This window comes from Embiotoca jacksoni, unplaced genomic scaffold (assembly GCF_022577435.1).
Source record: "Embiotoca jacksoni isolate LCO1_2020_lvr unplaced genomic scaffold, fEmbJac1.0.p SCAF_15, whole genome shotgun sequence".
NCBI classification, from domain to species: domain Eukaryota; kingdom Metazoa; phylum Chordata; class Actinopteri; family Embiotocidae; genus Embiotoca; species Embiotoca jacksoni.
This window is the reverse complement of record NW_027185285.1, coordinates 4,882,661-5,022,699: the sequence shown is the minus strand read 5'-3', so window position 1 is coordinate 5,022,699 and position 140,039 is coordinate 4,882,661. Positions and strand designations below refer to the sequence as shown.

Genomic DNA, 140,039 nt, shown 5'->3' with positions numbered 1-140,039 from the left:
TCGTGACTGCATATCTTTGGGTGAGATATATTGTTGGGTTGCGTACTCTGCAATTATGTGACTAAATAATGAATCTATTAATTAAAAAGATAATCATCACATCAGTCAATAACAAGCTGCAGGCCGAGCGTTTTTGATAAACTTCACAGATGACTGGATTGTGTAAAGGCATTTTTTTTTTCTATAAATTTTGGCTCAATGGTTTCTTTTCATATCATCACTCTGAACCGTGTTTTTTTTTTTTTTTTTTTCAGAAAATAAAAACCAGCAGCTCACTTTAGAGACCTTAATGCAAAGCACATTTCACTTGAATTGTCACTCCTACCACTGCTACGCATTTCAGCTCCGTTTATTTCATGTTTGGACGTGAAATCGGAGGGAGGCAGCGGAGGTTACAACGTTGGATCAATACGGTGTTTGCAATCCTCACATCCTTGTTGTAACGCTGACATGAACACCAAATCCCCTGTTTTCTTCAGTTTGATTTTTTTTTTTTTTTTTTTTTGTCTTCTGTCAGTCAGGCAGCGATTGTAAGTGAACTAAGTCCTCATTTCCACGCAGCTCCACAGCTCAGTGATTCAGGTTCCTGTGCCAGGGGTGGTAGCTCCCCGGTGCTATTAGTTAGTGAGATCAGCACTGTATGGGGTGGAAGTGGAAGAGGACCGGGGGGACACCTGGCCTTTTCTCTTTGGGTGCTCAGACATGTCACGGCTGTGCCTCTTGACAGAATCAGGATGCAGGATATTGCCCTCCCATTGATGTGCGTCCTGAAGCTGCACAGCCCGTGTTGTGTATCAACGCAACATGCAACAGCTCCACCCGGGATATCTATGCTTTTATACACGACAGAATATTAGCTTTTAGACCAAATTTGGAACCTGTATCTTGGGTTAGTTAGTAACCTAAAAAAAAACTCGATTTAGAGCATGCTGACAAACATGGGGTTCTTCGGGCCACTTCTGTGTCTTGTGGGAAAATATGACCATATTAAGGATGTCTGCAAATCAGCCAAAGTGAGAAAAAGTGAAAGAGAAAGGAGATTAACTGTTTAGCCAACAGTCTCCTAGTCAGGCACCGTAAAAGCCTCTGCACAGTAAGTCAATTTCAAAGGAGCCTCTCTATTCTTTTCCTGATACCTCTCTCTCTGTCTGTCTGTGTGTTGTCAGATGTGTGTTTCGCGGGCTGAGCGATTGAGTGGTTTTTGAACATGCCGCCGCTGTGTTTCATGTACAGAAAAGTAAGAGCACCGGCGGCCCCTTTGAAGCCCTTTCAAATTTATTGTTGTTTTTCCAGGAGAGGCGTTTTTTAAAAGTTCCAGCTCCTTGTGAGTGGATCTCCTCCGTTGCTGATTTTGGAGAGGGTTTACATTTTATGTCTGGAAACAAGCTTTACCTTTTCCACTCTGTTAGATGAAGTTAGAACAATTACGAGAGCGAGGGGGTGCAGTGTACCTGCTTACAAAGGTCAGAGACCATTTGTGTTGGTGCCTTCTTCTTCTCTGTTCTTATTTCATTATTTGAAATCGTCACTGGAACAAGAATCAAACCGTGTGATTTGTAGACAACTTGGAGCCGACCGTCCCCTACAGCACATCATCCGAGCTCCTTTTGTGTGATGTGAAACTGGGCATTAACCCCGTCCTTGTCTTCGCCAGGCTAACATGTTTCCAGCAGCTCTGGTTTATTTCCAGTCTGATCTTAAGACAGCCTGCTAAATCACCTCTCTGTCCGTCGCCCTTTTTTCATGCCAGAGAAATAAAAGGAGACCAAGTAGCTTTTTGCATTTCTCTCGCTCTCGAATAGAAAAAGAGACACCTTGCTGGAGACTACCCCGCTGTGTTGCCTATTGACCCCAGAGTTTCACCTTCCCTGCAGTACTACAGAACTATGTGCAGAAACAGGTGCACTTTCAAAGTCAAAGGGGGAACTGGAGCATTGGTTCAACTTGTTATATATCTTGAAATGAAACATTCATGTTAAAGATCAAATACATTATTGGAAGCAGACCTTGAAATCTCATAGGTTGCAGTTGAGGATTTCTTTGAAGTAAAACCACTGCTTTGTGTCCTACATATTTCAAAGTGATTTTTTTTTTATATATATATATATTAAAGGGACTACAGAGACGACCTTATTTAATTCATCACGTGCATTAACCTCCTCTATTACATAATTCCACTGGATACGGTTTTGCATAATAGCCTAAATAATGACAAATTTGTATAGGCATGTAGGTCAGCGCTAAATTTCTCAGCAACCTACTGCCAAGAAATTTTACTCAAACAACACTAAACACAAATTATGTTGGTAGTCGAGTTAAAGTCAGGTGACGGCCAAAGTCGGGTACGATTCTTAGCCCGAAATCCACAACTGTGGAAAACAAATTTGGTGCAAATGAATCTTGAAGATGCTACGATGATTCTCCGAATTGATGAAATATCAAACCCGCTGTTGGCACAACAGGAAAATTCATTTATTGATTTATTCATTCAATTAGTCATTTTTAAGACGTGCAATTAAAATCCAAAGATGTGCTGGAGGTTGTGTAACGCTGTATGGACTTCCATGCCAGTCCATCTGTCATTTAGTGAGATATTTCAGAGGCGGAATGACCAACCAACCTTCACGCCAATAGACGGACATTCCCATCGAAAGAGTCATACCACCATTGTAGAGAAAACATACGCAAACAGCTTCAGTCCAGCACCCATTTAAGTCAGCGTTGCGTCAGTATCAACAGATCCATGTCAGTACGAGTGATGAGTCCCATACCTGAACCAGAGAGCGAGGCAATCCCTTCACTTTGAACCTGCATCACGAGGGATTACTGCTCAGGTTCGCACAACAGAGCAGACAGGAAGCCGTTAAAGACATGGACCAACACTGCATCCTGACCTCTGACCCTTACATCCTGACCTCTCCTGCAATCTGACATGAGCCCTGTCTACATGAAAGCTGTCCTGTTGTCTCGCCGGGGCTAATTTAGAGTTCCGGTGCCTCCGACCACTGTGAGGACAGACAGTCAACATGCCGGCCCCTGGACTTGTGCAGGAAACTTTAGCCAGACTCGTTTGACCCGCTACAAAAAAAAAAAAAAAAATAGCAACGTACCCTCAACTCTTGTTTACACTGGCTTCCTTCGGGCTTGAGATTTTCAAGAGGCAATCACATGCGAAGCAGTTGTGATGCTAGAAATTCAAACATCAGCCTGATGCTCTGATTTTAATCATCTTTTGAATCGGACATCAGAGTCGGACAGCAGTTTGCCTTGTTTACCAGCTTTGTTCACAATATGGTGTTACTGCAGTGAATATTAGCCCGTTGCCGAGGGCTTCGCATGTCTGCTGATGAAGTCCTTTAACAAGTCTAACAAAGGCCAACCTCACACTGTGCCACCTGCCACCAGCTAAAGAGATGCGAGTCATTACTTGGCTTCTTTTTAAATATCATCAAACATCGGCCCTTTCATCATTCCAAGTGCATGACCTCCAGGTTCACAGCTTCTCTAAGCATGACTGACAGATCTTGTGAGGGTCAGTGCTGGAGTCTTTTTATATCACTGCTTTTGATGGGACCTAAAAATAGAGTGCTCCGCTGACCTCTACCTCCCGCACACATCTTTTGACGTCACCTTGCGTCTTTATTTTTAGGCACTCCCAAAATTAATTAAATGGTCTTGTTTCTGTGAGTTTGTGCACCCGTTATGTAAGGGGATTACTTTTGTTTTTATTGCCTATCCCCTGACCGTGTAGGCCACCACACATCGGAGGGAGTCGAAGACAGAGAGTCGAGGGGACTTGGGGTGGAAGAGGAGGGTAATGCAGTTAAGGTAGTAGTACAGGGCTCCAGAAATAACCCAGCTGCGGGCCTAATTGTACATCTCTCTTGCTCCCTTTTCCCTCTTCAGCTGCGTGCCAAGGTCTTTGACCTTATCATCCACCTCACTGGTTCCGGAAGAATCCTTTCCGCCCCCTGCGGCTACCAAAGCCCCGGCCAATACACAGTACACAGCAGCAGACCATCTCCAGCCTCAGACTAACAGCCAAGCGCCACAACCATTTAGGGGTGATCCCAGCAGAGCGCCCAAGTGGCTCAAACTGCCAGGTATGTTCTAATCATCCCAAGCGTGGGCCCCGTGGCTCCTTAACAAAGCTTAGCCTAAGGACCCCAGGCCCCTTACAGAGGCCTGGGGCCTCCCAGAAACCTGCATGTCACAGCAGTACAGGCAACAGAGATACTGCCTCTGTATTTGCATTCTCTACTCACGCGCGCACACGCACTTCTTGCAGCAAATGCATCACCGCTAAATGCCTGTTTTGTCTTTTTTTAGACAGCACTATAAATGTCATAGCAACTTTTCACGTGTTTGTAAGAGTTTTGCATGGGGCATCTAAGAGGAATGCGCTCGCACCATGTCCCCTGCAGCATTCCTCCATGGTTAGACAGTTCCGTGCCCATGAGGGGGCCACAAAGGCCTCCTGTCTCCTGAGCACTAATGCATCACAGCCCCAGACCAAGAACAAACATCCATGAACAGACACATGGCATCCCATACATATCATGTGAGCACTTTTGACCGTGTAGTTAAATTGATGAGATGACACCTGTAGCTGCATTGTGGATTATCATTCACTGCTGTCTTTTTTTTTTACTTTTTTTATTATAAAATTAAAACTGCTTGAATAAGGATTTTTCAGACTTTTAAACAGTAAACCAAATGTTCAAATAACTACAATGTCCGTCAGTTACAAAGAGCACAGACTTGCAGCACAGCTAATGAAAATAATGTATGATACCATAAATCTTTTTATGCACACATTCGTGGTAAAAGTGTAGGTTTTATGTGCCATATAAGTCTTCAGCTTTGACGTAGCTCCATTGATTGTTGGATATTGACTGGTTGAATGTTGTTACAGCCACCTTACAAAGGCCAGCAGTCAGGGAAATGGGTGTATTATGATGACTTGTCAGACCGAACCGTAGTTTGGGCCTGAGAAGAAAGCAGCTTTGAGTTGACAGAAAGTTGGAAAGATGGGAGAATATGTGTCATTCTAACAGAAACAACAACCACAGAGCAGTGAGCAGAAAATTAAGGAGAGAAATCTGACATAATCCTAACATCCCCTCTCAGGGACTCTTTAGACCAATGCAGACAACTCCACCCGAGACAAACCGTGCTCTTAACCACGATTACCGCTAACCACACACATTCATATTAAAAATGTACGCAGTGCCCACACAGGTCAGATTTTCCCAGAACTTATAAATGGACAGCCTTGTTTTTATTTCATCATGTTCGAGCTTTTCACTCTGATGCAACCACACTTATCACAATTTTATTAGCAAGATTTAACTTGATTTACAACTAAGAGGTAACTTTGGCAGTCTCGGGTTTCTTCTACAAAATCAGCACTAATATTGATGGCTACAATCAAGCAGATATCCTCTAGCAGTGCTGAGGGCCTGAGCCTATGTGCAGCGCTGTCCAAAGACCAGCCAGAGAGCTGGAGACAGATCGGTCTCTGTCTCCTGGGAAAAGCCTCTCACTCCGGAGCTTCTCCAAAGCGTCTGGACTGGCTGTCGACACTCCCTGCCTTTAATGTATGATCAAGAAAAGCTTTAACTCATTACTCTCTTCAACGCCCCTCCCCATTCTTTTCCTAACTGCTTTCGTATGTTTAATAATACTGCCTTCAGATGTAATTTGTTCCACTAAGATGCATGAGGAGAAAAGTTGTATAGTGGTGCACGCCTTTGCCAGTACAGTCATCCAACAACTCGTATTGTGGAAAAGGAAAGGGGGGGGGGGGATGAAAGGAGTTGGACAATCAAGAGAATAATTGTTTTTATTTCGTGTGCAACAATTAACAATCCAGAAAGATCAATTTCCATTTGTGTAAACCTCCACAAAGGATGCAATATAGAAAATACATATTTTACAAGTTTGTTTCTGACTGTGGTAATGAGTAAGGATGTATTGTACTTTTTTTTTTTTTTAGCAAGACCATTTGTTTTTATATCTACTAATGAAAAGGGAGTATCGAGCCATGACATGCTGACATTTAAGACTGTAATTACTAACTCAACAAATTATTTACTGCACAAAAAAAGTCGTTTACTGCCCCAATGGTCCTCCTGGCATTATTAAACTCAACATCACTCAACCACACACACCTCCTCCTGAAGGTCTGCTCTGGAAGTTACCCATGGGAAACACAAATCCAGCCTGGGCCTTACTAAAAAAGGTGCTGGGTCAAATTCCAGGTGCCGTGTCCTTGAGCACCTATTTGAGCCTGGATTCTTTACTTTCACCTAAGTTGCTTCCAGCTGTATGTGAGCAGCGTTTGTAAGCGCAGTGAGTCACCCAAGGGCCACACAAATAAATAGTGTGAGGTGTTGCACAGCAATGCTGACTCACAGTGAAGACACGTTGGTCAAATGCACCACTGGTGGAAAACCATCAGAGCTCCTTGGGTTAGAAAACCCCACATTACCCTCTCCCTTGTAGGCCCAACTTCCCCCTCTGCTGTGATGAAAGTGGAGAAAGCACCTCTCCTGCTCGCCTCTTTTGTTTATTTACCTTCAGAATTACACCCTGCTCTTCTTGGACCATGTTCCAATGTGTTTTGTTATGTTTCCTTTTAAATAGAATATCTATGCGTGTGGTCTCGGGCCATGTTTGGCTAACACATGCACACATTCGCGCACACACACACACTCCCATTCAACTTTCCCCCTGTGCCAGAGGTCCCCTTTGCCCTTCCCCCCCACCTCTAACTAAACATCGCAGGACAGCAAAAGGGAACTTCAAAGTGGCCGGAGGGGGTACTCCTTTTTTCCTGGCACTTGTCATCATCTAAGGGACTGGCTGCTCCCCTTATTACTCTAATTGCTTCCAACTGATCCTGGAGGCTTTGATGAAGGGCGCCGTGGAGCATGCTGGAAGCACCTGTTGTTGCACGGAGGAGCACAGGTGGCCCTTATTGGTGGTGGCGTGGTGACATCACTGCTGCTTTCTATATTTAAAAATCCCAACACTCAAAATAAATTCAGAATGAGAATCTCAATGTTATCTCAGTTTTGGAAAATTCTGAAATCTCAGTAACACTGAAACAAATAAACATCAGCAAAACAAAACTCGGAACTGGAGAAGCTGCAGGGTTGAACCAGGAACACGCTGGCAGCTCTCTGGCTCCATCTTGTGGCATCACTGCGCTAGAAGTCCAGAAGCTGCATTGGAGAAGAGACATAAGACTGAGAAGCTGTAAGTTGCTTTATTATGTCTAACCAGAATTTTATGTAAAAGAAAAAAAAAAAGAAAAGAAGAAGAATACTCTCAGTTTGAGCAATTTAGATTGTTGGTTTTCTGGTCTAATCTGATCTAACGTATTTATTTGGAGGTACACTTGTGGGCACTAAATCTATACTAACTGGTTGGAGTTGAGCCTGAACCCTATTCACTAACAGGAACAGTTATGGTATAAGAGGAATTTCATTGTAGGATTTGTACCAATTAATCAGTACTGAACAGATATCAACATAAAAAGTGGTGGATTTTTCCATACAAGAAGAAGTTTGACTATCAATGCTGTATTTAGCTCTGTAATCCCATGGAAGGTCCTTTGATTGTTCTCACGATTAGCTAATACCTGCAGCATGTGGAATAATGCAGAAAATAGTACAGTCTAAATCTGAACTAAAGATTGATTACACAAACAATTCAGAATTCACAAGCCAAAAAAGGAAGACTCCCTTTCTTGATATTCATGCTGGTTTAAGCAAACAAAAAGCCAGCACACTGGGACAGTCTGTATATTATATGGTTAAAATGTATGTCTCCTAAATAACAAAATTTAAAAAAAATGAATTTCCCTGAGCCCATTGAGTTACGCACCAGCTGTGGTAGGATCTTTTCAAAATGTTCAATGTCCACTTGGTCACAGTCCTCTGATTCAGCTTGTTTCTGCGATCTCACAACAGCTTCTGGAAATTAAGACAAAAGACTAAAAGTTGAATCTGTAAGTGGTCAAGTACTGTGTTTCAGACTGAATGTAACTGTAACAAAACTTACCTTGGACAAATACTTTTAGCATCTCTGCCATGAGCAGTGCTGCATCACCACTTACTGTAACATAGTGAGATTTGTTCAGCCACAGACTCGCATATAAAACAAAAAACAGTTTGTCCCTGATAACAAAATATTCATTCAACTCACGTTTGGTTTTGTCCTCCTTGAAGAAACCAGACAAGAGTTTACTTACAGTTTCCTGTATGCAAAAAGAGAGCACATAATAATATACAGTGTATGCGACAGTCAAGGTTTCTCCATGGAGTAAGTAGCTAAAGGAAATAGTCTGAGTTATCTTTCATTATGATTATCTATTTATGTCTTTCAACGAAGCAAACTGAAAATACTACAACATTTAATGACTGTTTTTGTGTAGGCATAAACATAATACAGGTGCAAAACTACCTACATTTGTAAAAGCCTTATTTGACTTTTCAGAAAACATATCTGCTTTTATTTTGGAAATTCCTTCTCGTTCGTCGTTTCCGCCTACCAAACTGCCCTCTAAAAAAATGGTCATGTAATAGACTCGGCAAAATTACCGTATGTTGTCTCAGAAAATAGCGACTACAGAGCACTTTTTTTGCAACATTGTGAACCGGTCTCTTATTCGGCATACGTGGCTATGTTGTCAAACCTATGAATAGCTGAATAATTTAACGAGATGTGAAGTTTTAGCCAACGTCTGACAGGTAAGGAACAATGCATATGCTCTGCTGACAGGGCGGCCGTGAGTGCTGGAAATACATACAATCATGCGAAAAGGAAGATGCAGGGTTCGTTTTCATTTCTCCATACAAGCAAAAACAATCACAATCGTTGAAGCGATATTGCGCCTACCTTTTTGAAGCAAATTTCAGTGTTATTCTCCGCCATGTCTTCACGTTTCGAGAGAAACTTGGCGCTCTGCGCAGGGATTGGCTATTTGATGTGTGACGACACTCGCACCGCCCTGCGTGTAAGACGGCGTTGGCTGGAAAGAGACGGTGGCCGGAAAGATTTGATATTTTAATTTGAAAATAAGATATTTTATCGTTATAGTTTTACAGTTCAAATTATTTTATAGTTCGTGGTCAATGTATTTTTTTTTTCCCAATATGTTTTTCTCTCTTCTATTTAAATGGCGTTACATTTCTTTTGTAGGCCTAGTTCATTACACTCGTCATTTCAAATAGTTCACATTCATTTAGTTGTTTAAAAAAAATAAAAAAAAAAAAAAAAAGATTTGGCATAAGAGGAATAAAAGATGAAGGCAAAAACAACACTGAATGATGCCATTGATTTCTATATTTTTATTTTTTTAAGAGTAATTAATGAGCCAACAGTTTAGTAATTTTTACATCATCTTGCAGTGGCTGCACAAAGGGACACATGTCTGATCTGCCTATAGGCCTATATTTTGACAACACTCCAATGTCCTCATTATGAACAGAGTACAGGCTTGTTATATACACATACAAATATACCACACGACAACACAATAACATGTAGACCTAGACAATCGGGGCCTTAGTAGCTCAAATAAAACCTTAAACAGATAAAATAGTGTACATTTACGCAGGATACATATAAACCAATGCTTTGAAAATTGTCAAAGCATTTTTTTTCACATCTGTACAAAACACAAAACCCTTCTGAAAAAGATTAGGGTTACGTTTTTTTCTTTATTAACTCGTGTTTTCATCTAACCACTGAGCATCTTCGAGCATGTAACCCAGACCTATTGAACGTCGTGGTCAAGTTGTAGTAGGGATTTAGATGACCTCTCTCGGTGAAACCTCCTTAATCTGCAAAACAAATATTTCTATCAGCTGATGAAGGAGCAGGCAACAAAGGCACACTTTTAAAATCAAATCCTGCTAATTAGCGTTTCTTCTTCCGAACTGAAGGTTTCTATTTTTATTTACATACTGAGAGCAGGCCCCGACAGAAGAGAGACAGACTGGCTGATACTCACCTTTGGACTCACAAATCGTTTTACTGTCACCTCCATACCTCCAATATAGTGAGGTCAAGCCCAGTCTGCTCTGTCTGCTTCTTCCTCTTTAGAAAACCTCACAAAGGCTATTGCCTTCTCTGAGTTGGGGATCTTCTTGATCTGTTATGCAATTCAACAAGGAGTATTTATATAATGAGGTAACAAAACCTCCTGGAGCTTTATAATTTATAAACACAGGAACAAAGGCACAAATACAAATCATCTTTCAGTCTTTACCTGACATGATGTGATGGTTCCCCATTCTCCAAAGTAAGCCTGTATATATCCTACATTTAGATAGGGACTCTGGTCTTTTACAACCAATCCATGGTCCTGTTAAATGACAGAAAATGGAGAGCTTTGTGGAATATTCTTGCAAAAAAAAAAAAAAAACAGTCAAAAGATTAAGATCACAAGCTGAGGTCAAAAAGGTAAATAAAAACAGGAATGAGAGAAATTGTTTACCAGTTCATAATTTTTAGCCAAATCAGCCGTGTATGTCTTTGGAAGGCTGATGTACACTCGCGATGCTGTCTTCCTTTCCGTGTTATCTGAAGGGAGGATGAGTTGGACAGTTTTTTAAAGACATGTACAAAGAGAAAAAGTTGTAAAATAAAACAAAAAAATGGAAATATGATACATTTATGTAAAATTAGATCATGACAGTTTACAATTGGATTTTCTTTGCGGGCATGAAATCCAGAAGGATTTTACATACCTGAAGTCATTACTGTGATGTTGACAGAAGACGAGCCTGCTCTTCAAAGTGTAGACCAACTCAAAGTGCAGAGGAGCCTGCTGTGCAGTGGGTATGGAAATCGCCTCCCCCTTTCATTTTTTGTTTTTTTGTCAAGTTCGCAGGAAGAATTTTTTAACAAACAGTCGAAGAGTTGCGTGACTTGTTGAGCAGCTAACGAGGAAATTGGATGGCTTTTTTTTTTTGGATGGCTGACTACCAAGAACTTGGTAATGGAGCAGCAGAATAGTTGACAGGATATTTGAGGGAGGGTGATGCAAAAGTACAATAAATCATCTGCTGATCACAAGCCTTACGTCCAATCTTTCTCCCCCTGCACTTGTGTTTCCAATATAATACGCTTTTAAAGGAAACTATAAAACTGCCATGTGTACAAATACCGTACTTCTAACTCACCAGAGGTTGAAACGATATGTAACGGGCCTACTACCTATTCTGAATATCTTTTTTTTAAGATAACATCAGCTGAATAGTTAGGTCACGAAGGCATTTTCAGTTGAGACTTTATTTATTTTTTTGTCTGTAGAGAATTCAAATTATGTCATTCTGAATGGGTTCTTAAGAAATTTATTTCAGCATTGTTTTCAGCATATTTTCAGCCCCTGTTGACCACCAGCCTTGTGTATTGTATTAAAAATCAAATCTTTTACAGTAGCAAACAAAGTGATGATTATTCTTTGTATCTGGTCGGACGGATGATGAAGGAATGTCTACGCTGTTTGGACCCATCAGATTAAAAAAAAATTATGTTTTCTGTTAGAGAACCAATTGGGTTCCTCATTCTAATTACACAGGAGATATGTACAAACACATTTATTTTGTCTTTTAAAACAATACATTCAAGATCATTGTCCATAAACTTTAACAGAATTATGAAATTAACCACAAATATGTAAGTTATATATATATATATATATATATATATATATATATATATATATATTCAATAGGTGCTCTACCAAATAAATATGAATGACCCTAAATAGTGATAAGACAGATTTAGTTTTTAGTTTGAGGAATCGCCAAATATCACTGAATATATTTGAAATGATCAAACCTCATGGTTACATAATGTTAACTTTTTGTTCTCTTTGTAGCTTTTAGGCAACATCCCTGATGATGTTGGCAGCAATTTCCACATTTATAGGATAATATCAAAGCTAGCACACTTGTCACCAGTAAGATATTATCTTGCCAACGCTACGCTCTGTTGTCAATGTTGTTCAGTCACAGACTGGGGGGAAAAAAGAAAAGAAAAAACTTTGTTTGTATTAAAGATAGTCCCCAAACAAATGCATTCCTCGTTGAGAAATGTGGTCATTTAAGACAATAATCAAACTCGATGCAACCACAGCAGAGATTATTTGGAGAATATTTGGAGGATACCCACCATGAGGAGAAACCGGATTGTTCTGTTCACAAATCACTTGCAATTTAGTGACAAGGAACTTTTTATCCTTACCCTCCTGTATACAAGATAAAAAAAAAAAGAAAAAAAGACACGATACACATACAGGTTAATAACATACTCTACACGAGTCCTGTATTTTTACCCATACCTGCAGCATGGGTCTGGATCACGGTCACGGTCTGTTGCTCTGTTGGGTCAAGACTGAATATCTGAAGAACTATTTGAGGGAATTTGGTAAAACTTTTGTACAGATATTTACAATGTGCATAACTAATTTGCACATCCCCTGTTAGTTGCCACCGTGATGTTGAAATTTGGGGTTCTTTTTGGTGATATGTATGGACAAATACTGGATGAATTTCCATGAAATTTGATATAGATATTCAAGAACGTCCCAATTTGGACATGCTTTGATTTCTCCTCTGATGCCACCAGAAAGCCAAAGTTTTCACTTATCCAGTTAAAAAAAATCTTTTACTAAATTTGATTCAGTCATTCCCACTCTCCTCAGGAGGCATTTGAATGACTATGTTGATGCCCTAATTGTTCCTGTCTCACCATAATTAAGGTCAACACATCAAACTGTGCTTCTAAAACGAATTATTACATTCCCATAGCATCCGCAGTGCATTGTGTTTAGTGACATAGTGAACATTACACTCGCTAAACATCAGCATCACAGCGTCGTTATTGTGAGTATGTTAGCATTAACCTTCAGTGAAGACTCACCGAGCTTCTCACACGGCTATAGACTCAAGAAAAAAAAGATGACGCTTACATTTTCAATTTGCTTTTCTAACAGACTGATGATGCCCCTTTGGCCATCGACAACTTGAGAATGAAAGTATATCACCAATCTGAAAAAGAAAGAAACGGTCAAAATTCAAATTTAAAAGGGTGTAAATAGTACAGTTACACAAAGTCACAACTGTGAAATGCCTCAAGGAAAAAAAAAGACACTTTTTAAACCACATTACAGACACAATTTTAGACACAATGACTTGTGCTCACGCTATACTCGTGTTCAGTTCTCACAGACAATAGGGCCAGAATCAATAAACAATACATTGATGAAAAATGTATATCAGACAGAAACAAAAATTATAGCGGAAACTCGACAGTTAGGCAAACATCGTGCTCATCACGACTCACAGCAAGACTCCTGAGGCGAGGAATAAGAACAGCGGGTTCTCGACCAGAGAGTTGTAGGCCCATCTGAGCCCCGACAGGATGGGGTGAGCGTTCTGCTGCTCCTTAATCCACAGCTGCCCCGACTCAAACATTGAGGTAAGATTCCTGAAAGGGCCGCATCCCGACGAGGGTTTAATCCTGTGCATGACAGACATTTTGAGGATACTGTACAAATACTTACAGTCTGTACTGTAGCACCTTTTCAGTTCTTTGAGCTCTAACGTCACCTTTGGATTTAAAAAAAACCAAACTGGTTTGGGTTTTTAGTCATTCTTGCCATACTTTCTCACTTCCTCACAGCCCGTCTTCACTCAGCCCCAAGTTCCTTCATTTCTTCCGAGGACAAACCTTGAAATGAATTGTTTGACATCTGGAGAAATATTTATTTCTTCCCAAGTCTGACTTAAAAAAAAAAAAAAAAGATAATACAGTTGAGGAGTGTATTGTTTAGTACGTCTTTTTATATACTGTCACCCAGTGAGCATATTTCCTCAAATGTCAAACGTCTACTTCAAAATTGGTCACAGGACTAAAGTCATTTCAGCAACCTGGCGCTGCCTTGCAGGAAAAGATACTGTATTTGGTGATGATTGCTGTTCGGCTGTGTTAACAAGTTATATTAACACCGGATCAGTTTATGTAGAACCAGCCCATATGGCACAGAGGAGAAAGACATATCTGGCTTTGTTTACACAGATGACTTGTGTAAAGGAAAAAACGGGGTTTATGTCATTTGATTTAGGGCAATAAATTTTTTTTTTTAAAAAGATACCCCCCCCTTCTTTCAGTGTAATGGTATCAAGTGGACAGTATAGAACTTGTTGTCATTTTCAATTTGTATTTGACAGACTGTCATCAAGTGTCAAATATTTGTTTTTAGAAAGCTGTGTGTGAGGTTGTGGAATGCGCGCATGCCTTTCTGTGTACGAACTGCGCGGAAGCATCACAGTCAAGGAGAAGGGACATTGTTTCACTCACATCCAAATCGCGTAAGAGACGGACACGGCGGCACCGAGAAAAGAGGGGACGCACAAAAGAGTGATGAACAGCGTTGACATTTGAGTGGCTCTCCAGGGCTTTCTGGGAGCCTGAAAATTCAGCATCAGACTGTTCTGGGAAGGAAACCAGAGAAAGAATGTTAAGCTCGCTCTGCAGCCCAGACACACACCGTATGACGGTGACCGAACACCGCGTGCTGCACTAACCTTTTTCATGTAGAACAGCACAAACAGTTTTATGATTTGGACTGCAGGAAGCAGTGGAGCAAACAGCAACCCGAGCCTGGAAAGAACAGAGGACACGGTTCATTCACTTTTCTGTTTAAATAAGCGATTGTTTTCAAAGATGTGATTTTAATTACCAAGTAAGAGTTTGTCCGTATATGAGCTCCAGCACATTACGGGCAATGTCAAACACTGGCTTCCTGTTCCTTTTCAGCATTTTCTTGGAAAAGAAACTAGAGGGAAGATGCCAGGATGTAACTTCGACTGCGACTAGTTTAACAGTAAGTTACTTGAGCATTAAGTAAAGCACCAACTTGCCTCCATAGAAACTCTCCCAAAAAGGTGTTAATCACTGTAAAGATGAAGTCCATCAGGAGCAGCCAATAAAGTTCTTGCCCCACGAAACTCTCCCAACACTGCAGACAGGAAGACACAAACGGTAAAGAAAAATCTGCAAAAAGTGAATTTAAGCTCGTTCGTTATCTAAAGCCGGTTTAGATAACATCATTAGTGATTATGAAGTCACAGTCTGACATCACTATATGTGTCCGAACCCTCCTCTGGCATTGCATAACTCGGTGTTGTGCCAAAATTAGGATTAATTCAACTAATTATGAGAGGTTTAGTAACACGTTTGTTTGTAACCTGTAAACCACGACTTTCTGGTTCGACAGCAATTCTCCCGAGCCAGCGGTAACAGAGCATTCCAACAACGCTGATCTTCAACAACAGATTCCTGAGAAAAAAACAACCAACAAAACAGAACAAAAAAAAACTTAAAAGGGAAGGGATGTGGAGTACAGAAGTACGTAACATTGTATAAACAATATTACACTAAGATTGAATTCATTAAATCCCATTTTTTAATTGTTGATTGGGTGCCCCATTTATTTATATATATATATATATATATATATATTTTTTTTTTTTTTTTTTTTTTTTTTTATCTATAGTTGTTATCTACTTTCTATTTACTACAGTATGTCTGTAGTTGCGTATGTCCACTTGTGTGTTCCAGAAATTATGAAAAGTCAACAAATCGGTGTAAAAGGGAAAACATACTGAAACTAATATTTGAATTGAACATTCACACTCGTGCAAAAACAGCTCACTGGATGTTCTCACTATTTGCGGTGCTAAGTTTAATTCTAAATTGTATTGCCGTATGCTTTGCCCGGTTTGGCTTTGTTTAGAGTGGTTCCACGTGAATGGTCTGAAGAGGATTAGTGCGGCATGACTGATTGTGAATTGATTTGTTTGTTTTTTTCTGACCTGAAGATGGAAACATAGACACGAGCACCAGGCGAGTCATGATTCTCTATCCAGGCACAGAAATTGAAGAAGCCAGGGAGTAACAGATTAATGCCCGACACCACTGCAAACAGGAGCAGCCTCTTGTCTTTGAAAACATCCGACTCAATCGTGGCCTGCGAGAGAATGGACAAAGATCACGGTGAGGGCTGCAGACCAACTTGTCATGATGATGATGATGAGGATGAGGAGGAGGAGGAGGAGGAGGATGAAGACCGTGGGGGAGAAAGTCCAGTTTTCTTTACCTCAGCAGTTTAACTTTAATAACCATTTCATTGCCGTGCATCCGTTGCTAGACTCTCGTGCTGTGTCGCCAGCTTTAATTTGTACAACAGGAAACCATAAATGTGTGAAAACAAAACTCTAGTTCAAAGTGTTTATAACAGAAAAAGTTGGCGCCACTATGTTAGACACGCTCTTCTTCCGATGTCTAACTTCTCACAGTCTCTCAACGGCAGATGTGTGAAGCACGTGGCAGGAAAGAAAAAGGAGAAGTAAATATGCTGCGGTGGCGGAGAGCTTCTTTCTTTCTTTTTTTTTTTTTTTATCTCTTTTTGGTAGTCTTGAGAAAACTTGACTCCGACTCGAAGGGGTGCTCGTATCTGCATGCAATCTTATCACGTCTGGTTGCACATGGCGATCGCTGACCTCTGACAGGAAGTGGACTCCCGCGGCGCTCACAGCGATGCAGGCCAGACACGTGGCCCACGCTATCACGTGGACCATGAAGCGGCGGAGTCGCTGCACGCAGCTCTTTCTGTCCCCGCCGCCGACCATCTCGGACAGCTGCTCCTGTTGGAAAAGCGTGACGTTCAGCCGGAATCATTTCATCGACATCCATCAATGTGTCGAAAAATCTCATTGGCCGTGGTCACGTTGCACATTTGAACTACCGCGCCTTGAAATGCGCATCGCTCGATCCTATATTTTTCCACTCGTATTCCTTTTTATGCGTTTTATCTTGTTTCTTATGCATTTTATTTGTTTTATCTAATTTCTTTTCTATATTTTGAATTATTCCTTTATATCTGTTTTTAACGTGAAACACTGTACGTAATTCTTTTGCTGAGAAGCACATTGAGCTGCATTTCTTGTATGAACGGGGCTGTACAAATAAAGTTTATTATTATATTCAGAGCAGATAACAGGTATGTGCATGTTGAGGAGCGTGCAACAAGAGTAACATGAGGTGCGAAGTTGTAGGATCTAAAGCTTCCTGCTCGGAAATTAACTGCGCAGCAACTATTGCGACAAAGTGACCAAGCATGTGACAGGGAACTTAATCTGTCGACTATCTGATGCTGACAACCGTCAAAAAAGATTATCTTGTGATTTGAATCGCATTTGAAACGGTATGCTGCACCAGTTTGTCCTGTTTTAAACGTTCTGCATACTCATCATGTTTTTGTATTGACATCAAAATGCGTTTCACTCCAGAGAATCACCCTGAAAATTCAAATGACCGCGTACTTTGAGCTGAGTGCTGATTTTCTCAGACTGAAGCCTGACGGACGTCTTCTTGCTCACTTTGAAGTCCCAGGAGCAGAACACGTTTAACCCCCGATTCCCGTTTGACTTGAGGACATGAAAACTTTTCCCGAAGGACTTAGACGTGCTGTAAAAGAACAGTAAAAATCATAAAACACGCGCTGTGAATAACATCAACACACAAGTAAGTGACAAGTCACGTATTGTCCCACCTGTACACCAGGATGATGCCGATGATGAAGAAGGCGGTGGCGATGGTAAACAAGTAGGCTGCAGGTATGCTGTACGGCATCACCTGGGGCCCGCTAATGTTGCAGACTGGCGGAGTGGAATTGAAGTTCACGTCAGCAGCCACGCAAGTTTTGATGCTGTCGTTGGAGTAGTAGCCGTAAAACATCAGGCTCTGGGACAGATAACCCTGCCAGAGACATTGAGGAGGTTTCTGGTTCAAAAACGTATGTTTCCATACAAACTGCTGGGATGTAATGTCCAGCCATCTCACCATGCCCGTGAGAAGCTCCAGGCCGGTGACACCGTCGAGACGAGAGTCGACAAGAGGAGGGTGGATGGCTTGAGGTAAGATCAGAAACAGGCCGTTAATGATGAAGAGGAGGAGGTTAAAGAAGAGGAGGGTTCGGAGAAAAAGGAAGAAAGAGAGCACTCCGGTCCCATAACGTCCGCTCAGTCTCTTTAACGGTGAATGCCACAGCTGGAGGGAACTGAAGACATGGAGGCAGTGAAACACCCAGTGGCGCCAAATCTGAGGAGGGGGGGGGAAACACGAGCGTGTGACTGACACAAACACACACACACACACAAAAAAAAAAGTTGATATCTTATGTCACAAACTGTCATGTCACTCACCCTCGAAATGCTCTCGCTTAGACGACTGCAGCATGGAATATTCCTGCTGATGAGTGAACTTTGAGCCACGACACTGAAAGCAAGTTGCCTAGTAAAAGACGGGCAAAGAAGAGCCAGTGGAAAAGATGATGAGAGCTCACGTCGCCAGCTGAGTTGGGTCAAACATGGTTACTGATCATGATTTGTGTTTCAGGAGCTTTATTTCTCAGACGTTTCATGTTTTCACTGTCACGTGTACCTGATTTCCTTCTTCGCTGCCAGGCTGAGCGCCAGGGCTCGCAGCCTGCGCATGCCGTCGCTCACCGAGAGGCCTCGGAGGTCGGACACCAGCTGCTCCCTGTGGTCTTCAGTCAACCCGACGTTAGAGCCATTCAAATTATCCTCCGCGCCTGCTGACACCGAAAGAGACGAGCTGTCATTGTAGTTTAGGGGTCAAAAGGTCAAAGACTTTGCAGTTGTCAAACGTGTGGGGCAGTTTATGGCTCAGCATCTTCTGTTCACCCTCATCACTGATTTCCTCCACGTCTTCTCGGATGAAGCCGCCTTGGATCGATCTGGAAAGGTGGGGAGAATCGTGGGACGAGGTCCGGTGCCGGTGGAGCTGAGATGAGCGTCTGGCTCGTCGAGAAACGCTCGCGGCACTGTTGAACCCTGTGCCAACAAGGGACATTTTTGTAAACACAAATTCAATTTTCCACGTTTGAATGAGCATCGTCAATCAGTGAGACAGTTGAGAAAGATTTGAATCTCACCAACAGTGCGACTGGGCATTGAGGAGAGCACATTCAGCCCAGCAGCTGACCATCTGTGCATCTGCGTGGAGTCGATCCGCTCTTTGTCATATTGCTTCTCTCTCGTGTGGCTCCTGGGCGACCGGCCGTCTAAAAGGAACATCATAGTGAAAAGTCAGAAAACACCAACCATTATTGTCTCAGTGTCACTAGCTTAAGTCCATCACATATGGGCCGTTATTTATTTCCACTAGCACGTTTACACGGGAGGGATGTTTAAAAGTCTCAATCTACAGATATTACCAGTGAAACGAGCGTTGAAAAATGTTATCAGCTACTTTTTTTTAATTATTTTTGTTTTTTTATTCTACTATAACTGCACCTGTGCGTTCCCTAAACATTTCCATCTCTAGGGCTTCAGGGCGCCTCTGGGTGCTGGCTGCTGCTGCTGCTGCTGCTGCTGGCTCTGTGGTGAGCCGAAAGGAGCAGTCTTGACCCGATTCACCTTCTCCCAGGTTCCTGGAAGAGAAGAAAGGAAGCCAATTTAAGTCCCCATGGCTTTAGCACAAGCACCCAAGACATGTTGTATCTTAAATGTGTCTTTTTCCTTGATGAAATACCACATGGTGTTTTTTTTTTTTTTTTTTTTTTTTTTTTTTTCTATCTTACTGAACAGCTATACTTCCCCACAACAAAAATAACTCTGATACTGTAAATGGCTTCCTGTTTTGAATATGAAAGAGTAAGTGGCCTCACCGCGCTGTCTGTAGGGGCAAGACTTTCAGTGTTCAAAATAATGCCATACGAATTAAAGTTACAGTAGAAAACCATTTTATGACGAGCACTATAGGGTAAAATAATCTTGATCTGCCAGTGATGATTCATGGTATCAGCTTCATAATGTTTAGTGCTTTTGAAGACAAAATAAAAACAAATGATGAAACAGCAAACAGAAAGAGATAAAAGAGAACTCACTCATAGTCGGCTTCCATTTCACAGAGGTTGACACTGAAGCTCACACTGTGCGCCATGGTCCTTGATCATCACCGTTTACTGCCAAGACACAGCTCGTAGGGTTGGTCTTCATCAGCCACACAGTGAAGTGCAGAGCAGTGTGTTATATCTAAAGATAAACCTGTCAAAGTCTACTGCCCCGGAATGTAAAACCACAGCTAAAAAAAAAAAAAACCAGACAAGATGTTGCTTTGCTTCCTGTGAAATCCTCTGAGCACATCCTCGGCTCGGCCTGCATCACACAGCTGCTGGGACACCAGCCACTTCCTCACTAATGAACTCTGACACAATGACAGAAATGACAAAACGCACAATGACAAAGACAATAAATATAAAAAAATAACAATGTGTCCAATAATATTATTTTGAAAGGTTTCACTGCAGGTGGTAGTATTTTTCTGTGTCTGTCTTAAAGCTAGTTGGAGTAGACTGGAAAAACACAAGACACATAAACACAACATATTATTACAAACTGAAAGAAGACGTGAAAACACAAAGTATACATAATCATAAATAGGATTATTACTGTAGTGTAGTGTGTTTGATGCATTTGGGATGGTTTCACTTGAGGTGACAGCATTGTATTGTCTTACAGTCATGAGTACGCACTGCCATCTCGTGGTGAAGGTGAGGAACAACAACTAAATATTAACTCCAACTCGTCAGACATGGAACTTATTTTGATAAATATTCAAAATAATGATAAAATTTAAGTTAACAAAGACGCATTTAGGTACAAAATATGATTTATTTATTTTTTGTAATCATAGCACATGTCTCAAGTCGAACAATAAAGCGATTTATACTGATTATTATTATTATTATCATTGTCTGTGTTTTTATTGGGGAATTCACTGATAGCCTATACAGTTCAGTAGGCTTACTACTCTGGTGGTGAAAGTAGCACATTTACTTAAGCACTGTAACTGAGAAGGATTTATAGGTAGCCCAGTTGAGTATTTCCATTTCATGTTATTTGTTATAAAACTCTGGATAAAGTAGTTCAAACTAGCTCCACCTGCAGCAGCTACAACAATACCATGCTGCTTACACACTGATGTCTCTGTAATAATAACCTAAATATGTCAAATAGTAACAGATAAGTCAGAGAGACCAAACCAGAACTGTTACTTTAAATACATTTTTGCTTTAAATACCTATGTGGTTTTACCGAGGGGAGATTCTTTTTTTTATTTTTATTTTTTTTAATTTTATGCAGGACTTTCCCGTGTAAGGGAGCATTTTACACACGGCCGCATTGGTACTTCTACTTCTGCAAAGGATCTGAGTACTTCTTCCACCGCTACTGCTGTTAAGCGTCCTTTCACTGTTGTTTTTAAGTCAAGTGTGGTGCGTTGGATGTTGTCATGTTTGTCACCGTGAGCTCACCAAAAAGGCGTATTCCTAACAAAAAACGTGTTGGCAAACGGCGCCACAGTCGTCATCTCAGCCCTGTTATTAACTAACATGAACTTCTGCACCGCGGTAAACAGGCCCACGTTTACGCGCTTACGACCGCGTACCACAGCTTTATCCCCCCCCCACCGTAGTCTCCGTTTCCGAGGGAGTCCGTGAACGCACCAGAGGTTTAGGGGCGGTCCCGGAAAAGTTTTCAGGAAATAGTTTTGACAAAACGAAACTGTGACGGGAAGGAGTCCTCGGCGCGTCTTGAATCTCTCCTGACGGGCATCTCGTGTGCGTTTCGGGGGTTTTAAATTAAAAAAAAAAAAAAAAAAATGCAGGGCAGCGCTTACGGGGCCTCTCTGGCCGGCGGGACCTTTGACTTTCTGAGCTTTGTAAAACAGCCTCAGACTATTTTGCGCTGCCTGAGCTGGGTGAGTGACTCCACGGAAAACGTTAGCACGACTGGCTAAAAGCCAGCTGTCACATCCAACCGAGTTGACGTTAACAAGATGCGCGCTCGCCAGTAAAATGGATGCGACTGTGCTGCATAATCTGCTGGTCCGGTTGAAACCTTTAAATAAAGTGTAAAACTTTTTAAAAAGTACTACTGGTTGATGTTTAGCTAACGGTAGCTAGCGCGTCCGGGCGCAACCAACTGCCACCTGATGTCGGTCGATCTGCCAGCTGTTGATGTTTGTGTGTGTGTTCTTGTGTTTTTGTTTTTTAAAACGGGGGTGGTGGGACAGTTAAAACTTCCAGACAATGTGCTCCTTTCTTCTTCTTTTTTTGGAGGGGTTTAAAGTGTTTGTTTTTTTAAAGATCGGGGATTTAAACTTTCCTCAGCGTCGTTACGTGATTCACTTTGTTTACACGGTCGTCACACTTTTCTTTAAACTTTAAACTTTAACAAGGAAGTAGTTACACAAAAACAAAAGGCAGCTCCATTACAACAGCCTTTTTTTTTTTTTTTTTTAAGTTGTGATTTAAAATAAATATCGTGTTGTTGTTTTTTTTAGAGAGTTTGAAGACAGAATACGTTTTCCGAGTTTGCTCCAGTAAACAACAACAACAACTATTTGAATTATCAAAATGAGTATTAAACTCTCTTGTCAGCTTATTGGTTGTTTTTTTTTTATTTTTTTTTTTTAGCTCGGCTCAAATGCGAAACGTAGATCGGGGATCAGGATGACTTGCAGAAGACGTTTCTCTTTTCTGCATCGACAGTTTCAAACAGATCAGTAACTTAGTGCTCAGCTCTTCTTGTCTGGACCGGCTCGACAGATGTTTTACGATAACTTTAGAGTACTTTTTTTTTTTAATGGTGAGAGAGCTTCCTTGTGATGTGAATCATGTGATAAAGAGTCATGCAGCCCCAGAGCTGAGTGACTTTAAACCATGCAGCTTTCACCACCTACCCCTGCCATTAACTCTGTGTGTGTGTCCCCCCCCCCCCCCCCCCCCCCCCCACCACCACCACCACCACCTCTTCTTTTGCAGTTATTTTCCATCGTGGTCTTTGCGACCATCACGTCAGAAGGCTACGTCAACAAAGCGAAGGAGCAGGACGGCAAGTGCATGTTCAACGAAAACGACCAAGCCTGCAACTACGGCGTGGGAATTGGAGTCCTGGCCTTCTTGGCCTGTGTTGTCTTCTTCATACTGGACGGCTACTTTCCTCAAATCAGCAATGCCAAAGAGAGGAAGTACATCGTCACAGCTGATCTGGTCTTCTCAGGTGAGAGCTTTTCATAGTACATAATAGAGAACAGGAATTGCGCCCAAAAAAAACCAGGAAGTGCCCCCTCGATGACGTTACAGCTGTCGTCACGTTTCATCTTAACCCTGGCTATTCATTTCTCTGCTTTCAAACGCGGGACAGGGGCCTGGACCTTCCTGTGGTTCGTCTGCTTCTGTTTCCTGGCCAACCAGTGGTCCAAAACCCACTCCACCGCCGTCATGGCCGACGCCGCCCAGGCTGTCGTGGTCTTCTCCTTCTTCTCGATCGTCACCTGGGTGAGCCCCCCGGACCACTAAACACCCGCTTCAAAACGGGTTGTATTAAAAGATCCGCTTGGTAATTCGAGCTCCTCTCCACAGGCTCTTTTGACCTTCTTCGCGTTCCGAAGATATCGCCTCGGTGTGAGTGACTTTGACCAGGAGTACAGAGACCCGACCAACGACCACGCCGGCCCATACCCGGCCGGCCCGCACGTCAGCAGCGGCCCCACGGGCTACCAGCAGTCCCCTTTCTCCCACAACCAGGAGACCCCGGGGGAGTACCAGCCTCCAGCTTACTGAAGGACTGACATTCTTTTTTTTTTTTTTTTTTTTTTTTTTTCTTTCTTTTTTAATAAAGATGTGTGCCAATGGTTTCATTCACAACTCGGAACCGTTCTCGTGCACTCCCGCTTTCTTTCTGAAAAACGCATGTTTTTGGGTGCGCTGATGTGTTTTTAGTTTGATGCATCTTTGTATGTTGTTTGGTGGATGTTTGCCGTGTTGTTCAAAGTTCCGCACAGTAGGTAAAAAAATCGTAATTTCTTTGTTCGAAGATGATTGTTTTGACAAAAGAGGGGAAAACGATGCCAATGTTATCCACGTACCAAAACTCTAGTTGTTTATCCGGTGCCTCTTTCTTTCAATTTAGAGCGCAATTTACAAACTGTTAATGTAATTAACAAACACTTAGGATTCATTTTTCTGTGAGGAATCTGTTTTGCATTTAAAATACAGACAATTTAAATGTTAAATGAACATGTCGGTTTAATTCATGCAGGCATCTTTTCATTTTGCGGCGGTTGAAAAGTGCAATTTATCTATACAGTTCAGGACATATTGTTGTTTGACCACACAAGAAAAAGACAATATTATTTAATCGGTTGGTGCATTCAAAATAGTAATTCTATAACTACTGTAATGTCATATTATTTGCCTCTTAAATGAATTAACCACTGGAAAAGGGCTTTTATGCACTGAAAAACGCAGTTGATTTCCTTCTGTCAGTTTAATGTTTTGAAGCCACTTCAGTTAGAATTTAGTTTTTACAGCCGTTCTGTCTTTTCGGTAGCCAAACCTCAAAATCAGATTTGAATGTGCCTTTTTTGAGTTCTGTTATACAGTTGTTGTAATATCCAGTTCTGCCACAATTGGAGGAATTCTGTGATATTGGGGTAACTTGATCATATTTATTACCCGTCTGTTAAAGGGTACTGACAATCAAGTTAATGCTTGTTTTTTTTTCTACATTGCTTCCCCCCACCACCACCCTCCTCTTGCTGTGACTTTTTCCTGCATTGTATTTGTACTTTTTCACTGTTTCACTCAAAAGATTTGCGATAATTCATTATCAAAGTGCCTTCTGCAATGTTCTGTATCACAGGGGGTTTGCCAAATAAAAGATTTTCTGGTTTTGAACCTCTGGGTCTGGCCATAAATTATATCCTCTTTAAAACAAAAAGCCGGAGTCTCTGCAGTTCCTGTGTGTGCTCCCTTGGCAAATATTTGAGAAGTAATTGTACTGTGGAGGAACTCGTGAACTGTGGAGACGGCAGGATTGGAGTCAAACTAGAAAACCAGAAACAAAAAAAGACTGGAAATTTGAATAATGCCTTGATTTGAAATCAAATATTCTAGGATTTCTTTGATTAGATTAGATTTAGACTTTATTAGTCCCGCAGTGGGGAAATGTAGTTTGTCACAGCAGCATAGAAACACACAAAAAAAGGTGTACACAATGTGAAAAAAATACATATACGTATACGATAGATAAAAAATAATTATTTTAGAAAAAAAATAAGAGCAACGAATAAATACACACACAGAGACTACATACGCAACAAAATAAATAAATAAATACAGCTTGGGATGAATGGAAACTGCTGAATGACATTGAAGACTACTTTTCATAGACAGCCCTAAAAGTGGACAGTCAGTTTCACTATTGGCATATGCAGTTGAGTGGATGATACCACAAAGTACCAATACAACAATGGAAAACAACAACAAAAAACTCCATTGCAAGTAGAAGTTCTGTACTTGAATCTTACTTGAGTAGATGTACTGTCAGCAAAATGTACTTAAAGTAGCAAAAGTAAAATTACTCTGTGCAAAATAGTCCAGTTTTGAGTGTTATATTTACCATTTATAAATTTTTGAAATATTACTTGATTGACCTGTACATGTGAGCAGCATTTTAATGTTGTCACAGTAGAGCTAATTTCAACACCTGACACTGTTGAATAGTCTAATCTGTGTATATATGGCAACTGATCACAGATTTTGAGTATAAAACATTGATCTGAAAAGTAACTGGCACATCAAGCTGTCAAATAAATGTAGTGGGAAAGAAAGGAGATACAATATTTCCCTCTGACATGTCATGAAGTGTTTAATTGCATGCATTGTATCTGTTCTTATGCATCTCATTTCTTTTCTATATTTTTAAAATGTAAATGTGAAACGCTGTATGCAATTTTCTTGCTGCAAAGCTTGCTTGGAGCTGTATTTCTTGTATGAAAGGTGCTATACAAATAAAGTGTATTGTTATTATTATTAAGTAGCCTCAAACATAAAGTACAACTACCTCTAAATTGTACTTCAGTACAGTAGTGGTTTGCAGGTGAAGTGGTTACATGGGAATAATTAATATCAGACAAATACAAACACTTACAGTAAGTACAAAATGTTTTCCTCGAGGAGATTTAAAACGAGACAAACCTTATTAGACATAACTTTGTATTTATTTGAAAGATCTTCCTTTGATTCAAACGCACATTTCCACCTCAAATTTCTCAAACTCTATTAGTGACTTTTTACTTGACTGGAAAATATCTCACAGTTCCATGTCGGAACAATATTGGTCTGTATTTTAATTGGTGGGCTCATTTTTAGTAAACACAATAGAAAGAGGCAGATTTAGATCCCGCGTCGTCCTGCGTCGACACCGCGGTTGCCATATTTCCGACAGCCTCTGAAGGCATCGTGAAGTGACACTCCCTTCTTGCGTCCCCTGCGCGCAAGCACCGCGTCATCAGCGCACACACAGGAAGTAATGATCGGCTGTCCGGACAACGCCGAAGGAGGAAAAGGAGCCGAAGAAGGAAGCGGTGCAACAATGACATCGGAGCTACAACCGCCGGCGGACTGAGAGCTGAGGATCGAACATCCGGCGGTGAGTACGAGGCGAAAGCGGGAGGCTGCAGGATCAGAGACGTTTCGGGTGGCTCCTGAGCACAGCCATTTGTCATGGCATCTGTGTGTTAACCTCTGCGCGTCTGGCACGACCACGCACACACGCAAGAGGGGATGTTTGTGTGTGTGTGTGTGTGTGTGTGTGTGTGTGTGTGTGTGTGTGTGTGTGTGTGTGTGAGGGCATCTTAAATGGTCCTCAACCAAAACAAATCGACCAAATAATGGATCAAACTAACAGTGTACTTTGCTGAGTTTGGGGGCTCCGAGGTTCAGTGGTTTAGCTCTTGAAAGGCCTGCAGATCACAAAGTGGGAATGTCACACGGCCACCTGGGGCCTCTGAGATGGCCCCATTGATATGCAAATCAATAAGAAATAACCTACACTGTCACGGCTGTGGATCAACCTATCTTTTCATTGGACAAAAGCCGCATGAATTCAGGTCCACGGGGTGGTGCACATCTGTTCAGGGGTCCTCGACATGCAGACGATTTTAAAAATCCGCCTCAAAAGCACTTGGTGAACTATTTATGGGCCTCACACCCTCGCTCTTCCCTTTGAAGGCCACCTCCCCAGATGGTGTCATTTTACGTGGCACCAGGAACTAACAGCTTTTATATTTGTTTCATCTCAAGCAGCTCCACCTGAAGTTTTCCTTGGTAGTTTGGAGTCCATGCGGAGTTACACAACTGTCGGGGAGAAAGTGCATCGGTCATGAAAAGAAATGCCCTCGGTCGGAGCCACAGATATGACAACATTTTGCAAATAGGTGTTGCTCCATCAGAAATGAAGGCACAGTTTTCTATCAGTGTATTTAAATTTGGATTACGATATCGGAATTAATATACACAGATGTTAGGGCTGTGTATTGGCAGCCTGTATCGTGGTAATTGAATATGTTGTGATACTACAAGCAAGGTGATATACTGTGATTTTTGTTTTATTAAACCTTATTTTTTTCGGAAAACTGTCATAGTAATAAAGAACACAGCACCATATGTATCAAATCTGACTAAAGAAATGTTTATTTTATTTTTTATTTTTTTTGGTACAATCAGAACAGTGGGATCTGCAATTTGCATTCATCTCAGTCTCTGTAACATCCAACCCCACAGCACCACTTTTTGTGCAGACCGAGGACTTCTTCGTATGTAAACCATTATTTTAAAGTTGTTACGGCATCACAAAACATATTATCACGATATTTAAGTGACATGATAAACCTGAGAGGCCAGATGAGAACATTTTATAGATCAAATAACTAGACAAGAACATAGTTGTTGTTTTTTGGGGGTTTTTTGGAGGGGGGGGGGCAAGAATCCTGGAAATCAAATACCGCTGCAAAGCTGTCCGAGCACAATGATTCGCTCACCACGAAGTGATGCGGCCACAGATATTTAAGCTACCTCAGTTAACACCGGTATCGCACATTTTCTGACCGAGTAGCTGTTTCTAATGTCTCATGGACGTGTATTTATGTCATCTTATCACCCAATCCTGCAGTCTTGTACAGAACCCTGCACCTGTATTCAAGGCTGATCTCCGGCCTCAGTCTACTCACAGATCACGTCACAGGAATGCTTTCCGTTACGTAGCTTTGATGTTATCGTAGAGGCCGAAGGTTTGCACGCAACTTCTAAAGAGGCCTGCAGGAATTTCAAGTTTTCACCTTTATGCCGGCAGCGCCATTGCGGGGGAGGGGGGGGGGGGGGGGGTCAAATAAATGTTTTACTAATCACAGGTACCTGGCCATTCATAGGTTACAACGATGAGGATAGCTTAATGAACTCTGCTGGGTTTGCCCCTTTGGACTGGATCATAATCCTCCCAAGTGTAGGTAAAGGGCATAGTTGCACTGCGGAGAATCAGTAAGCAGGAGGAGAGTTTTGAGCTTAGGGCCGACTGCGGTGGTCGAGTGAAGTAAGTTTGATGACACAGACTCAGCGTTCTGGCAGGAGGAGACGAAGGGGTAAGCCTATCCTTTTTTTTTTCCCCCCCTTTGTTTTGTTTTCTTCAGTGAAAGTGATGTGGGTAACATCGGAATCCTTAAAAATGAGGTTTTGGTTTTTTTTTCAGGGGAAACTAATCGGCCACTTGTTGGCGTAATTGAGAGAAAAAGTAGGATAAAGTCTGGCCTCGGAGTGCCAGACCTGATGTTGCTGCTATAATGGACTGCTGTTTGGCTCGGGGCCCTTCCTTATGAAAGAGTCTTTCAGCTCCTGCTCTCCTCTCAGAAAAAGGCACACATGTTGAGGGTGTGAAGCTCCTGAATACAGGCTCAGAGGTCGCTGGAATTTGGTTGAGAGTTGATCGCACTCGCGCAGGTTTAACGCTGCCGAGCCTGGCGGTGACAGTTTCACAACACGCAGTTCCTCGGCGGTGTTTGGGCTCTGTTGTGATTGTTGATTCAGCTGAAAGGTCACATTAGTTTATTGGGTGTTTATAGCAAATGTATTATTGGAGTTTTCCCAAGGTTGCGCATAACGTTTGACAACCTTTTCTGTCTGCAACTTGCCACATTCTGTGTCACGAGCCTGTAAATTGAAAAGTTACTTGTTTAACTGGACCGAGGGGACAACTAATGATGACTTTTATTACTGATTAAAAGTCAGATTTGGTTCTTTATTGATCCCATTATGATATCAGAAAATAGTTACACATGGTCGGCTCTGCAGATTTACATTTTTTTTAATTTTATTTATTTATTTTTTTTTTTAATGCTGCAGCATAGTGTTTGACAGACTTACAGCTCCCTCTTGACATAGGATGTCAGTTTCACTGGTACCAATGTCATTTTAAATAACATTAACTTTGGCTATATCTATTGTTTAAGACATTTTTTGGTCCTTATACTTCAAATTATGCTCTCAAACTCTGATGGCATCCTCTTTATTTTCCCTTTGTACAAAGAAGTTGGTAAAAAAAAAAGCTTTCATGTTTTGTTTTTCTCAATACGGATTGCTTATGTTTTCAACAATGAAATCACTGTTCCTTTTTTCTTTTATGTATTCATTGATCTTTTGCTTTGTGTCAGATCAAAGGTTGTGACCCTTTTTGTCTTCGTGTTGTTCATCATTCTGTCCTGTCCTGTTCTGTTTTCCATTTGTTTAATGAGAGTTTGTTTGGACCCTCTTGAAATCGAGATGATATACATCACAAGGATTTTATCCAGATGCATAATGAATTTGAATTAAAATCGTGAAATATGTTCCTAATAATTTCTTCTAATCCAAAGGGCCAATTTTAGGTGTCTTTTTTAAATTTTTTATCCAAAACCTCACATATTTATTATATTGTAAAGCGAAGCAAAACTCTGATAATTTGCATACTTAAGATGATTGAAACATCAAATGTTTGACATTTCTGTTTGAAAATGCTTCAAAATAGTTCAGAATATAAATGAAAACATGGAGGAAGTGTCAGTTTTCATATTAGATAGGCCTCCGATAGATTATTCTGTTGATTATTTGTATTTATAATGATAACTGATTCAAGGTTTTAGTAATTTTGTGGATTTGAATGCTTCTCTTTGACAGACATTACAGTTCAATGTAATATTTTGGGGCTCTAAGAGAAAACAAGACATGTCAACATGTTACTTTGGACTGCGGAATTGTAACAGAAATTGATAACAGAGACACAGCAGTAGATTCATTGATAATGGAAATAATTGTTTGTGACAGCTGTACTTTAAATGCCTGGGTTTTGTTTTGAACAGTAGCCACAACATCCAGACACTTATCAAGAAATATAAAGTCAAGTAAAGTTTGGCATTTTTGCTTAACAATGATTTTATTATCAAATATATTGGTGACTAGTTTCATGTAGATATCATTTCAGCACTGGTTAATATTTAAGAAATCTTTGTTGGACTGTGTTTCACAGTCGTAGGCTCTACGTCAGCCGGCTGGTTGTGTATTTCCTGATTTACCTGTTCATATCCGCCGTCCCTTCCTTGTCGCACAGTGGGCTCCTCCCTGCCTCCACGTTGACAACGCCAATTGGCAGCCACCTGGTATTCACTCAGAATGAAGCCGGGCTTCTTCCTGCTTTATGTAGTCATGTTTAACTAATACATTCACCGGTGTGAGCTCTTACTAGAATTTAAAAAGAAGTTTTTAAAAATAAAGCCTCAAATGAGTGATCTGCCTGCCATTGGGACGAAAGCTTTTACTCGGAGAGAGGAGAGTCTACTTATGGAAAGTATGTAAGTTGTAGTTTTTCACATTTTAATAGCACTGATGCTGTCATGTAGCTGGGTTCAGAAAAATGTTTTAAAAAAACTTAATTGTGAAATTTGTGTTTAGTTAGATTTTCTTTATACCACAGTCACACAGAATTATCATCGTAGAAAACAGATATTCTGCCTAAAGCTTGTGCTCAGCTTTCATTTAAGAGGTGGCCCGTTGATTTAGTTTTGGTATTTGCTGTTAAGGCGTAACAGTTTAACAGGCCTTATGTGTTTAGCTGGACTTACTAAGGCGTGTTCCTTTTAAAAAAAAATAAATAAATAAATAAAAAACCATTATAACCAGAATAATGATACCGGAGAACAAAATTGACCTTCTTAGACCTGTAATGGGACACTAAAGTTTCAGTGTGTAAGTTTTAGGCGGATTTATGGGTGTAAATAACATGTCATATTTCAAAGTGTTGACTCGTTGGCGTGTCATCACCCGAAACTAAGAACCGTGTTCTCGTTACCTTAAAATGAACCCCGTCTTACACGCTCGGCAGATCAGGATGACGCAGTTGCCACCTCACCATTGGATGCCACTTAATCCTACACGTTGTCCCTTTACGTGCAAGTTATTTTTTATGTACGAACGCGGTCTGTCTGACACACTGCTCACCACCATGTCTCTCCCTGTTTCTCTGCAGGTGCCCCCAGGCCTCCGTCCTCCATGCCTGCTCCCCCAGGCTTCACTCGACTGGAGCAGAATGAGCCTATGAACGCACTGCGTATCTCTGTCGGCGGGCTCCCCATGTTGACTTCCATGGCCAACACCACCGACCCTCGTTTCCGCCTTAAATGGAGGCCCATCGTGGCGGTGGCCGCCTCCCTCGCCTTGGTCCTGCTGCTCTTCATGCACTTCGGCTCGGGCTGGCACTACCGCACCCACGGCTCGCACAGCTGGAGGGCCAGCCGCAGCGACGGCCGTCAGTCCGACTCCCACTACAACGACACCTACCCTCTCAGCCCGCCGGAGCGCACGCCGCAGGGCACCCGCTACCGCATCGGGGTCATCGCCGACCTGGACCAGAGCTCTCTCGGTGACAAGAAGCTGACGTGGTTCAGCTACATGCGGCGGGGTTACCTGCTGGTGTCCCAGAGCGGAGACAGTGTGGCGCTTGAATGGGATGTGGACAGGGTGGTGCTGGAAAGCCACCTGTCGGAGAAAGGGAGGGGGATGGAGCTGTCGGAGCTGGTGGTGTTCAACGGGAAGCTCTACAGCGTGGATGACAGAACGGGGGTGGTCTACCACATAGACGGAGACAAGGCCGTGCCCTGGGTTATCTTGCCTGACGGCGACGGCAGTGTTGCCAAAGGTTGGTGCTACCCTGCTATAAGTGTGTAAAGGAGTGCTTTCACATCATCGGTACTTCGACTTAAGTGCTTACGGGATTTCTCCTGACAGGGTTCAAAGCTGAGTGGCTGGCTGTGAAGGACGAGCACCTGTACGTCGGTGGTCTGGGGAAGGAGTGGACCACCACTGAGGGCGAGTTCGTCAACAACAACCCGGAGTGGGTGAAGGTAGTAGGCTTCAGAGGGGACGTGCAACATGAGAACTGGGTTCCCAGGTACAGGTCTATGAAGTCTGCCGCAGGGATAGAGCCGCCAGGTGAGGATGCAGATCTAGCCTCGCTTTACGACCGCTTCCACTTCTTTCTCTATGCTTCTTCACCGTGTTCCTCTGAATCTCCACCAGGTTATTTCATCCACGAGTCAGCAGCGTGGAGCGACACGCTGCAGCACTGGTTTTTCCTCCCTCGGCGCTCAAGCAAGGAGCGCTACGAGGAGACGGCGGACGAGCGTCGCGGCACGAACCTCGTGCTCAGCTGCTCGCCAGACTTCAAAGACATCAAAGTAAGTCGAGTGGGTCCGCTCGACCCCACTCACGGCTTCTCCTCTTTCAAGTTTGTCCCCAACACAGATGATCAAATCATTCTGGCTCTCAAGTCAGAGGAGGACGCCGGAAAGATCGCTACATACATCATGGCCTTCACACTCGATGGACGCATCCTTTTACCTGAAACCAAGATTGGGGATGTGAAATACGAGGGCTTGGAGTTCATATAAAGGGCCCGGGGACGGACAGACTCGCTCTGCAGGCCACTGCACCGTGGCACCGTGGTTCTAGTTTATTTACAATCCAGGCACTGTTGAACTTACTGCACTGGCTTCTTCCTCGTTGAGTCTATAAAACACATAGCTCCCAACACCTCGTCCATCACCTCCATTACAAGTAGAAGAACTAAGACTATGAATACGGTCCTGTCTGGGGCTCTGAGAAAGTGCATGTCAAATAAAACAATGCCAACACGTCTCGTGGTGGATTCCTCCTTCCCAGGCCAAATGTGGTCTTCAACAGTACTGCAGCCTTTCTTATGATGAATGTACAAAAGACTGATTTATCATACTGTGATTTTTTTTTTTTTTTTCCCCTCCCTAAAAGATACATTATCATGCACATACTGTACACTCTCAGAAGGTCAGAGGTTTTTCCCTCTTTGCTCCAAGTTAAACTGCATCTTTATATTTAGTGGGATAACAGGGGCCTGTTTTTAATCTTCGTAAAACTCAATATTATTTGAAGGATTATATTGTGTGTAATGTTTTTGTATTTTTTTTTTTAGAGGGGGGGACTAAATAAAATCCTGATTCTTTTTTTTCTTGAGTCTTGTCATTTAATTATCCTGCGGATCCCTCTACTAAAGTTCAACATTACACTTTTGACTGGACCAAAAGCAGTTGTGCAACATCCAGATTTTTCCGCTTTAATGTGCAAGTGGAAGGGCTTGAAAAGGATTGAGTTTGAAAAGGGACTTTTGTCCTCTTTTGAGGACAACACCGCTTATTGACCAGAAGGAAGAAGGTAATGTGGCTCCATTGTATGTAAAGATTTAAGACTTCAATGCATACATTTTGTCAGTTTTAATTTGAATAGATATTGCATTCTGGTACTGGCAAAAGCCATAGTGGTTTTATATTATGATTTATATGCAAAAAGACCACAAGCAAAACTACCGCTCTACTTTTTTAATCGCAACCGTTCAAGGCATAAATGTGCAATGTGAAGAAAAGTAGACGGAATATATTTCTCGTATTGCTTCTGTTTCAGAGTCACACACTGGAAATTGAAAGTGCTCACACATCGAAATCTACAATTTTCTGAGGGCCGTGTGGAGGTCTACCGTGATGAGACACTGAGAACAGTGTGTGACGACAACCGGGACCCGACTGAGTCCCAGGTGGTGTGTCGTCAGCTAAACTTCCTCGGAGCCAAAAACTGCTGTCATTGGGAAGGACCACGGACAAGGTGAACTCTACTTCCATTTATCGCCCACAAGAGGGCAGTGAAATGATAATAATCAGTGCGGCCTTATGATTTGAGGTGTAACACACCCAACACTACAATATCAGATTTCCGCGTGGGCACTTTTTAATGTGTTATTGTCAGAAGGTTTAACAAATGGCTCCCTTTTCTTTTTACTATTCAAAAGGAACAGAGAGCCATCTGGTCATTTCTGTGGGAAAGTGGGAATGGCTGTGACTTCCTGATTGTAGCGCCAGAGGAAACGGACAGTTTGAGAGTGAAAAGAGAGAGGAGGTACATCATGGGAGATCCCTCTGCAGCCTCTTCTGCTTTGTTACTTCACTAGTAGCTGCTGGAGAAATTCTCCCTAAGTAACATTAAAAAGAAATTTAGCTCAGACCATGAACCATGTTTTTAATTTTGTGCATGTAGAGAGTTTATTTATATGCAACGCTAAGTATATGTGCAAGTGTCCTCTAAAATCCTATCACAGACCTGTTTCTCTTTTATACACTAAAAGCTACCTTTTTGGCAAAGGTACAGGATGAAAGTGATCTTCATACTCCACCAAATGAGGTCTATTTGACCCCTCTTGCGAGAACACTATGTAGCTTTTCAGAAATTAATGGTAACGCCACATTAATGTCAACATCCAGGTCAACATGCCCCGGCCAAGGCGAAGTTCCCGGCAGAACCTTCTGGCTCTTAAATGTCAGCAAATATTCCCTACCAGATGTCTATTTTTAAACATATTGTAATAAGTTTAATTGTGACATCAGCAAATGATAACTAACACCTCATGATTCCCCCATAGTGACTTCTGATTTTGAGGTAAAGCAGCTCGTGGAGGACGTAGGCCGGCTAATTTTCTACCTACCCCTATATGACAACTGAGAACTGGTTTCCCAAGTAAAAATCTCTGAAGTCTGCTGCAATGATGCCAGAAAGATTGCGACGTACGACATTACACTTGGACTTTCAACTTGAAACCTAGATTGGGGATGTGAAATTTGAAGGCTCGGAGTTCATGCAGAGGGCTCAGACACTGAGAGACTGCACTGTGGTTTTAGTTTCTTTACAATCCAGGCACTGTTGAACTTACTGCACTGCTTCCGCAATTAGTTTGTAAAACACATAAGTGCAAATCCTAAAAGCATCACCTTTATTTGAAATAGAAGAACTAAGACTGTAAAATATGGTCCTGTTTTGGGCTTTAAGTGATTGAATGTCAGACATAAAAGCCAACATGTCTTTTATCAAATTGTAATTTTATTTTTTTTCCAGAAAAGACACATTTTCATGCACAACCCCTTTGACCTTAAGAAGGTACATGTTAAACAGCATCATTATTTATAGAGGGAAAAAACTAAAGGCTTTTACTTGTCATAAAACTCAATGAGTTTTTATATAAGAACAAATCATAATGTATTTGTACAGTATGATTTTAGGGGCGGGAGTTGAAATTGAATTCAGATGTGGATATATCGACATTAATTATTCAACAACCGTTCATATTTTATCTGCACGCAAGTTTCAACTAGGCCAACATTTGTTCAAAATCTTGCACAACTGCTTTGTAAATTCTGTAATGACCCCCTCCCTCTTTTTAGCAGGACTTTAAAAGGACCAATATTTGCAGTGCAGACTTTAAAACGGGACCGCATTTAAGGGCAGCACGAACTCCATAACCAGAGGAAAGAAGGTAATGTGGCTTCAGTAAGATTTGAGAAAGCTTATCTTTTAAGTGTTACCTTTAATTTTTAATGAACAAATGTAGTCAATGTTAAGTTCACAGAATATTGTATTCCATCGTCATGAAAACATTAAACGACTATTAAAGGTAACATTTTAAGTTTGATATTTACCCTTTGAAGCACTAAACATATGTATTAATACCCAGAAAGACCACAAACAAAACTACCTCTGCTTTTTAACTCACAACCATTGAAGACATTATTTTACAATGCAAAAAAAAGCAAACGGACCATATTTCTAACATGGCTTCTTTTTCATAATTTTCTTTGTCAGAGTCCTCGACTGCAGTTGGAAATGTTCACGCAGCGAAATCTACTCACTCTGTGGCTTCTTCTACTTCTGTATGTCCCTGGAAGGGCTCTGAGATTTAACGTGTTCAGTAAGTCATCCGAAGCACATCTCATTTGTGAGAAAACTTTTAAAGAAATGTTGCCTTGAACATAATTTATGGTACTATACTATACGAAATTTGACTGTGAGTATACTGTCTCATGCACTTTTACAAATATATTCTGACCATGATATTCAGCCCAGAATGAAGTGCAGATTGTTTGGTTGGTTGTATAACGTCTGTTGCCATAGCCTTGGTTAATATCACCTGTGTTTGCATGCAGGGAAAAACCTTGATCCGCAGGAAGGTGATGTGAGGCTGTTTGGCTCTAACAGCATCCATGAGGGCCGTGTGGAGGTCTACCATGATGGAGGATGGGGAACAGTTTGTGACGACAACTGGGACGTGACTGAGGCCCAGGTGGTGTGTCGTCAGCTGAGCTTCCCCGGAGCCAAATCTGTTGTCACTGGGAAGGACTACGGACAAGGTAAACTATAGTCCCTAAACAATACATAAACAAGTGGATGAAATAGTGCATAAACAATGCTTTTAATGCATAAACAAGGGCATTAAATACTGCATAAACTAGTGCATACAAGTGGACAACAATAGCGGATAAAATAGTGCATAAACAAATGCATAAATAACTGTAGTGTTAGCTCTTCTGTTGACATGCAATAAAAGAATATGAACCAAGCCGCATTCAGTCAGTCACAATTGAACATGTAACATTTGTTCCATCGATGTCAAATGAAATTGTGCGGTAAATCTCCACATCTCAGTATACTCACTATATCCTGTCCTTGCTAGCTCAAGTACACATGTAGTACACAGGTCATTCATGCTGTATAGCACCACACAACAAAAATAACCGTTACATACCCCGCTTAACAGGTCCATGCTTCCCCAATAAGTGTTCTTAAGCATAAATGATAATAAAATAGAGCTCTGTAACATCAATGTGCAATGCTTTGAGACGGTATTTGCTTCGCGGCCAACCCGCAACTTACTCTGCGCATGTAAACAGAATCTGTAAACATCAGACTAACTGACGCATCATCTGCGGCAAACAGCACACTTTGAACTTTTATATAAGGACGTCAATGTACATCGTTTTATATTTTTGGACGTAGATTTTAGAATATTTACCCCTTTTTGAAACTAATGAATGCCACTCATGAACACGGATGAATCTGTCACAAGGGTAGGCTCTCCACCTACCTGTGTCATCTCTTGTAATACTGTAGCTTCGGGACACCCGAAATGCCACGTTGCCATCAACCGGCTCAGTGTCAACATTGCATTTTCCACCTGGCTACATGTTATTACCTCAAGACTTAACAAAAGTATTACCTTTCCTTTTACCTCATAGCACCTGGACCTATTTGGCTGGATGACATTAGCTGTAAAGGCATAGAGAGCCATCTGGTTAATTGTGTTTCCAAAAGGTGGGGGGAAACTGACTGCACCCACAAAGAGGATGTTGGGGTTATTTGTGAAACAGGAAGTAAGTATCGAAAATCTTACAAAGTCAAAACACCATTTAGAGGAGTAAAAGTAGGTTCCTCTTCATCCTCTTTTTCTATCCAAACGCTCATTAATGTCATTGCAGGTACTAATGTTACCATCAGTGACTCTACCCTCTCACTGGACCACAGTATCAGTCTGTCTGACGACTTCGGCCAAATCCTTGACAGTGGGAATGGCTGTGACTTCCTGATCTTTGTCCAGAGTCCCGCTGGAAGCAAAAAGGAGGACGGAACTCCAGAGAAGGTTGAAACAACGATCTGTGCACACAAAATAATCCTCTCACAATTCCCACTCTTCAATGCTTCAGAGGGGATCACTAACATCACGGTCAACATCAGGGCATCCTGCCAATCACATTTCACTTCCTTCATCAGGTATGCTGAAGCTAATATGACGTGTTTGCTACATATTAAGTTCATGATTCATAATAACACTCATAACATAATAACACAAAGAAAGCAAAGCAAAAAACATCATTAAAAACTCAAATATATATTTAACATTTTGGTCTCCAATAGGTACATGTACACCCGCAAGATGGATGTGACCTTCTCCTCTGTGCAGTGTCTCCACTGGATGGCTTCTAACTTTGGAGTGAAGCAGCTCATGGAGGATGTTGGCCGGCTGTTTTCTAAAATCCTCCCAGATGATAACTCCTTTCACAACCAGGTGTCCCTTCATGAATACGCAGTGGAAACTGAGGACTTAATCCTTAAGGAAAACTGCATCCAGTACCTGGCCTGGAACTACCAAAGCCTGACCGGGTCTCCAGCTTGGACCGAACTGCCAGTGGAGCTCCTTGCCGCCCTTCTAGTGCGCTCAGATTTGGTGGTGCCAGATGAGTATTTTGTCCTTCAGACTTTGGAGAGATGGATCAAGGAGAGCGGCAACTCCACCAGTTTGGAAACTCAGGCTGATCTGTTGAGTCACATTCGTTTCCCTATGATCCCTGCTGAGAAACTGTTTGAGCTGGAGTCTGCCTCTCCTCTCTACACCACTCACAAGAATATGTATCGTGACAGTATGTTGAAAGCATTTCAATTTAATGTTCTGCTCTTCAGCAATCTTCAGATTAACCCAACATTTAACAAAGAAAATGATGATTACCAGTCCAGGATCTATACTGCTGAGCCTTGGAGCACCGTTGTTGACCCATTAAGCGCAAGGTTATACGGTCAAAGCACAACCAAGTCGTTCAGCACTCCTATCCACAACAGCCTAATCTTTAAGGACAACAAGATCCAATGGGTGGCAAATGTCCTCAAGACTCAGCAAGAATGTTCCAACCATGGTCTGAGGTGCGAGTCGTTTCCTGTAGCAACGCTGCTTCCCCAGAACCAGGTCTCCCAGGAGAGCAACATCCTCTTCCGTAACTGGCTCGTTCTGAAGTGCCAGGGCAAGTACGTCTGTCAGGTTCAGGGCTTCAAAGGCAACCTGGCTCCGATCACTGCGAATGGGATCCAGGTCCTTGCCTATCCCTGCCCTGATGACCTTTTCACCTACCAATTTGTAGTGAGACCCGAGTACATCTGACCCAACATCAGGGCCAGGCTAAATACAGTATGAGCAGTTTGTCTCCTTTTTATTCAGTAAACTGCAAACATATACATTATCCATGTGAATTATTTTTTCACAAATCTCATGATATATCATCTGGCTGGGTTTTAACAAACATAATCTCGCTTTCCTTTATATTTTTATGGCAAATAAATAAAGTGATTTCCAGATTATTATCTGCAAGTGTTGTCACTTATTTAAAGACTAATTTATCCCTGTGAAAAAACACATACATGGTTTTCTTCTTGAAATATTTATTTAGTTAGAATTAAACTAAATAAATATTTAGAAAAAAAGGTTGTTAACAAAACTTCTTTTGCTGGATTATCTTTTTGCGTTGCCTAAAAAAACTTGCTTAGCTAAAGTTTAGACAGTGTGCTCAAATTTCAATTTAACAAAAAACAATTGTGTAACACCTTGACTTTCTGGTTTCATGAGAAATGAAACTCAAGAAAAGGGTGGGAGTGCCGGAGTGGCGCTATCATTGAACATCCTTTGAAGCAGGTCTTTAAAAGGAGTGACATTCCAGTCATAGACTTTAAAAAGGATCCACATTTGAGGACAACACGGCTTCATAACCAGAGGAAAGAAGGTAATGTATCTAAATTGCGTGGAAGGATTTATGATTGAAGTTTGACCTTTAATTTTCAATGCACAACTTTTAGTTTACTCAGTTTTAATTTGAATAGATATCACATTCCATTTTCATGAAAACATTTAAGGACGGTGAAAAGCTGATTGATATTCCCCTTATGAAGCACTATACTGATTTATATGCAAGGAAACCACAAACAAAGCTACTGCTCTTTTACTCACAACCATTTAAGGCATAATTTTACAACGTGAAGGAGCATGTTTCTAACATTCCTTTTTTTGTCATTTTCTTTGTCAGAGTCCTCGACTGCAGTTGGAAATGTTCACACAGCGAAATCTACTCACTCTGTGGTTTCTTCTACTTCCGTATGTCTCTGGAAGGGCTTACAAATTTGACTTGTTCGGTGAGTCATCCAAAGCACATCTCATTTGTATGAAAGCATTTTATTTATTTTTTACAATTTTGCCTTAAACATAATTCATGGAAATGAAACATTGCTAGTAATCTAATACAGTAAATATGACTGTGAGTATACTGTCTCATGCACTTTTACAAATATATTCTGACCATGATATTCAGCCCAGAATGAAGTGCAGATTGTTTGGTTGGTTGTATAACGTCTGTTGCCATAGCCTTGGTTAATATCACCTGTGTTTGCATGCAGAGAAAAACCTTGAGCCGCGGGAAGGTGATGTGAGGCTGTTTGGCTCTAACAGCATCCATGAGGGCCGTGTGGAGGTCTACCATGATGGAGGATGGGGAACAGTTTGTGACGACAACTGGGACATGACTGAAGCCCAGGTGGTGTGTCGTCAGCTGAGCTTCCCCGGAGCCAAATCTGTTGTCACTGGGAAGGACTACGGACAAGGTAAACTTTACTTTCATTGATCGCCCACCAGAGGGCAGTAAAATGATTGTAATCATTGAAGAGTTTTGACTTGAGGTGTAGCACACCAACATTATAAACTCAGATTTCTGTATGGGTACTGTTTAATGTGTTACTGCCAGAAGGTTTAGTAAATATGTATATCTTTTTCTTTTACATCGTAGCACCTGTACCTATTTGGCTGGATGAAATCAATTGTAAAGGCACAGAGAGCCATCTGGTTGCTTGTGTTTTCAAAAAATGGGGAGAAACTGACTGCTCCCACAAAGAGGATGTTGGAGTTATTTGTGAAACAGGAAGTAAGTATGTAAACTCTTACGAAACAAAAAACCCTTCAGAACACATGATTAATATCTAAGGCAGTAAAAGTAGATTCCTTTTCATGCTCTTTTTCTATTGAATGTTCATTCTAATAATAATAATAATGTCATTTCAGGCACTACTGGTACCATCAGTGACTCTACCCTCTCACTGGACCACAGTATCAGTCTGTCTGACGACTTCGGCCAAATCTTTGACAGTGGGAATGGCTGTGACTTCCTGATCTTCGTCCAGAGTGCCACCGGAAACAAAAAGGAGGACGGGACTCCAGAGAAGGTTGAAACAACGATCTGTGCACACAAAATAATCCTCTCACAATTCCCACTCTTAAGTGCACAAGTGGGGATCACTAACATCACGGTCAACATCAGAGCAACCTGTCAACCACATTTCACCTCCTTCATCAGGTATGCTGAAATTTATACTTACATATGCATGATCCATATTAAAGGTCCCATATTGTATAATTTCAGATTTATATTACTTTCTTTGTTATGAAGCAGGTCCAGGTGCTTTACAAATACTGTGAAGGTGTGAAAATGCAACGCTGTCATTTGGACAATCAGTTTGTTTTTGTGATGTTACAGCGCATTTGTGATGTCACAAACTCAAGCTTATGTCTGCTCTTAGCACGGCCCACTGTCTAACCTTTTATGTGGAAGAAAACCCAGAGCAGTCATTCCATCACTGAGCTAGCAAGCAACAAGATGGAAGTGAAGTTGGCCTGGGCGTGTGTCACTCAAAAAGGCCGATCAGAAGAGAGGATCATTTATATCAGTTCACCATAAAGACACAGACTGAAAACTGCCTGCCTTTGAGATCATAGGGCAGAGCTTAAAAGAGAAGTCAAATTGAGATGTTTTTGGTACTAAAAACCACAAAAACATCTTGTTATGGGTATCAAGATGGCAAAATACTCTAAAAAGCATGAAATATGGGACCTTTAACACCACCCAGGTGTTTTGAGAAAAGTTGATCAAAAACATCCTTATAACAAATCAAATATATTCAACATTTTGGTCTCCAATAGGTACATGTACACCCGTAAGATGGATGTGACCTTCTCCTCTGCGCTGTGTATCCACTGGATGGCTTCTAACTTTGGAGTGAAGCAGCTCATGGAGGATGTTGGCCGGCTGTTTTCTAAAATCCTCCCAGATGATAACTCCTTTCACAACCAGGTGTCCCTTCATGAATACGCAGTGGAAACTGAGGACTTAATCCTTAAGGAAAACTGCATCCAGTACCTGGCCTGGAACTACCAAAACCTGACCGGGTCTCCAGCTTGGACCAAACTGCCAGTGGAGCTCCTTGCCGCCCTTCTAGTGCGCTCAGATTTGGTGGTGCCAGATGAGTATTTTGTCCTTCAGACTTTGGAGAGATGGATCAAGGAGAGCGGCAACTCCATCAGTTTGGAAACTCAGGCTGATCTGTTGAGTCACATTCGTTTCCCTATGATCCCTGCTGAGAAACTGTTTGAGCTGGAGTCTGCCTCTCCTCTCTACACCACTCACAAGAATATGTATCGTGACAGTATGTTGAAAGCATTAGAATTTAATGTTCTGCTCTTCAGCAATCTGACTAACACAATGTTCAATAAAGCAAATGGTGATTACCAGCCCAGGATCTACACTGCTGAGCCTTGGAGCACCGTTGTTGATGCTCCAATCACAGCTCCATTGCCACTGCGCCAAATCCAATACACACCTTCATACGACAGGAGAAGGTATGGCTATGATTATCGTTTTTATCCCACTGTCTCTCCATACCGTCAAACCACAACCAAGTATTTCAGCACTCCTATCCACAACAGCCTAATCTTTAAGGACAACAAGATCCAATGGGTGGCAAAAGTCCTCAAGACTCAGCAAGAATGTTCATACCAAGGCCTGAGGTGTGAGTCGCTTCCTGTAGCAAGGCTGGCTCCCCAAAACTGGGTCTCCCAGCAGAGCAACATCCTCTTCCGTAACCAACTTCTTTTGATGTGCCAGGGGAAGTACATCTGTCAGGTTCAGGGCTTCAAAGGTGACCTGGCTCCGATCACTGCGAATGGTACCCAGGTCTTTGCCTATCCCTGCCCTGGTGACCAGTACAGTTACCAATTTGTCGTAAGACCAGAGTACATCTGACCCAACATTTGTCTCCTTATTATTCTATAGATTCTAATCAAATACTTACACTGTTATCTATGTGAATGATTTTGTATACGGATGTCACCTGACTGTGTTTTAATCAGTATAAGTATCCTTTTCTTCATATTTTTCATGGGAAATAAAGGTGATTTCTAGATACTTTTCTGTGTGTGTAGTCACTTTTCTTTAAAAAGATCTGGATTGTTACAAGAGCAATAGAGAATATAAATCATAATCTGGAGTATGTGCAGGTATGAGACACATGAAATAGCAAGTATATACGGGGGCCAGGTTTATTAAATTGGATTTCTAGCATCAGTCCACTTGATGTATTGAATACTGACCTTCTCAAATTGAACGAGGGCCACGTTAATGAAATAATTTATATATATTTCTTTGGAGGTTTTAGGGTGTACTGACTCGGACATTTACCCTGCCGCTTAAAATAATATCTGCTGTCATGGCCTCAACTGTTTTGTACCCATCCAGCTCAAAGAAAAAGAAGAGTTCATGTGCATATATCATTAGTATGAGCAATGAAATACAGGTCTGTTTAAATGATTGGCAAGTAAAGCTGATTGACAGTACAATGCTTCTAATGGATGTTGTTTCATAGAAAACTAATTCTAAAACATGGATGCTTTACACATATCTTCAACCCGTGTGTCACAAACTCAGTATCCGACCAAATGTGAAATCTTCCCTTCTGTTCCTGAGGTATAGTATTCAATAATGACCAGAAAAGTTTTTTTTGTAAAACATTATAATGTCCCAGTAAAGATAACCTTTGACCTTTTCTATTGAAGATGTCATTACTTCACCATGTTATCCTTTTAAACAATTGTGGGACATTTTGTCATAATTAGCATATAAATGTTGGCCCCAACATATGGCCCAAACGTTCACTTGGACTCAAGGATGAACTGAATAGATTATGCTGATCAAAGGTCAAAGGTCAAGATCAACTTGACTGATTGGCAGAGTCATACAACCACAAGGCGGTAATTGTAGTTTGCTTTGTTTTGTTCACACTAAGTTATCACAGTTCCAGCTTCTAAAATGAGAAGATTTGTTGCTTTTTGTTTTCATAATTTAAATTGATTTTAATCAATTTCAGGGTTGGACTTTTGGTTAGAAAAAAAACCCACTGTAGCAATAAAGCCCGGTAGAGTAGTTCAAATCTAGCACCTCCTCTACCATCTGAATGCATCCTTAATAATAATATAATATACTTCATTACTGTCACAGGAGGCATTTCTCTTCATTAAATACTTTTATTTATGATACTTCAAGTACATTTTCCGGTTTATACTTTATACTATTGTTCTACTTAAATAACAATTCAAAGTCAGGACTTTCACTTGTAACTGAGATATCTCACCACTAAGCATGGCTTATCTGTTACTTGCTGAAGCCTTATAGTAATATGTAATATGAAACTTGAATTGGCCTTCTAATGCACCCAGTGGTTGATATATGAATATATTTAAATGTATCAAACTAATCATTGAATTAAATGTTGAGTCCAGCTAAAAATAACTATGTGAAATAGTTTAAAGTCAAATAATACATCCCACCAACAGAATGAAAACACCAAACTTTAAGCATCTCAGCTTTATTCAGCATCATCAGAAAATATAGAGGATGTGAAATGATACGTGTTGACAGGGTTTTTATTGAGGATGAGAACACTTTCCTCTTCAAATGAATCATGGAATCTTCCCAAACACTATTGTTTTCACCACACACCAGACTGTCTTCCCGCATTTCTGTTTTACATAGCTGACAGTCACTCGTTGACAACATGCAGACCTGCATGCCTGGGCTGGTGGGTGAAACAGTAACAGATAATACACAGTGACTCATGGTCTGTGGCTGCACCAAACCAGTTGATCAGCTGGAAAGATAACGTGATCAATGTGTATATTTAACTATAACTCCTCTACATTTACTCCTCAGTCTTATAAAAACTGTTTTAGTTTGAGACGTGCTGCACATTAGATGTGAAAGAGGAAGTTCAGATATTTCATCATGACTTGTTTTTTTGAGTAATACCTGGCAGTATTGTTATTCTTGTGTCATTTTACGTACCAAACAATTAACTACGCATGTAATGTCATAACTCCTTTGTTTGGTTTAACTGAGAATTTTGAAAGTCACTTTTATGACCAATGACTTTTGGTTAGTAATCGTCATCATTTAACCTCTAACATTCTCTAAAATGTCCCAATTTCCCTTTCAGTGTGTCACAAAAATGTATGACAGCGAAACAATCCAGTTGGCAAGCATGACAAGAATTATGTGTATGTTTTCATAGACACTATATGGTATAAAGCATATACCATATAAAGGAAGTTTTCAGACAGGGATTCGTATATCTTTTCATAGTATCTCAATGTAATACATTTGAAAAGGATGGTCTTAATGGTCAATATTTGTATTTCAACAATCAAATAATTTTGTGTAATACAAATGCTCTTTCTGATAAAAAAAAAAAAAAAAACTTAAAAAAAAACTATTATCTGACCCTGCAGTTCCCCTCAAATGTACAAAGCATTTTACCATCTTTCACTTCATTGGATTTATCTTAAGGCCACAACTTTACAGTTTTTATTTGCTCTGAGCAGCCTCATCAACCACTTTCAGCCAGAGAAAGTAGCTGTATTCAGCAAAATAAAATACAAACTGTGATAAACCTACTTTATACTGCATGCCTGTCTGCCAGCACTAAATGCAGAAAGGCAAAGTTAGCAGCCTGTTGAAACGTAGTGGGGCATTTAGCAGTTAAAGAGCCACATATTTGCCTCAGGTGCAAAATACTGGAATACAAGAAATACAACTCCAACTGAATGCTAATTTGCTCAATGACTGCTGGATGTGTAAAAAGTGAATTGTGCGCTCGCACATTCACCACAAAAGTCAGCTAAAACAAAAATGTATGATAACAATCAAATAATAAAATTCTTCTAGCTTGATCAGCCTCACAGCAATCATTTTTGAACACACAATCGATGCACAAAACGGTTTGTGGGGTAGAAAAGGTAAAACACTTGCACAACCGCAAACTACTGTTTAAAGGGTTCATTATTTCAAGTGCATTCCCTGACATCCAAGTCACATACGGGCAGCAGTGTTGTCTGGTCTGTAGAGGAAATGATTGTACCAGTCATTGTCATGTCTGCCAGTTGTTTTACAAGTCAATTAATTGGAAGTGAAAGTTCACTATTGAAACACAATAGTCACGCAGAGTGGCAACATTTACTGTTAAGGAAGCTTTATGGGTGTTGCCAGCAGACTCATTGTGACTAACTTGAACATTTTGACACCACTCTGCGGACAGTTAAGACCATTTGACCCCATAGTCGAAGGTGTGGTTTTATGTTTTTTCTTGGTTTTCCAAGCAGATGTTTCGCCCCCACTTCGTTGTGAAGCAGTTTGCTCATGCTGATTTACTATCTTACATTGTGACCAATACAATGTCAATAGCTGCACTGATGAATGGAAAATCAGGGGAATTACCGCTGGGTTGTGACTGGTCCCGTGACACAGGGTAGATTGTCGAAAAGATACGTGGTGGTCAGGTCATGTGCAGTGTGTGCGGGCAACAGGTCAGAGGCGGCGGGATTCAGAGGATGTGGGTCAGTGCCACAGCACCCACCAGTTCCCACAATGAGATCCTCTTTTTATGTCTTACTGGGCACTTCTTTTTGAGAGTATTCCTGGCCTTGCAAGTCTGTAATTTAGGGGATGGAGGTTCAGGCCATTTTTAAGCCCCTTTTGGCATTTGGAGTGGGTAATGTACACAGGGGGGGCTGCTTACATTGCACTTCTTTGACAAATCCGCCATCTTTCAACAAATTAAAACCAAATGTTGATACAATAATCCAGATCTGAACTGGTGAGCAAAACCCCATTCTAAAGGGAGAGTTGTAGTGTGGGAAATAGCTCAGAATGGTCATGCTGTGAGGTCATTTCAGATATGCCCAGGAGCCGGGGACACGGCTGCGATCTGAGTCAAGCCCACCAACATCAGTTAGCATTCAGTGCAAAGGAAGCCGACTGTTTTGACAGGGGGCCGCGGGCGTTCTCGAGAAGAAGGCATCTGCTGTTCCTACAAAGCCTCTGCTAAACTGTGGAAGGAGGCGGAAGCATAGTTCCACTTATTTTGTCTTGCATTTGTCATTTCCTTTCATGTGTCTAGATGTCTGTCCCACGCCTAACATCTGTATCCCTGTTACGTCTTTTGTGTCTGGTAACTTCCACTCTGCTTACGAGTCATACAGCCTTACAAAATTTCAAACAATTTGGGAATTTTCCTCATCTAATTGATGGCATTCTTACTTCAAAACTAAAGATAAAGAAAAAAGTGAGAGTGTCCAAATTTCCCTTGAGCAAAAAGGCGCACGGGGTGTTAGTCATTACAGGGATGACATCGAATTGGTCGTACCATTTTCCTTTTTCCCTTTACTCTTTATTCTTGCCTGTTTTTACACAGACATCCAGTGAGAGACCTGTGGAAAAGAAACCAGGCAAAAATGCTCAACTATGGAAAACAGTGGAGTGGCCAGAAGACTGACAGTCAGTGGCCAAATATGATGTCAGGGAGCAAGGCAGCCACAACAGATAGAGTCCCCTCTCTCCTTCTCCTCAGTCCTTTTCATTATTCATCATCAGCTCTAATCATCAAACGCACCATGGCCCTCACTGTGATCTCTCGCTCTCAAGCCAGAATCAACACGGGAGGCCACAAACCCAAAACTCTTGAGATCCTCATTTTCCTGAAGTGGTGTTGCAGTGGTGAACTTTCCACTGAGAGACATCTATTTTTGTTCATAAGTAAGGGATGAGAAACAACTTAAGAATTTGACTATAGCATAATGTTTCTTTAACAGAAGGGTGGAGGGGTTTGGGTAGCTTACGCTGGGGGAATCGCCGCCAGATTGAATCTATTAAGTTTAAGGGCATGATGTCACTTCTCTCCACTCCTCGTTCATTCCTCCTCAGTATTTTCATCGGTACACAGTGTTTGACTAAAAGGGGACTGTAGATGTACAGCATAAACACTCTCACTGAATTAAAACCAGATAACTGTGCAGTACGGGCCGAGTATTACTCAACAAGACCCATGTCAGTAATTACTCATACGAGAATTATCATTGGTACAAACACTTAGAGGTATAATTTGGAACTTTTCCGCTCTAAAATGCCTAAGAACCATGAGACCTGCATTAATCCGTATGTTTCCAACATATTTAAACTCTGAAAAATGTCAGATTTGTTTTCACATTTTAATCAAGTTAAAGGTCGGCTACCTGTCAATGGTGTCATATCCACTTTACCCCCTCTACTCTGCTCCTTGCTTTAACGGCAGGGATACCCTCAAGAGTAGCAGCAATTGGTTGGGTCGGGTCGGCTCACGCCGGGTATTGGGACTGTCTAAGATGTTACAGAATGGAAGGAGTCACTCGTAATTGTGAACATGAAGAAAATGATTGCCTGAATTCGCTGCTTCCCACAGCTTAGCTGAGATTTATAGGTGCGTTTCAGATCATTGTTTATCTGTCTAGCTGGACAGTTCTCTCTCGTTGCTGTCATAGCACCATTTCTGGGCACTACAGACAGCTGGAGACAGTTAGTGATGAGATATTTACCTCAGCAGGTGGTGGAGACCAAAGCAAGGTTAAACGAAAATGAATGCTATGTTGCTCCATAATTACTGGATGTGTTGAAAGGCAAGGCAACACATTTATTTTTGTTGTAGTGCATGGTGGATTGTTTTTAGGCGTTGAAAGTAAACTGTATAAATGAAACCCCCTCATTTTTTTTCAGAAAGACCAGTGAAAGGCTGATTGAGTCTCAGAAGCTCGTGAGAGCGAGGCTGGTGGCCGGATGTGACGTCTCAACAGTCTCTTCTCGTGTTTTTTTTGTTTTTTTTTTCAACTTTTAGTAATCAGCCCCGTTATAAATGTCTCTACGATTTTGAATTCGATTTTCTTACCTGTAAAACAGAACCCAGACGGTCTGGTTTCATTTCAGCTCTGTACAAGCTCACCGCCTGCTGGCTGTGCTGTTGCTTTATATCTACTGCATAAAGATCTTTGGTATTGCTCCTTTCATCTAACTCTGTTCCTTTAAATTTACTGCGGATGTTCATCCATTCCAGGGAAAGAATCCTTTTGATTTTAAGTGCCCACCTTGCCCCAGTTTTTGCTCCTCCTGTGCATACAGTGTATTGAAGTAACAGAGGTAACCATTGAACTTTTCTTTTTCCTTTTTACCGGCGAAGTTAACGCTTAACGTTGCTATAAGAGTATCTCGAGAATCTCTTTTTCACCGTTTGTCCCTGCACAAATAAATAAAAGAAACTTTGTCTACATTTTTCAAAGATTTTCTTTGATGAATCTACAAATAGACCTATAATTGGAGCAGTGGTAAGAACTTTAAAATGAACCTCTGCGTGTTTCAAATTATGATGGTATATTCTCTCTTGGAGAAACCTCCCAAAAACAAAATCACAAATGAATAAATAAATACATAAATCAAAATCTATAGCCAGTTTGCCATGAGTTTAAGTGCGCACATCTAGAGGATCTATAAGGAAGAAAGTTGTGGCAAAACAACAGAATGGGTTCTACTATTAATTTGCGAGACCCAAAAGTAAAATTAAAGTGAGTTTAGTTTTGTTGTTAGATTATTATGTCAGTGTTTAATTTGGGGGTAAATTTTTATTTTTTTTAAATTTTAATTTCAGGGAAATGGTTAATCTTTAATTTAAGAAAGTGGTTCAGCCCTTCCAAGACATAAACAACATACGCAAATGTCAGTAACAAGAGCTGTAAATTATCGCCCCGGGTTTCAGGAAAAACCCACCTCTTTCATGAATCAACACTGTGACGGAGTTTGCTGGTAGTTGAGAAAAGTTGGGAGCCCTGACCTCCACCTCCCTGCGCTCACTGCAGGGGGCGGAGCCTGCTGCCACCCTGTACCAATAAAAGGCGGCTGCCCTGCACCGTAGTGGAAAACAGATTCGGTGGAGGTGTCAGAGTGCAGTCTTCAACAGGAATGAACTCCCTCTTATGCCTTGTGCATCTCGTACTTTGACAAGTGGACCGTTTTTTATTCACTCGAAGTTGAGGATACTTTTGGTTGATTTCCTTTAGGTTTACCAGACAGCTCAACTGCACTGCTTCCTTCCTATTTTCACCCCAACTTCACCTGTTTACATTTAAAAGCGTAGTTTTCAAAGATGACCTGGACGATGAACAGCTGTTTTGTCACTCTGGCCATCCTGTTTCTTTGGCGGGTGGAAGAAATGACAGAAGCCTGCAGCTGCTCCCCTGCGCATCCTCAACAGGCGTTTTGCAACTCAGATGTCGGTAAGTTGATTCAATGACAAAGAGTCGGTAAATACAAAGGGGTATTTTGCCTTAATATTCTAATATATATATATAATGTCTGTGATCAATGTGCTTATTTTTGACAGAGAAACTGTAACTGCTGAGAGGAAAAACTCTGCCCTACTCTTATGTTTACAATTACTCGGGGAGGAGGATGGAATTTTCTGTCTTTCTTTCCACTGCCCTCCTCTTTTTTTTTCTTCTCCCTAATCATCTGTTGATATTCTTCAGTCCTGATAGACACAGTATTGTACTTCATGTACTTTATGCCTTTTGATTTCTTTTTGCAACCTTTCAGATCTCTTTTAAATACAGTGGTAGCAGATTGAAGCACCGAATTTAAAATATTGAATCAGTTTTTACAAAATTTCCCTCCATAACCAACCCTCTCTTGTGTGTTTTGCCACATCACTCACTGTTAAGAAGACTGAGAGGATAGTCACAGTTTCCTCTAATTGTGCTCCCTTTTTAAATATCATTTATGGAGCTTGGTTCATAAGAAAACAACATTATAATTGTAATATTCTTAAGTCTATTGCCATGCAAAAGAAGTTATTCCCACTCAGTAAATTAAGTTTAGGTGCACTTCTTCAGAGATTACTGAATGGAAAATTAATTTACTCTTACACTCAAAGGCCATGTGGATAGTTTCCCTCTTATTTTGCCTTTTACAAAACACTTCTTGTTGCCGCCTTGAACACAGGCCTTAAGCTAACAAGAGTCTCAACAGTGACAAGCTTGTGTGGCTATTTAAACTACGGTTTGCTGAGGGTCTTTTTTTCCTTGCTTGTGACTTGGCGGAGTGTGTTGCATGCATACAGAAGGTGACTTATTCAAACGTTTCTGTATACCATTGGATTCCATAGCACCGGAGGATGAAGAACCCTAATTACCCTAGTGGAGCGTTTACTGCAGAGGAATGTCATATTAAGATCCTTAAAACATTTCATTCAGATCAGGCAGCCAGAAAGAGACTAGCTAATTAGCTAATTTGGCTAATTACCAATTACTGCAATATCAACAGGTATAAGGTATAGTAGGCCACTACCACTACTACTACAATTACTATTAAAAAGCCAAAAGTAATGACTCAACATAACATTGGATCATAAATACTTTTAAGATTCATTGGAACTCTTCTCTTTAATACTATGAAACAAATTCTAACTTTTTGCTTTTACTCATTATTCAGATGATACGGATTATTATTATTAACATATTTGTCCTTTTGTATGTTTTCCTTGCGTTACTGTATGCAAAATTACGCGTAGGTCTGCTTTTGGTGGATAAACTTAGCATTTGATGTTGGAAAAAAGCCTGACTGACTCTCATTGTTGGGGGAAAAACAAAAAGGACCCAAACTTTGCACCACAGCCGAGACACAAAAGGAACTGATTGGGATTTATAAACCCTTTTTTTGTGCTTTTGGTCTAGCTTCAGAGTACAAAGAGGAGCCTTTTAAATCAGTTGTAGATGCACTCTCTGTTTTTCGATGAGGTAGATGGTGCATTGTGCTGACTAAACTAGCGTGCTGCTAGACATTGGAACTTCTCGACTGATTCAATTAATCACTGTCTCCGAGGTCAAGTCCTAACACGACCTCGGACCCTCTGCTCCTGCTTCAGCACCATGGATAGAAACTCATACTAAGGAGTCAAGGAGATCAGGCTCTCTGGCCAAAAGGGTCTTAAGTTTGTTTCATAAGCAATCTTCATAGCCTTGCCAAAGTGACCCAAAGAGTGAACGCAAGCCGTTGGAGAAGAATACCACCCTTTGCAAGAGTTCACAGTGTCACAGAGAGGTCAGTAAGCTTTGTGAACTTGCAAAACTGTTTTCTGAAGCTAAAAGTCAGGGAGAAATTTTGCAAATTTGTGCAATCACTGGCATAAAAAGTCTTCTGAGCTGTAGGTGATTGGCAACATGTTACAAAAACGAATTATTTGTTTTATTAAATAGAGCATTTGTATATAGAATAAAACTTGGAAAAACATTGCTTTGAGGAACTGCTACTTGCAGTTTACTGAAGTGAAATTATTACTTAAGTTGTGCAAATGTTGCGTCGGTTAGAGGGTGTGGAGGGTACGGAAAATTACTGCTAACACATCACTCTAGTAACTTGCAAACTGAGTTTGTCTCGAGAATCTTTAAAATGTAAAAGACTTGAGAACAGTAAAGTTTCTATAGTGCAAGAACTATTGTGGCGGGAGCATTACATCATACTACTAGTCGTGTATCCTCTGAAGTACGTATAGAGCGAAAAGTGAAGAACACAGGTAACAGCTGTGGTTTGAAAGGTACTAAAGACAAGTAAAGGTAAACAGCAGAGTTCAACCATTAATCTACGAGTCCGATCAGGCCAGATTGTAGTTTAAACTGGTTACTGTCCTCGTCCACCCCTAGTTGACCTCAACTGTGTGGCTTTTTTCTGCTAGACCCTGGATCATTTTTGTCTCCACTACAGTAAACAAAAACAAAAAAACAGGTGTGGTTAAGTTTTAAACATCGAGTTCTATTTATTTTGTCAAAATGGGAAGAGCAGGAGCAAAAATGTCTTCCTCATAAATTTGAAATCCATCCCCTGGGTCTTTGGCTAAGGCAGAGGAATGTTGGGCAAGTCATATGCTGTGCTCATCATGTATTTGCTTTTTATGTCAGATTATAGAGTGTATCTGTGCTGCTTTTTGTGTAGAAGCAAAGTAACTCAATTTGAGACCTTGAAGGGAAAGCTGGTTTTAACGTGACTTCCGGGATAAACACAGCCCTGCAAGCTGTGTAAAGAGAGCTGGCATTAAAACCAGACTTCCCCACTTTGAGCCGTCTTAATGTGTGCAAACTCTCATTACAGCTGTTTTTAAACTTCAGCATCACCTGCTATAATGAATCTAATCAATCCGTCCAGCACGTCCAGCGTGCCCACCAAAACAAATTTCATGTGCAACTGTATGCAGAGAAACTCTCCTTTTAGAATACCGCATGTGAATATTTGTTCAGATCGTGTTCACATCCTCCATCATGTTCAGTCAACGAATAAGAAACAAAACAATAAATATGTGTATGGTGCCAGACAAACTCTTAGCATGTTCAGGCACTGATGGGATGGTGACAGTGGTTTTAAACACCAAGAAATTCAACATTTAAATGAAAACAAAAGGACCAATCCCTGTATCTTTGGACAGGATCAGCAGTGGAGTCAGTTTGAATTTGTAGTTTAGTTTTTCTCATTCAGTCTGACCACTCTGTGGCTTTGCGGAGAGGAAAGCAAACGCGCAGGCCTTGCAATTACATGACATGCATTTGCTTATTTCTTTGTTTTTTTAAAGCACTCCGATGACCACAATAGTGCATGCAAAATATTGTGTTTATTGTTTGAGTAACTGGAAAATTAGATGGTTCCATCAGTGCCTGGTTTTGTGAAAGTCATGATTTTTAAAGGGCTCTGTCAGCCTGTTCCAGTAAACATCATACCCTCTGACAATTAGGTATACACTCTCCATCAGCACAGACAATGAAGTTATAGTTCTCAATCACCACAAGCAATAACAGCGAGTGCTTAAATGGAATGCCAATGGTTAAATGAGGACTTTTGGGGGATTTTCATTGTTGTTTATTAAGTAGCTGGGATGTGGATGTCATACATAGTCCAAGGTAGATGACACTTGTGAGCTTAAACGGCATTGTTTTATCATAAATTGTATTTCTAGAAAGTTGCATGCAACTTAAAGGCTAACTCTACCCTTCAGAAGGGTTAAAATCATGTATTGTTATTCAAGCCCCGTGTTTCAAGTGTGGTTTTATTTTACATATTGTGCTTATTTTCACCTTCCCTACTTTCAACTAAGGAGAAGTGATCTCTGATTCTGCACACTCGAGCAAAGGGGATTACCACTAATCCACTCTGCAGTCAGAGAAGTTGGAGAGTTTCTCAGCACCACTACCTCAGTGTGTGTCAGAGCGAGTGAAGGAGCTTGTAATTTGGAAATGAGAAATATCTTGATGGTTGTACATTATCCCCCAGTGCAGTTGGTAATTCTAAATCATATTTTTGCTGCATTCTACTTTTGTGCTCTCTGACGACTTGTGTTTTTGTGACAGCATTTCAGTATTGCTTTTGAAGGGCCGTTCCTGTCTCTTCTCTCTTCTGTTGCCCTGCCAGCTGAACGCAGCCGTTCTCATCCCTCCATCACTCTCCCCATCTGTGCACACACACTCCTTTTTTCTCTGTTTTCCTTTTCTTAAGGGTCGATGCTTTAGACCCTTAAAAGGAGACGTTCTCTAAGCCTCCATTGTCATCGAATTAGGGCACATATGGCACGCAGCTTCATACCTTCATGTAAAAAGCAAATGAAAAGGCTTGATCTTATTTGGGAAGGAAGCGGGCCTGAGATGGTCTGGGACAATCAGTAGCTGCCACCTTCGGAAAGCAAGGACTGAGCTGGAACTTGAGAGAGAACATCTGGTCAGCATTAGCTGTGTCGCTAGTCTCCTCCACTTAAAAGCTTAATTTGACCGTGATTTTGTAAACCTTTTGCCTGGTCGTAGTCCTGTGAATCTACAGTAATCATTCGAACTTGCATTATACAGGTAATCCATAGGTATTTAGTTATAGCAGGCTTTGATCAATGCTACACTGTACTCTAATATTTCATGTGAACACTGCGTCTTCACATGAAAGATGCAGTGTTTGTGAAACACATGAATCATATTTTTTTGTTGACTACTCAAGATTTGAGCTCAAAGGCTCATCCGTATGGCTCTGATAATATTTTTCCACTTGAACCGCTTAATTTTTTTTCCCCATCTGAACCTCTCCGAATCTGGAAGCTGTAACTTCAGAGTGCAAGAGAGAGAAGGGGGAGGCTGCACGCGAAAGAAAGAGGTTGATTTGCATGTCAGCACCTCTATCCAGACAGAGAGGCAGGCCCGGCAGAGAGGCCTGGGGGCGAGGGAAGCATTCTAGTTCAGCTTTTCAAAGACTGCTGACTGGCTTCCTCCTGTGTCGGCCCAGGAACCTGGGAACAGGCAGCACACATTCCTCCCTCTGATTGCAGCTGATGAAACACTCATGTGCCTCTGTCTTCCCAGCACCTGGCACAGGCAAACTCCTCAGATCCAAGCCACAGCAATGTGTTGCGGCCAACTCCAGCATGCCAAACCTGGGCAGGGCTTAGATCAGATACAGACAGACCCAGATCCAGTTCAGCTTTAACATAACAATGATTTTTCACTTTGAAATCTTGTCTTCCAATGCAATGGATGTTAATGTGGGTTGTTTTTGGTCTTTTTCCAGTTATCAGGGCAAAAGTTGTTGGACGGGAGCAGGTTGACGCTGGCAATGACATCTATGGAAATACCATCAAACGGATCAAGTATGACATCAAACAGATCAAGGTACATATCGGATAAAGCTGCTGTAATTTATCATTTTATGTCTGCATGTAAACTTCAATGCAATATATTTCTGACTGTTTCTTATGTGTTTGAATTGTCAGATGTTCAAAGGTCCCACTCAGGATATTGATGCCATCTACACTGCTCCCTCCTCTGCGGTGTGTGGAGTGACTCTGGAGACTAATGGCAACAAAGAGTATCTTATCACAGGTATAACTTTTACCAAATTACTAGCCACACATTAAAAAAAATATAACTATGTTTCTTGAGGCCTCTTTATATCAGTTTGCACATCACCTCATTGCCTCTACTACATTCTCCTTCCACTGCAGGCAAACTGGAGACTGATGGGACGATGCATGTCACACTGTGTGACTTCATGGAGTCCTGGGAGGCCATGAGTGCAACCCAAAAGAAGAGCCTGACTCAGCGCTATGAAACGGGCTGTGACTGCAAGGTAGAGAAGTTTTAGAGGATTCAATATTTACCAAGTTAACTTATCACTTATTCCAGGGATCTCCAAAGATGCTTGTTTTAACTTGATGTCCTAATCTTGATCTCTTCTCTAACCATCAGATCACTCGCTGCACCTCCATCCCCTGCATGATCAGCAGCCCAACAGAGTGCCTGTGGACAGACTGGGTGATTGAGAAGACAGTCAACGGAGAGCAAGCCAAACACTTTGCTTGTATCAAGAGGAGTGATGACTCGTGTGCCTGGTACAGAGGTGCTGAACCGCCCAAAAAGGATTTCCTGGACATCGAAGACCCTTAACTCCGCCACCGCCCAAAAGTCTGAAGATGTGTGCAATTGAAATATGCTAACACATTAAATACCAAAAAACGGAAATAAAAAAATGCGTCCTATTTTCCTATTTTTATTTCTTTTTTTTTTAATTATTATTCAGAAAGCTGTTGGCGCTCAATGTGAGGTTGAAAAAGAATGTTTTTAACTGCAGGTCAACTCATGTTTTCAATTAACAGTCTTATGAACTCAGCACTTTCTGCCACTTCTACCCCTGAACCTTATGGACTTTCTCACGAACCACTTTTCCTTCAGCTGAAATAAAGGGCTAATCATCACAATTCAGTATTACTGTTCAGTATTTTTGCTCGTGTGCTATTAATTTTGTTTATTTTAAAAACAATTTTTTTTTTTTTTTAACCAAAGGTATGGTTTAAAGTGAACTATAATTCTTTAATGCAACATATAAGTACTTATAAACCAAAGTTCTGTGAATCTGTGTTGATAAATTACATCAGCTGACAATTGGCCTCCTGCTTTGTGACAGCAGAGCTATCACAAGGATTGAGAGCCACCTCTTGCCTCTTCTGCCTCAGATTCTGTCTTGTGTTGAGTGTACAAAACTTTTCCCCTCTATTTTTGTTTTAAAGGTGCGACAAACCTGATCCGCCCGTGATCACAATCAGTGCTTAGGCTGTGCAACTGTTTTCTACAAATAATCCTGAATAGACAAGAATGCACTTTGAACACAATTGTCACAACAGTCATATTGTCTCGAATGAATAATATGCTCGAATTAAAAAGAGGGTTGAATCCTCCATTTTGTATTTTTTTTTTTTTTTAATATTACAGTTCTTTTTTTTGTAATGCATTAGTACGTGTAAAAGCATATTTTTATTTAAGGAGGTTATATGATTCATTATTATTGAAAAACGCCCACAATCTGATCATTTTTGTGACAAATGACACCAAGAATGAAGACCAAATCTTTGAACAGCATCAGAAAAATGCATTTTGTGTGCAGCAAAGGTCAATTGTCTGTCAAGTGACTTTGATTATTAATATGAGAGTGTAAAAAGATTCTTCATTTGAAACTGTAACCAAGTGTGATGTCTTGTGCTGGCTTCACGTGGGACTTTTTGAGATGAGATGATTTTTGCATGCATATCCATCTAAACATTACTGTACATTTGACTATTATATTAAATGCCAAACCCTGTTTTGGTGTGTTTTTTGTTATACTTGTTATTTTCACATCAGTACATACCGCAAGCATGGTCACCCCTAATTATAAAGGATTCAGCAAAGATTCAGAGTGACTTTGTTTGCCATATACGAACATAAAATATACACAATGTATTTCCTAGCATTTCTATAGTTTCCACAATCAGCATTTAACAGGCAGTACTAAGAACTGTTGACACTATAATGGTAACATGCTGCCGCCTAGTGGAATCAACATAAACATGTGACATTCACAGATCCACGAGTTTATTCACGTCAATGATGTGCACAGATGAGCAGGTTGTCAATGGTGATCTCTGAATTTCACAACGTGAAATAGATAATTGAATTAGTCTTAAAATAGATATTATATATAGTCAAATTATTAAAAAAATGAAATACAAACGTGGTAAGCTGCAATACGTCTCAAAAGGTGCATGCATTTAATGACGCTATTACAACTCAAAAGCCTGCTAAGGGCTGTGTGATACCCGCGGACGTTATTATTATTATTATTATTATGATACAGTGGGCAGCAGCAACATGGAAATTCCCACAAGAGCGGGTTATTTCCTCCAAGTCTTTTCACGTAAACGCGTAAATGTCGTTTCAGCACAACGATGCAATCCTGACGTGTTTTTCCAGCGTGCTTTGTTTGTCACATTAGAAATCGTGAACATACATCGTGTCGATCGCATCAAATGGTAAACAGCGCTGCCTCGAAGTCACGTGTGTTTCTCCGCCGACAGCTCTCGCCTCACCTTAAAAGCCGTCGATTGGCTGAACCTTTCGGTTACGGCGCGACCTGTTCTCCGATTGGTCCGCGACGCCCGTCGGTCACCGTCGTCTCCGCCCTCTCATAATGCAGCATGGGCGAAAATACCAGACCTAAGAGCTTCAGCTGAGGAAGCACACCGCTGTTTTGTCAAGTATTTCGGGCGATTGAACGTAAAGGTGAGTGAACGAACCCGCTCGTTCGCGTGCTACCTGTTCGCCGCGTGTTCCCACGTGGATGTCGTTGAACTATAATACAGGATGTGGAGGTGGTGGAGGAGGAGGTGGTGTGTGTGGTGTGTGGTGGTGGTGGTGGGTTTGTTAGCCACCTGGACGCCGAGATGCTAACTCACATTGCAGCACTCGGGAGCTGCTGGAGGCTCTCGCCACGTTAAGTTAGCTCGCTGCTAACGTGCTACCGCTGCTGTGAAGCGTGAGAAAGACGGAAGACGAAACTATACACAGCAAAAAAAAAAAAAAAAAAAAAAAAAGGAGGAGGAGGAGGACGATAAACGATGACATATCGGGGGAGGGGGGAGTTTAGATAGCGACGGATTATGCTTCTGTTTGCACCGGTTCTGGTCGACATTAGCTGTGGCTGATGTTAGCAGCCTTAGCATTGGAGCTATGATGACTGGCCCGTAGCGTTGAGTCCAGATGCTGAACAAGGGGGGGCTGCCCCGCGGAGCAGGTCGTGAAATACACCGAAACACGGCAACTGAGGATATCGAGGAGATGAGTAGCTGTGTGGAGAAAAAAAAAAAACAACAAAAAAGTTTAAAACCAACGTAGTGATGATGGAGGTAAACAGCAGAAGCGTTGGACTCCCTTCAGGTCACACGAATAAAGTACACCGCTCATATTTCTAGTTCTTGTTACTTGTGATTTATTGGGCAATTGTTCATCTTTTCTTTTTTTTTTGTTTTTTTTGTAGCTTTTCGATATGATATTGTCCGGGAGTGTCAGTATTGTTATACCTTACAGAATAACCAGAATGCAAAACTCTTTTATCTGGGCAAAAGAATAATCCCAAAATACTAATTGACATGGCTTATTTTGGATCTTTCTCAGTCATGATTGTGATATATATATATATATATATATATTTTAAATTACGAGTTATTTAGGTATAGTCATCCTATTCTTGTGTGATTTCCAGTCATGTAAACACAAGGCAAAAGTGCTTTGTGTCTAAAATGCCAAAAGTAGTTGAATGTATGCCACAGTATCCCATAACTGTACATCTTCATGTTGCTCGTTTGTCCAAATGACACCCAATTATTATTTTTTATTTTAATTTTTTTTTTTTAAATCGATTCATCTGTTGATTATTTTCCCCAATTAGTCAATTGTTTTGTCTTTTTGAATGGTCAGAAAAGGGTGAAAAATGTTGACCGGTGTTTCCCGAAACCCAAAGTGAGGCCTGAAATGTCTGGTTTTGTCTCGACCAACAGTCCACAAGCAAAAAGTTCTCACTTTATTATTACTGATGGCTAAAGGAAATGGAAATTATTCACTTTTAAAAAAAAAGCTGGAATCTAGAGTATTTGCGCATTTAGTCAACTCAAAACAACTAATCAATCATGAAAGTACCTTGCCATTAATTTTCTTTCAATCAACTAATCAATGAATCAACTAATTAATTGTTGCAGCTTTAATCCTATAACAAAATTTAAAATGGTGAAAATAGATAAGCAGATAGTCTTTATGTTTGAGAAGCTGTAATAGGCAAATTTTAGATTTATTTGCTTAAAAAAATAGTTGTTCATTTAATTTTGTATTGATTGTCTAATAGAGTAATTGACACATCATTTCCGCGCTCATCTCCTACACAAGTAATGTATTTTTATATTAATGTGTAAAAAAAAAAAGAAGCCAAATTGTATACTTGACTCGCATTGCCAGGTGTCTTTCTACAAGTAGAACAAAATATTGACTCTTCTACTGATGTATCAAAGAATGTCTGTAAAAACAAACAATATAACGAGTGTAAGTGATTCGAGAACTTGAGCTATTATCAGATGCACCCCGAGGTGAGAAAAAAACATCAACGGTTCTTTGAATTTCTTTTTTTTTTCTTTCCAATGATACTTTTTTTTTTTTTTTTTTTTTTTTTTTAAACCATATGCAGCTTTTGAGGTGTTGTAGGGATGTCTGTAATTTCTACTGTCCATCAATTGTCTGCATGTGGGGCTTTTAGGGGACCACTGTAAATTGTAGTTACTGAAAATAACCTGGTTTTCACTCTGCTCCTTGTAAACTGCAACAAAAAAGCTTTGTACTGTTTTTCGTTAAAACAGAAATGATGAAATTGGAAATGTATCGTTTAAGGAGCAGCATTGAAGTCAAAGATAGAGGAACTATTTGAGCGATCCCCAGCCTTAGATGTTAGCTGACGGTTCTGCTCACTTGACCGTGATTTTTTAATATAATGGATATTAGTAATTAGCCTGAGTTTATACCTATCCACAGATAGCACTACTGGTGAACACCTCCTGTCATCTTAAACATTTGAGACAAATAAAAACAGAACTGCCCCTTTAATGGCATGATTTCAGAAGATTGGGTATTATTAGTGTTGCTGCCAAGACATTCCAACCACCAACATAAACATGAGTAAGTGTCTTGTGTTCAGTGCACATATACGATTACAAGTGAACGTGACATAATCTGATTAAACAGCCATGCTGTGGTCAGTGTATCAACATTGCTGCCTGCTCTTGCAGTTGCATCACTGCAGTTGGCTGTGTCCCTGTGGGCTGTGTCGTTCTTAGTTGTATCGGTATCAGCAGCATGTGAAGGTCAGCGTGCCCTTGTGCATATACAATGCACGTTCAGCCCTCCTTCCCTCTCCGTGACGTCACCGCTCGCTCTGACGGGCACGGCTCGTATATGAAACGCTGCGCTTTCGGCGGTTTAGTGTAACATCCGTGTGACGTAATGCTTTCACTTTTAAGGGAGGTTTGTTGTGTTTGGGCACTCGGTTAACTGTGTAAATTGAGGCGGTAGGAGACTGGAGGATTGGCTTTTACACACTGTTCAGTCAGCAGTGAACATATTTTAGCAGAAAATAACACATTAGAGGTCCTTCTCTCAGCTGACTCTGGCAGACGGTTGTTGTGGTCCTTTTGGTGCACTGAGCTTCTCTGTATTTAAAGGGACATCAGACAGCAATGGTGAATGTTTAGATTTTTTTTTTTTTTAAAGTAGCATCTTGGTAACTTTTTGTCAATTTCTTTTTCTTTCTTTTTTTTTTTTTTTCTTTCTCATCACTGACAGTCCAGATGTACAGTTTTACTGAAAAACATTCAATAATAACAATGAAAGCGTTGATTCAGACAATACACTACTGGTGTTGTAGAAATGTGATCTGGCAGTTAACAGCAGCTGCTTACACCTTATGTGCTCTAAATGCGCGTTGCCTCCTATCCAATACACTCCCTCCACCCTATGTTACCAACGTCTGACATCTTGCATAACTGTGAGGACAGCTGCCAAGACCCAGCTGGCTCCTCAGATGCACCCAGTCCTTACACTGTATCTCTTGTGAGATATGTGGCGTAGAGAGGGACCTGCTGAAGCACAAAAGGACACGGTTGTTGATTTCTTAGCTGAGAACATGCAAAAGTGTTCACCTTGCAGACATTTCAAGTGACTTTTATGCTTCTTCTCTTTCCATTTTGTGATATTTTCCCCAATGCACACATCTTAGCTGCGCATATGCCACGTGAAAGGCGACACTTCTGCATTCTAACACAAAATTGTGTTCTCTGTTTATGACACCAGTGCAAAAGTTAACACAAAACTCAGGATTAGGGCAAAGTGTAGCTCAATGTCGCCGATACCGATCAGAAATGCTTTGAGTGCGCGTTCAAACATTTTCTTTTTGTCCACTCGTAAAGCGCACCCCGCTGGCAGGTTTCTCCCCGTGTACGCCGGCAGAAGGCCGCCCATGCAGTAAAATTCACTTAGATAGCACAGATACTGCAAAATGTCTGCGCCTCCATCCCACCCAAAAAAAAAAATTGTTGCATCCGTTTGCACCCCTTTCTAAACATTGGTGCCAGACAGCAGAGAGACCCACCCACTTTTACCGACGTAACCTCCTTCTCATCACTAACGGCATCACTTGCGTACCAACATACTGCCGCTGCTACGATGACATGTTATTGATCCCTTTGGGGAAATTGGTTCGACAAGCTTTGTTAGATGTTTTGTGCGGCCTTCTGTGAAGACACTGACACTCAATCTGTCTTTCTCTGCAGTGATGTTCCAACAATGCCGATAGTGGATAAACTCAAAGAGGCGTTGAAACCTGGTCGAAAGGAGACCGGCGATGAGGGGGACCTCAACAAGCTATTGGCCTCTTCCGCCAAGAGGGTCCTTTTGCAGAAAATAGAGTTTGAGCCTGCTAGCAAGGGTTTTTCCTACCAACTAGACAGCCTGAAGAACAAGTATGTGATCCTCAATCCTCGGACTGAGGGTGCAACGGGGCAGAAGGCTGCAGAGCCTGCTCAAATAAAGAGGCAAGGTAAGCTCACAAACTGATGACTGAGCGGAGTTTGTTTCTCTGTTCTGTACACCAACCCTTTACCCATTTCACAAAATTGTGCTCCTCCCTCAGTCTCGGAGAACGTGGTGGGGGGCCAGAGCGATGGGATCCCCGCCCCGCAGAAGATGCTCTTTCCAGGGAACAAGCTTACCCTCAAGTGGGAGCGCGTGTACAGGGTTGGAGCCGGCCTCCACAACCTCGGGAACACCTGCTTCCTCAACTCCACAGTGCAGTGTCTCACCTACACCCCGCCACTTGCCAACTACTTACTCTCAAAGGAGCACAGCCGTGCCTGTGAGTACTTGAATCGTGTTCTTTAGTGCTGCCAAATTTACTCCCCCCATTCACATACACTTGTCTTAAAACTATGCACAACTGACACAGTTTTGGAAACTGCCCTAACCTGGTCTATGTGCTGGTACATGTGGCTGACTGTCACTGAATGCAAGACAAGGCAGCTCAAGAAGAAAACAAAAAACAGCAGCTTCAGTTAGCCAGCAAATTCCTTTTAGGGCTTTTAAAAAAAAAAAAAATAATAATATTTACTCGGTATGTTTTTGCTGTATGTGTTTACTGTGTGTATTTTTTAGAGCCTGGCCAGCAGATATGAAAACTTATTTTTTTACGGATCATATGCAGAAAAAGATTCTTTGGCTAAATTGAGATTTGTTAGTTTTGTTATTTATGATTGTAAATTGCCCAGTGAAGTTTAATGTTTCAGTGCACTGATATCAGTCTGGGCAATAATGTAAAATATCCTGCCTCCATTACGTATTTTTGTCATGAGTGTCAAAAGTGGGTGATGTTCACTCGTGAGGGATCATTCAAACGAACGTGAAATAATGTAAAGAGTATGAGCAGCTGTGTAGATATATGCATTTTTCTTCTCCCTAATATTGACATCGGTATCTGCCCCAAAAATCCAGTATCGGTGAAGCTCTGGTATTTTTACCTACAAAGAAAAACTACCACTTTCTGATGGTCTGTAATAATTTATTTAGCATTAACACTGACCACTGAGATTGATTTTTATCAGCATTATAAAGTGAATGAAATTCCAAAATGTATATTTTTGAGTGTCACAATGACATATTTCCAGTTTGCAAGTGAGTTTGATTCTCTCATTTGTGTTTCAGGTCACCAGTCGGGCTTTTGCATGATCTGTGTAATGCAGAACCACATCATCCAAGCCTTCGCCAACACGGGCAATGCCATCAAGCCTGTCTCCTTCATCAGAGACTTAAAAAGTAAGATGCTGCTTGATTGTATCTGAGCAGTTTGCGCCTGCTGGTTTAGATGTAGGTTGTGTCACCGGGAGTCACCGGCATCAGGTTTTGTTTTTTGTTTTGTTATGTTGAATACTGCCAGAGGTACTATGATGCACAGTGTCCCGTGTGACGGCGGCCGTCAGTGACTGCGGTAGATAAAGTGGAGCGGTGACACTGCAGGTAGTGAGTGAATACCACGCAGACAGAAGGGATGACGTGCGAGTTGCACTTTGACATAGTGAGATACTGTGCTGTACTCTCCCTCCCTCCCTCCTCCCTCCCTACCTCCCTACCTGCCCGCTCCTTTCCTTATGTGCTGCTGCAATCACGTCTCCACCTTCTGCGCCTCTTTTTCTGTCTCTGCCTCACCCCCCCCCCCCCCCCCCCCCTCCACCAACCCTCCTCTTCATCTCCTCCCTCCCCCCTTCTCCAATGCCCTCCCGGTCTCCTTGTGACTGCGGACTGAGAGGAGCAGCTTTAGCACAAAACTGTACAGGCCACCTGCTTCTCTCCTTTTTCCACCTGGGCTCGGAGATGTACTTTTTTTTTTTTTTTTTTTTTTTTTTTTTTTTTGCGGCTTACCTTTACATTCGTTTAGCTGGCGGCCTCCCCTGCAGCTAGAAATGTGCCACTACAGCTCGAACAATGTAAACGCATACAATGAAATTTCAACATCCGTACCTCTTGCTCAGCACGACCTCAAGAGAAATACAAATACAGCGCCATGTCATCACATATCAAAAGGGCTTACTGCAACTGATTTTAGGATTTGCCCCAGGATCTCAAAGCTGTGGTTTCACAAACAAAATCAAAGCACGACACACTGATTTAATGCCTATATTTACCGTCTTCAAGATGTTGTCTGCCTCTTCTCCTAGAAGTGCCTGGAAACAGGTCATTAGAGCGCAGTGTCTTATTCCTTTTTCCCACTCTGGGGTGACTCATTGTCGTAAATGCGCAGGGATGCTATGCTGGGAATGTGGTGATGACCACATTATAATTCTGACAGCTCATACTCTCCCCTTTTCCATTAGGAAACAACAGTAGGGACAACGTGTTGAGAGCTACATTAGCTCTAATATGAGACTTTTACTGGAGATGAGACGCCAGTCTGCTGAAGTCACTAAGTGACCACAAGCTTTCTATCAGGTCATTGTTCCAGTTGCATGTCTTAGATGTGTGAGGCACTAACATTAGAGGTCAGCTGTAAGTACCCATGAAGGAGTTCTCCTTAAACGTCACAATGTATTAACTGATCTTATCATCACTTGTTATAACTGAATAAATGTGCCCCTCATGCCCTGAGTTTATATCCATTTGGACTCTCTATTTCTCTTTTAAAGTCTGATTGGAAGTCGTCATGTTATGAATTAGAACGCGTTTTTTTAATTTTTTTTTTACTCATCTTCTACTTTAGACTGTTTGCAGTACGAGGGATTGTTATTAATGCCGCTGTAGCTGCCACACTGCAGTGTTTCCCATACGTATACTTTACTTGGGCGGCCCCGCCCAGGTAAATTGACGGCCGCCCAGTTACATTTCTGCTGCCCATTTCCGCCTTTTTTAATTTGTTAATTAATCTGTCCGAGAGGAGGACGCGAGATCTGTGTCGGGAGCGATCGGAGGGGGGGACACCTGTCGGTCCGCCGCGCTGCAGCAGACGCTCAGACACACAGAGACCCGCCAGCTCTACAGGCAGCGGCGGGGAGAATAAAAGTATAAAAGTGCGGCTACTCTTCACTACAGTCGATGATGACAAACGTTTGCATGTAAGGGCCGTAAAAAGAGCAATCTGTCGCGATATCCGGAAAGTTGGTTCACATACAGGCGGAGTGATGCCCCCACCCCCCGCCCCGATAATCCCCTCCCCGTACCAACCATCACAAGTAAATTCTCAATCTATGGGAAACACTGCACTGTTACTCATTTTGTCAAATCCCACGACGTCTCGTTAACTTCTTTGACAACACTCAAATGGTTTGTGGAGTCAATGGTTAACATTTACATAAGGAACATTTCCCTCTATGCCAGTAAATGATGCACGTTGACTAACTTTTAATCAACAATAACTGCTAATTAGAAAGATGTGTTCCGAACCTCCCTGTCTCATTACGTGTGGCTGGAGCATAAATAAATGCCATAAAGCACACAATTTAAGGAGATTTTGGAAAAGTAGGAACTTCATATTTCTAAGAACTGTTGGAGGAAGTTATCCCCCTCTTTTTTTTTTTTTTTCCTGCAATGCAGGAGCTGAGGGTGATCATAGTTCTTTAGAGGGCTGTTTTGAGTGGCTTTCTTTGGGCGGGGGCTCCAAGTTAATGTAGGTACTTCCCCACCACAAGAGCAACCATTGTGATATAATTGTATGATGATTGCTGGAACGCATAAGTTAAAGCACCATCGGCAAATGCCAGAAAAAAAAAAAAAAGTTAAAATGTGAGCTGTTGAAACAACAGCTGATATTCGTTAACCTTAAAAAAACAGAATAAAACCTGAATAAACAGACCGACAATGAAGTCCAGTTGTTGTTGATACGTGCAGAAGTGATGTTGCTATCCCAACCACTGGCCAGCTTCAGCAATTCCAACAGCAGTGTGAATGCAAACAGGAAAAACACCCTGGGAGGTATTTAGGTGTGTGTGTGTGGGGGGGGGGGGCTGCTGCCCAGTAGGTAGTTCCTCTCAGGAGTACCCAGAACTTCTTCGTCCGGTAGTGCCTTTAGTGAATGCTCTCGGCTTGGAAACACTGAAGTAGCACAAATCTGACGCGCCCTTTTGTCTCCCACAGAAATTGCCAGACATTTTCGCTTTGGGAGCCAAGAGGACGCTCATGAATTTCTGCGGTATACCATCGATGCCATGCAGAAAGCCTGTCTGAATGGCTACCCAAAGTAAGGCTTTATGCAAATGAAAAGTATTTGTTTTTCAAACTTTTCTGTGGTTAACATTTTTCGTTCTTGTCTTCTTATTCCCAGGCTTGACAGGCAAACCCAGGCCACAACATTGGTCCACCAGATCTTTGGAGGTTACCTCAGGTCAAGAGGTATTGACTTTTCTTTCACTAACAGAATAGGAAACAAAATTGCCTGGAGAGCTGTGCACTTTTATAAATGTCCACATGTGGTGCTTCTGGTGTTGCATTATTGATCCTTACAGGCCAGACCGAGTCCAAGTCGGTGTCGACTAAATGACTCGATGTAGCTCAACTCATCTTCATAACAATGCATGGAAATGATTGTAGCTGCCACATAGCTGTAGCTATTCTTGGCCCAAACTTTCAGCACATCACTTTTATCTCCCCCTTTCTGCCAGTGAGAGTAATTACAAAAACACTGTGCACCCATATTGTGTCATGGACTTTGAAGTAGCTTAATCAGTCACTACTTGTGCGGCTGTAAAACTGGATGAATTGTTTTCAGCATTGCAGCCCTGCAAAATGATTTGTTTCCCAATCAGAATTTGATGCATTCGGTCCGAACACGTTTTAGAGGAGCCACACGATTTAATTATTTTATCCCCATTTAACTTAACCGGCTCAAGTGCTGGAAATCTGTAGTGTGATGCCCAGCTGATAGAGCATGGTCAGTATGCATTCACCCAGCCAGTGTGGGAATGTCACACCACACATCAGATGTAAAAACTCTATACTGTGAAATACAAACAGATTTGGCTGGTGGTGGTCGGTTTAATGAGCTTTATGTGAATATAACGGGTGCTCATTTACATGTAAAGGTCTACGTTTAAGTTTCCTTACGTCCCCAAAATGTATGCAATTCTTTTACAACATAATCATTTTTGCTATTTAGCATGTGTATTTATATTTTGTGCTCAATTGCTTTTCTGACCCTCGAGATTATTTTGAATCTCCACACAGTCCAGGCTGAGTTTGTTTCTGTAAACTGTAAATGTCCTCTATTTGAATTATATGTACTCGTACTAGGAAAGCGTTTCATGATGGTTGTCTAACTTTCCTGTTAAATATGTCTGCAGAATGCATCAAATTCAGATTAAGCAGCAGCTTGTAAAATTGTAGGGCTTCCTTTATGTGTTTGGCCCAGAAACTGATGACCCTTAGTTCAGACCTTGAAGTTTATAACAGTTTATGTTTATTACAGTCAGAGGCTGTTGATAGTTTTGTGTTTACAGTAAATGGAATGGAGGCTTATGTAAAATATATTACAAAATTCAGCCTGTTGCCTTAAGAAATGTGATTTATTCTGCAGCAACCTCAGAGGTGTCAGATGTGCTTTTATTTTGTCTTTCAGTGAAATGCTCTATTTGTAAAAGTGTGTCAGACACGTACGACCCGTACCTGGACATTGCTGTTGAGATCCGGGTATGTAACACAAGATCTCTGTATGAGCTTTATTTCCATGCAAATCGTATCCAAGTCAGTAACACCGAGTATTGCTTTGGTTTTGTCTTTTTCAGCAAGCAGCAAACATCGTGCGAGCCCTGGAACTGTTTGTCAAACCAGACGTACTGAGTGGAGAGAATGCCTACATGTGTGCCAAGTGAGCTCCATTTATGTAATCTGATTACGTCCAAGGAAGTCTGCAGGGCGTAAAATATTGCTTTTTAATATATGCTTATAGAGGTCATCATTTTTTTTAATTTTTTTTTTCCAGGTGCAAAAAGAAAGTGCCGGCAACCAAGCGCTTTACAGTCCATCGAACATCTAACGTACTGACTGTTTCACTGAAGAGGTTTGCCAACTTCAGCGGAGGGAAAATAACAAAGGTTAACAAAGACTCTTTACACCGTTTGAAAGAGCTGCATCATTCTTCGGTGTGTCTCACATTTCTTTATGTTGTTTTGTTCAGGATGTCGGTTACCCAGAATTCCTGAACATCCGCCCCTACATGTCTCAGAGCTCAGGCGACCCTGTTATGTACGGCCTCTACGCTGTCCTGGTGCATTCTGGCTACAGCTGTCATGCTGGCCACTACTACTGCTATGTCAAGGTAAGGCGATTAGTACATCCGTATTTATTAAAAATAAAATTATATATATATATATAAATATAATGTAACGGAACATCTTGTTTTCAAAGAGTTTTGTCTGACATGAAAACAATGATGTTAAAAGTCAAATAAAAACCTGAAGTAATTAACAGATCATAAGTGTCTTGCAATTCCTTCTGTTATATCTTGTGGATTTATGTATGGAGAACTCAATAGCCAATATTTGTCAGTTAACAACTTCCTGTTGCCTATCAACAACTTGAGTAGTTATAGATATAACATCCCTGTCCTCTGATCCCTCTATGTTGTATTTTGCCAATTGATACTGTAATTCTGTAACTGCTTTAACTGTGCTTGCACTTCTTTCTATTTACTTTTTTTCTTTATAATCCATCTGTAAATAATTATAAAAATAGATCAATTAATGCATTTCACAGCTGATTTGTACATAAAGTTTTTGACTTGTAGTAGGCATGCAGTTGCTTTATTTTTCAATTTTATCGCTTGCTTTTTCTCTTCTTAGGCGAGCAACGGACAATGGTACCAAATGAATGATTCAATGGTGCACTCGAGTAACATCAAAGTGGTCTTGAACCAGCAGGCTTATGTGCTGTTCTACCTGAGGTAAGACACCAGCGAGAGCTGCAAGAGATCAAAAAGGTGTTCTCTGCACCTCTTGGATGTATAATTCATTAAGCTGGAGTATTTGTTTGTCTATTAAAGGATCCCTGAAACCAAGAAGAATGCAGATGGGCAGACCACCAAGCAGAGCATGTTGCATTCTGGGAAGAATAGTGCACCATCTGAACAAATGAAAAGGGCAAACCTGAATGGGCCTCTCTCCTCCCCGCAGGTCACGAAGGTATAACAAAACGGGACCGTTTGTGAAAGCGTATGTCCAGTTCTGCAGCTTTTAACATTTGGATTGAATCCTGTATTTTTAATGAAAGTTTAACTCCCTTTACAGAAACTTGAGCCTGCACAGCTACGCAAGATCCAGTCCATGGATGGTGGTTTGGGTTTGCCCATTTCCAGGAATGGTGTGAGCACTCAGCCACAGCCCAGACTCTCCAACTGGACGTCATCCTCCAACGGTCCACCGAAGCTGCCGGGTGGGCCCACGGTTATTGAGGAACCTTTTAAGAAGCTGAAGAAGCCCTCTCCCCAGAGCCAGGGCCAGTCGCGCAGCAGCACCCCGACCCCTTCCAACAACGGGGTCAGCAGGACGGAGGGAGATAAAAAACAAGGTGGCGAGGGCAGAGGCATGGCAGCGTCTACCTCATTTAAGTCTTTGTCTGACTCTTCCTCTTCCGACACCACCGACTCAAAGGTACGATTTCCAGGGAAAAAAAGCAGAAATACAAATCTTATTTCAAAGGCAGGATTAAAGCAACTTTTGTCATCTGATAGCATCTTTTAGATAGCAACAAAAATGTGCTGGGAATTACTGTCAAGACTAGTATTGAGACTCCGATTGAGATATAAATCCTTGCAGTGAAGAAAAACCGATGCATACAAGCAATTGGACTGATTAATATTACCATGCCCTCAGCATAAAAATCCGAGCTGCGATTATTTTCAATTATCAGTTAATCTTTGTTTACAGTAACATAAAATAAAAAAAAACTAACCGAGGTATCTATTAAGTGTTTGAGCTCGACTGTAAATACATATGTATTGCGAAAAGCTATGATTGTGCGTATAACAGCCTAATTGATATCTAGAACACGAGTCTGAGTATTTAATATTAGTCAGTGCAAACTTTGCAAACAGCTCAGACATTGGTACAGACCTTATTATGGAATTTAAGAAGCTGCATCACGGATATTTCTGGTTGTGTGGATGCACAGAAGCATGACCACAACCTTTTGACTGTCCTTCTTCTGGCCAGGACTGCGTCGGTCCTAAGAGTGCTCCAGTAGGAGATACTCCCTCCACGCCTCGGAAAGGCTCCAACGGGCTGGCGTCTCCGGCCAGGAGCGTGGAGCGCTCTCAGAGCACGGAGGAGCAGAAGACGGCGAAAATAAAACCCCCGGCCCTCAACAACATCACAGCCGAAGCCACCAGCACCATGTCACCGCCACCTGCCAAGAAACTGGCCCTGTCGGCCAAGAAGGTGAACTTCATTCCCATCCACAGCAGCTGCACCACTTCCTGTCTTAGTGCAAGCTCATGATAACTTGGCTTCCTCTTGTGTCCCTCCAAACTGCTATCATAAACTTTTACCATTAATTTCAATGAGTAATTCTAATAAGGGACACGAGCTCTCATTTTTCTGCGAGTTTTCCTCTTATATGTAATGTTATTTCTCCTGTGTACCTGTCTAATCAACCACGTTAGCACTTGTTTAGAGTTTGTCTTCTTTTCCTTTAGTTTGTTCTTTTTTTCTAACCATTTCTAATTCTTCTCTGCCATACCCTTTCCTCTTTGTTTTCCTCCCTCCATCTTTTCCTGCCATCCCTTCAATTGTCCCATTTTCTTATTTTGTTCTCTTCCCTTATTTTTGTCACATTCATGGCTATTTTCTTTAGACCACCAAGTTTTTATTTATGTCGATAACTGCAGGCTCGCAGCCGGAGTCTGAGCAGCATTGATGTTCCGCCCCCTTCGCCACGCCAGCTATCCAGTGAACCCATGCATCAAAATCAACATAACTCCCTCACCTTTGGCTCACCTACTCACGCTCACAGGTACAAAGTGCGAACCTGATGGGAAATGCATTATTTGAATATCGGCACTAAAAAAGACCCACTCAGTTCAGATGTCTTTCTCTTGTTCCCCTCCCAGAGGCGGTCCGTTTCATTCACCTAAAGTCCAGTCATCACCTTTCGCCCACTCAAGTGGATCCTTCAAACAGCAGAGCCCTCAGAAACAGTCCCTTCTCTCCACACTGCAAAAACCAAATGCCAGCCTTTCTCTGAAAACCAACGGGCTTCACAGTCCAGGCCCAAAGAGTCCCAAGTCTTCCAACAACCTCAACTCTGTGGTCCAAGAACCAGACCTCAACAACCCCTCGGCTCAAAATGTCAACCAAAAGAAGAAGAAGAAGAAAAAGAAGCGGCGACACTCTGAGGTGGAGGTCAACACAGAGCGAGTCACAACGCCAGCTCCTGTAACGCAGTCCAGCCCCGTGGAGTCAGCGAGCGAGAAGAGGAGGAAGAAGAAAAAGAAAAAACGAAAGCGGGAGAACGAGGATGGAGAGAAAACGAAGGAGAGGGAGTGTGTCCAATCTCATCTGGACACATCGAACCAGGACGAGGATTGGTGTCAGGGGGGCATGTGGAGTCTGACGTCACAGCCGGATGCAGAACAGCCAAAGCAAAAGCCTCAGTCATCTAGCGCAACGCAGCGAGAGTCAAATCGGAGCGAACAGGAAAGGGACTCTGTGTTGTTGAGGAAGAAGAAGAAGAAGAAAAAGAAGATGGTGGAACTGGGAGAGTCTGTGGAGGACTCGGCTGCTACACGCTCTGCATCAGAAAGGTCGGTTGAAATGTTTCGTGTGCTTTTGTTTGTTTTGTTCAAAAACTGCTGTCTGAAGTTAATGTGGAGCTCATTGTTTGGAAATGCAGGACAGTTGTCTTTGTTTCTATAGCAACCAGCCAGCTCTTTCGTCAAACTGCTTTCATCCACATGCGAAGCACTTTCAGGAACTCTCTTTATACTTACAGCTACATACTGATTAGACTATGTGAAAGAAGTACATTCCTAAATGTGTTTTCAAAAGTCTTTTGTTATTAGTCTGCTCTTCATAAAGCACTTGACATCAGGTATTCTTTTCTATAACCATTTAATTTGTTCAACGTTATAAAAAGGACGGTTCAAATGCAGGCAAGGCAGACGCTTCCGCTTTATGGCTTTACACGTTCATTACCTCTTATCTCTTATCTAGCACTTATGAGATGACGACCACAGGCACTCAGAATGACACGGGAGATTTGATAACGTTGAAAAAGAAATTAAAAATGAAGAAGAGGCTAAAAGAAAAGGTGCACCTGTGGGAGGAGAGCAGGTGTTGTTCCGACGCCGAGCCCGAAGCAGCGGCGCCCCCTGCCAAGAAGAACACGGCAGAGAACGACAAAATGAGCAAACAAAAGTCGGGTACGTGAGCGCGGATTTTATGCTGTGGAAACTTATAATCCACACAACTTGATTTAGAGCAGTTTGACGTGCAGTATTGAAATGCCAGATTTAATCACCGCTCCTTCTATGTTTATTTCTCATGGGGTTTTTTTTTTTTTATTCCACATCCAGCCACGGTGGTGGTGTGGGACAGCCAAGTGAAGGATGGCTACAAACGCAGCCAGGCGCCGGCGGCTGATGGAAGCGCTTCAGGGGACGCTCCGACCCGCGCTGCTCCTGTAGCCTGGGACGGGAAAAGGACGAGCGGTGTGGTGGAGGAGCTGCTGAAGAACGCCACGGATAAAGCCTACGGAGCCGACGGTGAGACGCCAAGCGACGTGGACATCCGGATGTCTGCACAGCGACGCTTTGAATTCCACAGTGTTTAGCATTAATACGTTTTTATTTGTAGTCTTTCTTCTTTTTTCTTTATTTTTCTTCCTTTTTTTTTTTGATGTAGTCCTCAGTTGGGATGGAGAGGTCTCTGCTATCAGTAGAGATGCCATTGAAGATGTCCGCAATGCCAAGTATGACACTGTAATCGATGAGTGGGACGAAGACTTCGACAGGGGAAAGGTGAGGAAAAATGAACACGAGAGATTACAAGAGTAGTGTCATGGATATATGGTTGGAAATGCTTAATTTGGGTTTAAAAAAAAAAAAAGCACAATGATTTAAGTGTGCTTCTATTTATGGCGTGTTTGACCTGCATACTGGGTGGAGTCTTGACAGTGTAGAAGCTTTTTACATCTATTTGCAACACTTTGTGTCTCCCACGAGAGATTGCTTCGAAATGCGTCTCTGGTATTTTTAGTTTAAACAATACAGCGCCTCGTCCTCTTTTATGATGGACGGCTCCTCATTCCGGCGTCCTGCTCGGTGGTTCTAAATGACTACAAACACATTTGCTTTCTGACGTGATCAGGCAGCGCTGAGAGTCCATAACCCGGCACTGGCTCTTTTAACTTCCCCTCTGTTTTACTTGAATGAACAGGTGAAGAAAATGAAGAGCTATAAAAGAGAGAAGTGTAGAAGTGGCAGCAGCATCTTCCAGAAGATCCAGGACAGGAGGAATAAGTGGTCGGTAACGCTCGGAGGGAAGAGAGTTTTTGGAGTCCGCCGCTGAGAGTCCAGACTGCTGCTGAGGTCTTGCTGACTGGAAATTGAGACAACAATACTGTATACCAAACTTCTGTACCTTTTCTCTTTTTCTTTTTTTTTTTTTTTTCCCTCTTACCTCTGTCTTATGTTCACTTCAGTTTCCCAAAATCCAGAATGACATCAGTGCCAAAAGAAGCACAGCAGACTGACTGACAGCACCCTCAACCCTGAGTTTAAACTTTAGAAACATGAAATGCTGTCCTCATTGGTCACGCATAACCCCTTTTAATCCAAATGCCGCAGTGAGTGGCTCAAGTTTTTCTATGCATTTAATATTTAACAGAAAGCCCTTACACATTCTTGTCACATGAAATACTACCTTGGCATCATTGGACCCTCGGTTGTTGACAAATTAATCGGCTACTATGAAATAGAATAAGATTTATCCTATTTCTGGAGGGTACGCTGTAACTCTCTTGGCTTTCTTGTGTTGGAAACTGCACACAATCTCGAAGAGCATTTTGTGCTGCTTCTGCAGACATAAGGGCAGACATAATGCAAGTTTCACATAAAACAAAAACAACAAAAAAATGTGACCTTTTATTTTTTGAAATCCTTCACCTGAAATGATTCTATACCAAATTCTAAAGATCCAAAATTGTTTATTAATTCAAACTTGTATTATTTTAGATTTCTTAAATATAATCTTGTTTTGTACCTTTTTATTTTTCTTAATTTTATTTTACTCCAGTGTCTGTGCCTCATGGCTTGTTCTTCAGCCCCTTCTTCCACTGCCGGTACCGACTCTGCACTGCTCAACTCTTCTCGCTTTTGGTACCAGGTACTTCTCTGGGTTTATTTTTCCGCCTCAGACAGTACCCCCCTCAATGCAGCGCCACTATAGTGACGACGCAGCATTTAAAGTACCGTGACTTAATCCTCAACGCAACACACACACACTTGCTGGGTTCTTTTGTCTGCAACCACACACCACCTCAGTTGTCTATGATGAGGTTTTGTTGATTGCCTTTTTTTAATTTTTTTTTTTATTATTATTATTCCATTTTAAAAAAAAAATTTTTTTTTTAAATGGCTGCTGTTATAGTAGCTTGGCTAGTTAACGGTGGTGGTTGCAGGATGTCCTGTGTTGTGCACACAGTGCCGCAGTGACTGACAATTCTATCTGCCCAGTGTTTTCACGTTACCCTTTAGTTTCTGTTCATCTCGCATGGAACTTCGATGGAGGTGACGTCAAAAATAGTACCAGGTAATGGCTACTATTCACAACTTTAGGCCAGTGGAAAACCTGAAATGGCACATAAGAGTCGAGCCGAGCCGAGTTGAGACGAGACGTTCCCGGCAGTGGAAAAGAGGCTTATAAAGACCAAATTTTACCTGCATATTGTTGGTAAAATTGAGGTTTAGAGATGCATGTCTAAACTTGTTAAAAAAAAAAAAAAAAAAAAAAAAAAAAAAAATCACTGCGCTGAATTTGTTTTTATTTCTGTGATATTGGTTTTGTACCCTTATTTTTTTCTTTTTTGTTCACAAGTCCACTTATCTGAAATTGAACATTAAGGCATGTTCGACCACAACAGAACACTTTTGCTAACTTGTATAAACAGTTTAAACTGGTTTATCTACGTTTACGTGTACATTATTGTTTTCTAACAGCTCATAGTGCAATGTGCATTTGCAGAGTAGAGGTTGGGGTTTCTGAAGGACCTCAGGCAGGAGCAGTTATTTTCTACTGTGCAGCTATTTAACTATGTAGCTCATTTCATCAGTCCTTCACTCAGAAGTACTCGGTCTGGAGATTTGACCTTCCCGTTCCCTGTAACAAACCTCACCACAAACTGTTCTTCACCATTGTGAAATAAAAGGGTTGAATTTTCTACTTCAGGCACTTAGAATGGGACTGCCACATGACGATAATTTCTTTCCCCCCCCCCCCCCCATGTATCTTATATCTCTATGCAATTTTCTGACGGTCATGCTGGTCACCTAGAAACTGGGCTGAGACTCAGGAACCCAGACCTCCTGTCTTCATCTCTGATCAGACGCCCCCGTTTCATATCATAGTGACCCCTCCCCTCCCGCCTCCCCCCTCTCGCTGGACCACCATGTTACATCCTGTACATCCTGTAGAAACTGTTTTATACAAAGTATTTCAGGTGTGGAAACCATGGGATCATCTTGCACCAATGTGGGCACAGATGCGTAGAGAAACTAACGTTATAACAAAATGCTTTGCAAGTGTAGAAGACTGTACAGTCCATCTTGTGCTACCTGTGTTTCCCTCCAATGTTGTAAAGATTTGCCCACGCATTTCTTTTAATTCTAGAGATGTTGCCTTGAATTGGCTATAAAAAAAAAAGTGTAGGATTTAATGTTATAAATATGTAATTTAAAGAAGAAAAGACAGATCTATAATGTACTACTAATACTCGGATTAGCTGGTGGATGTTAACTTGAGAATTTATCTGCAAGTGTGTTTGTTCATTTGTGTATAAGAGAGTTGTCTGTTTTCATGCAAGACCCTCCCTATGTCACTGTAGTGTGTACAGTGCCAGAGAGGCTACGGCCGCCTAATTGCCATAGGACATGTTTGTCGGCTGTGAAATCGACATAGGATGGTGACTCTCGAACTGACACAGAGGAACATTTACCAGAGTGAATGGACGGCCCACAAGTTTGCATTAATGGTTCTATATTTTGCACCACCTTTTCCGACCAGGGACGAGACCTTTCATACTGAAAGAAGCTCTTACCCCATTATAGTTAACTGAAAAGGTGCAATAAAGTTGTGACTTTTGTGAGCCAATTGTGGATTTTTCTGTCTTCCACTGTTATGAATTTTTTTTGCCCCCCTGTAATTTATACATTGTATATTTAGGTTAGCAGTTGGTGTCGTAGAAATTAGGGGATTTTACAGCAATGCAGCTTCTAAATTGACATGTTGATTGTTTGTTACTGTGATTTATATATTACTGTGAATTATACGTAGATTCATAGTTGGAGCAATTGAACTTGTGCCACATTTAAAAGATAAAAGCGGATTCACCTGACCGTGCAACAGGTCTCCAGCCGTAGCCGGGGATGTAATAATTATTTAGCATTGCTGTAGCCAATTTATTGCTCTGATCCCCTCTCACGCATATTGTTGTTAACGGACGCTCGATCGAACATTAATACTACTCTACAGCACTTGCCTTTGCGCGAAATGGAAGGCCTATTATCTACCGCCGCCCTGATTTTCATCAGGAGCTGGTAGAGACCAAAAGCGGAGCTAAAAGAGAGTGAATATTGGACTATTGTTGCTCAGTAATTGCTGGACTTGTTGGCTATGTGGCACTAATGGCCTTCCACAGTTTGCTATCAGGTTTTCCATATCAACTCAAAATGTGAGGATGTGTCAGTGTGGTGTTCTGCCGCCCCCAAGTGGCCAAAAAAAAAAAAAGTAGCGGCAGAAGAAAACATCAAATACGGCAGCAATTTCCTGCACTTTTATTTGTTTTAATTTAATGTGTTACTTTTAGGGTAAAAATGAAAGGTTCCGTTCTTAATTTGTTGAATTCAATTTAACTCGGTGGTTAAAAACAAAACTTGTAAGCTATTTATTAAGACTTAAATTGAATAGGTTTAGTTTGTTTGTAGAGTAAGTATTTCTCCCACCTCGAACAAATACAACATATATATATATATATTTTTTTTTTAAGTTGCACGCGTGCTTGCAGATTTCCCAAGCAATTTGCAAAGCTTACACCCATTAAATTGACATAAATCCGACGAGCATTGAACAAAGTTAGAGCGTGACATCACATCTGGGATGGGAGGGGCCAGCATGTGCAACCGGCTTCCGAGGCTGCACATCAGCGTCCAGCCAACATCGGCGACGCGCGCACGCACGCCCGCCCGTACACACGCGCGTCCTAAACGGTCAAACGAAAAAAAAAAAAAAATAACAACAAGGTGAGAAGTAGCACATTTTAAGTGAGTTTACGTCTGTGAGAGCCTGCCAATCAGTTTGTAGACTGGGAGCTGCGCGGACGCAGAGAAGAAGAGACGAGAGGGAGGGAGAGAGGAAGGACGGCGGCAGGTATCCGGATCGCTACGGGCGCTGGGCGAGAGACATCCCCGGACGGCGACGCCTGCGGCCGCATCGGATCCACCAGGATGGAGGGGGAGAATTACGGTTAGTCTTGATCTCGGTCTTACGCAGACTCGTCTGTCTGGCGCGCGGTTTGAGCCAAACCCTTCCACACTAAACGCGCTTTTCGGCGTTGCCATCTACCGTGTTCGTACTCCGCTGTGCCAATAGATCAGAAATGCCAGACCGTTCTCGCGTTACCGGGAGTCTGACCGCTTGATGGGACGGTTTCAATTACAGCGTGACATAACCAAGTCCTATGCAGTAAATGTCATGTTGTCTTTAGAGTGCATTTCCCTGTGGCTTTATCTGGTTTAAATACACGTACACGGTAAAAAAAAAAAAAAACATCCTGTTGGGTTTCTGTAAGTCAGCTGAAAAACAGGTGGCCTTTGTGGTATTCACAGCCAAAGGGATATAAAAAGATCCGTGAGACCAATCATTAAGCATCACGCTGCAGCTGTGGCAGTACGGTGGACACTGTAAAATAAAAATAAAAAATTGACATAATTACACTGAAAATTCAACGCAGCGAGACAGAAAAGTTCCTGATTTGAGGGGAATCGAATTATCCATTCAATTCACTTTGTTAGATGCCACAGTTTTACAAAATGCCTTCTCGTGAAACTGCTAAAATGAACCATCTTTGCTGGGAATTCAGTGGCCTGACATCATAAACATAGTGACCTCCCTGATGATGTCAGGCCACGATGAGCCACTGCAGCTGGTAGCTCAGCTCTGGCTATGATAGAGGCTCCAGCTCAATTATTTAGCAGTTTAGTTTTTCTGTGAGCTTAATGCATCTCAAAATAGAAGCTCCAGCTATGGCCTCATTGTAAGATTTCAACTGATGCTTTTTTAGAAGGAGGGAGGGATGGCACTCCACATCTCTGTTCTCACAAATAAACGCAAGTTTTGTCTAATTTAAGCTCAAGTGAGATGACTGATTTGCACTCTCTATAATTTTGTTTGTGTCTCAGCTTCTGGCAAATGAGCGGCTTGTGTAAATGGCGACTTCTGGCAGTCTGGACAGCCATAACAGCATGTCTGCTCCTGGTCCCAGAACAGGATAACTATATTTATTTGCAGGAGTCTTCCCTCGTCAGCGCTTTCCTCTATGCGACGCAGTCGAGGAATCAGTTGACTTGTTATGTAATTATTTGCTAAAGTGCGAGGCATGGGAGGAAAGACACGCCGAAGCTCCCAGTGCATTCAAATACCACTCCCACCGTCCCCGGCACCTCCTTAGTCAAATCGACAGCTTGTGGAGCTGAATGAGTAAGTGCAAGTCATATCATGTCTTCTGTCCCTGAGCACCACGAGTGTCGAGCATAATTGAAGTCTGAGGAGAAGAGAGGATAGCGGTAATCCATCCGCTGTCAGGACTCGAGTCTCACAGACTTCATTCTATTTTGGTACAGACACCCCCCCCCCCTCTCCCCCCTTTGCTTAATTGTTAACATTGATGAGACTTGTGCAACATTTATGTGGTGGTTGGAACGTGTCCGAGGTATATTTTAGGGCTGCGTTGTGATATATGTTGACTCGCCTTCTATAACTTAAGACAGGATACTCTGTTTTTGCTGCTAGGTGCCTTAAACCAGCTACCTGGGGAATCATTGGGTTCTGTTCTGTTTCAAGACTCGCTACAAAGGCGTTGAGCTGCAGGGTGTCAAGATGTCTTTGTTTTATCTTTTTTTTTTTTTTTTCCACTTTGCCATCTACCATCACCTGTCGGTGCAGCTCGGTTTCTCGTTGCACAATGAAATTATGCACGCAGAAAGGAAGCAGTGCGTCTGCTCCTAGGCGTGGTGCACTAGACTTGACAGGTACGCGTGGTAGCTGTGGTTTTGGGTTTCATCTCTCTCTCTCTCTCAGTTTGACCCCTCCTCTAACGCGGGCTGATCGAGTTGTGAGGAACATAGCTGCCTCTACTGGCCTACAATACGTTGTTTTCCCTACTGTCGCTCTCTATCTACTGTATGTGACGATGAAACAGGCTTACTCCAGCTCTAAGCTCCTCGCACTGTCAGAGCAGACTGTCACAGCAGCAGCAGAAAAGAAAATCTCAGTGGACTTATGCAGACATATCTTGTTCCCAATAGAAGAAGAAGAAGAAGAAGAAAAAAAGAAGCGCGACAGGAAAATCAAAAGACGTGAAAGTTGAAATTGGTCGTTTTAGTGTCGCGGCAAATCTCGGCCCGTGCTGCAGTTGTCCTTCTTTCTTAATCGTGTGGGATTCCACTGTAGAGATAAAAAATATACCTTTTATTTGAATAAATTTAGCTCATCGATGACACCAATCACTAAGCAGATAAAGAGAAGCACACAAAAGCTGGGTGATAAAGCTTTATCACAGCTGACATAAAAAGGGGCAATGAGTGCTGCAGCTTACAATTCAGGAATATGTTGTTAAGCGCGTTGACTTGATATTTTGTTGTATCCTTTGTGTTGGGTATAGTTGTATCAGCAGGATTGCTTTTTCTGCCCCCACTCAGACAGTTGTTAGTCACCAGGGTTGATGCTAACATTAGGCTGCGGTGTAGGAGTTCCACCAACACAGATCAGTCGGCTTTCTGTAGAATTTATCCTCAACCGGGGGAATTCTGTCATCAAACAGAAAACCTTCCCTCCCTACCCGACTGTTCGAAGACAAACGTATAACCGATTTTCATCAGAGTCCGTTTCAGACAGTCTACTGAGGCAGCAGAGGGGTCTCTGTGTGTAATATGTGCTCATGGATGTTGCACTCGGTTGTTCAACCCACGTACATTTCATAGTTGACTTGAAGCTAAGTCTGCTTGGTGAGCTAAGAATAAAAGTTGTTATTGCATGTTACGTCCGCCTGGTGGCATGTAACTTCTCGGGGAAGCTGCTCGGGTTCATTCGAGTTCATGGCAAGGCCTGCGTTCTGTGCACAGCGGCGTCACAAAGGAAATCACACCTCAGCAGCCACCGTCCCAGCTAAACGAAGCAGTTTGCGACGTGGGGCAGGTACACGTTCGGTCTCTGTGGTGTGGCTGCAGCAAATTAATCCTGTAATGTGAAAATGTATTTCCGTATGGAATTCTTTTCTTTTTGCTTGTTTGTATGGAAACAGACTGCAGAATCAGCGACTTCGAACAACCGCTGTTCAAAGTTGAGCTTTATTCGCAACGACAGCACTGTGAATTTTAGGGAGTTTTAGCGCAATTACTTCATTACAGTGGCAGCGGTTCACTTTGCGGAATATGTGTGTTTAACCCACCAAAACAGCCTCTTACTGCACAAGTTGAAATATCGATATTAACATTCAGATTACTTCAGTTTGGGCATCTACGAGCCCTGCCCTCGAACGACTGCAGGTGGGCCTTAACTGTGTGTTCCACTTCATTTTAAATAACCCACAGGTCCGCATCAAGCAATATTAAACTGCTGGATGAAATAATGAATTTAAATTAGCTGCTGCTGCTGTGGCTAATTTGCCATTTAAGGCTTTTTTTTTTTTCCGGGCATTTAAAGTTTGCAGTGTGGACTCAAGAATGGCCACTTGACGGTTCAGTGTAGTACACTGACATTGTTCCATTTGCTGTCGTGATGCGTTATTTGACCTTGGTTGCGGAAAAGACCAGGCACGAGGCGCTCTGTACGCCTACACCATATCTATCTATGTATGTATTTGTATCTACGTACGTGTCCGTCTATCTATCTGTCTTTCTATCTGTCTACCCATCCACCTTCACACTCTCTGCAGGTGCTCACTGACTTGCGGACATTCTCATTTGAAGTGGTGAGGTGCAGTCGAGCAGAGGAGAAGGAACATGCATACTAAAATAAAGAGGAGAAACATTAGTGCTGACTTCACTGTATGCTGTGTTGCTATTCCTCCCGTGACAGGCCTGTTCTTTCCGTCCGATGTGCAGCTGCAGCATTTAAAGTAGCCGGGGCCGACTTTGCAGTTCATGCAGGGCCCAGTCCGAAGCACTCGGCCCTCTGACGGCGAACTGGCCGTCGCTTGTTAGATCAAGAGTAATTTCACAGCGTTGCAGAGCCTACAAATGCACGCCTCTGATCTTCTTGATCGCATTCACTTAATTACCGCCTTTCCCGAGTCGCCCTTGACGGCAGCGTGATCGGCAGAGAGGGCAGAGTTGTGGGAGTAATTATTGACTGACACTGAATCAAAGAGGTTGTTGTAAAGGAGTGAGGAACACTTTGTGTGACTGACAAGTTGGCTAATTCAGAGTGGCAGGCGAAGCGACGCCAGTTCAGAAGTGAAGGTAATCGTTTCAGCTTTGCTCTGCAAGGGGAAATGAAAATCCAAAATAAAATCCTCGATGATTATGAACACATCTGTGGCAGGACCAGACCTATTTGTTTGGTTGTTGTTTTTTTTTGAGTGTGTGTGTGTTAGTTATGTAGCTCCAAGACTCCAAAATGTAGTTGTCGTGATGAATAAGCCACAAATAAGTGTGAAAATAATCTAATCAAAACAAATGGCTCACAGCATTTTTTTTTTTTTCCCTGTAGCGAATCATTTATTCTGCCCTGTTGCCAAGCAACAATGAAATCTTGATTTTATGCAATGCTTCTGAAGCCACAAATGATGAGTGGCTAGAGGCTAAAAGCAATAGAGGGTGGAGATGGAATTCCAAATCTGCACCGGACAAAACAGAAGCGTGCTACTGACAGATCACCATGATTGTCTTGAAAGAAATAGCAATTCCCTCCTAACTGTTTGTTTAATTAACTTCTACACAGGGTGACGTTTTTGTTTTCACATTTCATGAGGCACACTTGGTTGCTGCAGAAGCCATAGATACATTAATGCGTGTTGTCATATACCTGGCTTTTTTTTTTTTTTCTATTTGTGAGCACAATCTGTTCTGTCTAAGAATGTCTGCTTGAGTTAGGATATGTAAAGTAGCGAGAGAGTGCAAGTGAGAGAGGACGAGAGAGAGCAGAGGAGGATAGAGGGAGGCTGAGAAGCCAAGCACGAAAGGGGAACAAGGGAGTAAAGCAGAAGTGATTTCAGCGTCCGGGCAAGTTGCAGATTCTAATCGAAGGGGAAGGGAAAGTAGGTGAGTGTGAGAGGTTGTCCGGCGACTGACGAAGTCATCTGATCGGGGGATTAGGTGAAGTACAGTGACACGAAGCAGGACTTTTGCGGTTGGAATTTCTCCTTGGACAAAACAGCCGGGAGCAAAGGGTGACTTTTCAGCAGCTGCAGTGGGGCGCCTGGGACTCCCCAACTTCCCCTATTACTCCATAACTCCGGGCATTTTCACTGCCACTATAGAGGACATATCTTGTACAAATTCCCGCACGGGAGGTATGGGGACAGTGAGCGAACTATGCGTGTCAAGCCTTCAGACATTCTTGTGTCCAGCTGTGAAGGCAGTCCAGCAAGCTCAAGGTAAAATCTGAACTGTGAACCTGACATTGCTTCATATATATATATATATATATAGCTTGTTATTTAGTTGGCTGTTGGCGTGTGTTCCCTCTTTACCATGATCCTATGAAATTCAATCCTTGCCATTAGTTCTAAATGAGTTTTCTCTGCAAGATAACCTGTTGATTGGCGTTGTGCTCGTGTAACCGCTGGCATGAGCACATGGCTGCACCAGAGATGAAAACAAAACAGTTGGACAGAAATAGAGCGAGCTTCTTGGGGCTTAAGGAGGCTCCCGCATACTGAGCAAGCGTGTGCTAATGTTATTACTTACTGAGCAGATCTAATCTCCAGCAGGTCTGACTCCGTGTTCGTGATGAGTTCACCTTCTTATTTACACGTACTGCAGAGCCGCATCCTGTGTGACAACACTGACAGAAACAAAACCCGTCAACCACACACTCTCAGCTCCTCCAGAGGCTTGTGTTTGATAAATGGGACGGTGGTGACGTGTTTACCGGAAATCACCTCCTAAACCTGGGTAAACAACTCTCTGTGTTTCCTGGTTTCATTACAGATGGAGGAGCGGGATGGAGATGATGCTGGCTTAGACACTGGCCTCTTTAGGAGTTTTAGTATTCCCACCATCTGTCCCCATATTTCCAAGTCTGTTCCACTCATATAGTATTAATAACGGTATCTGAACAGTGATGGAGCTGATGGGTGTGTGTGTTGTTTTGGATTGTTTGTCAAGTGTCGCAACTGTGTTATATTGCACTGCAGGGTGGTGTGCAGGTTTCCATCGGGAGTGTTTCAACTGTGTGTTGTTGACATATCTAAAACGGCTTTGTTGGGTCACGGTGAATCAGCTGACTGAGTGTGTGGCAAGAGAGGAGCAGTGCTGTCTCAGGGATTTCAAAACACCTGAATCAGCACCAGGGTTCTGTGTAAAAAGAGGTGATTTTTTTTTTTTTTTGGTGGTGGTGTTAAAGGGGGAATTCATCTGGATTGTTCTGGTATCAAGAATGTGATGGCAGCAGAGTTTCACACATTTAGGCAACTACAAACACCCAACATGTCATTCAGTTTTGTTGTCTTGTTTGGTCGTTTGTGGGCTGAGCATGAAGCGATGTGTCGCCCGACCTGCCAACCGCCCGCGCTGTGTCACGTTTTTGCTTCAACTGAAGGAAAATAAAAAATCAATGTTGTGCTGGATGATGTTACACGAAGGACCACTCGTGGCGCCGTGAGATTGGGCGATGTACTGGGAGTGACGGTGTTTCTGTTTTTAATCGTGAATCATACAAGTGATTCATTTTTATGATTCATCGAAGTCAGGCAAGTTCAAATTGAATCAGCAGCACTATTAAATCACTGAAATATATTCAAATGACGCTGGACACGGCTGTTAAAGAAGGAAGCGGCAAACATAAGCAAGAAGTTTAAAAAGTTATATCACTGGCTGACCTCATGTAGTGATGTCTTATTTCCCAAAGTCAATACAAATTGATTTTTTTCCCCGTCTCTTTCACTCCCCCTTTGCGTCTTTAATTTTATTAAGAATGATGCACAGCGTTATGTCAGTGCCCTTTTCCGACTGTAAACGTTATTGCTAGTCAAATATTCACAGTCACGCTTAATGTGACTCAACATGCCCGATCAAGGCCGCACAGGATGATGATGACAGCGGGCGTTGGATCGCTCGTAGCAGACGTGATAGTAATTTGGCTGAGTAATATCTGCACGGTTACGAGGGCCATCTGTGAGGCAGGTGCGTCCCGGGATTTGCCGGTTCTCTCTAACATGGAAATTACCCGTGCGGGCTGCAGCGGCAGCTGAGGACACACTGATGGAAGCACAAACAAGGGCACCGACAGAGGACGGTATGGTGCCGGAGTGACGACAGTGGGTAACAACCTTTTTTGGCTTGTGACCTTTTCACCATGAGGTTCTGTTTAGGGCCCTTTTGTGACGACTCAAAATGTCTTTAATCACCTCATTTCTTTTACTATTTTTATGAGATAGGAGCGATAGTAGGTTTCATCAATTAGCTACAAAACAATCGGCTACTTTTATTAAATATTCTGTGTGTAGAAAGTCAGAGAAGAAAAAAAAGGACTTAAGAAAGTATTATTTTCTTGTCTATGAGATCCCAAACAATGTGCAAATATAGCCACAAGTTGTATATCTCTACGAGCTGCGAGCAGATTAAGAGTGGTGCTCCAACCTAGATTAGATTTGAATTCATGTTAGAGGCCAAAGGAGGTTTAAACGATCCAGTATTTCCAAAGAATTGTATCGGACAAGTGTATCAGAAATACTATTTTCTACTTCCGGGTCCCTCTGACTTTCCTTGCGTCTTTTCAGGGTGTCCAAACACTCGAATAGTGAATTACTACATGAAGCAAAGCAATGGAATTCTAACTTTGTATGATTATAAAATGATGCACAAAATCTTGTTCATGATTATTAGACTAATTAATCAGAACGCATGTGTGCACACTTATATGAAAAGTGATCCCAATGTTAACAAACAGATGTCACTTTGCTTTAGGTGAGACTGAACCGTCGTCTTCTCTGAATATCCTATTTGATGTGATTTGGAGGCTGAATGAGACCGAGTCTGCCAGTGAGCTGCTTCAAGGACGGCTGTGTGGGAATCTGAACAGAGGCAGATGAAATCCATGCAGCTCTGAGAGCTAAATATGATTCTTCTGCCGATATAAAAGGGCTTGATTTTCAAAGTATTCATTTCTTTAAAAAAAAAAAAAAATGCCATAAGATGAGCAGATATCGTTGCATGGGTGGGACGGCTGGGAATTCATTGTCCTAATTGTGCTATTTTGGCTATTTCTGACATCGGACCTCATCGTCAGTCATAGTGCTGTACTCTAAATGTTTAGCAGTTTGTACACTGAGATTTTATGACCGCAAACAGAATTCATATATGAACAGCAAGATGTTTATTTGGTTATTCATCAAGATTCACTCCAGATAAACATTTGTGTTGCCAGCTTTGCGAAGGTGCTCGATGGAGTGACCGTGTAAATGTCAGAATGCTGCAAGGTTGGCCACTCGAGTGACTTGTCCGACGCGGACATGCTCTCAGCCATCCTGCTTTATCAGGAGCTCTCTGTATTTCACACCCCCGCTCCTAAAACAGCCTCTGACAGCATTATTTCGGCATTTATATTTGTGTAAATGTACGCGAGTTCTGCCGGAAGCTGTAAAAAGTTTATAATTACAAAGTGATTGGCCAACCACAGAGTATGTTCTGACAAGCGGCAGAAAAGTGACGTGAGCGTAAGATGTATTATTCTATTTATTCTGTGACTCTTATCAGTGATCAGTTGCCCAAGGTCTGTGCTCCCTCCGATTACCTTTGATTGCACCTGTGAAAGGAATGCAGCGATTTCAAAATCAACTCTACCAGTGACTCATGAATGGAGCAGCAGAACTCCAGCAACAGTTAATGCCAAAGAATGTCTGCCACGCATGTGATAATCTTCATGGTAACAGAGCCAGTTTTCATGCGTGGTATTTATTTATTTCAAGCTGGTGTACCTCTGTTCGTTAAAGAGGCAGGAAAAAAAAAACTGACGTAAAATATTTTGAAATATGAGGCCCATATATAGGCAAGTGCTATGTGGGGAATCATTAATGCTTTAATGATGTGGCTACAGATAGTTAAAGCTAATTTTCCTGACACACAGTTTTCCCTGCAGGTTAAACTGTAATTATTACAAATGATCAACAGAGGTCAGTCTTAGCATCTCTTCTTACAAGATGGATGGATATTATTTTCTCACACGGAGCAGTTTTCTATCTAATTCAGCCGATTTAGACCTCAACTGTAAACTCACAGATTTACTGCTGTATCTTCAGGAACTGCCCATGTATTGTTTTGACTATGAAGAAGACATGGGGATTGTAATCGATTGCTTTTACAAATATCTAACAGGGAAAACACCAGTTGTATTTTGTGATGTGTGGGTTCCAGGTTTTCGGTGCTTGGCCCACATTAAGAAAGATAACTTCTTTCTAATCATTTTGACCATTATTTTTCTTACAAGTGAAGTTCTAAATTCAAAACCTTTTAAGGGTACATTCTGTAAATACAATAGTATAGTACACATATTTTGTTGTCATTTCCTCAATTTATCATTGCCCTGATTCATCGGTAATGATACGGATATAGACTATCACTTGCTGAATTGTGTTTGAAGCTGGTCGGTCAGCCAACAGACCGAGGCGGACGACTGTTGCTTTACTGCTTTAAATCGGTCACCTTTTAAAGCCACAGTCTCTCCTGAGGATGGACTCTGTCACCTGCAAACACGCTGTAATCCAAAACCCTAACATAGTACACGAAGACTGAATTAAACAACAACTATTTCATAATATGAGCAAGACTTTATGTGAGGTCAAAATATTCCTCAGTGTTAGTGAGCTTCTTTCAGTGTATACAGAGCTTTAAAGGGTATGCTGTGGCACAGATGTAAAATGTAGTCTGTCTTGATTTTCCAACTTTATGGGCAAAATTATAGTAAAACTTGGCCATACCATCCGATACATTCGAATATCCCTGCCAAGAAAACTCTGTGAAGCTGATATTGTTCACGCCACTATAATAAGGTGTTAATGCACATGTTGTTTTAACATTTGAGATCATTGTTTCCGGTTGTAGCCGTATTGTGTTCCTCCTTTTTTTTTTTTTTTTTCAACTGAAGCACTCTACTGAGAATGTAAAAACATGAACTAAAACCTCCAAACAGCAGAGATGTGCGAGTAAAGCAGAAAACATCTTTGTCCTTGTCAGGAATTTCTCCAAGGCATTTAAACCGATAATCAGCTGCATCTTTTAACTTGCTCAAACAAAAAACCTGTTTTATAATGCAGTATAATTCATTTGATTTGGTGTTTGCATAAATGCTTCCATTAACATCCCATTTGGTCAAGGATCAGTGCTACTTCAGTTCTTTGTGCGGTTCAGGAAGTTGCACACAACAATACACTTCATTTGTTGACATATCAACCCATGATCTTTTCATTTAAAGGTCAAACTGGTTTCACTTGTTCTGGGTTCTTCAGCACAGATTTACAGCAGGGCTCGGGGGAATGGATGAACTCGCAACAGTGAATTGAAACTTTGTGCGAACAGGGTTCACTTCACACAGGCTGCTTTGTCAGTTGTTGAGTTTGCGCAGCACAATTGAGGTATTCATGGGTCACTGCTTGAAGATGAGGCCCCCCTAAATGAAGATGCCATGCAGAATGTAGAGCTTTAATCTCCAGCAGGGGGTGAATCTCCCTTGGTCTCGATTGCTGGGTTTATTGTGCTCATCCAGACAGCTCTCGCACATTTTTGTCCTGTGCAACAGATAGTTGGAGAGAAAGAAACACAGGAAGGCGCTGTTTTCTCCCTCTACCTGGCCTCTTTTATTGGCCGTGAGTGCAGCATTTTTCTTAGGCTCTTCTGTATTCATCAACAGGCAGCGACAGGCTTTCCTACGTGACGGCAGCACAGTTTTGGATACTTTGACACTGATATATTCACTTTTAACAAGTGGACGAAAAGGCTTCTGATTCTGTCTTCCTACTCGAACAACAACACCCCCATCAGATGCACCTTTGATCACAGGCAGTATAAATTGTGATTACAGTGGAAAAATGAAAGTCGTAAATCAAAAACAGACTAACTGCATTACTAACTGCAAATTAGTATAAGGCATAAAACATCATGGTCAGTCTAATCAGGGTTTGTCGGAACCAGTTTCACCACTACTTACACAGGCTTGTTCTCATACAGGTTATAGGAGGCGAACGCGTTATGTAAAAATAATTTAAAGTTAAATAGATATAAATAGTTGTAACACCACAGAGTGGTAGGGCTAAAAACATGATGCGCGTTAATGAATTCCTGTACTGATATCTGAATAGTCTACAGCAAGTTTGATTATTCAACAGGTGTTTGGAAGTCTTGGCAAGTATTATTGTCCCGGCCCAACGCAGATGTTGTTGCTGTTGTCTAACGGACACTCTAGATTCGTTTCCGATGTAAAAGTCTGAGTGCCCGCAGGTGTCGTCACTCGGCGGATGTGGTGAATCAAAACGCACGAAGAAGCCGGAAGATCCGCACCAGTGCTCTCTCTGTGGGTGTCAATCACCTTCTCCCTGCCCCCACAACAGGTGTGTGTGTGTGTGGGTGTGCGTGTGCGTGGGTGTGGGTGTGTGTGGGTGGGTGTGTGGGTGTGTTGACAGACAGACAGAGAGAGAGAGAGAGAGAGAGACAGCCTAAAGCAACAGGGCGGCAACGCAGGCGTCAGACTCGTCATCTCATGCAGCACTTTCCGCTTGTGACGTCAGAGAACGTCGAAGTATCAAAAACAGATTGTTACCGGATATAGTGCAAGTGTCCCTTCGAAATAAGAGTCTACAGTCAACGACAAGTTAGTCTCATGAACAGAACCACATCATTTGCGAAGACCAGAGAGGCAATTAGGTCCCCAAACTGCTACCATTTTCCAAGTCTGTGTAGCAGTGTGGGTGGTGCAACTTCAACTCAACAGCTGAAATGTATAACCAGTTTAGGGTGTTTTGTAAAAATATATGGCAACAACCACGTCCTACTATTTTTTTGTGTTGATTTCCACATCCATTATAAGGTTGCCTTGGGTAACACAAGGTCCTCTGTCATAGTTTCAGTATCCAACTCTGTATTTCAGCCAATATAAAGTGTATGCCATTTCAATTACGCAGAATATTTAAATGTGATTCGCTACCTTCTGAAAGCAAAACGCGTTTTGAGTGTTTTCGTTTGCTTCCAAAAATGCACTAATGTTGCCAAGAGTATCATTTAACCGGTCAATAAAAATGTCAAACAAGACAAATAAATCACCGTGACAAAATGACTTGCGATTTGAACACCTTTCTTTTAACAATCCCTATTTCTTTCAAGGTAATCCGTGCGTTTCGAGCGTTCTCTCTCGCTGTTTTTTTTTTTAATTTTATTTTGAAAGTCACAACCGGAAGCGTTCTGCTTTACATCTCGCTTGACTCGACAGTGGCTGGCGCGCAGGAAAAAGCCTGTTGGTTAAAGTCCGTGTCTTCAAACCACTCCCTTGAGCTGTCGACTGAAACACCGTCCATTTAACCGAGGGAATTACCCCGCGGTGTGTTCGTGAACTCCGCGGTTAAAGCTTAAAAAAAAATTTAAAAAAAAAAAAAAGGGTCCACACATTTATCGGTCCGGTCCTTTTCTGGGTAAAAGTTTTGACGCTCCTGAAACTTTTTCCGACTCGGAGCTGCGAAGGATAAACAAACATGGTGTTAAAATCGGAAGACGGTGTAGGTGAGTCGGATAAGTCGAAGCGAGACTTTTTGTTTTTTTTATTTACTTCGTCTAAAATGTCATTTAAATGAGCCCACGGGTGGGATGTGTGTGGTTGGAGAAAAAAAACAAAAAAAAAACAACGTTATTGAATGAGGAGTTAACTCGTCAGCGCGTAAACTACCAGGCTGGTTGGTGACTTTGGAAAGTTAAGTCTCTGGAACCAAATGCGCGTACTGACTGCTGGCGTCGTATCTCTGGCCTTGTTTACAGTGTTGACTGGTGATTACGAATGGGCATCGTGATACAAGGGCTGTGATTGCATATGTTGTGATATTTAGCCATAAAGTGGATTTATTGTAATGTTAAGAAAAGAAAAAAAATTTAAAAAAAAAAATCTGGATTTTAGAAAAACTCCTAGTTTTAAAAGAACACATCACAGAGGTCATAAAATCTGAGTAAAGAACGGTGAACTTGTTTTTAAAGCAATTAAAACGGCGGGATCTGTATTTGCATTTATCATAATTCATGGACATCCAACATCATAATAACTCTACGTCTTGTGCAGTCCAAGCAAAGGTTTTGCCTCAAATCTTTGCAAGTAAACTATTACAAATCAATACAGGTTTTTTTTTTTAATTTTTTTTTTTTTTTTTTTTATGGGGACTGGTTTCCTTATCCTATTATATTTTCTGGCAGCCCTAGTTTCCTCTGCCATTTATTGACTCAGTGCTGTATCATTAAATCTACTCTGATTGTCCAAAAACACTAACCCTTCCTTGCCTCCTGGTGTTATTTATACTCTCCATCTACTGTACGGTGCCTTGGTTAATACATCCTGCCTTCGCTGTTCTTGCCCTGTATTAACACATTTTCACCCGATATTTGTGAATCTAATCCGATTACAGCGATAGTTGTGCTAAAGCAAACACTTTAGTGACACATTGTTAACTTGGCCCTCGGTGCTGCGAAGTTCAGCAGCTTTGGCCTCCCGAGAGAACCGTCGCCGGTGTCGTTTTTTTTTAAAAAAAAATTTTTGTGCGTCACTGAATGCTGAGCAACAGGTGTGAGAGAGAGAGAGAGCAGAGAGAGGGACGGGTTACTGCAGTGTCAGCAAGAAACCACACGTTGATACTGCAGTGTTCTTCCAATGGGCCACCTCGGTTCAAATAAAGGCATCGTTACCACAGAGGCTGATCCCAAACACCTGTAATGCTGTAGCCGTGTTACGTGGCGGTTGTAATTCTGTTACGCAAGGTCACTGTAGCGCGTGTCGTGATACTGAATGAACCTTTTGTTGTTTTCATCTCTTTGCAGCGTTAATTAGCCCCCTTGATGGAGAACAGTCTGACTTGACTGATCCCGTCATATGCTGCTATTCTTTTGTTCTGCTGTAGGAGGGGGGGGTGGGGAGGGGGGGTGGGTGAGGCAGAACTTACTCTTCCTCAGCGGTCCCGAGCTCGGCATACGGCTGCGTTGTTTCCGCAGGCAGAGGAGAGACGAGAGAGGAGCAGTCGATTTCGTTTCGAGTCCATTTGTCTCTGCCACTTAGAGGCGGGTGGTCTGGGGAGATAAAGTAGTCGTCGCTAATGGTTCCCTAACGAGCGGCGCTGAAAGCTCTAATGGGCCCTCTGGTACAGCGTACCCTGCCTGGCACCGATGCCCTCCTGGTTTGATAATCGTCGTCATCGCCCCATGATCATATTTTAGCCTTCTTTCTGCATCAGTCGCAGCCCTCCTTTCCACTCAGGCCATTCTTCACCCCACGCAGTTACTGTGATCACGGGAAATGTATTTACTGTTCGGTGCAGAGGGGCACTGATGCAAGTCTCATCTTTTAGTAGCTCAGCGACACTTCGTCGCCTGCATTGCTGACATTTTTGGGCATTACTGAAAGTATTTAACGGCTGTGACCCGTCACAGGAATGTTGTAAGGGCAGTAAGCCCTACATCTATCTATCTATCTATCTATCTATCTATCTATCTATCTATCTATCTATCTATCTATCTATCTATCTATCTATCTATCTATCTATAAAGCCTTGTGGTTGTCGTGACAACGCAATGTCAGCATGGAAAAAAAAAAAAAAGCCTAATTTGAAAGATTGAAAAACTTGGGACCAAAAACAGGCATCAGACATGACAATTGATTGTTTTATTTCCTGTAGAGTATCATAGTCGACAGCAACTGATGTCCACATCTTGGATGACTCGCAATATTCAGACAAGAAGACCAGGATGTCTGAATTTTTTTTTTTTTTTTACCCCTCTGTAAGTTTGTGTGACAGCTACGACGACGCGTCCGTGATGTTGACCGTCACAGAGCGCTCTTACACACACAGAGGAGATTTTTCATTTCTCAAGTTTCTTTTTTTTTTTTTTTTTTCCCCCCCGTTTTACTTTTTCAAACACGTACCGTTTTGGACACTTTTTGTTTGTATTCTTGATGTTAGATCTTCCCGATGACATCATGTAGGTCGTGAAAGATGACGAGCTACGATTGGTTGGGGACCAACTCGTCGTCTGTCACGTGTCTTGCCTGATCTGACAAACTGAAAATAGCATCACACAAAAAAAAAAAAAAAAGCAACTCTCAACATTCGGGGAGCTGTTATCAGCGAATTGAATTGTTTTAGCCAGGACGAGTTTAATAACCACAGTTTATTATTCAAAATAAAAATGGAGTAATTGATTTAATAGTTAAGACACGCTCCATGATAAAGTATTAAAAAAAAAAAAAATGCAATAAATGGAGCAATATGATTGTTATTTATCTCAAACAAAATAAGATTCTGCTGGAGACAGTCATACAGCTCAATGCTCAAGGCATAAAACACGAGGTGATTAATGAAAACGTAAGAAACACAATTGTGAGTCGCTCTCCCCGTCTGTCGGTGTGCTGCCTGTCCTCTAAGCGTCATCGCATCTAACCGTTGACCCTGTCGACGGTTACGGCTAACTTGCATTGGAGCTCGTCGCCACCTGCGACTGAGTCACAGGTCATGTAGTACGCGTTCCAGTCGAGCTGGTCTTCGGGGCAGCAAAGCGAGCGGACGCCGTAGACAAGAGAGATGCGAGGCTTTTCCCTTTTTCTCTTCGGGAATGGAAACCGCACCGGAATTTGTGCTTCGGCCTCTTTCTTTCTGCCTTGCACGGTTCACGACTCCTCTTCTTCTGTCTGAGCGCCGATATGAGTGACGTTCAGGTTTGTCTGCAGCAGGTATAGACGCGCCTCGAGTCCTTTTTCTCCCACGCAGGGACGAAACTCCTCGATCACACCTGCTGATAGGCCCCAGAAATGCAAAATGGCGGCTGGCAGGAACTCCAAAATGAACACATTTTAAAAGGAACGTGTTGATCTGCCCGTCAGACAGCTGTGGTGCAGATCAGGGTTGGGGGGGGTTTGGCTCGGCTCTTGTTTAGTCTGCTCAGCATTGTGCGTTTTATTTGTTGGAAAGTGAGGTAAAAAAGAAGAAAGAAAGCATCGGTCTCCGACATGAGGCGCTTTCCTTCTGACACGGAAAAAGACAGTTTTACCAAAAATGATATGTGGTAGTTACCGTTTGTGTGTTGCTGGGTTTTTTTTTTTTTTTTTTGAAACACAAAATTGCATTGAGAAAGGGCTGACACAACAGAAACTTTGTCAACAAGATAAACAATTCAGCTGGGCACGCTCGGTCGGAGTCATTTTTCACATCACGGTTGAATGTACATCATGTTGTGATCGAGTTGAAGGTTAGAAAGGAGAAACAAAAAAAATGTCCATTCTACTGCCGTTCTCACAGGATGGCTGGGTTTAACCACAGCTTTCAAGGCCTCCTCTGATCTATGAGAACAGCTTAACAAACAGGAAGTCAACATTATGTTTCACGGGAAGTGACATTCCACAGCCGGTGTGTGGGCTAAAATGTCTAGAAAGAAGCGAGACAGACGCTAAAAGAAGCTGCGCTTCGTATCGGTAAAAACTGGGAAAAATAAAAAAAAAAAAAAAAAAAAAAGATTTACGGCTCTTCCGGCGTTCCCATCTTCTGTTTTTCCAGACAGTTCTGTGTGTTTGACTGGCAAGAGAGGATGTTGATGGTGGGACAGACCCGATAACAATCGAGGCCGGCGGCATCAGAGGACAAAGGCGTACATTGTGGGAAGAAATGGCACTTCCGCTTTTGAGGGAAAACATCGATAAGCTTCCACAGTGGCCTATCGAAACAATTATTGCCAATAAAACAGAAAGCTGATCCTTTGTGTTCATAATGATGAATTGTGTGTGTGTGTGTGTGTGTGTGTGCAGCTGTGGGATGTTTATGCTGTTGAGCCATCTGTATGTTTGCTTTGCACTGAAGCAGTGCGTGTCTGTGTCTGTGTCTGTGCGTGTGCGTGTGCGCGTGCGTGTTTGCGTGTGTGTGTGTGTGTGTGTGTGTGTGTGTGTGCGTGCGTGTGCGTGTGTGTGTGTGTGTGTGTGGTGGCCGGCCTCGGCTATACATTCTCCAGCCCCAGTTCCCACCCACTCAGGTCCTCCGGTCCCAGCATTCCTGCACAGCAGCCTCAGCAGTGCGAGCTGCGAACTGTGTCTGGCGGAGTGAAGGCGTCCGTTCCCCTTCGAGCAGCCTTCCTCTGTGACTCCACCGTGCGCCTTGAACATGTCCGAGATGTTGTTTGACGGTCTTAAACGTTTGTTTGAATTCAGCTCTTTCGGTTGAAACACTGTTTACTTTCACCCCTCTTCAGGGCTGTGGAGATGATTTCAACTAAGCAGCCTTTGGCCATAAAACAGCTCTCCGTTTAAACTCCCCCCACCCCCACCCCGCCACCGCCCCGACGAGCCGGCTTCATTCACATCAATGAGGGGGCTGCGTTTTTTTATACGCACGGCAATTGTTGGCCTCAAAGTGTCTTTAGTCCTTTTGCTGTGACATTTATTCCATTTTAAGGGGGTCACCGGTCAGAAAAAAGTCAGGAACCACTGGTGTAATGAATAGATATAAATATTGAATAACTTTTTTTCATTTTTTTTTTTTTCATCCTGACATCGCAACTTCTGCTTGTAAAGTTCTAGAATTATTTATTTTTTTTAGCAACAAATAAACATTGCATCTGAGCTTGAAGAGCAGGCTTTTTTTTAAATTTATTTTTTTATGCGTTTTAAGAGTATTGATCATACTGATAGTGAAAGCATTTACCAAAGCAATGGGATTTTCCAGCTCACAAAACTTCACATGACTCTTCTCAGGAATTGTTCCCCCGAATGACGATAAAAATGTTAACCCGACACACATTTTTTTTTTTTGTTTGTGGTCATTCGCTGTTGAAATTCCATGTCGAGGTCTGCTCCGAACGGGTGGATCTCCACGTGCGTATCGAACGCAGGATAAAAGCTCGAACTCGTCGACTCCGTGTCAGAACTTGCCTGTACCTCCGCCAACGTGTGGATCCCGTACTGACAAACCAGTCAGAGGAAGAAGCTCTGTCTGCTGTGCCGGCTGCAGGGTGCAGGGTGCAGCCGGCACAGCAGAGGGCTCCAGGTTGACTCATCCGTCTCCGTGCAGACATGAGGCAAGTGATCATGTCTGCTCTCTGCTGCTTACCCGGGTGCACGTGTACACTCCCGCTGTAAAGAATAACAAGGAGGAGCAATGCTGGGAAACTTGTGCAATCACTTGAAAAGCATCATTAGGATAATGCTCATGCTCTAGCCTTAACACACACACACACACACACACACACACACACAAAAAATTGTCTCCAGCGCACACCGTATTGTTTTAACGGGAGTTTGGAGGTGATAATGTCCGCATGACTGGTCAGGAGAGTGACGACCTGCCTTAATTTGCTGACTCATAACAACAGCTCATACAAGAGCAAATGACGTCCTCTGCGTCTCTGTGGGAGATGTCTGGATGTGTCTGATGAATAAATCCTTATATAGTAATTTGTCTTTTTACATCTATATATTTTTATGAATTGTAAATCATCAGTTTGAACCTACGGCTTTATATTTTCCGTTTCAGACCTATTGTTCTGGGCTCTACGATTCAGTATTCTGTCGCATTTTACGCTGAAACACAGTGTGTGTGTGTGTGTGTGTGTGTGTGTGTGTGTGTGTGTGTGTGTGTGTGTTTTCACGTGGATATTGGGCTCCTGTCCATTTAGGCTTTGTGAATGTGAATTATGACCAGATTTGTCTCAGTTTTATGTCATGTGATACAAATCGATCACAAAGTTAAAATTCCTCAAAAATCATTCTCAAATCAACGAAAAATCCAAATACTGTCTGAACAACTAAAAATAGTTAATTATGAGGTTATTGTGATGTATACCTGTATATTTTTCCCATGTTGTCGAGCCCTGGTGCGTGTGTGCGCGTGTGTGTGTGTGTGTGTGTGTGTGTGTGTGTGTGCGTGTTTGTGTGGGAGAGGAGGCAGAGAAAAGGAATGACCACTGGGTGGAGCCTCCATGTTAATGGTAGTGACAGCAAAGAGCATGTGGAGGAGGAGGAGGAGGAGGAGGATGGGGGGGGGTAGTGAGCAAGGCTCCTTCCCGAATGGACTGTGTCAGTGTCAGTGCGCTGAGCGCTGAGAGCTGATGGCTGCGCTGTTCAGCTGAGAAAACTCGGCAGTATCTCCCTCCCTGTCCGGAGGAGCAGGCTCCTCTCCTCTGCAACTTGACATGTGGATGTTTGACATACCACCATTAAGCAACAGGATCTAATAGAAGAAGGGACTGCTGGGTCTTTTTTTTTTTTTTTTTTCCTTTCTTTTTTTTGTACATCAAGGATCAGTAATATACTCACTGGAAAGACGGAAATAGAAAAGTGACACTTTGGAGATTTTCCTCATTCAGGTTTGTACTAAAAAATGTGTGCAAGCGTATCTGTTCAGTTGGTTGATTGATCTTATCTGACTGTCCACAGGGCTGTTTGTGTACCTGGTCTTCAGGACTCGCTGTCATGTGGGACTTTGGTCGGATTTCATTGACTCTGTGACCGTATCAGCCACATTTCTGACGGTGTTAAGGATTAAAGTAGTGAGGCTGGAGATAATGCAAACAGTGCAACTCAAAAACAGCTGGAACATGTGCTGTAGTGCGTGTGTGTGTGTGTGTGTGTGTGTGTGTGTGTGTGTGCTGGGATGTCCCGTCATTCTCCTGCCTGGCTTGTTGCGTCGCTGTTAAGGAGTGAATGGATCTCCACTGACTGACACTGGAGGTGATTGAGTACTAATAACTGGGCAGCCAGGCGCTGTCAGCAGGGGTTGAGGTTTTTCTGTAGGGCCGGATGGTAAAGGCACATTTGACTCTCTTTAAGTATCAAATATTGTACGCAAGAAACAGAAGTAAAGAAAGATCATATAGAGACAAGGCCCTCCTGACCACGGCCGCGAAAGTCAGACTGAGATGCCACTTCATCGGGACACTTTGTTGGACAGATGGGATGGTAAATAGTTTTCAGGAAGGTAGCCTGGAAGAGTAAAGCCAAGGATGCCCCAGTCATCAGTCCCTGTGTTTGGACCTTGTTGAGGACTGAGGCCACTTTGAGACACAAAGGGAGAGCTGTGATCGTCCCACCACTCTTCCCACCGTCTCTTGTGTTCTCCTGCCGTGTGCCGTCTCATGCCTGCCTGGCTGAACACAGGACTCCTTCTCCTGTTAGCTCTCCTCTCTGTCCCCCTTCACCTCCTCCTGCCCACGGGCCAGGTCGGGTTGGACACTTTGTGGATCTTTGATCCGTGGACGGTGGTCCTCTTTGGTTATGTTCTGGGTCTGTTTGTTGGTGCTATGGATGTAGAGGTCGGAGGCAAACGCGTTCTTTTGAGCCCACATTAAAAGGCTGGCATTCCTTTACAGCCTTTGCTTTGCTTTGTTATAAGATGTCTGGTTCAGACTGCGTGTGTGTGCGTGTGTGTGTGTGTGTGTGTGTGTAGTGTGTGTAGTGCGTGTAGTGTTTCAAATATATATGAGAGAGAAAGAGAGAGAGCACCTTCGGGATTTGCTGTACTAATGAGATTCAGTGTGTCAGATCAGAGATTAGTCGATGAGACGGTCACGTTTTAAATCACTTTTTGTTGTTGAAGCAGCCGGCAGCAGGAAAGATCAAAAAGCTCGGCGGTATTTCATAGACCTCTGCGTACTGTTGTGCGTGTTTTTGCCCGTCCCGGCTAACATAATGGGATTGTTTGTGTGTGTTGTGTGCTGAATGGCATTAAACCTCATCATGAAGTCGACTGCTTCTTCTTACAGTTGGGGCTCTTATTGGCTTTGGCTCGGGAATCAATTGAGCTGGAGAGTGATGGAGCCTTTAGGGACCCTCTTGGAGTGTTTTTTTTTTTTTTTTTTAGCAAGTTTAAAGGGAGCCATCCAACGTTTATATAAGGACCAAAGCTGTATACCAGCAGCTTAAAAGAACGGGGAGGGGGAAAAAGCAGGTGGAGGAGGCTTGAGAAAACTGATGTTCTTGGTTGCATTTTGGAAAAAAGATACTGGAGAAAGAAAAAGAGGAAGAGGTACAAAGATGATGAGAGATGAAGTGTGCAAGGGCCTGAGGGGAAGGTGTTTCTTCAGCAAAAATATGAAGGTAAAAAAAACTGTAGTCACAGAACAGGTGAAGGAGCTCGTGCAGGGAGAGGCTGCCGCTGCCGGTGTCATTCATTCGGCTCGGTGCACTCCATCACAATGCAACCAGTGTACAGGCGCACAAACACGCGGCTGCACAAATAGATGTGGATCTCTCTGCGTATTCTCTCAGTCAGCAGATTGTCGGAGGTGTTCCGGTGTAAAAATATTCACCGACTCCTCCATCTGCTGCTGCGAAGCGCAAGAGACTCCCGTCGGGTCGAAAAGCGCGTGAAGATATACAGCAGTACGTGTAGAGAAGAAGAAGAAGAAGAAAAAAAAAATACATCTCTAATTTTGCTTTCCATATGGAGACTCAATATTTTGTTTTTATTTGAAATGCTCCCCCTGTGTGCGACCCTGTCCAGTCGCTAGGGATGGTCAGGTGAGGAATTTATTTCGTTAATATCTTTTGGTCCTTGTGCGCTGAGACGAGCTCCTTAAATTGGGTCACATCTGCAGGGGGGGGGGGGGCCTAAGAGATCCTACGAGCCCGCGGAATTCTAATTTCCTTTTTTTTTTTCCAAGGAGAGTTCTTCAGTGATCTGGGTGGAAATGAGACGTCTGCCTCTTCTGCCAGGATGGCAATCAGGATGTGTATTAGTGGGCTCCGCCGCTGTGGGAGAGGGAGCTATAATTGGTGCCTCCCTTGATGTCACCTCCCCGGTCCTCTCTGCTGACCCAGCCCGCACTCAGAAAACTGCTGCGCCCATCTAGGAACTCTGCACACACTCTGTCAAGCACAAAAAAAATAAGGACACACACACACGGTCAAAAATATTAAACATTAGACGCCATAAAGCGCTCCAATTAAGCACGGGGATGAATTCAAAACTTAAAAGGCACACAAAAGTATGAAGTTGGAAAGAGGCGAGATGCACTAATTTCGGAGTAGGCACCGTCATTATTCTCAAAGGGAAAGTATTGAGTGTTTCGAGTCATAAATTTGGGTTAGACAGCACTCGGGGGTAATGAGGGCCAGGACATGACGGGATAAAACTCGGATTATTATATCTCATATTTAGCAAATGAGCACTTGTCAGCACTTTAACATATTTCCAAATAACTGCAATATCTTGGAAGGGTTATGTTAGGTTTTGAATTGTGTTTTGTAGAATTAAGTGTATTGCTTTTTTTTTTTTTTTTTTAAATGGACTGGTTTAATAATTCCCCCAATTGAAATGGAATAGACGCAGTGATTTAGGAGGGACAGCTCATACAGTCATACGCTGTAATTGATTCTGTCCGAGTATCACAGTCCAGACAGTTCCAGTCAGACGGCGGCGGCGTTCGCGTTGAAAGGTGAAACAAAAAAGAAAGTTGTTGAGTCCTGACACAGTTGGAGACGCACTGTGTCTACAGCCACGTGTGTGTGTGTGTGTGTGTGTGTGTGTGTGTGTGTGTGTGTGTGTGTGTGTGAGAGAGAGAGAGGAAGGTCCTTTTAGGATATCCTACTCCCATATTTAGAGGAAAAGATACTCTCAGTCACTTTGCCTTCGCCCTCTCTTGTCTTCTGTTTTTTTTTTTTTTTTTTCGGATAACGGACAAACGTCATTGGCAATGCCGATGCAGAGGTTTGCTGAACGAGAGCCAAGCGCTGCTGCCAGACCGACGAGAAAGAAGCAGCTCTCAGCATTTACTTAAGTGGATGGGCTTCCTCCCCCCCCACCCCCCCACCCCCCACCCACCCAGTTTCGCTGTGTTCTGGGAAATGACACCCACTTGGTGCCCACCTCTGGCACAAGTAGGGGCCTCTCTGGTCTCGGTTATTTTGGGTGGATTCAGGAAGGCAGCGATGGGTGTGCCCGATTAGCTCCTCGAATAACTCTGATCACGCTGGTGACGTCGGATGCAGGGTGGAAGGCAGGGGTGGCCCTTTGAGTGGAGAACCTGCCCTTTAATTGCAGGACCTGGGCGCCATCTTGCATCTGCCGGACTGATTTTCTATAAGCTCCCTGCGCTCTCGAAAGAGACAAGTGAACAAACAATTTCCATCCTCAAATGGTTACTTTGCTCAGTTTTGCTCTATCTGCTCCCCGGAGTCAAATTATAGTCCTTTCTGCCGCCCGTCTCCTCGGTCAGCGCTTCACTTTGCGGCCCTCTTCCAAACCAGGAATGCCGTGGTGGTTTTTGTGTCGGGCCACGTGCTGTCCTGTTCTGGGTGGCTCGGCTCCCCTTCACTGTCCGCCAGCCGCCCCAACCTGACATCATGTTTCCAGAAAGAGGAATGAACTTCCCGCTTTAAGCGCAGCCTCCTTGTTTGTGCTGTTGAACACACAGATCTGCTCTGGGTTCACTCGGCATGACATAAACCTGATTGTGAGATAAGGTCATTAAATCAAAGACGGTCCTGCATTCACAGACCTATCAGCACTTTTTAACGTGTGTGTGTGTGTGTGTGTGTGTGTGTGAACACAGTTGGCCCTTTTGAGCATTGCGTATCATCAGGAAAGACATGAATATTTTAGAATCATAAGAGATGCTCTTGAGGGAACTGTCTGCCTGAATAGAATAAAAAAAAAAAGTTGTGCAAGTGTATATTTTGGTATCTGTCTTTGCTCAGCAGCATCCTGTTAACTCCCCTCCCTATTAGCGAGAACGGTTGTGCAGATTCAACCATGGTTTCCATGGATACTCAACACTTGGTTTGGAGATAGTGTAGGCCGTGTAGGTATGATGTGTGAAAGGTCAACCTCGGGTGGACTGCCAGGTTCTCCCAGCTGTCTGAAAATAAGACGGGAAGACAACATGGCTTTGTTTTGGTGCTGCTGTAAGAATCCTGGTTTTTTTTTTTTATTTTTTTTTTTTTTACTTCCATTGTCTATCAAGCTTGTGTTAAATATTAGCAGACATTCCAGTGGATGTCATGGGTATTTGCCTCAAGATGTTTAGGTTCACAAGCCTTCCATTATTAAAATAAGTGGCCCTTTTCTGCAGGATATATATTGAGAGCCAAAATATTCATTTCATTTGTCTTATTTTGGTTTATTTAGAAACCCCCCCCCCCCCCTCCCCTTAAACACAGCGCATCATTTCTGGATGGCTGGCTGGTTGCGTTCTCTCGTTATTGATTGCTGAGCCAGATTTTGTTTAGCTTTTGTAACCTTCATTCCACTGACCATCTACTGCAGGTACATTGTGCTCCCAGCCGCTCATATTTAGATGAGAAGTTGACCTCTGCAGTTATATTGGGATTATGTGGACCCAGCATTAAATTCACAATTTTATTTCGGAGAGAAGAGAAGTCGGGTGAAACAAAAAGATTTAATTTCTTGCCCTAGAGAGCTCTGGAATTCGTCATATAAAACCTTGTGTTGAAGATTCTTCCGTCACTGTTGCCTTGTTAACCTTTTGCAGAGTTCCACCAAGTCGACCCTATCCTTTAACCCCTTTAACTTTTAAACTCTCCTGCTGTGAGGAGGAGGAGGAGGAGGAGGGGTCACAGAGAGAATCGGAGAAAGCGCTCACGTGAGTAGAGACACAGTATCTACTGTGTCTGTAGTCATGTGATGCTGCAAAAATATTTCGCTGCAAGTGTTTACCAGGCAACACTTTGCAGCAGAGCAGTCAAGCAGTTGGTGTCTTACGGCTCAGATGGGACGGGCTTTCCTGTCATTTTACAGGAAGTTCAGTTCGCAACTAAAACTATTGAAAAATACATTATTTGTGTTTTTAGTGCAATAACACCTGGTTTTGAAACGGTGACTTAAATGAAACGGAGAAAGTGTAAAAGAAGACCTCCAGTGCAGCGACGAATGAAAGCTGCTTGGATCGCTGTTGTGATTTTGGGTGCTGAGACTGCCGGTGTCCGTTTTGTGCTTTCAGTGCGCCGTCCATCACGCAGGACGCGTTGCTCGGCCCTCGGTCCTCGGCACGGACAGAGCTAATTATAAACTCGCAATTGTGCGAGTGGCGGGCGGACTGGCTGCACCGTGAGACCTGTCGCACTTCTGCTGCTCTGGCGCCGACGCTCGGCGCTGCCCGGCTGACCCGAGCGTTTTCATTCAGTCGCGCTAAAGTCGAGTCCTTTTCGGAGCGCACCTGGCTGCTGCAGATTCGGGTCACTGTTTGCGTAGGTGTTTTGCATCCTTTAGTGCGCATAATGAACGCCTTTGATGCAGTGACAAAGCAAGACACCTCCTCTCCTCGCTTATGCTTTGACTACTTATCGCCTCCAGCTGACGGCGTGTTTTGCACGGCTGCGCTCCCCGAAGCATCGTCCACGTCCTCCGCGTTCGGCATTCCATCACCTTTTGAGTGCAAGGAATATGAGAGAATAACGTTATTCTGGAGCGCCGAGATATCCTCAGGGGGAATGTGCTTCAGGAATAGACAGAAGAAGGTAAAGGTGTCCTAACCTTACATCTTCTATTTCGTCTCTCCCCCAGTGCCGGACGACCTCACCCCGGAGGAGCAGCAGGAGCTGGAGAATATCCGCCGGCGCAAGCAAGAGCTGCTGGAGGACATTCAGGTAATAATGGAAGAGGATATGTAGGCTATTATGAATGTGCATGTGTAGAACTAAAAATGCACAAACAATAGATGCCTGCAAAAACCCAACATGTAATATTAAATATAAGAATTGATGTGAAAAGTATCAGTAATTAAGTCGTTTTTTGTAGTAGTAGTAGTTTAGAAAACTTGGAAATGTCTGTGCTTGTGTGTGTGTGTGATGTAAACTATGTTGCTTTGATCCAAAGACACTTCACATCACAGCTGTTAAAAATGTGTGAGTGACCCCCCCCCCCCCCCATTAAAATGAATAGGCTGAAGATTTAGTGGCTTATGGGTGAGAGGGTATGAGGTTTTTTTTCTTTTTTTCTTTTTACAATGTCCAAACACTTCTGACACCACAGCTGCAAGTCTTCAACTTTTTTATTTAACTTTTGCAGCCTTGATACAAATTCCTCTTTCCCGGGGAGTCCTTTTAAATATTTGACCTCGAGTGGAATGTGAGGTATTTCCCATCGAATCGCTTCCTCACCAAAACCGTTTCTGTTCCCCCTGTGTCAACAGAGACCTCCTATTTATGGATGCACATCACCTCTCTTAAATGTGGTTTTGAAAATAACATGGGTGTCAAAATAAGACGAGCAAATGTCAAAAGGATAAAATGCGATTATGCTCTTATTACTGCGCGTATGCTGGCGTCCCAACATACCTCCTGATTTCCAAACAGGGCCGGGATTCAAATAAGCTCTGCTGAATTTCCCTAAAGTGGTTTGTTTGATTCCTGTCCATGGCCTGTGATGATTCTTTTTTTTTTTTTTTTTTTTATTTTCTCAGAAGCTGACTTGAGCCTGAGCACAGCTGATTACTCTTGGTCTCTGCTCAGCTCAGTCCTGTCCGCTCAGTAGTCAACGATACTAATCATATAACTCACAGGGGTGACAGACTGTCATGTCCGGATGCCCCCCAGTGGGTGACTCTGCTTCCGCAGGCTCTGAGGGACACAGGAGGCGTGATCCCTCACCCCTTCTTTTACGAGCCTGGGCCACTATCGCTCCCCCCCCCCGCCCCCCTCCTCTGCTGGTCCTGCAAGTCAAGCAGGATCCCCCTCCCCCCCCCCCCCCCCCCCCCCCCCCTACACACACCCTCTTTCTATATGAGCACAGCCATTGTTTGTGGAGGCAAGCATCTGAGGAATGTGTTGTGATTGCACCAGCCTTGTCAACACAGATGCTCCCTTTGTGGTTTGGCTTTAAGTAGGTTGGTATTGTGCAAAAGAAATGATACTACCGACACTATGGCTGGCGGACTGAATGAAGAGGCATGATGATTATAACCTTTACATGAAGCATTACTTCATCTTTGCCCGTATGCAGCACTGCTCTTATGCTGCAGCCTATTACGCTACACTTTCATCAAGCTGATATCGCCCTCTTTATCCTCTTCCACCCGCAATTCCCTTGCTGCGCCAGTCTGGCACCAGCAGGCCCGGCGAGATCGACTAAATCTGCCTTTAAGGCCGTTAATCACTAAAATGCCGCGCAAAATATAATCCACTTCTCCGCTTTCTTCCTTCATTTGTATTGAGGTTATCCCTGGATGCTCTCCACCCAGTGATATTCAGGCTAGGATAAATGAGAGGATTGTTCGGGAGAGCACTCACGCAAATACTCATCGTCTGGTATGAGATCTATTGTCACTATTCAGTTTAAGGACACTGGGTAGAGGTGAGTATGCAGCACTGCCTGAAGTTTCAGTTCACAGACAGCCAGAAAAGTGACTGCTTTCTTTGTCAGCTCCGATGGTAGTATTTATACAAGCAAAGGCCGCTTGGGCTCCCACACAAACAGGTGCCCAGGCCTCTCCCTCTGCACTGTTTATTAGAGCTCCTCTGGTTTGTCATACAAATACTTTGCATGTTGTTTGTGTTGCTGACTCATTTCCATGTCTCCATGGCGTCGGGGGAAACTGGGTCAACAGATGATGAACTTCTTCTTTTGTCATACTCGTAACACGTTAAGACTAATGTTCGTGTTTTTTTTTTTTTTTTTTTTCTGCAGCGGCTGAAGGATGAGATAGCAGAAGTGACCAGTGAGATCGAGAACCTGGGTTCCACTGAGGAGAGGTGAGAACATGTGACCGGACCTCCCCTCCCCTCCCCTACACAGACACACACATTCTGTTTTCCCTTCAGTTGGCTCGTTGCTTGCCGTCTATTAACATAGCAAATGAAGCTGTCAATTATTCATGTTTGATGGCCAAGTCGGGCCTGGCATCACACCGAGTACCCTCCCCCAAATTGGCGATGCTTTTAAGGCAGTTTAAATGTTTCATCAGGCACCCTTCCCTCCCCCCCCCCCCTCCCCGTGATGGGAGGCCTCATTGAATAATGCAGTGGGTGTATGGGCAGAAGTAGACAATGAAAGGTCTCAGGAGAGGGAGCGCTCGGGTTTGGTCTACTCAAGTGGATAGGGATCCCATCAGCTACCAAACATTTCTCAAGTACTCTTTCGCATGCACCTAAAACCCATTAAGGGTCGCAGCACCTTCTTGTGATCAGATTTTCCTGTGATCCATTTATTGAAGACAGCACATCACAGTCTGTGTTTTGGCCCGCCGCGTGAGTGTTGGACTTTGGCAGACAAAAGCCAAAGGAATGTTGGTGCGAGTGAATCATTGGGAAGAACTGGGGACAACTCAATAACTGGAGATAGAGTTGTAACCATGGTGACGGTGGGCTCGAGGGGGTGCACTTTGACCCCTGAATTACTCGAGGCTTGAGAAATGAGACATTCCCATATGCGTCCTAACCTCTTAATATCTCTCTTCTTTATCGGTGCCTTGTCATCACGGTTGAGGTGGAAAACAGGCCAATCCCTGCCTAAAGAACGGAAACATTTTCGAGGGAAAAGAAGACATTTAATCTATTGGTCTGAGCTTCGTCGAATACGTCAGAGGATGAATCATTCATTTGTTGGCCTAGCAAATAATGAGTAGCCAAAAAGGCCCAAAAAAAAATCCGCGGACTCTCGTCTCACCCTAAACTTGAATAACCTTTTGTCATGGACTTATTCACATATTCATGTACCTGTAATTCAGCTTTATCACATCGGTATCTAACATGTCTAACTATTTCATATCATTATGTTGTTCATGCGTAGAACAGGTAATAACTGTACACACTCTTAAATTTGCAGGAAAAATATGCAGAGGAATAAACAGGTGGCCATGGGCCGTAAGAAATTTAACATGGACCCTAAAAAGGTAGGTGGAAGTCCCCGCTGTGAATCTTCAGAAACCGAATTTGTCGCGCGTTCTCCTGAGCAGGACGTAACCAGGGAAACCGGTCTCTTTCTCAGGGGATCCAGTTCCTGATTGAGAACGACTTGTTGAAGAACACCAGCGACGACATCGCTCAGTTCCTCTACAAGGGCGAGGGCCTCAACAAAACGGCCATCGGAGATTACCTCGGAGAGAGGTCGGTATAAAGATGTTTTTCCTCCATTTAGCCACCTCCCTCTTACATTTTCCATCTTCATTCACCAGCACACGTCTGCCCGGTTGATAAAAGCATCAAACGGAGTACATATTTTCCTTATTGCTCCGTTTCCTCTCGGTCAGGCACACGCCCATCCTTTCCCAAACACAGATTATTGGTTCCACATTTAGACCATCCTCTTAACACGATGTCCGTCGCTCCGTAGCCTCCATCTGTCTTTGATTATCTTACTCATTCATAAGTAGCGTCGCGATCGAGACACTCGCGGCTCAGGAATGCTTGTGTTTGGAAGCAATTAAGAGACTTCACTTGAGAGCGGGGATCATCCGTGTTGGAGTGGACACGTAATACAGGAAATAGGGATGGGTCTAATGTACGGTATGCGTGGCTCAGCGCCTTTCGAGCTGTCGGTGTTCCCGTTAGGGTGTGGTCTGGAAGGCCAGAGCGCTCGCTGTCGACGGATGCTCTCTGTTTGATTGTTATCAAGCTCTCAAGTGTTTCTGATTCTGTAAGCGGGGGTCGACGATTGGTCATTTGTCCACTGGATATGGCTCCGTGGAGCCTTCCCATGATCCCACAGGGCAGATCACTTACTATGAAGGGCGTAAAGGTCGAGGATGATGTCATGAGCTATAGTTTAGATGATAAGTAAAGGGGGGGGGAGGGGGTGTTGTCTTCTGTTGGGTTTGTTGGGAGTGTCCGGACCACAACCATGAGAGGTCCTCGGACACCTTCGTACAAGGTCCTATTTATGTTTCAGTTAAGCGGTGACACAGTTTAGTCTTGCATAGCAAATATTAAATCACTCCTTAGATTCACTTTTGTAGATTTGTATGTTGGCAATAATAATTGAATAATAAGTTGAGTAATTGAAGTGGCTGCAACAATCAGGAGGTTCATCCATTTTTTGTTTTGATCTTTAGATCTTTTTTTGATAAAGTTTTTGAAAACCCAAATGCTTATTATTATTATTATTATTATTACACTATTTCTGGGGATTCAGATTGTGGTTAGAAATAACTAAAAAAGAGCGTAAAAAAGGTGATGGACATTAATCTTTCTTTTCTGTCATTTTTAAAGATCAGTCAAGTCAAAATTAGTCAAATAAATGGATAACAATTTTTTTTTTTTAGAATTGATCCTAAAATGTATCATTAGCTATTCACTTTGTTTTGATTATGCAGAATATCACCTTTTAAATGTTTACAGTCTAGACCATGTTTACCATGTTTTCTCTCTTCTTCCCCCCCCCCTTTTAGAGATGATTTTAATATCCAAGTCCTCCACGCATTTGTGGAGCTTCATGAGTTCACAGACCTCAACCTGGTTCAGGCCCTCAGGTAACACATCTCCCCAACATCTGTCACACACTCACCGAGTCCTCGCCTGCATCTCCAAAGCTTTCCTTCCCTTCAAACGTCAATCTGACGTCATTCAATCAGTTTCCGAGAGCTGCTCACTTGCGGCGTGTGAGGACGCAGCCGTCGCTTTCAGTTTCAAAATCCTGCTTTTTCACAGCGGAAGTGAGTCTTTCGCTGACTGCAGATTTGCGTCCCCTCGACAGACAGTTCCTGTGGAGTTTCCGGCTGCCGGGAGAAGCCCAGAAGATCGACCGCATGATGGAGGCCTTCGCTCAGCGCTACTGCCAATGCAACCCGGGTGTTTTCCAGTCCACAGGTACGGCCTTCGTGTCGTTTAAAGCCGCTCAGCCAAAACTGTCAGAACAAAATGACTTCAGTTCATCGTAACTTAATGACTAATAGGGATATGAACTGCATTTTAGGCTTTCATTTTTTTTAATTTTTTTTTATCAAGGCTTCGAGTTGGTTGATGAAGTCGGAAATAGAGCAATAATGATACGATACAATTACTTTTAATTCAAATGTCTATTTTCAGTCAAAATGGGAACTAATTCCAACTCCGCTAGATTATAATGGGTAAACGATCGTGTGCCTGAAGCACATGAGCACACTTTCCGTATCGCACTGAGATCTGATGGTATGTCGATGGAATTCATATCTAAATTGTTTTATCTGGCAGACACAAAGTCTGCTGAAGTCAACTATGTCATGGAAGAGCGTCTGGCTTTTGGGAAATAATGCAGACAGACGACTGCTTCTAACATGGATGCAGATGGATCTGAATAATGCATGGATAAAACAGGGCTTATAAAGTGCTGCTGTGTCAGCCGTGTGCGGGCCGCGTTGTCTCTTAGCTCGCACGCACACACGCAAACACACACACACACACACACACACACACACACACACACACACACACATATATCAGAGTGTACGTTCAGAACCACGCACGCATACTTAGCTGCCCACGTGAAGTCTTTCTCTCCTGCCCACTGTCCTCGCTAATGAAGCTACATCTAACTGTTCCTCTCTGTTTGAATGCGGTCCCAGAAGTGCCGTCCTTTCAGCTCAGCTCATTTACATCCATATTTAAAAACAACACATTAAACACTGGCACCATTTTTATGGTAAACGGCAACCTTTCGCTATTTCATTAACATCATCTCTCGCTCTCTCTCTTTGTGTGTGTGTGTGTGTGTGTGTGTGTGTGTGTGTGTGTGTGTGCAGACACCTGTTACATCCTGTCGTTTGCCATCATCATGCTGAACACCAGCCTCCACAATCCGAACGTGAAGGACAAGCCATCTGTGGAACGCTTCATCTCCATGAACAGAGGCATAAATGATGGAGGAGACTTGCCTGAAGACCTGCTCAGGGTGAGAGGCGCCTCCGAACTCTGTTCCTTTTCACCTTTCCTTCGTGGCCTTCCACCTTTTTGTCTAATCTCCAGCATACTCTGTACTCACGGTCAACTCTCTTTCATCGTAGAATCTGTACGATAGCATCAAGAACGAGCCTTTCAAAATTCCAGAAGACGACGGCAACGACCTCACACACACTTTCTTCAACCCGGACAGGGAAGGCTGGCTGCTAAAACTGGGTGAGTGCCAGTAGACATTATGAACGCGGGTATTTGTGAGTGTATTTTCATCAGTATGACTTTTTTGTGTCTTCATAACAGCATATTTTGGTGAATAACCAGTGTCTCCCCTGAGGTCAATAGCTTTAGTGTGTACACACCTGTACGTGTGTGTGTGTGTGTGTGTGTGTGTGTGTGTGTGTGTGTGTGTGTGTGTGTGCGTGCGTGTGTGTGTGCGCGCGCGTGTGGGCATGTATGAATAGGTGTGTACACACTCAACCGGAGACATCTGAAGACATCTCTGCCCGCTTTAATGTATAATGAATGCAGCCTTGAGATCAGACCACCACATGTGGAGCCTTTTGAATTATTTAGGACACTCACATGCACGCAAATACAGACTTTTAACAGTTGTAAATCAAGTGTGTGCACATACAGTATATAAGCAAACTTGTGAAGTTTAGAAGTCGTGTTTTTTTTTTTTTTTTTCAGTTTTTTATGAAATGTTTTATCCTCGGGGGAGTTTTTATTTGGTATTTAAGATGGTATTTCCACCTTTTTATATTTTACCAGAATTTTGTGACCTTTCAAAGGCGTCTTTCTTCTGACCCTTTGCGAATTTCTAAATCGGCCTTATTTCTGGACACAAACAAATACCTGTATGGTTAGAAATGTTCCACAGGATTTCAGCGAGCACTTTCACAGGTCCCAATGACAAGCACAACCCTGGATGCCCCAACTCTTCAACTTCTTGTTTCTTCTGAGATCCTTCTCTGTTGTACAGATTCACATAGAAATCAGCAAAACGCATGAATGCGTGAAGAGAAATTCAATCTTCCAATCGATGTGAATCTTTACAACCGAAAAATACCAAAGGAGTGAAGAATTACTCTTCTTCTTCTTCAGTGACTCCTGACGGGCAGATTTGAGTAAAACAATCAGGGTGGAAGGGCAATTACCTGATATAACAGAAAGGGACCCAAGTGGCGGCAATCCTTCATGTAGTGCTTTACAGTAGCTTTCATAAGTCCACATTGAGCAGAGCTCCCTCATGTGGACTGATAAAGTAACAGCAGATATTTCAAATGTGAAAGCCGTGAAGCAGTGCATCAAAGCCTCACTGGAACCAGATTAAACGGACTGTGGTGCTATAATTCCTTATCATTTAATTTGATTTATTTGTTTGTTTTCTTTTCCTCTTCGTTTGTTTGTTCCCATGATTTTGGCTGTTGTCTTTCCTCAGGAGGTATGTACACCTGCTCTTCCCAAACGCTAGTCCATCTCTCAGCTCTCAGGTGCTTTTGGTGGTCTGCCATGCTTTCGTTCTCTTTCTCATTTCTTTTTTTTTTTCTTTTTTTTTAATTACAATCACACGGATTGTTTTTCTTTTTCATCTGAAGATTTTTTTTTTTTTTTTTTTTTTTTTTTTTTTTTACTGTTCGTCTCCATTTGAACCTCAGATGTGTGTTTTGTCTGTTCAGTCTCTCATCGAGTTGGTGGTTTGTCTACACTCTTTTATCTTTGTTGGGCGGTCGTCAGGTGCATTTGCCACCCCGTGGGCTGGACTCGGGGAGGAGGGGGGGGGGGGACGCTTTGTGACCACACTACTCAGCAGTTTGACCCCTTTTTTTTTTTTCCTCTGTACGCTGTGGTGGTCTCTCTCTTTGATCTCAGTTTTATTTTTGGAAGCTGCATTATACCTTTTTTCCATACAGCGGGCACAACAAAGAACTTCTGCTCGACTTTTTCAAATTGATCATGAACCAATTTATCCGTTGGCTGGTTGATGTTTGCTCTCTGGCCGCATGGAAAGGGAATACTGCACCTTTAATCAGTGTAGCTCTGCTCCTCTTATCTCATGCTACAAACGGATCTGAAGGGTAACAGCGTGGCTGCGGCCTGGTGTGGTGCTGGACCGGACTGGCTCAAACTGTGGGAGAGCAGCATGGGCAGAGGAGCGTTCTGAAAGGGATTTTTCAAACGATTCGTGCCAAGTTTAACAGATATTTAAACGGCCCATTTTGGTCCGTAGATTATGTATGCATTCTTGGAATTAGTGCATTTCTTCAAATAATTACAAAACAAAAGAGTCTGTTTCGCGTCCATTTTTTTTTTTTTTTTTTTTTTTTTCCAAATAGAATGTGATTCTTGTTATTCTTTGGCAAAATTAAAAAAAAAAAAAAAAAAAAGGAAAAAGAATCTTTTGGATGTGATTTACAAGAAAAATCTGCCCCCCTCTGAACCTCCGCTCGTCCAAACCTCCCACGGTCGCCGTCCTGCATGGGTGACTCCCTCCACTCAGCTCCACTCCGGCCCGAGCACCCTCCGCACGCCCCCTGCAACAATCCGCTGGGACGTCCCACCTCGTCCCAGACATTCTTGCACGGGAGGAAGGCCAGCTCTGTTTTTCTCCCGAGTGACAGGAACTGGCATGGCCGTCAAATCGGTCACGACCTCGAAACCGACCCGATCGACCGTTAGGCTGTCAGCTGTGTGATTCTTCATCGCGTCTGTGTTATCTGTTGGTCTGCTTGGTTGTTGTCGTCGTCGTCGTCGTCGCTGTTTTTTTTTTTTTTTTTTTTCCTGTTGCAACACGCTGACGAGTCGAGGTGCGGAGAGGAGGCGCAGGTCTCCGTCTCCGTCTCCGTCCGTCAGCCGGAGTGTGTCGGTGGTGTCTGTAGATACTAAGCATAGACGGTAGTGTTTGACCTATCACGGTGTCTGTGATATGATGGGATATCATATACAGTGCTAATGCTGTTATATGATAAATACAAGTGTGTTCTCCGTGTCTGTATAGAAACATCCTCAACACCTCACCTATTTGTAAACGGGTTTCACCACGTGGCTTTTTATTTATTTATTTATTTATTTATTTTTATACTAACATTGGTGGTGGGATAGCCAAGTCTAGACAAGGCTTAGGTCTGTATGCCATGATTAGAAAGACACCCCTCCCCTGGACACTGCTGTCTTATATCTCAGAAATTACTTAACTGAGCCCGAGCAGGAAATTCAAGTCTAAGATGCCTGCGGAGAAAGCAGAGCATAACTCCAGGCACTGAGCTTCCTGCCTCACTCAGTTCGTTGGCATCCCATCCTCCCAGAGTGAGGCTGCCATCTGCTCCTGTGATCAGGTTTCCCCTCTCAGGAAGTATGGGTGACAAAAAAAGGGGGGCAAGAGGTCGGTTACAGATCAGCGAGCTCAGAGTTAACCAAAGAGCCCCCCCCGCTGGGAGGTGAGAACCTAATCCTCAGTCCTCCTTACTGTCCACTTCCAACCCCTCGTGTACTTATTTGAGTGCTCTCCACGTATATAACTGCCTTCTAGTTCTGGTTCATTAAGTTCAGGGAGTGAAAAGCACATAGATCTGTATACTTCCTATTGATCCTGGCTTTCCAGGCGTCTTCCTCCCGAGTCAGCAAACGAGGAGAGAGAAACGGGACCAAGTGAAGGGAGGGTTGACAGTTTCCAGGCACAAGAAGACATAATTCAAGGAGACTAATAGCTTAATTGTGTAACTCCAGGTAGCCTTCGTACATAATTTATAAACCGCAAGAGATTTATTTTTCTTCGGGCCAGAACCTCGTCTTAAATGCAGGTGTGATAATAGCCTCGAAGTCCTTAAATCAACAACTAAAGGGAAAATAATGCTTCTATGAAGTCAAGAAATGGTGTGGTGATGGGGAGCACGTGGTACGAAGGTGGATCGGGGTGATTAGTGGGATGTGGCGGGTAACGGGAATCGTCATCTGTCTGTCTGCCCATACATCTGTCTGCCTGTCTGCTGCTCGACCCGGTGCTTTGGTGCTCGTCTCTCTCTCTCTTTCTCTCTCTCTCTCGGCCTCGCTCATGCTGGCTGTTTGCTCCACAGGGGGACGAGTTAAAACCTGGAAGAGGAGGTGGTTCATCCTCACAGACAACTGTCTCTACTACTTTGAGTACACCACGGTGAGTGCAGCTCGGTTTCTCGGTCCCAGCTCGTTCCGTTTCTGCCGTCGTCTGTGCGCAGCATCGTTTTACTTGTCAATGTCTGTGCAGGACAAAGAGCCCAGAGGAATCATCCCGTTGGAAAACCTGAGCATCAAGGAGGTGGAGGACAAGAAGCCTGTAAGTACGGCTCCCTCCACTGGTCTGTCGTGGAATTACACGCGCGTCAGATCGGGACTCCGGTTTGGAAGTCCACCACACTTTTTGATCATCAGTTAATGTTTCAGATATTTGTCACGGTGACATTGTGCTTTGTGTAATTTCAAACCTCCATCCTCTTCACGTGTGCAGAACTGCTTTGAGCTTTTCATTCCTGACAACAAGGACCAGGTGATCAAAGCGTGCAAGACCGAGGCAGACGGACGTGTGGTGGAGGGCAACCACACCTTTTACCGCATCTCCGCCCCCACCGCCGAAGAAAAGGAGGAATGGATGAACAGCATCAAGTACATGTTTTTGTTTTTTTAACTACTTATTTATAAACGGAGTATGATACAGTGTGTTTATTTGCATGCAAGGCTCATCAGATTTCTGAACTCCTGTCAGCCACATTTCGGATAAAATCAAGGCGACTGCAGTGTTTCTGTTAAACCATTAGTTAATCATTCCCGTTTGCAAGGTACCCGTAAAGGTACAGACAAATATCACTGCAATGATTCTCGTGCAGGTTCTGGAGTTATAAGGAGGCTCGTTTGTTTTCCCCATGAATTCTAAGCATCTTAGTTTGAAGTGCAAGTCCCACTGAATAGAAAAATATGTGCGTTTTGTTTGGGTGTTAAGATATGAAAATCCCAGCTGTAGTCTAGTGTTGTTGTTGTTGTTTTTTTAATGGTTTATTTCCCCCCCAAAAAAACCAAATGGAGCAAATTGATAGAGATTTTCACTTGGATATCAAGTCTTCGCGCTTCTACGAGTTATTTGTCACTTCGCACGCTGAACGCCGCAGCGTGGCGGTCCTCGCGCGAGTCGGCACAGTTTAGAAAATCTTCTCTTTTTAAAAAAAAAAAAAAAAAAAAATGGGCCGAAGCTCAAACTGTGCGGATTCTGCCGAGCGAAGCGAGAAAACCCGGGGAAACACCGCGGGTCGACCAGAGTGCCAAGTCTTCCAAATGATTAGGTTTCTCGTCTCATTTTGACGCCGGCTCTTTTCGCGCGAGATTTGCTCTGGTTTAAAGGTCGTCAGGTCTGCGCGCCGTGACGCGTCGTCGCGTCTCTCTCTCACGGACGTCTTCTGCTTCTGTGCCCTCCAGAGCTGCCATCAGCAGGGACCCCTTTTACGAGATGCTGGCGGCCAGGAAGAAGAAGGTGTCGTCCATGAAGAGGCACTAGAGCTGCTCGGCTCTCCCGACGTTGCACTTGACAGAGCGTGTGGGGCCTGAGGGGGGGGGGGCGGCGGGGCGGGGGGGGGGGGGGGGGGGGGAGGAATCCGGGCGTCTGCTCGCCCCTTTCCGGGCCGGTGCAGAGGCCTCGGCCGAGGTCTGCCCCCCCCCCCCCCCCCCCCCCCCCCCCTCCCCCCTCACCTCTCTGGGATGCGTCACCGGAGTCTGGCTTTTGGGACTCTGCGGGCCAGAAAAGGAAAAAAAAACAGAAAAAAAAAAAAAAAAACAGGAAGCATGCTGGGCTTTTTAGATAAGAGTCAGAGTCAGGGCCAAAGCCTCGTCTAACCTCCCGTCTGAATGTCTCTTTCTCTCTCAGCTTTGTATGTGCTCTCTTGTCTACGAGGCCGGAAGGGAATCTTGCTGCGCAGCTCAGCAAAATGCCCTTTTGAAGATGCTTTAAAACAAACGGTCTGCGTATACTTTGCACACACACGCACACACACACGCACACACACACACGCACACACACACACACACACACACACAGGCGCTCATGCAGTCCCCCGGCGCACACGTCGTTTAACTCAGCAGGTCTGATCCGAGTGTGGCACCCCAACCAAAAATGTTCCTCACCGCCTGAAAGAAAAGACCGTTTTCTGATGTGCTTTAATATGTTTCGGTAATACGTGTCTTATTTTTTTTTTTAACAGCTTCTGCTGTCGATTCCTCTCGAGTCTTTTTTTTTGTTTTGTTTTGTTTTGTTCGTTTGCTTTTGTAAAATAAAATGGTCTCTCATCGGAAGCTGCGCAGGGGGATCATTATGGGAGAGGGAGGGGTTTTGGGTAGGATTTGCCAACCGTCGAGTGATTTTTCTAGAAAACAAAGTAGAAAACATAAACTTCTGTGTTGGGAAAAAAAAAAAAAAGAAAACAAACAAACAAACAAACAAACAAACAAACAAACAAAAAAAAAAAGTTGCCACTCAGGAGATTGTTACTATGTTCCGAAACTTTCCACGTGGAGTTCACTTCGGATCCCGCTCGCACGCACGACGGTCGTGCGGGGCAACGAAAGGCTCGACCGCGTCTCGGACTGAACTGTTTTTTGTAAATGTGAAGCTGCAGCGATGGGTGTCCGTCTGTCCGTCTGGACAGGGTCTCGGCGTTGGATCCGACTCTCAGTGCCCCGAAGGTCCCGCGTCGTTGCATCCCGAGGGATTAGTGACCGGCGTCTTTCACTTCGGGCTCCCGAGGTCTTGTCAGGACAACACAACTGTCAGCCCCCCCCCCCCTTTTTTTTTTTTTTTTTTTTTTCCTTTCCTTTTCTCTCTTTGTCTCACCTTGTTCACTTTCTATTACTGTATCATACAAAAGTAATTTAAATGTCATAAAAGGTTCCTTTCCTGAAGCGCTCCAGATGAACCGTGATGAGAAAATGCTGCTGGTTAGCGACAGTCGTTCCGAGTTTTTCTTTTCCCGGTCGAGCACCGATTTTTATTTTATTTTTTTTAATTTAATTTTTTTTTTTTTTTTGTCTCCTGCTTTTCAAAGTACGCTCGTTTTGGTCGAGGGTCACCTGCTGTATTCAATAGCGGAAACGAATCGTGTTCGGCCTTCAGCCCAACCCCTCGCCGATCGTTGGAAAACGCCGCGCGCTTCAGGTTTGACATTTTTGTTGCGGAGGCTTTAAATGAGCACAATTAAACGTGCGAATCGTTGAAACTATGCCTGGAAAAGAAAAGAAAAAAAAAAGGGTCGTCCCCGTCTCAGGATCCGATATTTGTCGTGAAACGAAAACAAAACTACTTTTTTCTATCAGGAAATGCACTGTGGTGAACCCAAAAGACGGCGGGCGGGACGGCGGCTCATCGGTCCCGCCGCGGGCGGCGACGCGTCAAAAGGCGAAACTCGCGTCGAGGTACAATATTTTGGTTTTTTTTTTTTTTGCAATCGCAGTCAAGAGTTGCGCGCCGAGCGGTTGCCTGTTCTGCTCTCGTCGCCGGTCGTCTCGTTTGTGCCTGCTGTCCGTTAATCCCGTTTCCTGGTTCTCCTCCTCTCTTGCTCCTCTCAGCGCACCTCTCCTAGAGGATTAAGTAAAAAAAAATGCAAAACAATCATACTTCTAGACAGTATTGGTTTATTTATCAAAGTTGTACATATTTAAATGTATAGTGTTTTTTTTTGTTGTTTTTTTTTCTTTCCTTCAGTTTGTTTCCTTTTAGTTTTGCCATTTTCCTTTTGGTATTCTGTTATAATGTTTGATTTCAGGTTTCTATCAACGCCATTTAATCAAGCTGAAATAAAGACGTTTGTCACGACGTTGGCTGTCTGCGAATGGTTTTACACAACTGTGAGTTCGTGCTGAGCTCGTGTTGCAGTTCCAAAATCTCTCCAGTAGGTGGCAGTATGTGATAAGGCCCACCAAGGCATTCTGCAATCTTAACAGTACTGCAGCACGCAAGAAGTTAAATGCATATTTTGTATTTTTTTTGTATTGATAATTAATTGGAGCTTTCCAAATCAGTCTCTAATTAAATCATGGGTTAAGTGAGGCCAAGTTTTCTGTATGCCCATGAATACTGAAATTCCACTTGAGGGCAGACTTGAAATTGAATCATGCCCTCTCAGTTCTGGCAAAGGCACACATTACTCCAACCACATTTGCACTCTTATGAAAAAAAAAAAAAAGAAAGAAAAAACGACAACAAAAAAAACCTCAATATTTCATATCTTTTCACAAGCCAATGTTTTCAAAGTGTTTATAGCATAAGTGCTGCAGGGAGCAGGGATAAGTCAATATTTACAAGTGAATGTGCATCATATTAAATGATGCCTGGAAAAGCAATCAATAGAAATGACTTTTTCTCAATGGAGCAGGCATGCCGGAAACAGCAGAACATAATTGTTGTGATAAAGTGCTGTTGGAGCACATTTGTAATCATGACGACTGAAATAGAGGAGAAAATGCACATTTCTGTTGACGTCCACTTGACTTGGATGTTGTGGGTTTTATTCAATGAATATTAAAAAAAGAAAAAAGGAATGACTTTGATCTCACTTGTGGACAAAAGAGATTGCATACTCTTACAGGCTATCACCATGGAGATCAGTAAATACTGCGACAGAACCGAGATCAAGTACTGTTTTAACTTCACAGCGTGACATAAAGGATGGAGAAAAATGTCCCATCAGTTTCTAAAAAAAAATAATCCTTTATGCTGTTTTTGTTCGCAAATCAAACCTTGGAAGAGTCTGCCTTTTATTTAAATTTTTTTTTAGCTGACAAAAAAAAAAAAAAAAAGTCTCCTTTTCAGCATCTTGTAATGAACAAGACAAAAGAAACTGCTGTTCAGACCGGTCGGGGTAAACATTTCGGCTACAAAAGCACTTTGTCGTGCAACAATCCAGACTGAACAGTCACAGGAAATGCTAAATTCTACCGACAAATGCAGCAGAAATTAGTGCAGAGTTGTGATGAAGTCAAATCTTTACGTTGCGGGTTTTAAATGTTCTGACTACCCGAGTCTATTGAAGGTGAAACATGTTTATTTGAGCAGCAAAACCAGAGAATTAGTAGTTTCAAAAGCCCTTTGATCTGTGAAGGATTACAATCTTTTTTTTTTTTTTTCCTCCCTCCAGCAAAAGCAAATTATTCAGAAATTCAAGGATAAATTAATCCGTGCTAATTTGTACGAAATGTTCCTCCCCTTGGTCACATGCCTGCAGTGTTGTGTGAAGACACGGGTGCAAATTATGAAATGAGTTGTTCCAGATGTTCCCTGAAAACGCACGACGGCACGACATTTGCACAACAAGATCTCTGATTTGCATCTGTGCGTTCGGTTGCCCAAATGAAAAAGGAGTTGTTGTTGTTGTTGTTGGGGGGGGAAAAAGCAGCGTGGATGGGAAAATTGCCCGTAATCACCATTTTCAAGCAACAATTTTTGTTTTGCATTGCATTGCTACTGTAAAACAGGATGACAGTGATGTGTTTGAGAATTACAGTGCAGGGGCGAGGAAGTGACCCTGACTGATGGGAAATGAGAGGCATGTTGCCACAGTAACATGAAAAAAAAAAAAAAAAATGTGTGGTGGTTGTGAAGCAGCAGAAGCAGGGAAGTGTTTGTGTGTGTGTGTGTGTGTGTGTGTGTGTGTGTGTGTGTGTGTGTGATGTGCACTGTTCTTCACTTCTCATGTTTCTCACTGCGGTTTCCGAAACAGAAAACGGTGGACTTGCGTCTTATTTTGTTTTTGTTTTTTTTGTTTTTTTTTCCCCTGGGAGGCCGAGCTCCGTGTGCGTGACAGAGGGTGACTGTTTCATCCGTCCTGACCCAGAATCAGTGGAGAGCTGAACAATAGCAGGAGGGTGCACGTAACTGTACTGAAAGGAGAGCCTCCTGTTCCCAGAGGGATAGTTTGGAAGTCTGATTATTCTTTTTTTTTTTTTTTTTTTTTTTTTTTTAAACACAATATAAAGTGACCCGGGCTCAGTGTGTATACCTGACCTCACCACTCAGTCGCGCGCGCGCAGTCATGTCAGGCCTGCCTGGTGGATTTTGTGGTTGAGCTGACGAGGAGGGGGGGGGGGAGGGGGGGGCTCTCATAGGGCCAGGCGGTAGGATCCTCCGTCTCCTCCAGTAAGTGGAGACATGTGAGACCAGGCAGGTTCCAATTAGGCCCAGACGGTTTCCCAGAAGTGCTGTAGTTCCCCCCCTACCACCACCACCACCATCCACCCCCCTCCGCCCCTCGGCCCACCGCGGCGGGAGAGGGGTAGCACCCCCACCGTGTCCAGACCTGACCTCAGCTGGCATGAGAAGGGACCTTTTTTTTTTTTTTTTCTTTTTTCTTTTCTCGTACTAAAAATAATTTGACACACAACAAGACAGGCGATGCTCGCGCAAACAAACAAAGCATGCAGCACGCAGCCCCGGTGGAGATTTTCCCCGCACAAACCGGCTCACAAGCTGCGCAAAGGATTTGCTTCAACAGGTCTCTCAGTTTTCAGCTTTTGCACACACAAACAAACAAACAAAAAAAAGTTGATCCAAGTGTTGCTTTGAAATTGATATTTTAGGGCTTAAAAAGCTGTCGGTCTCTGTGAGTCACTGCTGCTGCTGCTGCTGCTGCTCTTTGACAACAACAAGATGTCAAGGCCGATTCAGAAAACGTGTCGGACCTCGAATAGCGGAACAGTCGTGTTTATGCGAACGCGAGCGACATTACACACACACACACACACACACACACACACACACACACACACAGACAGACAGACCGGAGCCGTTTTTGCAGCTCATAATCAGAAATGTTTACAGATTCGGCAGCATCTTGCTGCGTTTAAGTCGCGTATACACTTCAGGTGCCGTGCTGACAGATGCATCTGCGCTTTTTACTGGAAAAACACAAAACCTGCCTTAGATCACTTCAGGAATCTCCTGCTCTGGAAAAGGGACACCGAAAGTCATCCTCGGGGCAGGATTTCTGAGAAAAGGGAGTTACAAAGCGGCCACAACAAAGTCTGCACATCCCCTCCCCCCCCCCCCCCCCCCTTCCCTCCCCTCCTCCACTGTCTCCCACCCCTTGCATCGCACTCTCTTGCCTGACATTCACTCCTGTACTGGGAACATCATATTTACACTACTGTAAAGCTTGAGCGCCTGCCAGCTGTTTATAACAGTCATAGTCCAAAAGCAGTAAAACACGGCTTGTTTTCTTTTTCTTTTCTTTTTTACTGCTGGGGGGGGGGGGGCGTGGGGTGAACTCCTTGCTGGGATGTAGGATATACGACTTTACGAGTAATTTCATCGCAAACATGCAGTCGAGTGAGTTTGGAAAGTTGCCTTCACCCAAAATCTCGCAAAACATCTATTTTTTTTTTTTTATTATTATTTTTTAAAGTAGCTCGGTCCAGAGAAGCAAACGGGCTCAATTTGGCGTTTTTAAATGACAAAAAGCTGAGCGGCAGATGTCCGTCTGCGAAATGTTTGGTGACTCCAGGATTTTTAAGGGCTGTGTTTTTGAAAGGAAATATTCAATTTCTTTCTTCATGGAGAAAAGGCTGTTTGTTTTTTTCCTTAACAGCTGCGGCTGTTCCTAAAAAAAAAAAAAAAAATCTGAGGATGTCCTGTTCATTGTTGACACACTGACCTAGATAGAAGACGATTAAGGAAATAAACAGATCAAACAAGTTGTACTACACCTCCTGTTACTAAAGCAGGTGAACACACAGATTTTACGAGCCCGTTGTAAACAGAAGTGTAAAGCTCGGTAACACAGCTGTCAAATCATTTACCACATTAGACGGTATAAGAGTGTAAATTACTGGCATTTTTTGAAAGACGCAACCAACAGAAAAGTCTAAATCGAAGTATTTGTTCCTGGAATGTAAATCAGCTCACGGGATTGAATTTAGGACAATTGGAGCCGAGCTGAGAGCAAGAAGCTGTCTTTGTGCCCCGTCGATTCGATTTAAAGGAAAGGAAGAATCTACTTTTGTTTTGTTGTTGTTCTGCTGCTGACCTTTTTTGTTGTTGTTGTTGTTGTTGTTTGGTAGTGAACTTGCTGACACGGCTGCAGACTAACTGTGTGAACAGAACAAAAGTTTGCTTGTCCCGGTGGGAAAATGGGAATGTGGGATTTGTTTTTTTTTTTTCTGCACATTCGCTGAACAGTGGGTGGCTCGCATTCTGGGAAACGGAGACTTTTTTTTTTTTTTTTTTTTTTTTTTTTTGAAGCGTGGTGTGAAAAGAAGCTTTCTTTCTTTTTTTTTTTTTTTTTTTCTCCTATCACTGAATCCTCCTGTATATTATCTCTTGTCCATTGCAGTTTATTGTTCAGGCACATACTGAAATCTCAGCCGGATAAAGCGGGAAGGTTTTCTTGGAACAGGCCTATTGTTTGTTTACATGCAGGCTGAAGGTTTTGGGACAGAATGTACCTTCCTTCCAAGATTTTTTTTTTTTTTTTTTTAGTTAAGAACAGGAAAAAGAAGGGAAAACGAGGCATGCGGTTTGGAGCAGCTCCAGAAGAATTTCCTGTCTGCAGGGAGTGCCCAGCTAGAGGGGGACAAAAGGAAATTGCCTTGCAGAAAGAGACTGAGAGAGGCCTGGAGGGCTGCTGGGCCCTTATCTGGTCTCTGATCCAGGATCGGCTCCTTCTTTTTTTTTTAAATTCTAATTAAAGCCATTGTTATTCTCGACAAGATGCATAAAACCTGTATGGGTATTACGGTTCAGAGCCTGTCAAAGTAAAAAAAAAAAAAAGCATCATTGAGCTCCTTTGTTATGAAACGTGTGTTCAGAATGCACATCTGATGTGTATGTAGGAGATGCCGGGCGGACGGGCCCTCGCCTCCCCTCCGCCGGGGCCTCCGGGCGCAACACTGACTTGCTGTTTTCAGAGGCCACGAAAAACCTCAACGTGTAGGAGTTGCATTTCCATGATGTCGGTCGGGCGGACAGGAAAAACGAGATTATCGCTGCGCCCGAGAAACAAAAGGGGAAAAAGAAGAAACGCCGATAATGCAGCTGGCCTCCTTTCAGAAGAAGCAAGGAAACAAACGCTCTGATGACGTCAGAGAAGATGAAAGAGGGCTCCTGTAAGTCTCTGTGGCCGAACTCTGAACAGGAACACACCTGCAGCCCTTAACAATGGGCTCCATTCAACACTGGGAAATTTTTTTTTGCCCCGTAGGCAGTTTATAGTCGCCTGATGTGACTTCACCGCGTTTGCTGTGAAGAGATTTCGTGCAAGGTCATCGAAATCCCGGTCGCAGGCGAGTATGGAATCGTTTTACCGAATGAGGGATCAAAGCTTTCCCCCGGGTGACTGATGAATCCAGGGTTGCGTATCCTCCGAACACGTGTTGGCTTGAGTCGGGCCCTTCGGCGTTAATGCGGGGCGCGAAAGGGAAGGCGACTTTATCAGCTAGAGGTAAAAAAAACGAGGGTTTGGAGATGCGGTTCCTCTTAAAAGTCGCGGGAACGTCTTCCGGGTAGATCGCCTCCGATACGCGGAAATGTCGCCCTTGTCCTCTGCCCGGAACGCGTCGCGGGCCGTTTATCAGCGGCCCTTATCTGAACGGCCGCCGCAAAACAAACCCGGGGTGTGAACGTCGAACGTGCACGTTGAACCTATCCGGAAATGTCGGGCTTTACTGGCACGGCTCGGGATCAGATTACGATTACTGCGCGATGGGGGGGGGGGGGGGGGGTGAGTGTGTTGTTTCTGTGTTTGCATGTGTTCCATGCGTATGGATAACCAGCTTATTATTCTGTTTGCACATGAATACTGTGTGTGTGTGTGTGTGTGTGTGTGTGTGTGTGTTCATTGCGGCGCCTCGGGCGCATTTACTCAAGGTGCTCTCGGTTAACGGCGTCTCTCTCTCTCTCTCCCAGCCGACCTGCTCTTACGGTGCAGACAGATTTCTTACCATCTGCCCCAATGACATCAGCCCGGCTATTTCTGGGATTTGTGGGAAGTCCATTTCCAAGATCCCGATTATGTCACCGGCTCCGTTCGTCTCCAAGCATTTGATACTGATAAACGGACTGCGGCAGCAGAGGCGGCGGCGGCGGCGGCAGGCCGAGACGGGCGGCCGGCCGGCATCGGATCAATCGCATTATCAGCCTTGATCCGATCTGAGCCGCGGCCCGATTTGGACTCCGAGCGTTTCGGGGGGAGGGGAGGGGGGGAAATGCGGACAGGTTTGCAGCTCGCGCACCGTCGCGGTCCGATTTCAGTCGGAAAGGGCGCGGCGATCCGAGAGGTGCGGGGTCGTCAGTCCGGCAAACGATGACGACGCTCGTGGCCGGCAGCTGAACGCGGTTCCGCCGCCGGCCCGGCTGAGCCTAAAAACTGGAAACGGGGAGAGAGAGAGCTCTCCCGTCTCCGCTCAAGAGGGAACGACCGCCGACGGGCGTGACGCTCCGAAACGCATGATGCGCGCAAACAGCAATTTGTCATTTTCTCTTGTTTTTTCGGCGGTCGCGTGCCAAACTATCAGGCTTACCGAAACAGCAAAGCGCCGTCGTTCCGCTTTTCATTTTGTTTGGATTAAAGCAGACGAGGTGAGACGTGTGCGTCGGTGAACTTCCTCCGGAGAGAGTCCTGCGATCGCCTAAAAGTCCAACGGCGCCGCTTGGCGGTTCGCGGGGCGTCAGCTGAGACGCCGCAACTTTCCAGTAAACGTCGAGGCGCCGCGTGCTCGGCGACCGCGTTCAGCCCGACGCGCTTCCTGTGGGAAAATAACGACGCGCTGGACGCTGCTGTATTGATGTGAAAATAGTCGCCCGCCGCGTTGCGCGAGCTCCGTGCGATTCGGTAAGAAAGGGGCTCTGACATTCCGGCACGCGTCCGAAAGGAACGCGGCGAGTCCGTCTCGGTAACAGCCGAAAGCCCGGCTCGCTGCGGCGTGGTTGGACTGCTGGGAACTGATCCGTGGTTGGACCGCTGGGAACTGATCTGCGGTTGGACCGCTGGGAACTGATCCGTGATTGGACCGCTGGGAACTGATCCGCGGTTGGACCGCTGGGAACTGATCCGTGATTGGACCGCTGGGAACTGATCCGCGGTTGGACCGCTGGGAACTGATCCGTGATTGGACCGCTGGGAACTGATCTGCGGTTGGACCGCTGGGAACTGATCCGTGATTGGACCGCTGGGAACTGATCCGTGGTTGGACCGCTGGGAACTGATCCGTGGTTGGACCGCTGGGAACTGATCCGCGGTTGGACCGCTGGGAACTGATCCGTGATTGGACCGCTGGGAACTGATCTGCGGTTGGACCGCTGGGAACTGATCCGTGATTGGACCGCTGGGAACTGATCCGTGGTTGGACCGCTGGGAACTGATCCGTGGTTGGACCGCTGGGAACTGATCCGCGGTTGGACCGCTGGGAACCGATCCGCGGTTGGACCGCTGGGAACCGATCCGTGCGCTCTTTCTTGCGCGACCCCGTTCACAAGAACACTACGCGTTCCTCGCATTGTCTCGTCGACTTACGCCGGGAAATAAAAAGCCGGGACGAACGGCCCGCGGAGCTCAAACAAGGGATCGGCAAGTTTACCACACTTCTTCTGTGGTGTTGTCACATTTAAAAAAAAAAAAAAAAAAAGTTCTTTCCCTCTCCTCTTCCTCATTTTGATAAGAGCAGAATGTAAATATTGGAGCTGTGCCCGAAGTAAAAAAAAAAAAAGAATTTGGTCATAAAATATTCTCGGCAGTTTAATAGGCTTCCCGTCAACGCATTTCCGGGGGACGATGATTTATAGGGTTTAGTCGGGCGACGGGTAAAAACGAAGAGGCCGTTTGAAATTGGGTGAAACGGGCCACGCGCGACCAGAGTAGCCCGGGGGAGGGGGTGGGGGGGGGGGGGGGTCGTCAAATATGTCGCCGATGAGTTTGTGGGCGTGAAGAATAGAAGTAAATGGCTCTCGGTTCTGCTTTTGGCCGGGACCGCCGTAAATAGGCGCCGCGCGATACGCAGGGGAGGAATGCAAAGTGTGCCCGGAACGTGACGGCAGACTTTACTGCCAACTTTCGCAACTTTTCTCAGAGCGCGGCGAGCCAATAACCTGTTCGCGAGGAGCCTGCTGATTTGATTACAAAGAAACGGCGGCGCTTTGTTTACAAGCGAGAAGGCAGGTGGAAACGGCCCTGCAGAAGGAGACACAAGTGGAGTGTACAAAGTAGTGCTGCGCAAACTTAAATTATACTGGGAAAAGTCTGTTTCTGTGAGCTTTTGTGCCAGGAATCTATTTGAATATATATATATTTTATTTGTTTTATTATTATTATAATTCGTAACCACTTTGCCCACTTATTACAGTTTTTACTGTCACATGGCGTCATCACTTCCCGCTGGGAGGAAAACAACATAAATAATAATAAGTGAAGCCTTCTTTTCTGTAAAGTTGCGCAATCGGCGCGATGAACGGCATCCTCTGACACGAGCGAACAAAATGTTCTTGAAAGAATTCCTGGAATCGCTCCACATACCGGCGGAAGACTACTGGTAAACGTAAAATGTGTCTTTATCCATACCATAAAGCCCTATTGTGAGCGTTTTCTCAGAAGGAACGGATTGTGAAAAACAAGGGTTTTTGCGGCATTCTCAGCTGTGGTGGTCACGCAAGGCACTTCCCATCATTCACAGACACACACACACGCACGCGCACACACACACACACACACACACACACACACACACACAAAGAGCGATACTGACGGCGACACAGCGAAACACAGAGAGGGAGAAAGAGAAAGAGTGTGTTACCAGGAAAGTATCACTGGATGATTGTTAATCACACAGAAGTGGCTTTCCTCAACCAACAAGGAAGTTTTTACAGTAATATAGTTATGAATGACGGCACACCGAAGCTGACGAATAGCGACATGAAAACAAGCAGGTGGAGCCAAGAAGCGCCGTTCTCGATAACGATGCAGCGCCAACCGGAACTAATTGACTGATACACCAGGAACCTGCCGGCATATCTGAACTCATCAGCCGCCTACAGTAAATCGCTCGATTCCAATCGGGAATCGTTTGGATTTCACAGACCCGCCCCCCCCCCAAAAAAAATAGCTTCCTCTTTCATACAGTTTCATTCAGGCTTCTCAGTAAATTGGAATTTATAGAAAACAAAGATTTGACTTGAAATTCCATCCGGCATAACAACACGATGTTAAAAGAAAAGAAAATAACATTCACCGGTATTCCAATCTGAATTCATGGATCTCCATTATTCAGCTGTGCAAACAATAGTGGCGCCTCTGTAGTTGCCAACACCACAAATAATTACACACAAAAAAACCAAAATTGGCAAAACACATAAATCTTTCAAAAGATCTCCCTGTTAAGTGAAATACTGCTCAACCAAGCAGCTCCAAAATATTTTGTTGAATAATATTTTTTGGCTTTTCGTCGCTCTTTTCCAGGGGAGATGCCCGCTTTTTTTTTTTTTTTTTGCCTTCATCCCCAGCGGGTTTACGGGAACCATGAGCGAGAGTCAATTTCTGAGTCAGTGTGGGAAAACCTAAACAGCTGCCTTTTCCACTAAACACTGGTTTAGACGCACCGACTTATCATGCAAGGCCTCGTCTCATCCACTAAACTGAGGACAAAATCATCGACTCTGCATGTGAATTTAAACTCTTTTTTTTTTTTTTTTTTTTATAGTATTCTTAGAGTTTTAGTTCACCAATTGCATCCAGTTGGGCCAGGAAACATTCAGAAACTTGCAAAGAAGTACAAATGGGTGTTTTTGGTTTACTATTTAGATTCCTAGAATCTATAAAAGACATAGCACACACATCCCTGAAGAGCCAATGTGTCATTGCCAAGTCTCACACCCACAGATGTTTGGCTGGATTCCCTTCATGTGTTTGAGTTGAAGGCTGTCTTAGCTACAGGTCACTTAGTTCGTCGGCCACCTTGCGTGACCAGGGTTTACCTCCGGTATACGTACAGTCTGCATAGTGGGTTCCATGGAGACGAGGTGAGCTAAAACGTAGTGTGTGTGTGTGTGTGTGTGTGTGTGTGTGTGTGTGTGGGGGGGGGGGGTGTTCAATTCCAGCTCGAGTCGTCTTATTGCTCTTTCTCCCTCCCATTGACTCCTATCAGGAATTTAGTGTTCAAAGTCGGGAGATTTGATGCCTCACAATGATGACACAATAGATTTTCTGGAAACGAGCTGACTGTTACAAGGCCATCCTAGTGATTTTCCTTCCCACCCTTATCCTGCTGCTGGTATTCAGGCAACACCTGACTCAACTCTGTGGACACAGCTGGCTTTTACCAAAGCCCATCAAGCTCTGTGGCGTCAGTTTGATGCCCGCAAGCTCCTCCCTTTGTCCAGCTCCCTGCTGAAGTTTGGTAAAAGAAAAAAACCTTTGCGAGTTCTATCTTTTTTTGTTTTGTTTTTTTGCTGACTTTCTGTTTTCTGCCTGCTTTCTCCAACAGGCCTCAGCCAGTAAAAGGCAGACACTGCAATGACACCAGAGCCTGGGGTTAATCTGTAACACTACAACCACCTGAGGCTGACGGTGGTCATAGCTGAGTCAGCAGGGAAGGAGATCGTATGAGCGCTCTTATCAGTCACACTTGTGTTGCCAAAGATTAGCGTCACTTCCAAAACATGATGCGGATACACAATAGTTATAAAGTGATGATAAAGACAGTCTTACCTTAAGATTCAGGTCAGGAGATGAGTTGGGGTCACCACGATGGGCGGAAAACTTTTTTTTTTTTTTTTTAACTTTTTTTTTGCCATCATATAGTCAAAAATCAAGGACTCAAGAGGTCGAGAACAGATACAAACACTTGAATTGGAAAACATTCTATAATTTTTTTTTTAAGAGTTCTGTCTAAGTAAATACAATTTTTTTTTGGGATAGATTGTATTAATAATATTATTAATAATATTGACATTGCATAAAGTCCTTTGTATGTATGGTCATGTATGGTAAGAGGTTGTGCTCATGTCTTTTAATGTTTTAGTGTTGCAACAATATGTTTGATGCTTTATATTGGAGTCCGTGAGGACTGGGCTGCCTGCGTGCACAGATGAACTAAGTACAACATTAAAGCACATATTTTAATAACGAGGAGATTTGGAGAGAGCGCTTACAAATCTTATGACAAGTATAAAAACTTCAAAAGGAGTCATTAAAAAAATAATAATTGGGCCAAACACTGCAGGGAAAAAGCGGATATAAAGCCGGACAACAACGAGAAAACAATAACCGGCTGCCCTTGGATACCAGCTGTTGCTAGTGGGAAATGTGCCATGACGTTACCAAAAATGTGGCGCCCTCTATGGGGAATTAGTGCTCAGGATGACCCGGTGTTACTATGAGTTTCTCCGAAACAGATTACATAAACTGCCTCAGTTAAGACTGAATCTCCACGCTTGAAACCAAAAGCGGAAGTCTTATCAGAAAAGAAGAGCATACGTAATCACATGTGAATATAACCTTATGATTCTATTTTATTTTTTTTATTTTATTGCATATACTGTGCGTTTTTATATTTAATATTGTTTACTGTTATTTTATTTCTTTCCTGTATCTATAAATGCTGCCGTAGCGAAAAAAAAAAAAAAAAAATCTCCCCTTGGGGATTAATAAAGTAACTATCTATTTAGCTATCTATCTATGGACTTTCTCGGTCCCTAAAAAAAAAAAGTATTTACAAGACAAAAGACACCTGGTTAATAAAATAAGCATTGCTTGGAACTCCTCCATAAGTTCATTTTGGAGGAACAGCGGGGCGGGGGGAGGAGAGAGAGAGAGAGAGAGCACTTCTCATAGCAGGAATCCTTAGAAAAAAATAAATAAACACACGCTTCCTGTCAACCTGCCAAGAGAGAGGCTTTACTGGAAAGAGGAGGAGTCTCCAAGCAAATACGAGGACTCCTCTCCTCCCACCTCACTTATAAACCCTCAGCTCGGCAGGGCAGCACGCAGGCTGTTACGCACCGGAGTAGACTACTTTTCAGTCCTCAAGTTTGTTGACAAAGAAGTTTCAGAAGAACCATTTGACCAACCTAAGAGACTAAACGAGCCTTCTATCCGACCGAGCATTTGGATTTAACTTACAAGAGAGAGTTTGGAGAAACATTGAAGGTGAGGATCGCTTTTTTTTTTTCTTTTTTCTTTTTTTTTACCCCCAACACTTTTCATCAACGTATAAATAGAATTTAAAAGTGCATATTAAGTCATGTCTTGGATGTTTACCTTGCTCAAGCAAACTGTTTAGAGAAGCCGATATTGGCACGTAAATTGCGCAATGAGTATTACGTTGTCTTTACTGGAACTGACCGTGGTGCCTCATTCCCGAGGGCAGATTACACAGAAAAAAGTTTCCCCGAAATGGCTGGAACTTAGATGGAGGCAATTATAGTCAAGCACGCTGTTAAAACCACAACTCGTTTCCAACAAAGGACTTACACAAGTTAGAAGTAGGGTCCCTTTTTTTTGTTTGTTTTTTTTTCCTTTTTTTTCTTCTAGATTGCAAAAAGTCATCCCCAGAAATGTTTGAGACATTTGAGACGTACATCTAGCTCTAGAAAAAAAATTGTTTCCAGTAGAGCTTCGGGAGTGGAAGAGTGGGCTATTATATTAACGCCCAATGTGATTAAAAATGATCTGGAAAATTGTGTCTGTGTGTAGTCAAACTTTTAAACAGAATTATAACATTTAGTTGAATCTTTTTTTTTTTTCTCCAAACTGACCTTTAACTCACTCCTCCTCTTATTCCTCCTCAGGTGTTTCCTTTCCAGACAGACTTGAGAGCTGACCTGCGCCTGCCCCAGACTATCCCCTGAACCTCTGTTTGACTCCACCTGTTCTTTTCTGGTCTGTGTGGCACCCAGACTGCCTAAAGAGCGGGCACAGCGCCATGGTAACTCACAGCAAGTTTGACTCCGCAATGAGCAGCAGCCTCTTGGACGCCAGCATGCGGCTGCCTTACCGTTACAAGACCTTTACCTCTAAGACGCAGTACCAGATGGTCCTGGCCACGCTTCACAAACTCCAGGAGAGTGGCTTCTACTGGAGCGCCATCACCGGCAAGGAGGCCAACGCCATGCTGGCGGTTGAGGCAACGGGCACCTTCCTCATCCGGGACAGCTCTGATAACCGACACCTGTTCACCCTCAGCGTCAAGACAGCGTCGGGCACTAAGAACCTGCGCATCCAGTGTGAATCGACCTCTTTTTACCTCCAAACAGACCCTAAGAACGTTCACTCTGTTCCCCACTTTGACTGCGTCCTCAAGCTGATTCATTACTACATGCCTCAGAGCAAAGGCAACGCTCGCAGTGGGAATATCTACTACATTTACTCTGGAGGGGAGAAGATCCCTCTGGAGCTCATCAGACCTCTCTCCTGTAGCTTGTCCACCTTGCAGCATCTATGCAGGAAAACAGTCAACGGACATTTGGACATGTCCTCTAAAAGAGACCAACTTCCACATCCGCTAAAGGAGTTCCTCCAGGAGTACGATGCTCCCATATAGGGGTGTCAGACGGACGCTCTTGAAGGGGCAAAGACTTAAAGAGGGTCACGAGGAAACCGGTTGGTTTCAGTACAGCTATGTGAAGACACACACCGAATCTGAGGAGTAACGATGCAACAGAGTCGACGGAATCCGGTCCGGTACTGAGCTTGCAAAAAGGAGCACGAGATGTGTGTAGGTCTCACAGAAACGTGGGAATCATTAAAGAGGAGACACTGCATTGAGGACGAATCCACAAAGAGGGGCCGAGAGAAAGGAAAAAGAGCACTGCTGTAATCTGGTGGTATTAATGAGAGATAACACCAACACCGCCGTCCTCCTCTGCTGCGCTGATGACGCAAAACTTACTAAAAACTGAAGTGACGCTCACAGTCAGCTGTCTACAGTGTGATGACGCACAGGTTCCCTCTGCTGCTGCTGCTGCTGCTGCTGCTGCCGCCGCTGCTTCCGCCGCCGCCGCTGCTGCTGCTACTAACCAGTGTGCTGTGAGGCCATCGAGCTCACACGCGCGTCAGCCTTCGAAAACAATCCATTAATTCGAGCCGGACCGGCTTCTTTGCTGGATGATAATCTTCGACGTTCATCCAGCAGCCGGCGACCTCTGGCCAAGTGGTCTGCTGGAAAATCACAGACAATGGAAACAAATAAGTGGACACTGATGGCCTTCCAGGTGTATTAGTGTAACAGCCGGGATAGAAAGGGCTGGCATTTTAATAATGATCTCCTAAGACCAGACAATGTGGACAGAAGATGTGTGTTGTTGTTTTTTTTAATATTTTGTTCAGAGGAATGGTGTATGCCAAATTTGCCAGAACCTGACAACAGTTTGTTGACTGAATCCTTCATGATCTTACTTGAGAAAGTAGCACCACTGCTGAGTTAAGCAAGTAAAGAGTCAAGCCTTTGTATGGCTTCAGTGGTGAGGACCTGCAATACCAGAAGATGTGGTAGTATTTGTGGCACAGACAGGATTATCACTGCTCGCAAAAGAATGTATTACATTTGGTATCTGTCTTTTCCTAACAAGGAGAATAATCAAAATGTATCTTATTTTTGTTAAAAACATGTTTACATGAGATAAGATGAAATGGTAAATCTGTTTTTGTGCTGTCTTTTATAAAGATGTATTTTCTTTTTGCCAGCCAAACCACTGGCTGTGGATGCTTGAAGATAGTTGAGAAGTTTGACGAAGCAAGTAGACTGATACAACTTTGCACTTATTTATATTTGGATGAACATTTAATTAATTTATAATAAATACTACTATTTTTCTACGAAATGACATCTCACTGTTTGATTTGCTTTGTTATGACCAAAACATGATTTGGGTAAACACATTATGCGCATGCAACTTCAAGTTTACTCGGCATTACTCACTTCTAGTTATTTTGCCAGAAAGGTCAGGCCTCAAGTGTTCCCCTTGAGTTTTACTAAGCATCAACCCACACGGGAAACCTCAGCTCCATGTGACACTTCATTCTTAAAGATACATTAAACATAAACACGTCTTCATTTTTTTTTATCATGTAGCAAGAGCTCTCCAATTTCCATTTTAAACATTAGTTTCTGTAGAAGATACGGCAAACTTAATTTTAGCTATAAGCAGAGAAAAACAAATGATTTCTTCATCAAACAAAGAAGCTGCTTCAGACAAAATACACCAGAACTTCAAAATAACAATCTAGACTTCTAGAGAAGTACAAGATGAGCCCTTCCTTGTGTGACTCACTACCGTCTTTGTAGGTGTTAGTGTGACCCAACACACTTGAGAATGCAAAAAATATAATGATGCAGCAGTCTCCTTTTAACATGAATGGCTTTTTATGAGTATTGAGATTCTCAGAAATGTTCCACTCTGCACACAAACAGGCGCTCGAGTAAAAACACATGTAGATACAAAGGAATCCAAAGACTGTCTATTTTCTGTTTCACGTGACGCTCCTTATCCTGTAATCAAGCTGAGTGACGACAGCGCCACGGAACAACGTGTTCTTAAGTTTAAAAACAACATGCTTCACACCCTGTCTGCTCTAACCTGCATGCTGGGATCTGAGACAACAGCCAGGCTTCAGCCAACAAAATGCAAGCAATGCCACAGAGCTGTATTTGAAGCACAGAGTGAGCAGATTCTCCTTAAATCCTAAATTACATAAAGGTTTCTCGTGCCTTGTGAATTACTGTAAGGGAAATCTTTGGAACAACACACCGTGTGCTCCAAGGCCTTCTTTCCTTTGTAAAAGCTGCCTGTTTATGTGTAAGAGTGGAGTGTGTTCATCAGTTTTGCATAATTTACAACTTATTTAATCATTAATGGTGCTAAATTTCACTATAATACCTCTGCCACCTTGCCAGTAAGTCTATTTATACTTTTAATTTGAGAGTTTTATAACAATTTGTCAGACCTTAAAAGGTCTGATTGAAGGCAAACACAAATATTTGGGTCAGAAGTAAGAAAAAAACAAAATCATCATGTTTTTTTTTTAGCAATACAGTACAATGAATAGTCTGTAGGGCCCAAAACATTGAGGAAGTAAGATAGTATTAAACAATTCTCAATCTATTTATTTCTACAATCTTTTATTGTCTTCTAAAATATAACATTTTTATTGTGACCACTTTTGAATGCACGGACACATCACTTCTACCGTGGACATATAAAGCACAGTAACATTAAGTGAGACCACAGCCGGGAACGCCTGCACATTAACTGCCTCCTGCTAAAATGATTGATGAACGGGAATCTGCAATAACCTCCAACATAATTACAGGAAGGAGATCCTGCTTTACCTGCTTCCACAGCACTTTACTATTTTCTCTCCACCAATGGGGCTCAGTGGTGAGCTAGCAGAGAGATGAAGGGTCTTTGACGTGTTAGTGCTCTGTGTAGTGGTCCAGCATAATGTCTTTTTTCCCAGTAATGTGCTAAAGTCAAAACCAACATTGTTCTACTGAAATACACATTCATTCATTTATTTTTCTTCACGAATTTCATTTAAGCTATGTCCATTTTAAAACGATATCCGTACACACTGGTGCTTCAGCACAGTTTCATACCAACATGCCTGAAAATAGTGCACACACACTGAAGTAAAACAATCCCCAGCTAAACCCACAGACTACGTCAGCAGAGAGGGAAAATATTGTTTAACTGTACAGGTGTGTGACTAGAAGTTTTGTTTCATGGATGCTTTTGTCAAATGAGATGCATTTTCAGGCATGTTAGTATGGACACAAACACAATAGTGTGAACGTGGCCTAAAACTCAGTCCTGGAATTTTCAAACCAAAACAAACAACATTTTAGCAGGAGTTTTAGTAGTGTGGATGCCGGCCATAAACGCGGGAAAAGTTATGTGTTTTAAAATGAAAACATATTAATGTGGATGAAGCCCTGACTATAAACTGTGTTGGAAATTCTTTGCTTTCCTTGTCAGGCATAAAATATTCCGAACAAGGTTAAACATCCTTGGATTACTTAGAAATGATCAATCAGAGGAATTAGAAATGTTATGAATCACTTTTATGGTTTCATTTACTTTAAAGATAGTGAGTGCAGACTGAGGCTGGGAGTGTGAAATGCCACATTTGTATGTGATATTACCAAATAAGTGCAGGCTACTACTGAGCTTAAAAACTAAATCATGGGATCATGAGTAAACCCTAGCTCTGTAGAAATGGGAAGCAGAAACAAAATGGTCAGGCAGTTAATGAGAAGTCTCAACAACTTTACAAAGGAATTAAGTTATAAAAGACAACACCTTTAATGCCTGACTGCCAGCTGCCAGCTGCCAGCTGTGTGTAATTTCTGTGGAGGACTATTAAAAGTACGCTGGCTTGGCTGTTGCTCCAGAGAAATTCTCTGGTACTGTAAGGTCATGTGATTTTAGAAATCAAGCTTTGAAGAGTCATACAAGTTGTCACCACAGCTAACCCCAACCAGTTGTTGCATCTAAGGTAATCTGAAACCACCGCAACTCCCGCATAGGTTTTTCTCAGGAAGTACCTGCATGTTCTCTGTACTCGACACAGAGCAGAGATGAGGAAAGATACGAATGCTTTTTTAATTAGGTACACAAGTTTTGCTAAAAATAGAGGAAGTACTTTTTCACAAAAATACAAACGTGTCAACCATTGTGCAGAGCACATTTCCTGTGTTTCAGATTACTGCTTGTCTATTTCATCTGGCGACACTGGAGACAGTTCCATTTAATTGTAGGATAATGTTGTTTTTTAATCTACCATTTGAATATTACCTTAATATGAGCATGTTTTTTTTTAAATTTCTGAATTAATGTCTATAGTATAATGGTGTTAGAAATTTTTTTTATTATTTATAAAGAAAATGGGTTGCCGAGCACATTCTGCTACAGTTCTGCCAGACTGACTTATTATTGTTTAAGTGTGCGTTTTTTGTCATGCTAGATTGATAATAAATACAACTTAGTTGTAATTACAAGTTGAAGGTAGAACTTAGCAACTTTCAGTGACTCCGGCTTGATGAAGTGTGCACTTCCAAAGAAATGCACCAGACAGTACACATAATAAGATCTACTTGTAGAAAATGATTTACATTAATAAGAGTTGAAGTCTGTCAGAGTCTCACAATAACCTGATTTACAACATAAATTTAAAGAAATTATTTTATCCAAAGACATGGAGGCTTATAAAGCACAAATTTATGGTAAGTTTGTGAGCCAGATAGCAAAGTTTTAGAAGGCCCCACCCACACAGGTCAGAAAATATTTCTGGTCTGCTTTAAGTCAAGATTGGAAAAATCATTGGAAAATACGCATTATAAATGCAATGGTGTCACAACACTACTTGTTATTGCACATAATAGAAGCTTAAACTGTGCTTTATTTACAGGTACAGCAAAATGAATGGAAGAGCCACATATATGTAAATCAAGCTCAGCCTGTGCCCTCCTATGTGACCCTGAGACAAAGTCTAATCATTACGTTACATTACATTTAACTGACACTTTTATCCAAAGTGACTTACAATAAGTGCATTTCAACCATGAGGGTACAAAACCCAGAACAACAAGAATCAAGAAAATACAATTTCTTCAAGAAAGCCAAACTACAAAGTGCTATCAGTAAGTGTCATTTTAAGCGCTACTAAACTGCTACCTATTCAAGGTAAAGTCAGAAGAGGTGTGTTTTTAGTTTGCGGCGGAAGATATACAGAGTTTCCGCTGTCCTGATGTCAGTGGGGAGCTCACTCCACCATTTAGGAGCCAGGACAGCAAACAGTCTTGATTTTGTCGAGTGATTAGCTCGCAGCGAGGGAACAACAAGCCGATTGGTAGAAGCAGAGCGGAGGGAGCGGGCTGGGATGTAAGGTTGGATCATGTCCTGGATGTACACTGGACCCGATCTGTTCGCAGCACGGTACGCAAGTACCAATGTTTTGAAACGGATGCGGGCAGCTGCTGGTAACCAGTGAAGGGAGCGGAGGAGGAGGAAGAGGAGGAGGGGCGGAGTAGTGGGAGTGAATTTCAGGAGGTTAAAGACCAGTCCAGTTGCGGCATTCTGGATGAGCTGCAGAGGTCGGATGGCGCTAACAGGTAGACCTGCCAGGAGGGAGTTACAGTAGTCCAGATGTGAGATGACCAGAACCTGGACCAGAACCTGGACCAGAACCTGGACCAGAGCCTGAACCAGAACCTGCGCCACCTTCTGAGTGAGAAGAGGACGTATTCTCCTGATGTTGTGCAGCATGTATCTACAGGAACGCGTCGTTGCAGTGACGTTGGCAGTAAGGGAGAGTTGACTGTCGAGTGTCACGCCGAGGTTCCCAACAGTCAGGGTCGGGGATAACACAGAGTTGGCCAAGGTAGTAATCAGGTCGAGGATGGGAGAGTCATTTCCTGGAAGGAAGAGCAGTTCGGTCTTGTCGAGGTTGATTTTCAGGTGGTGTGAGGACATCCACTGAGAGATGTCAGTCAGACAGGCAGAGATTCGTGTTGCTACCTGCGTTTCAGATCGGGGAAAAGAGAGGATCAGTTGGGTGTCATCAGCATAGCTGTGGTAGGAAAAGCCATGCGAGTGAATGACAGAGCCGAGAAAGTTGGTGTACAGAGAGAAGAGGAGGGGACCCAGGACGGAGCCTCGAGGGACACCAGTAGTGAGAGGACAAGGTTCAGACACAGATCCTCTCCAGGTTACCCGGTAGGTGCGGTCGTTGAGGTAGGACGAGAACAGGGAGAGAGCAGAGCCTGAGACACCGAGGTCCTGGAGGGAGGAAATAAGGATCTTGGTGGTTCACTGTGTCAAATGCAGCAGAAAGGTCAAGAAGGATCAGGACAGAGGAGAGAGAGGCTGCTCTAGCAGAGTGAAGCTGCTCAGAGACAGCAAGGAGGGCCGTCTCTGTTGAGTGGCCTGCCTTGAAACCAGACTGGTGAGGGTCAAGAAGGTTATTATGGTGGAGATAGGAGGAGAGTTGATTGAAGATAGCTCGTTCGAGAGTTTTGGAAAGAAGGGGAAGAAGAGAGACGGGTCTGTGTTTGTTTACTTCAGCCGGGTTGAGGGGGGGGGGGGTTTCTTCAGGAGAGGGTTCACTCTCGCCTCCTTCAGAGAGTTCGGGAAGCAGCCAGTTGACAGAGAAGTGTTAATGAGATGGGTGAGAAAAAGGAAGGTCAGGAGCAATAGACTGGAGAATATGAGATGGGATGGGGTCAAGGGGGCAGGTGGTTGGGCGGGCGGAGGTTACCAAGGTGAGAACTTGATTGGGAGACAAGGGGATGAAGATGATGATGATGGAAATGTAGTTACAGAAGCTGGGTTTGAAAATGAGGAGCGTATGTCATCAATCTTTTTGCTATATATCCTGCTTTCACTATAATGCAAGATCTCTAACCCTCTTCTTTTTTTTTTCTTTTTTTGCATAATTAAAGATCATAGCAGGCAACATAAGTGAAAACACCTGTGTCAGCTGGCTGAGGTGTGTGGGGGCTTCAGACGATTAGCGCCTCAGGCAGCTATTAAGCCCAGATATTTTACTTGTCATGGCAGGAAAGGTGCAAGTGTTAGCCAATAACGATGGCTCTGATTTGTTTAAGCGTCTCAGTTAGACATGACAGTGTGACAGAGTTGTGTAATACGAGGACCTTAAAACTGAAGCTGCTAAATTGAGTTCAGACATCACTGATTTTACTGTTTACACTTGTGTTGTTCCAAATGTGACATGTCAAAATGCCCTTTCTCAACAAAGTCATGTTATGGTGTCTTCATTATTCAGCAAGAACTAACTCGGAACTGACTGGCATTGTGACAAGCTTGCTAATGCATAAAGCAGGGCCGAGTTTTTAGCATAAGCATGTGGTAGAGCCTGGTGTTTTCCAGTCATCGGCAGCCAAAAATTATCTCATATACAGGAAGGTTTTTAAATGTCCATGCTAAATTCAACTTTACAGTGCCACTGAGACATCAACTGACATAGTTTTATTTGGGTTTACTCAAGTTCCCAGAGGGGAAACTACTGAGAGAAAAAGAAATGTTGTTCCCCAGGAAACAACTGCTATGATCTTTAATTATGCAAAAAAAAAAAAAAAAAAAAAA

The 140,039-nt window shown here is 42.9% G+C and overlaps 10 protein-coding genes across 17 annotated transcripts; 8 read left to right on the top strand and 2 right to left on the bottom strand.

The window, feature by feature from the left end:
- Window positions 1–5,829: 5,829 nt before the first annotated feature.
- cenpx (centromere protein X) lies at window positions 5,830–8,963 on the bottom strand. The gene is made up of 5 exons (XM_069148516.1): window positions 8,908–8,963; window positions 8,215–8,266; window positions 8,071–8,124; window positions 7,894–7,982; window positions 5,830–7,229 (listed from the first exon to the last, which is right to left on the bottom strand). Exons 1-5 carry the CDS (start codon window positions 8,941–8,943, stop codon window positions 7,215–7,217), a joined length of 246 nt encoding a protein of 81 aa, XP_069004617.1. The 5' UTR covers window positions 8,944–8,963; the 3' UTR covers window positions 5,830–7,214.
- Window positions 8,964–11,726: 2,763 nt separating this feature from the next.
- Window positions 11,727–20,140, bottom strand: LOC138197974 (transmembrane channel-like protein 6). The gene is made up of 20 exons (XM_069149052.1): window positions 19,997–20,140; window positions 19,404–19,540; window positions 19,043–19,171; window positions 18,792–18,941; window positions 18,529–18,682; window positions 18,291–18,378; window positions 17,929–18,186; window positions 17,639–17,844; window positions 17,409–17,553; window positions 16,587–16,730; window positions 15,900–16,054; window positions 15,273–15,363; window positions 14,946–15,043; window positions 14,765–14,860; window positions 14,610–14,685; window positions 14,383–14,516; window positions 13,366–13,542; window positions 12,992–13,070; window positions 12,193–12,268; window positions 11,727–12,036 (listed from the first exon to the last, which is right to left on the bottom strand). The coding sequence occupies exons 1-20, from the start codon at window positions 20,050–20,052 to the stop codon at window positions 12,026–12,028; spliced, it is 2,460 nt and encodes an 819-aa protein (XP_069005153.1). The 5' UTR covers window positions 20,053–20,140; the 3' UTR covers window positions 11,727–12,025.
- Window positions 20,141–21,668: 1,528 nt separating this feature from the next.
- Window positions 21,669–24,853, top strand: syngr2a (synaptogyrin 2a). The gene is made up of 4 exons (XM_069149053.1): window positions 21,669–21,870; window positions 22,937–23,174; window positions 23,319–23,452; window positions 23,537–24,853. Exons 1-4 carry the CDS (start codon window positions 21,772–21,774, stop codon window positions 23,735–23,737), a joined length of 672 nt encoding a protein of 223 aa, XP_069005154.1. The 5' UTR covers window positions 21,669–21,771; the 3' UTR covers window positions 23,738–24,853.
- Window positions 24,854–26,486: 1,633 nt separating this feature from the next.
- On the top strand, window positions 26,487–33,519 carry cant1a (calcium activated nucleotidase 1a). 4 transcript variants are annotated; one of them, XM_069149050.1, is made up of 4 exons: window positions 26,487–26,609; window positions 31,509–32,177; window positions 32,267–32,470; window positions 32,558–33,519. In XM_069149050.1, exons 2-4 carry the CDS (start codon window positions 31,532–31,534, stop codon window positions 32,926–32,928), a joined length of 1,221 nt encoding a protein of 406 aa, XP_069005151.1. In that variant the 5' UTR covers window positions 26,487–26,609; window positions 31,509–31,531; the 3' UTR covers window positions 32,929–33,519. The 4 variants fall into 4 exon arrangements, with proteins under 4 accessions (XP_069005151.1, XP_069005150.1, XP_069005149.1 ...); XM_069149049.1 differs by lacking the exon at window positions 26,487–26,609 and adding an exon at window positions 28,388–28,596; XM_069149048.1 differs by lacking the exon at window positions 26,487–26,609 and adding an exon at window positions 30,440–30,830.
- Window positions 33,520–35,820: 2,301 nt separating this feature from the next.
- Window positions 35,821–39,521, top strand: LOC138197656 (galectin-3-binding protein A-like). The gene is made up of 6 exons (XM_069148515.1): window positions 35,821–35,867; window positions 36,194–36,299; window positions 36,535–36,738; window positions 37,624–37,758; window positions 37,864–38,155; window positions 38,300–39,521. The coding sequence occupies exons 2-6, from the start codon at window positions 36,215–36,217 to the stop codon at window positions 39,312–39,314; spliced, it is 1,731 nt and encodes a 576-aa protein (XP_069004616.1). The 5' UTR covers window positions 35,821–35,867; window positions 36,194–36,214; the 3' UTR covers window positions 39,315–39,521.
- A 318-nt stretch (window positions 39,522–39,839) lies between these two features.
- Window positions 39,840–43,431, top strand: LOC138197972 (galectin-3-binding protein A-like). Its single transcript, XM_069149047.1, has 6 exons — window positions 39,840–39,930; window positions 40,231–40,336; window positions 40,598–40,801; window positions 40,984–41,118; window positions 41,256–41,547; window positions 42,171–43,431. Exons 2-6 carry the CDS (start codon window positions 40,252–40,254, stop codon window positions 43,267–43,269), a joined length of 1,815 nt encoding a protein of 604 aa, XP_069005148.1. The 5' UTR covers window positions 39,840–39,930; window positions 40,231–40,251; the 3' UTR covers window positions 43,270–43,431.
- Window positions 43,432–50,307: 6,876 nt separating this feature from the next.
- On the top strand, window positions 50,308–58,051 carry timp2b (TIMP metallopeptidase inhibitor 2b). Its single transcript, XM_069149045.1, has 5 exons — window positions 50,308–50,648; window positions 55,957–56,057; window positions 56,159–56,267; window positions 56,390–56,514; window positions 56,634–58,051. Exons 1-5 carry the CDS (start codon window positions 50,519–50,521, stop codon window positions 56,829–56,831), a joined length of 663 nt encoding a protein of 220 aa, XP_069005146.1. The 5' UTR covers window positions 50,308–50,518; the 3' UTR covers window positions 56,832–58,051.
- An 836-nt stretch (window positions 58,052–58,887) lies between these two features.
- On the top strand, window positions 58,888–77,621 carry usp36 (ubiquitin specific peptidase 36). Of its 3 annotated transcripts, none has more exons than XM_069149042.1 (20): window positions 58,888–58,979; window positions 63,065–63,330; window positions 63,424–63,645; window positions 64,488–64,598; window positions 67,407–67,509; window positions 67,594–67,661; window positions 68,884–68,954; window positions 69,050–69,132; window positions 69,247–69,358; window positions 69,442–69,582; window positions 70,106–70,206; window positions 70,306–70,444; window positions 70,550–70,912; window positions 71,474–71,698; window positions 72,148–72,272; window positions 72,370–73,062; window positions 73,472–73,680; window positions 73,834–74,022; window positions 74,162–74,277; window positions 74,696–77,621. In XM_069149042.1, exons 2-20 carry the CDS (start codon window positions 63,078–63,080, stop codon window positions 74,825–74,827), a joined length of 3,456 nt encoding a protein of 1,151 aa, XP_069005143.1. In that variant the 5' UTR covers window positions 58,888–58,979; window positions 63,065–63,077; the 3' UTR covers window positions 74,828–77,621. The 3 variants fall into 3 exon arrangements, with proteins under 3 accessions (XP_069005143.1, XP_069005144.1, XP_069005145.1); XM_069149043.1 differs by lacking the exon at window positions 58,888–58,979 and adding an exon at window positions 59,275–59,633; XM_069149044.1 differs by lacking the exon at window positions 58,888–58,979 and adding an exon at window positions 59,275–59,647.
- Window positions 77,622–78,681: 1,060 nt separating this feature from the next.
- Window positions 78,682–118,775, top strand: cyth1a (cytohesin 1a). 3 transcript variants are annotated; one of them, XM_069149041.1, is made up of 13 exons: window positions 78,682–78,997; window positions 104,649–104,731; window positions 106,770–106,834; window positions 107,907–107,973; window positions 108,069–108,187; window positions 109,468–109,548; window positions 109,773–109,885; window positions 110,797–110,945; window positions 111,058–111,170; window positions 115,022–115,100; window positions 115,191–115,259; window positions 115,431–115,585; window positions 116,390–118,775. In XM_069149041.1, the coding sequence occupies exons 1-13, from the start codon at window positions 78,979–78,981 to the stop codon at window positions 116,466–116,468; spliced, it is 1,191 nt and encodes a 396-aa protein (XP_069005142.1). In that variant the 5' UTR covers window positions 78,682–78,978; the 3' UTR covers window positions 116,469–118,775. The 3 variants fall into 3 exon arrangements, with proteins under 3 accessions (XP_069005142.1, XP_069005140.1, XP_069005141.1); XM_069149039.1 differs by lacking the exon at window positions 78,682–78,997 and adding an exon at window positions 83,996–84,347 and having other exon boundaries at window positions 111,058–111,169; window positions 115,024–115,100; XM_069149040.1 differs by lacking the exon at window positions 78,682–78,997 and adding an exon at window positions 91,412–91,677.
- Window positions 118,776–129,901: 11,126 nt separating this feature from the next.
- Window positions 129,902–133,757, top strand: socs3a (suppressor of cytokine signaling 3a). Its single transcript, XM_069149038.1, has 2 exons — window positions 129,902–131,085; window positions 131,727–133,757. The coding sequence occupies exon 2, from the start codon at window positions 131,861–131,863 to the stop codon at window positions 132,476–132,478; it is 618 nt and encodes a 205-aa protein (XP_069005139.1). The 5' UTR covers window positions 129,902–131,085; window positions 131,727–131,860; the 3' UTR covers window positions 132,479–133,757.
- Window positions 133,758–140,039: the final 6,282 nt, after the last annotated feature.

Excerpts from the sequence above, each read along its gene's own strand:
- LOC138197656 (XM_069148515.1), top strand. The coding sequence starts at position 36,215 with ATGTTCACGCAGCGAAATCTACTCACTCTGTGGCTTCTTCTACTTCTG. Across the intron at positions 36,300-36,534 it reads TCTGAGATTTAACGTGTTCA|GGAAAAACCTTGATCCGCAG; the intron begins GTAAGTCATCCG and ends GTTTGCATGCAG. Across the intron at positions 37,759-37,863 it reads GGTTATTTGTGAAACAGGAA|GTACTAATGTTACCATCAGT; the intron begins GTAAGTATCGAA and ends ATGTCATTGCAG.
- syngr2a (XM_069149053.1), top strand. The coding sequence starts at position 21,772 with ATGCAGGGCAGCGCTTACGGGGCCTCTCTGGCCGGCGGGACCTTTGAC. Across the intron at positions 23,175-23,318 it reads AGCTGATCTGGTCTTCTCAG|GGGCCTGGACCTTCCTGTGG; the intron begins GTGAGAGCTTTT and ends AACGCGGGACAG. Across the intron at positions 23,453-23,536 it reads TCTTCTCGATCGTCACCTGG|GCTCTTTTGACCTTCTTCGC; the intron begins GTGAGCCCCCCG and ends TCCTCTCCACAG.
- LOC138197972 (XM_069149047.1), top strand. The coding sequence starts at position 40,252 with ATGTTCACACAGCGAAATCTACTCACTCTGTGGTTTCTTCTACTTCCG. Across the intron at positions 41,119-41,255 it reads AGTTATTTGTGAAACAGGAA|GCACTACTGGTACCATCAGT; the intron begins GTAAGTATGTAA and ends ATGTCATTTCAG. Across the intron at positions 41,548-42,170 it reads CATTTCACCTCCTTCATCAG|GTACATGTACACCCGTAAGA; the intron begins GTATGCTGAAAT and ends GGTCTCCAATAG.
- socs3a (XM_069149038.1), top strand. The coding sequence starts at position 131,861 with ATGGTAACTCACAGCAAGTTTGACTCCGCAATGAGCAGCAGCCTCTTG.
- cant1a (XM_069149048.1), top strand. The coding sequence starts at position 30,764 with ATGAGTGATCTGCCTGCCATTGGGACGAAAGCTTTTACTCGGAGAGAG. Across the intron at positions 30,831-31,508 it reads GGAGAGTCTACTTATGGAAA|GTGCCCCCAGGCCTCCGTCC; the intron begins GTATGTAAGTTG and ends GTTTCTCTGCAG. Across the intron at positions 32,178-32,266 it reads CGACGGCAGTGTTGCCAAAG|GGTTCAAAGCTGAGTGGCTG; the intron begins GTTGGTGCTACC and ends TTCTCCTGACAG.
- cyth1a (XM_069149039.1), top strand. The coding sequence starts at position 84,266 with ATGGGGACAGTGAGCGAACTATGCGTGTCAAGCCTTCAGACATTCTTG. Across the intron at positions 109,549-109,772 it reads AACCTGGTTCAGGCCCTCAG|ACAGTTCCTGTGGAGTTTCC; the intron begins GTAACACATCTC and ends TCCCCTCGACAG. Across the intron at positions 110,946-111,057 it reads TGCCTGAAGACCTGCTCAGG|AATCTGTACGATAGCATCAA; the intron begins GTGAGAGGCGCC and ends CTTTCATCGTAG.
- timp2b (XM_069149045.1), top strand. The coding sequence starts at position 50,519 with ATGACCTGGACGATGAACAGCTGTTTTGTCACTCTGGCCATCCTGTTT. Across the intron at positions 50,649-55,956 it reads GTTTTGCAACTCAGATGTCG|TTATCAGGGCAAAAGTTGTT; the intron begins GTAAGTTGATTC and ends GTCTTTTTCCAG. Across the intron at positions 56,268-56,389 it reads CAAAGAGTATCTTATCACAG|GCAAACTGGAGACTGATGGG; the intron begins GTATAACTTTTA and ends CTTCCACTGCAG.
- LOC138197974 (XM_069149052.1), bottom strand. The coding sequence starts at position 20,052 with ATGGCGCACAGTGTGAGCTTCAGTGTCAACCTCTGTGAAATGGAAGCC. Across the intron at positions 14,861-14,945 it reads TTGGGAGAGTTTCTATGGAG|TTTCTTTTCCAAGAAAATGC; the intron begins GCAAGTTGGTGC and ends TCTTCCCTCTAG. Across the intron at positions 14,517-14,609 it reads TGCTGTTCTACATGAAAAAG|AACAGTCTGATGCTGAATTT; the intron begins GTTAGTGCAGCA and ends TTTCCTTCCCAG.
- usp36 (XM_069149042.1), top strand. The coding sequence starts at position 63,078 with ATGCCGATAGTGGATAAACTCAAAGAGGCGTTGAAACCTGGTCGAAAG. Across the intron at positions 63,646-64,487 it reads AAAGGAGCACAGCCGTGCCT|GTCACCAGTCGGGCTTTTGC; the intron begins GTGAGTACTTGA and ends TTTGTGTTTCAG. Across the intron at positions 73,681-73,833 it reads AATGAGCAAACAAAAGTCGG|CCACGGTGGTGGTGTGGGAC; the intron begins GTACGTGAGCGC and ends TTCCACATCCAG.
- cenpx (XM_069148516.1), bottom strand. The coding sequence starts at position 8,943 with ATGGCGGAGAATAACACTGAAATTTGCTTCAAAAAG. Across the intron at positions 8,125-8,214 it reads CAAGGAGGACAAAACCAAAC|TAAGTGGTGATGCAGCACTG; the intron begins GTGAGTTGAATG and ends ACTATGTTACAG. Across the intron at positions 7,983-8,070 it reads GCTAAAAGTATTTGTCCAAG|AAGCTGTTGTGAGATCGCAG; the intron begins GTAAGTTTTGTT and ends CTTAATTTCCAG.